The sequence below is a fragment of the Neomonachus schauinslandi genome, chromosome 1 (assembly GCF_002201575.2).
Source record: "Neomonachus schauinslandi chromosome 1, ASM220157v2, whole genome shotgun sequence".
Taxonomy (NCBI): Eukaryota; Metazoa; Chordata; class Mammalia; order Carnivora; family Phocidae; genus Neomonachus; species Neomonachus schauinslandi.
In genome coordinates, this window is record NC_058403.1 from 23,991,591 (window position 1) to 24,135,769 (window position 144,179).

Consider the following 144,179-nt stretch of genomic DNA (forward strand, 5'->3'; position numbering starts at 1 on the left):
TCAAATTTGTTGGTCACTCAAATAAACTAGAAACTTAAAGATACAAGTGCCTGAACTCTTATCTAGACGTTCTCAAGCAAAATGTAAAGAAATAGACCTTGGGAATCTTTACTTTTAACAGCATTCCTATAGGGTTCTTAAGCATGCATGCACATAAAAAGACTAGAAAAATCTAACCTAATATATTTATTATAGTTATTATATTCCTGATGGCCTAAATTACCTATCAGCGTGGCTCACGATTTTATCCCTAAAGAGTGACACACTAATACTAGAATTAGGGCTTCTTATTTGCTGTCATAACAGAAAATAATTACTCTTTACATCCAAACATATAAGTGTATTTGTCTTTTAATATTTTCCTTATTTATTACAGTGAAGACCAGATTTTCCTGAAAATTTTCTTTGCCATTATATTAGCATTTCTCAAAGTGTGTACTAGAGCTAGTTTTATGAGGTGTTGCAAATAAGTTTAGAAAACTTGAAATACGACATTTTCAATTGAAAATGTGCCATATCCATTAACAAATCTACTGCAGATTTCTACAGAAAGAAATCTACTTTGCTGTAACACAGTGTTTCCTATACTTTTTTTTCCCTCTCATTGAGCAGCACCTCCTTTTTTTTAAATACTCTTGTCAGAATCATATACTTGGAGAATTCTTTTATTAGTTTATTTTGTTAGAGATACTCCGTCCTGACCTATCATTAGCAGCTATAAATATTATTAAGACAAACTTAGTCAACTTAGTATTCATGGAGGTATCTGCTGAAAAATAAGAAGAAATTAATAGGGAAAAAGCACATTTATAAAAAAAATAAAAATATGAATATTAATCTTCTAAGATAGATCCAATTCATTTATATCTCAACAGGAATCTATGAATTTGAGAGGAAACTAAATATTTTCTGCATCATTGGATAAGGAAATTTTCTTCATCAAGAAAATAATGTAGAACTGAAATCATAGTATATCTCATCTGTTTAAAACAAAACTCAATCAGTAAAATTCTCTCAGGGATCATTCTCTATAAAGAGTGTTGCTGCTTGGATACTTCCAATTTCAGATAAAAATAAGAGAGAAATTATATTTAAATTTGGAAATATGCAAGCCAGGAACAATCTATGGATACTGCTATAAAACTTAAACAAATAAGTAAGGCTTAAAATATTCAGAGGCAATATTTAAATCTCCAGAACAACTACATTAATAAGAAATAGATTTAAACACTTATTTTAGGACATGAAAAACAGAAAGTCTCAGTCATTATTTTGTAGTGTAGTTATTTCACTGAATTTTCTCACATTTGGAGAATAATGGCAAAAGTTATTTTTTTATATTTATTCAAATAACTATTTCGAATCATGTGCTTTGTCACACCTAATTCACTAGAGTTAAATCACTATTTAGTGATGTAATTAATGTAAAATTACATGGAAAGTTAACATGAAGTAAACATAAAGAATCATGTAGAAATATAAACTCTAATAACATATATTTTAGAACTCCCAGTCATTTATAAAATGAATACAGAAGTAGTATTGAAATAGATATTATATATTCTTAGAACATTTGGACTGTAATTCCCCTTCTTTGCAAAGTTATTGAAAACCTGAGTCTTCATAACTGGTTTGCATTACTCATTTAAAGAATGATAAAGGATAAAGAAGTTTCTAAATGAAATTTCTTCCCCATTTCCTAGTTATCACAGGCATCTATTGATTCTTTGAGATTTAGAATTAAAACATTTACAGAGCCATATCTGACTTATTGTTTTCATTTTCTGTGGTAAATAGCATATAGTTTGCTCCATAAATATGATTTAAATAGTTTCTGACAATATGGCAGACTAACATGGGCCGCTGGCTTTTCCTCCTTAACCTAAGCCTGGAAAATCAAAATTACAAAGACCTGAAAGATAATTAAAAACCTTCTTATGACTTTCTTATGGCTAATTAATAGAAATGGCACTGAGGTAGTGGTAGGGTGGGTTGAAGGACTCTGGCGCAGGGAAAGGTTGAGATCCAGGGAGCAAGTATAGATGGTAAAAATATTTGCCTGTCGTAAGCCTAGTTTAAGGGAGAAATAAAAACAGAGGTCTAGGGACCTGGGCCATGCCAGGGGAAAGGGTGTGTAAGAGGTTCAGTAATGCCTAATAGAACTTAAGCCTTCCTTGTATTTCTTCCTTCAAATCTTAAAGATTAGAGTATTGCATTTAAAGGAGAGAACTTTTGGAAAGGGAAAGGGTCTTAGGCAGAGTTACCAGTAGAGACCCTAAAGGACAACACTTTCTAATGCCTGGGAACAAAGAAAGAATATGAAGCCCAGACTAACATCAGAAGCTCTGTACTCAGAATTGCTTGCTCTACCATATCTATACCCCACATTCAGTAGGGAGGGAAGAACAACAAGCTATAGTCTAGATTTTAGCTTCTGCCCTTGGATGCATATTACCAGTTGATAACTCCATGATAATACAACTTTTTTGAGAAATACTACTAGACATATATACTGGCTACCTACAATAAATTAAAAAGAAGTAATGAACCAAACAGAAAAAAAGTAAGAAGTAATCATGATTTAAAATGTTTAGATACAGGTAATGTGGAGCACAAAATACTAAACTTGAAAATTATGAATTATATTACAAATATAATAGATAAAATAACAACAGAATAATTAAGCCAAAAGTCATCTGATCATATTTGTATTAATTTTAAAATTACTTAATAAAATAAAGAAAATTAAAATTAATTATTACATAATTTTAAAATCATCAAGCTAGTTCACAATCAAAAACCAAGATTATGTTTGTTTATGGAGTGTAAAGAACGACTGACAAACCATAAAGGGGATTTTCAGGTGATAGAAAAGCTCTACATCTTGATTATGGTTGTGCATACATGGTGCATAGATTTTCTTCAACTCATTTAATTCTAAACTTAAGATTTGTACAATTACTGTATGTACATTTTACCTCATAAAATACAAATATTAAAAAAAATCTCAAACAATTTCATATCAGAATTGATAAAGAGGTCATTAGAGATTCAAAGGTAAAAATAAAAAAATGACCCAAATTGCTTCTAAGAGACAAGGCAATAGATATAGGAGTAGGAGCTCATAAGGAACGACAGACAGTAAGAAAGTCTAACATATGTCTCCTTGGACTTAGAGAAGGAAGAATGAGAGAATGGGAAGGAGGTAACACACTAAGAAAAAATGTTTCAGAGCAGATGAAAAACTTCAATTTAAATACACAAGAATATAAATCCCAAGCAAGGTAATTAAAGGTACCTTAAAGTGACTGTACAAGAGTATAGAAAGGTGTTAAAGAGAAAAAAAAAAAGTTTATGTTTAAAGATAAGTTATAGTAACTTCTCAAAATCAAAAATAAATTCCAGGGGCGCCTGGGTGGCTCAGTTGGTTCAGTGACTGCCTTCGGCTCAGGTCATGATCTCAGGGTTCTGGGATCGAGCCCTACATCGGGCTCCCTGCATCGGGCTCCCTGCTAGGTGGGAAGCCTGTTTCTCCCTTTTCCACTCGCCCTGCTTGTGTTCCCTCTCTCACTGTCTCTCTCTGTGTCAAATAAATAAATAAAATCTTAAAAAATAAATAAATAAATAAATATAAATTCCAGAAAACAATGGAATTTTATTTTCTGTGAAAAAAGCACATAGATTCCTAGCTAGAATTCTGTATTCAATACAAATATATTTTAATAATATTAGAAAAATAGGCATTTTTACCAAAGTAAGAGTTTGCTGTCAGCAAAATCTCACTAAATACAAATAAATTCATTAGTGAATTAAATAATAAAATAAAATAAACAAGGAAAGTTATTTCAGATGGAAGGTCAGATTGAAGAAGAAATAGAGGAAACAAGTTGTCCAGGGAACAAATAATCACTTTGTAAATTTACAATAATAATCATTTTAACATTTAAGAAAATTAAACTAAAATTAAAATATATTATATTGTATATGCATTGACAAGAGAGGAATGAAATTAAAGTCTTTTGCCTTGTATTTGCCAATCAGAAAGTGAGTAGGGATACTAGCATGCCCATAGTCACTGATCCACAAATATCAAAATAAGAAAGTTCTGAAAACACATATTTTTTTTTTTTAAGATTTTATTTATTTATTTGACAGAGACAGAGATAGCGAGAGCAGGAACACAAGCCCCGGGAGTAGGAGAGGGAGAGCAGGCTTCCCGCCGAGGAGGGAACCCGATGTGGGACTCGATCCCAGGACCCTGGGATCATGACCTGAGCCGAAGGCAGACGCTTAACGACTGAGCCACCCAGGCGCCCGAAAACACATATTTTTTTTAAAAATTAGTATTAATTCATTAAGTGTGAAATCTTGAGCTGAACTGAAAAAAAAATGTAATAGTAACTTTCATTTATCTAATTGCTATTTCTAGTTGAATTACTATTGGTTTCACAACATATTAATAGATTTTTTTTTAATTTTAGAAATATTACCTCATTCAAGAGAGATGAGAGTCTATCTGAGTTAAGGTGATGTTCACTAGCATTGCTTTTGTTTTGTTTATTAAGCTGGGTGCCTCATCCAAGTCTGGGCTTGGGCATAGGGTTGGGATCTTCATAGGCAAACAAAGAATGCTGGAGGAAAGAAAAAACAGTAAAGCTTTTGGTAATCAAAATCTTAAAACTTGAGGATGATCAACTATATGCCTAGATCCCTCCACAGGATATTTGAGTTCTGGGGATGCTCAAGAGGCCAGAGACCTAGATTGAGTTTGTCTTTTTAAAAGGCAAAGCAAAATTCCCTGCATTGTCAGTGTGCTCAAGGAACAAAGCAAGGAGCTAGTCTTTGCCTACAGATATATCCTGGAGATCTGTTCTACGCTGGGGTAGGAGACTGGAAATACAAACTGGGGAAATGTTTAAGAATAACAATGAATATTCTGTAATCTTTCAGGAGTGAGGCCATAAAAACCTGATAAAGACTCAATCAAAAGCCCAAGAGCCCATGCTCAACAGACAAGAATGAAGCAGAGATATACCAAATATCCTCCAGTTTCCATCCAGCAGTGCCCATGTTTGGGTTGAAAAGATACCCTTGCTCTATCTGCATAACAGAGGAGTGAGAAAATCTTCCCTGGTAAAAGAAAACAGCATCCGGATTCTCTACAGTAACTTTAAATATACAGCTTAGCATACCATAAAAATTATTAGACATTCAAATAGACCAAAATATGACAGATACTTTAGAGAAAATTAACAATAACAGCAAATGTGAAAATGGTCAAGAATTTTGACTTAGCAGAGAAAAAATGGATAAAACTATGCCTAATACAATGAAAAAGAAATATGAAATTGTGACTAAAATAAATATAAAGGAGAATTTTGCATGAAATGTGACATCTTTAGAATAATCATAGCCATATGCTAGAATAGAAAAATTCAATGTCTGAAATTAGCTAAAGGTACAGAATTAATAGCTTCAACACAAAAAATAATTAGCAGACTAAATAATAAATACATAAATAAATAAATAATAAATAAATAAATAAATAAATAAAAATTAGCAGACTAAATAATAAATACATAAATAAATAAATAATAAATAAATAATAAATAATAAATAATAAATAAGATGAAAAACAAGAGGAAAATATAATAGAAAAGAAAAGTAGAAATGCAAAAGGGAATTCAAAGAGGTAATTAAGGAAAACGTGTGAAAAACAACTAATTCACGGTGAGTGAACCTACTGCAGGAAAAATCCAAAGAAAACCACACTTTGGTATATCATAGTAAAATTCCTGAAAATCATAAAAACAACTAAAAGATACATAGTTCTCAAATAAGTAACAATAACACTATCATTCACTTCTTAAGAGAAACATTGGGAAGGAAGATACACTGGAAAAATATTCTTAAGCATTGAGAGTGAAAAATTAGCACATTTAAAGTTGCTGAAAATTTTAAAGATAAAAGATACTATAAATGTTATGCTGATAAATGTAATAAGCCCTTCATTAGACTGTTCAAAAATAAAAAGGAGGCACTGGAAAATACTCCTATGTGGTTTTTAACAAGATATTTGATTCTTATTCCACTATTATTTTTGTTATTTTCAATACAGCTGTCAGATCAAAATGGAGACCTAAAAAATTTTAATCAGAGCACAAAAACTGGAAAATACACAAATTAATAACCTAAGTACTTAGGATCATTAACATTCATTACTACAAGAGAGGGAAAAAAATTTAAAAGACCAGTTTCAACTCGAAGGGAAATATTTTTAACTTACAATGCATAAGGAACTAACAACAAAAGTAAGTCATACTTTTGTTCATGTTCAAAAAAATGAAAAAAAGTAAAGAAAATCACAGAAGAAAATAGACTAAAAATTTGAACAGATATCTGACAAAACAGGTTGTGGCAAGTGGTCCATAAATGTGTGAAAAGTTGTCCAAATGTTTTAGTGATCAGGGCACTGAAAATTAAAACCTATCCATTAAATTATCAGAAAAAAATTTAAAAATAAAATAAAAAATGGACAACTTTAGGTTTTGCTGGATTTTGACCTCCTGTAATATTTATCCGTTGTTGGTGGGAATATAAATTAGCACTACCTGGCATATTTTAGCCATCTCTTATTTCATGACCCAGCAATTCAATTCTAACACAAGATATATAACTTAGGTAAATACTATACTGGAAGGGTTTCAAATATCCTCATATATATGAATTGTTTAGAAAGGCATAAAACTAAGAATAGGTTATTTGTCATGAAATGGAAATCACAAAAATAAAAGAGATAGATGCTCGTCCAACAAATCTGAACAAGTGCCTGGATGAAAGGAATGAGAAAGCTTTGCATATATCTTGGGTTAAAAGCCTTTCAAGCAGAAGGAATAGCTAAAGTAAAAGTAAAAAATGTGACTTCACTTGGCATATTGAGGACCCATAAAGTAGACAGAAGAGTGGGAGGGGTGAGGAGGTAAAAGGGCAGATCAAAGAGGTAATGAAGAAGAGAAAGTGCATATAAATCTATGTGGCTATTCTCAGAAGGGAATCCCTGTATGGTTTTGAGCCATAGTGTGGCATTATCTGATTTAAGTTTTAGCAGGATCATTTTAAAATAAAATTATAGTAGACAAAGATGTAAATGTTTCTACAAAGGAAATATTTCTAGGGTGCCTGCGTGGCTCAGTGGGTTAAGCATCTGCCTTCAGCTCAGGTCATGATCCCAGGGTCCTGGGATCAAGTCCCACGTCCGGCTCCCTGCTCAGTGGGGAGCCTGCTTCTCCCTCTCCCACTCCCCCTGCTTGTGTTCCCTCTCTCGCTGTCTCTCTCTCTCTGTCAAATAAATAAATAAAATCATAAAAAAAAATATTTCTACAGCTAATTCAATAATCTTGTTAGGAGATAATAGGGACTTAGAACAGGGTAGAAGACTGCAACAGAGATATTGAAAAGATGGTCAAATTATGAACGTAGTTGATGAACAAATATGCAATATGAAGACTTCAAATGGTTCAAGATATTTAGGCTTATTATCATTTTATTTTCTGAACAAATAAACTTGAAATGTGAAGGACTTAGCACTTGTATATTTCCTGCACACATATCAATCAGCTGTGTATTTTTTAAAGATCTTATGTATTATAGACAGAGAGAGAGAGTGCATGCCTATGGGGGGAGGGGTGGGGGTGGGGGGAGAGGGCAGGGAGAGAGGGAGAGAGAGTCTTGAGCAGACTCCACACTGAGTGCAGAGCCCACACAGGGCTCCATCTCACAACCCTGAGATCATGACCTGAGCCGAAACCAAGAGTTGGATGCTTAACTCACTGCACCCCCCAGGTGCCCCATCAATATGCTGTGTATTTTTTTGATCAAGAGAATCTCATCCAAGCAATAAAGTGGGGATCCAGCTCCTTCCATTATATGACTCTGCCTCTTTACACATGGTCTGAGATTTTCTCCACACCAGCCACCAGAGCACAAAGGGTCACAGAAGATTCTAAGTGGTATTTATTTTCAGCCAAGGACTTCCTGTGGTACATGTCACTTTTGCACACATTCTAATGGCTAGAATTAGTGACATGATCTCATCTACTACAGTAGAAATTGGGACAAATTATTGAGAAAGAATGAGTTTTGTTAATCACCCTAGGTTACTGACTGAATAAAAATGGGATTTGCTGAGAAAAATGCAGATGGAGCTGGGTTTTGTGGGAAGAAATCGGGACTTCCACTTTGGACATGTGAAACTGTAGAAACATTTTGTCTAAGTGGAAATTATTGATAAGGCACTTGGATGTGTGTATCTGCAAGTATGGGAGCAACCTGAGCAGCTCATTAAATTGGGGAGTAGCTTGCACATAAATTATACTTTAAAACATTTTTTTTAAGATTTATTTATTTGAGAGAGAGAGAGCACGTGTGCACGCACATGAGCGTGGGGAGGGGCAGAGGGGGAGAGAGAGAATCCATAAGCAGACTCCCTGCTGAGTGCAGAGCATAGAGGGTCTCAATCCACCCACATTTGGCTGTCCTACTGTGGACATGGATTGGGCTTTTTCAGGTTTACATTATGAAAATAGTGCTTTGTGGAACATACTTGTGGTTGAGGCTTTATAATGATAAAATATGGGATTTAAGCAGTAAGAAGATAATTTAGATGTCGAAGGGTCTAAACTTTTAAGTAGGGAATTAGGATGTTGAAAGAATGAAGGTATAGGACAATAAAAGGATGATAGGATTGATAAAGTTTAAGTGTCATCCTTACCTCTGTATCGTTCCAATTTTAGTAGTTGTGCCACCAAAGTGAGCACCGGATTGATAAAGTTTAAAACTTCATTGCTATACATAAAAGATGATGAGTAAATGATAAATTATATTTTCTTCATGATGAAATCATTTAACATTATAATATTTTACTTCCACATTGATCAATAGATTAAATGTAATCCTTATAATAGTAATAGAAGGATTTTCCTGATGTCTTCAAACAACTTACCCTAGAGATTTTATGGGTGTATAAAGTTCATGGATAGTGCTTATCACAAAATCATAGTAAAAATAATATAGTCCTAACAGTGAAATTAACAAACGAACCAGTAATGAAAGCTTGTACTAGATGCATGTACATATAAGAAATTGTACCATGATAAAAGTGATACCACATACCAGGCGAAAAGATGAATTTTTACTAAGTCATTTGGAAAAAAAGTTATCATTTAGGAGAAAAATTATCATTTACAGAAAACTAGAGCTAAACATTTACACTATATTATATAGAAAAAAAAACTCCAATGACTAATCATCAAAATGTGAAGAAAAAAACTGCCAGTGTAATCAAAGAAAATTCAGAGAATTTAATTCTTACTCTGGGATAGAATTCATGTATTAAACAAATCCCTGAAGAATATATTATAAACAAAATTATGAATTTGACTACATACAAATTAAAATTTTCTGTTTAACAAACAACTCTATTGAATAACAGAAAGATAACAGTATGAGAAGGTATTTGCACCATCTAAATCTTAAAATGGATTAATCTCTGGAATATAAAAGATGTCCTCAATATACTCAAGGTAAATATTAGAGAATTAGGTATAGTTAATGAACAGGAAATTCATCAGTGGGGAAATCTGTAGAGGAGATAAATCCATTGCTATTTTAGGAAACAGTTGTCTAGTATATTGCTTGCAAGTCTATAGAACAATATAGCCATTCTAGAAGTCACCCTCAGAAGAATATAATGAACTAAGGCAAATATTCACTCTAGAATCCAGCAATCCATCCTGTACATAAATGAACAGAAATGCTTGCCCTGGTCCATAAGGAACATTTGTGGAGATTTTCCTTTTATGTAGATATGTGCAACTGATGATTGGAAACAATGTGCATCCCAGAGTAGGAGGAAGTATAGGTGAAATGTGATTAATGCACACAGGCCGCGTTTCAGCAATTATAAGCAATTAATTTATAAGAAGTGCAACATGGTTGGAGTAAATAATGGTATATACATTACATAATGCTGGGTAAATTACATAATGCTATATAACAATGCTGAGTAAAAAAAAAAACAGAAAAAAATGAAAAAAATGTTTTCCAACATCATAAACTAAAATTAAAAATCCTACATATTTTATAATGATACACATATATTCTAAAATGTTTATCAAACACATTGAAGTATATACTTTGGAGAAGACAGAAATGGTTATGTGGACAACAGTAAATAAATAATAAAAATAGAGCATACTTTCATGGACAAGGGTAGTATAACTTTAAGAAAAGTCATTCCCAACTATACATGTCTGACATCTAAATAGAGACACGTATGATATATACATAATTTTTACTACTTTTTGCTTCATTTTCCAGACAAAACCATATTTTCCTGTCTTTGCCTGATTTGTAGAATATTATATTTAAAGAGCTTTACAAGGATTTATGTATATTTGAACTAAAATTGTAGATTCTTTTAAGAGCAGGATATTAATAAGAATTAGCATAATTTGCATGTCTCCCGGTTGTATAGGTAAGTTATTTTCCTTGCATCACAACTACATTAGAGTTCTTGTTCTGCTTCTCTGTAACTTTGAAACAAATTAATGTTAATAAGATTTTAATACTATTTCAAAAATTTTCAAATATTTTCTCCTTTTAGCTTTTATCCTATTATAGCAAATGTATTTTAAAAATAAAGCACTTTACATTTGATGTTTCCTGTAACAATGAGAAAGTCAGAGTCTGAGGCAGGAAGTAAGTGTGATTTCATATTTAATTCAAATTCCTTTTAATCCTTAGTTTTGTAACAGCCCCCTGAAAAACACTGGATTTAATATGAGTTCAACAAATCAGTATCTTCATGAACACTAGTTTATATGGTACTCCTAGTAGTTTTAAACTGCTCCTACCAATAGAAATATGGTTTTAATAAAGCACAAACTATGTTTCCTTCTATAGAATAAATAAAATCTAACTATATATATATAGTTAGATTTCCTTGTAAATTTAATATTTAGAAATATTCCAGTATGTGTTTTTCACTTAGTTTCACCCTAAATAATGCAAGTTAACTAGCACTTTTCTTTTCCACTTTCAGATTGCTTCTTCTCTTGTCTTGAACTTGAATTTAGAAATGGCAGAATCTCAATAGAGGTAGAGGGTAATTTCCCACAAGACCTAGCTAATTTATAGCTTTAAAGACACCAATGACCCCTGCAATTTGGCAGTTGCTTCATTAATTCCTCTACACCTGCTCCATTTATCTTGCAAAAAAAAAGACAGATAAAAGGCACAATCCTCTTTCACTGCAGATACTGCAAAGTAAAGTCCTTCACGTCTTTCTGAAGTAAATTGTAACCAGCATTATGGAGAACAAAAAGACAGCAGTGTCAGATGAATGTTCCCAGTTTGTCACTGGGATGAAGAGGGAAAGTTTGAATGGCCACATATTTTTGGAAGAAGTTTTTTCTACTCTTTGAAATGCTGTGGCTATTCAAAGACAACTTCAGTTTTCACCAAGGTCTGTCATCTAATTCATACAATTTTAGAATTTAAAAAATAAAAATAGTCTGAGATTTTTTAAAATAATATGCTCTTATACTTAATGATAAATTATGTAGGCACCCTGATTATCTATCATCTATCTATCTATCTATCTATCATCTATCATTTATCATCCTTCATCTATATCATCTATCTATCTAATGAAAAAAGATCAAACACCATTTTAGGCTACCTCTATTTTATACATTTATAAGAACAAGCAATTTATTTCCATGAAATACAAACTGTAACATGGGTACTTTCAGCAGCATGAAAAATGTACTTTCACAACAAGGAATTGCATTGATTAAAAATAAAACATTTTAGGGGTGCCTGCGTGTCTCAGTCAGTTGGCCTTCCGACTCTTGATTTCAGCCCGGGTCATGATCTCAGGGTCCTGGGATCCAGCCCCAAGCCAGGCTCTGTGCTCAGCACAGTCTGCTGTTCTGGCTCCCTCAGCTCCTACCCGCCCTCCCCGCCCCCTGACCCCGCATGCTCTCTCCCTCTCTCTCTCTAATAAATAAATAAAATCTTAAAAAAGTAAAACATAAATAAAAATAAAACATTTTAGTGTCATATTTAGGAAATCATTTATTTAACTGGTTGACTATCCAAGCACTTTTGTCCTTCTGTTGTTTTTTTTTTTTTTTTCAGTTATTTTTATCTTTATAGATTGTTCCATAAAAACAAATGAAGTTTGTATTTTTGTTCCTCTTTTAAGGTAAATGGTTTGATTTGGTCTCTAGAGGTGACTACATTTTAAAAATTAATTATGATAACTAGTAAAATATATTAAGATAAACTTTTAAGAATTTGTATTATTGACGTATATTAAAGGCAGATATAAACTTGAAATAGATATAAATAGGTCTCCTCCTCAATATTCCGATTTTTTATTACAGATTTTTGAGGGTTGGTGATCACTGCAAAGACTGTGGGTGTTTAATTCTTTGGTAAGATCTCCATACCAATACTGCCAGGAGATGGTTTAACTTACACAGGAACTATTTTTACTCTTGTATTACATGGATATATCAAATCTGGAGCTCACAAATTCACACATTGCTATCAACAAAGGCGGAATAGGAATATATTAATAAATCATATCACCTCTCTAGTCACCAAAATGGGAACAACTGAAAAATCATGCTACATGGTGGGGTGTTTTTATAGTCTATACTATTTAATTATAAGAATTATAACATAAAACATAATGTTTCAGATGCTACAAAATATTTATGGCATATGTGGCTTTAAAAATAACTTATAAACAAGAATTAGTAAACAATGTGAAAATATTTAAACACAATATAAATGCATGTCTTCATACTGCATTACTCTCTCTTTACTTTTTATTAATTCAAAATTACTTCCTAATTTAAATTAAAATACACTTTTAATGTAGTGCATATCAACAGAAATGAAACCTGATAAATCTACTTCTTTCATATGCAAAATATGAGACCCTGATATAACTATTGGCAAGATGGTGTGCCATTTTATGAGTTAAAGAAATCATTTTATTATTTAGGAAATTGTGATTTATATAAATGAAAAACAGTTGAGGAAATAATTGTCTTTTTTGATATGGGACTGGACGGCTTCTTTAGAAATAATTACAACCATGTGAATTTTTATAAAATAATTGACATTTAATGTAGTTATTTCAAAACGTCATTTACTATTTAAGTTCGATTCCATTAAAATGTTCATAAAATTCTTTTTGACCCGGGCGCCTGGGTGGCTCAGTTAGTTAAGCATCTGCCTTTGGCTCAGGTCATGATCTCAGGATCCTGGGAGGCTCAAATTATGACTCAGGGTCTGGACCGAGCCCAGAATTGGGCTCCCTGATCAATAGGGAGTCTGCTTCTCCCTCTCGGTCTGCCCCTCCTCCTTGCTTTGCGCTCTCTCTCTCTCTCTCAAATAAATAAGTAAATTCTTTTTTTTTTTAAAGATTTTATTTATTTATTTGACAGAGAAAGACACAGCGAGAGAGGGAACACAAGCAGGGGGAGTGGGAGAGGGAGAAGCAGACTCCCCGCCGAGCAGGGAGCCCGATGCGGGACTCGATCCAGGGACTCCAGGATCATGACCTGAGCCGAAGGCAGTCGCTTAACCAACTGAGCCACCCAGGCGCCCATAAATAAGTAAATTCTTAAAAAAAAAAAAAAATTCTTTTTTGGCCACAAGAAAGTATATAGTTAGGCTACTAAATTTCATTTTTCTATTTGGAACTCACTTTAAATATAACAATTTTACAAAGAGAAATAAGATTTAAACCAAATAAATAACTCATCCAGGAACATTGACCTATTAGTGGACCAGAACCATGATTAAAAAGTATAATCTAGAATGAGAACTAGAATCTTTGTGTATAAATTACCTATTACTGTGTAACAAATTATCCCCATACTTAATGACTTGACATCTGGAAGGCAAAACCCTCAATTATTACTTTTGAGAATTGTCTTGACAATTCTTGACACTTAACAGTTCCATATGGAATTAGAATGTTTTCTGTTTTTTAAGATAATCTAATTTTTTCTCCCCCCACATTGTTTGACCTCTTTATGCATTTGTATGTGTGTATCTGTAAGTGCTTATTTTTCTTGTGTGTTTTTAAATTTTTATGGAACAGTTCACTGTCTTCTAGGATCTACTTCCAGGGATGTTTGTCCATAATACGGTATAAACATTTCTATGAGTTGACTTTTTATTGTTCACAGCTCTTAGTTTCACATTAGCAGCTAAGCTCTGGGTTCTGAATCACACAAAAATTTCATTTCCAGGTTTATACAAACAAGAGGCCAACATCCAGTCTTGGATTTTGTGATTACTAGTTTTACCTAAAGTTATGGGCCACTTCATTTCCAAATTTGAACATTGGTGAGTAATTATCTCTGCCAAGTTGGAAACAAGTCCACAGATCCTTTGTTAGGGTTATTAAATTGGAGCATAATAATTTTCTACTCTGTGAGCTGTAATATTTTATGCTCAACTCCTCATGGGTTTTCTGTTTATAGGCCACAAAGATGTTTGCTTCTTGTACTCATCTATATCTATCATCTTTCTATCAATCAATCAATTGATTAAACTTCTAAGTTTTTATGGTTTTTCCTCACACACACACAGAAGATAGAGATCTTCTTCTCTTAAGAAGTTTCATAGAAGGATATATAACAAAGAAGTCACTTGAGGGAAGTAAACATTCATTCATCATTCTGACAAAATATTTGTGGGCTCACATGGACGAGGTGTGGGGATTCAAATACTAGAAAACTCTTGCCTACCTTGCTATTTTCAACAGCATGGATGGACCTTGAGGATATTATGCTAAGTGTAATAAGTAGAGAAAGGTAAATACTGTATAATATCACTTATGTGTAGAATCTAAAAAGCTGAACTCATAGAAACAAGAGACTAGAATGCTGGTTACCAGGAGCTGGGGGTGGGTGGGGGGAAATGAGAAGATGTTGGTCAGAGGGTATAAACTTCCAGTTATAAGATGAGGCAGTTTGGGGGAATCTAATGTATAACATCATACTTACAGTTAATAATACTGTATTATAGACTGGAAAGTATCTAAGAGACTAAATCTTAAATACTCTCACCACAGAAAAGAAATGGTAATTATGTGAGATGACATAACTATTAGTTAAAACTACAGTGGTAATCATTATGCAATATATATCAAATCAACATATTATATACCTTAAACTTACACAATATTACAAATCAATTATTTATCAGTAAAGCCGGAAAAAAAGAGAAAATTTATTTCCTTAAGGTTTTTTTCAAGTTTATTTTTCCAGAACTAAATAGTGGTTTTCCAATGCATTTTTGGGTAATAAAACTTGTTGAATAGAATAAAAATTACTATATCTCAAACGTGGCTAAACTAGGACATTTTAAACAACTGATTAAATATTGCCTTTTTTGTTTGTTTTCTTTTTTTCGTATAATGGAGATCAGCTAATGGACATACTAATCAAGAGTTTGAAAAAAGCCATTTCCGATAGTTTGGATAAGGCATCATCAGAATTTTTTGTTCCTTAGAAAATACAACAATTTTTCAAGGAGCTAACATAGTTGTTACCTTAAAAATTCTCTCAAATGTATTTGTTACATTCTGAGTCATACTGAATTATTAACATCATCTAAACATTTTTCAATGATAGCTTATACAATTAAGTTATAGGGCTATATGTTACTCATTATAAATAGCTTAATGATAAAAATGATGTAAGAAAAAGGTTGAGTATATTATACATTAAAGTGCTTCATGGAAGACTGCCAACATATTCACATTCCATTCCTATAGAGTGTAGTGCAATAATTTAATGATATCTATAAATGTTACAAAATAATTTTCATGAGAAAATATATCTAATATGATGCTATCTAAATTAGCACTGATAGAAGATTCTAATTTAAGAAATGCTTAACAAGTTCATGAACTTAAATGAATTCATTTTTGAATCTAAAAATATAGAGTGTAATGTGAAAATGGTATGATGTTATCCAAGAGATTATTCCTCAGGAGTAGGAAATATTTTCCTATCACTTTTATTCATAATTTTAAACTTATATAGCATTATAAAATGCTTACTAAAATATAAACTCAAATGCCAACATGGGAAATATTTTCAATTCTTAGAATGATAAAGGAGCCCATTTATTTAATAAAAATTTAAAAATAATAAAATTTAGGTTAGAAAAAAATGGCAACAATCCAAATAAAAACTAGAAAAAAACAGTAACCATTTTTTTCACACAAAAAAAGAGAGACCAGAATAATCAAACATATAAATAAATGCCCAGCCTCACTAGTAATTTAAGAATTGCTGCTTCCAAATTACAATGAAATAGTAGTATTAAGAATTTTAAGACTACCTGATGATGAGTGATATTGAGCATCTTTCATGTGTGTGTTGGCCGTCTAGATGTCTTCTTTGGAGAAATGTCTTTTCATTTCTTCTGCCCATTTTAAATTAGATTATTTGGGGGTTTTGGGGGGGCTTGATTTGTATAAGCTCTTTATATATTTTGGATACTAACCCTTTATCAGATATATCATTTGCAGATATCTTCTCCCATTCAATAGGTTGCCGTTTAGTTTTGTTGATTGTTTCTTTTGCTGTGCAGAAGCTTTTTATTTTGATGTAGTCTCAATAGTTTATTTTTACTTTTGTTTCCCTTACCTTAGGAGATATATCTAGAAAGATGTTGCTCAACATCAGTCATCATTGTGGAAATGCAAATCAAAACTACAATGAGATATCACTTCACACTTGTCAGAATGACTAAAATAAAACACACAAGAATCAACAAGGATTGGCAAGGATGTGCAGAAAAAGGAACTCTCTTGCACTATTGGTGGGAATGCAAACTGGTGCAGCCACTGTGAAAAATAGTTTGGAAGTTTCTCAAAAAATTAAAAATAGAGGCGCCTGGGTGGCTCAGTTGGTTAAGCGACTGCCTCCGGCTCAGGTCATGATCCCAGGGTCCTGGGATCGAGTCCGCATCGGGCTCCCTGCTCTGCAGGGAGCCTGCTTCTCCCTCTCCCACTTCCCCTGCTTGTGTTCCCTCTCTCTCTGTCAAATAAATAAATAAAATCTTTAAAAAAAAAATTGCTTTAAAAAAAAATTAAAAATAGAAATACCATGTGATCCAGTAATTCCACTACTGGATATTTACCCAAAGAATACAAAAACACTAATTCAAAAACATATGTGCACCCTTATGTTTGTTGCTGCATTATTTACAGTAGCCAAACTATGGAAGCAGCCCAAGGGTCCACTGATAGATGAATGGGTAAAGAAAATGTGGTGTGTGTGTGTCTGTGTCTGTGTATATATTATATATAATATATATATACATACACAATGGAATATTAGTCATAAAAAGAATGAAATCTTGCCATTTCCAACAACATGAATGGATCTAGAGAGTATAATGCTAAGCGAAATAAGTCAGTTGGAGAAAAACAAATACCACATGATTTCACTCATATATAGAATTTAAGACACAAAACAAATGAACAAATGGAAAAAAGAGAGAGAGAGAGAGAGAGAGAAGCCAAGAAACAGATTCTTAACAATAGAGAAGAAATTGATGGTTACCACAGGGGAGGTGGGTAGAGATATGGGTTAAATAGGTATTGGGGATTAGTGAGTGCACTTGTAGTAATAAGCACTGGGTGATGTATGGAATTGTTGAATCGCTATATTGTACACCTAAAACTAATAAAACACTGTATGTTAACTATACTGGAATTAAAATAAAAACATTTAAAAGATAAGCCTACCTTACCTAGAGAATACCTTTACTTTTCCTGCAGTTTCTGAACATTGATGAATAAAATAGAATTATGTTTTCTAAAATACTAACTTTATTACTATTGAAGTAAAGCTGGATATTGTAAGTTGGCATAAAAATCAAATAGACTTGCTAGCTCCTTTCTCCTCCATGGAATCCTTGGGACAAGCCCTTCAAGAGAGATGAGTCTACACTGCGGGTAAATTTACTCAAGTCACTGCCTCCTACTGACCTAGAAAAGGAATATATTAAAATGCATAGGAGCGTTGGCTTAATTAGATCTACCTAAAATACAAGAGCTAAGAACATGAATGTGCTTGGGATAAATTGTTCCTCAAGAAATCTGAGGGAAATAACAGTGTCACTGCCATATTTGTCAAAAAAATGTTAATAATTTATGATGTAAGAGAGAAGAAAGATGCTCATACACTTCTGATAAGTCTTCTACATATTTGAAGGTAATTTTAATAGTTTCAAGCTCAAACATGAACACACTGAATAACACCGAATATCCTAGCAACATATTATACATAGTATATATCTTTGCGATGTCTATCCTTTCTATATATGATTTTTATATGCAATAAGCTGGAGCTTGATTTTTAAAGAAAACAAATATTTAGAATAAACTTTAGCTTAACATGGAAGAAAAAATTTATCTTAAGTGTAAAATTTTACTTTCTGTTGGTTTGGGATTGATGAACACTTCTCAGTGGAAATCTTAAAAGTCCTTCATGAAATTATTTGCCTATTTCAATTTTTTTCTCAGTTATATGAAGCTAAATAGTCCTATACCAAACATCCCCCAAACACATTCTGACTATTCACTCTATTAAGTTTTCATTCAAATAAGTTCAAGGACTTCACATTTGTAATTGCTTTTGAAAATCAAAATAAGGAAATGAAGCCAACAGAATGAAATCCAATGAAAATTAGTTTAGGTGTTTCAAAATCAATCCAAAATCAAGTACCTCGAAGCAAACTGTGAATTTTGAAATTTTGACATTAAGTCATTCTACATTCTTCATAGGTGTTCACCTGAGCTGATCAGAGGATAAACTTTAAAGATAGCTATACATTCAGATAAATTTTACAGGTAATAAAGAATGATGAAAAGTGATTCTCACATGTTCAAATTTTGAAAAAGACATGCATATAAAATTATATTCAAAATAAATCTTATTAACCAGAATATCAAAATTCTTTTATTCTATACCTCTCTTTTGCCTATTTATTAGAAATGCAAAAACATATATGGCTACTTAAGAAGCAATAACGTATTTAATCTTAATAAAAAGTTTAATTAATCTTCAGAAATTCCTCTTTTCTTGGGACCAAAAAAGTGCAAAACTGTGGGCAGAAGATGCGAAAGAAATAGGGTTTGAGAATTAAAAGTGGAAAACACCAAGTATTCCATTACTCAGTTATCTGTCTAGGAAAAAGAAAGATTTGTTACTAAAAAATTACCAATACATAGTTGTTCTCTTTAAGGTAGATAATGATGATATGTGTGTGTGTGTATATATATATAAATAACATCTTCTTTATCCATTCATTAATTGATGGACACTTGGGCTGTTTCCATATTCTGACTATTGTACATAATGCTGCTATAAACATAGGGATGCATGTATCCCTTTGAATTAGTGTTTTTGTATTCCTTGGGCAAATACCCAGTAGTTGATTTCTGGATCATAGGGCAGTTCCATTTTTAACTTTTTGAGGAACATCCGTACTCTCTTCCACAGTGGCTCCACCACTTCTCATTCTTACCAACAGAGCACGAGGGCTCCTTTTTCTCCACATACTTGCCAACACTTGTTGTTTCTTGTATTTTTTATTTTAGCCGTTCTGACAGGTGTGAGTTGATATCTCATTGTAGTTTTAATTCACATTTCCAGGATGATAAGCAATGATGAGTGCCTTTTCATGTGTCTTTTGGCCATCTGGATGCCTTCTTTGGAGAAATATCTGTTCATGTCTTTGCCCATTTTTAAATTGGATTATTTGTTTTCTTCAATGTTGAGTTTTATAAGTTCTTTATATATTTTAGATACTAACCCTTTATCAAATATCTCATTTGCAAATATCTTCTCCTAACTACAGGTTCTTTTTTAGTTTTATTGATTGTTTCCTTTGCTATGCAGAAGTATTTTATTTTGATGTAGTCCCAATAGTTTACTTCTGCTTTTGCTTCCCTTGCATCAGGGGACTGATCTAGAAAAAAGTTGCTGTGGCTGATATCAGAGAAGTTACTGCCTGTGATCTCTTCTATGGTTTTATAGTCTCACATTTAGGTGTTTAATCCATTTTGAATTTATTTTCCTGTATAGTAAAGAAAGTGATCCATTTTCATTCTTTTGTATGTTGCTGTCTGGTTTTCCCAGCACTATTAGTTAAACAAACTGTCTTTTTCCCATTGGGTATTCTTTCCTGCTTTGCCAAAGATTAATTGAACATATAGTTGTAGGTTCTTTTCTGTGTTTTCTATTCTGTCTTGTTGATCTATGTGTCTGTTTGTGCCAGTGTCCCACTGTCTTGATCACTACAGCTTTGTAATATAAGTTAAAGTCCAGAATTGCGATGCTTCCAGCTTTGCTTTGTTTTTTCAAGGTTGCTTTGGCTATTTTGTGGTTCCATACAAATTTTAGGATTGTTTGTTCTAATTCTGTTGGTATACTGATAGGGATTACATTAAATGTGTAGATTGCTTTGGTTCATATAGACACTTTAACAATATTTGTTCCTCCGATCCAGGAACATGGAATGTCTTTCCATTTTTTTTGTGTTATCATCAATTTCTTTCATCAGTGGTTTATAGTTTTCAGAGTACAGATCTTTTGCCCCCTTGGTTAGGTTTATTCCTGGGTATCTTATTATTTTTGGTGCAATTATAAATGGGATTGTTTTCTTAATTTCTCTTTCTGCTTGCTGTTTCATTATTGTTGTATAGAAATGCAACAGATTCATGTACACTGATGTTGTATCCTGTGACTTTACTGAATTCATTTACCAGTTCTAGCAGTCTTTTGGTGGAGCATTTAGGGTTTTTTATATATAGTATCATGTCATCTACAAATAGTGAAAGTTTTACTTCTTCCTTGCTGATTTGGATACATTTTATTTCTTTTTGCTGTCTGATTGCTGTGGCTAAGACCTCCAGTACTATGTTAAATAAAAGTGCTGAGAGTGGATATCCTTGTCTTGTTCCTGACCTTATTTTTTCCTAGTAAGGATGATGTTAGCTGTGGGTTTTTCAGTGTATGGCCTTTATTATGTTGAGGTATGTTTACTCTAAACCTACTTTGTTGAGGGTTTTTATTATGAATGGATATTGTACTTTCTCAAATGTTTTCTCTGTGCTTATTGAAATGATCATATGGTTCATATCCTGCCTTTTATTGATGCAATTATCACACTGATTGGTTTGTGAATATTGAACCACCCTTGTAAACTAGGAATAAATCCCACTTGATTATGGTGAACGATTTTTTTAATGTATTGTTGGATTCGGTTTGCTAGTATTTTATTGAGGATTTGCATCTATGTTCATCAGAGATATTGGCTTGTAGTTCTCTTTTTGAGAGAAGAAGACATTTTAATCAAAGCAAAATGATTGGCTGAAAACTGCTTCTTCTGCTCTTATTGTAATCTAGTTAGGGAGATTGTGCCCAGAGGTATTCTGTTTGTTTATTTGGTTTTAAATATATAAATCCACAGTACAGACATATTTGAAAACGTGTTTTTTCTTTTTGAAATTTTTGATGTTCACTAGAAAAGAGAGCACATAGAAAATTATTTTCCAAAGGCAATCTAAGCAATATACTTTATGTCAAAATTCTTATGTATGTTTTTATACTTAAACATAGAATGGGGAGAAACAAATGTTTTTTAAAACTGTGGGGAATCAATGGATAACTTTGTGTATCTTTCCCTTTCCATTAAACCCCAATCACTGCAAAACCAAAATAGAAATGCTCCACTGGTTTTGATTCACAGGCATGTATAGCTTGATGACTAAAATAGCAGTCATGGAATTAAGGGAATAACTACACTAGCTTTTGAAAGATAATAATTGTACATTTAGTTTAATTGGAGATACTAATTTTTAATTGAATTTAGCAAGCATACATTTTTAAAATGAATTATTTGATGTGAATGCAAAATGAATTGTTCAATATGAACACAGAAATAAACATTATCCTTAATTATTAATATTTGTTATTTTTGCAATCAGTTTTTATAGGAGTATTCAATAATAGTATTATTCTATAAAAGCTTTTTTTAAATCCTCTTGTCATTGATAGTAGTGGTTGGTTGGTGTTGTCCATTAAGTGCCTACCGACCCTTCAGACCAATCAGCAAAATTTGTAAAGAGAAAATGCACTGAACCATTGCAAAATGCATTCTCTGATCCCCTTCCTATAATCTCCCAGTATTTCCTTGATTTCCTTCCTTGACTTGCTGCTCTGATAAGTAAAGTCTGAAAAGTATAATCATAGTTTATAAGCTCACCTCTTAGAAGAAAGTTAATTTATATTGAGGTATTGCATCTGCAGTTCAGATAAAGTGCAATGATAATGTAACTACATGTTCCACAAAACAAAGGGTAATAAGAAGGCACCAAATGAAGAGATGCTGGTTAGAGCCCTTTATTTTACTCTTTCAGCTTATTTGGTATACCAAAAGCTAAAGGAAAGTATGCTAATAAGAAAGAAAAGGTTTGTCTTAAATGCTTTACATATATTTCTCATTTAATGTTTACTCAGCAAATAGCACAAGTAGGATAATGATCTTCCATTTACAAATGAGGAAACTGACAGGTGAATGATTATCTACTCTCAGAACTGGTAAGTGAAGAGCCCAGGTTCAAATTCAATAAGGCTCTGTTCTTAACTACCATACCAAGGAGTATACATAAAATCATATAATTGGAGTTCAAGAAGAGAAGATAGTGAATCTGACAAGAAATGAATAACAGAAGAGATAAAGGCTAAGAATATTCAAACACTGATGACATAATAAATAACTGATTTTAGGAGTTTGTTTTTTTTTTTTAAACCAAACTGAATAAATACAAAGAAAAACTACCCCAAGGCACATAATACTAAACCTAATGAAAACAAATTTTATAAGGAAGCCAGAAAATAAAATCATATTATTTTCAAAAGACATGATGACACTGATGATTGATTACTCAAATATAGAACTAAAGGCAGAAGACAGTGGTACAATGTCATCAAACTGATGAATGAAAATAAGTGCCCACACAGAAGCCATATGAGCAAAAAACCAATCTTTCAGAGATGAAGCAAAATTAAAAATATTTTCCAACCCAAAATGGAATTAGTCAGTAGCAAGCCTGCAGTGAAAAAAACAGATGAAAGGAAAATGATATCAGATGGAAGCAGGGAAATATAGAGCGCAATGAATATAAAGATATAGCGTGGATATGCAGAAGATATAAAGTTGTAGATTATATAAAATAAGATTTTGTAGAGGTTAAAATATGAGTAGAAATAAAAACTACGTAAAATAACATGCAGGCTTAGGACAAATGGAGTTAAAGTGTTCTAAGATCATGTGCTTTTCAATAAATGTTAGATGTCTTAATTGATACTAGACTTTAGCAACTAAATGGGGCATGTCATAATTTCTAGATGATCACTAAATGAGCTATAAATAATGTGCTAACATGCTATAGAAGGAAAAACGAATAATAAAAACAAGTAATCCCAAAGAAAGCAAATGAGAAAAAAATAACAGAGCAAGTAGAATAGAACACAAAAATTAAATCGTATATTAAAAGTATATATCATAATAATATCACATTACACAGAATAATCCAATTAAGATATACACCATAAATATAAGGACCCAGTGATTTTGAAAGTCATGGAATGGGAAGAGATGTGCCATGAAACACTGTCTTGGGCTGAATAATGCCCCTCCTCAAAATGTCTATGCTCTAATCTCTGGAACATGTAAATGTTCCCTTACATTGCAAAAGAGGACTTTGCAGATGTGATTAAGTTAAAGATTTTGAGATGAGAAGATTATCCTGAATTTTTCAGGTGGGATTTATGGTTATATAATGAAAGGGGTCTTTATATAAAGGAGTCAGAAGGATCAGAGAGACAGTAAGAGATGAGATGACAGAAGCAAGAGGTGATAGTGACATCAAGAAGGGACCATAAGCCAAGGGATCCAGGGAGCCGTAAGAATCTTAAAATGGCAAGAAAGCAGAAGTCCCCTTAGACTCTCTCCATCAAACCCTGATTTTAACCCAGTGAAACCGATTTTGATCATCCAAACTCCAGAACTATGAGAGGAATAAATTTGTGTTGTTTAAAGGCACTGAGTATATGGATTTGTTATAGCAGCCATAGAAAAGTAATACATTAACCAAGGGAGGTGGGAGTTCAGTAATAACAGAAGGACAGATAGACTTTAGGTTAGAAGAATTACCAGATATACAGATGGACATTTCTTTAAAATGAATGAGTGAATCCACCAGGGAGATACACGAGTTCAAGTCTGCATCCATCTAAAAGCAGCCAAATATGTGAAGTAAAATGGACAAAAAGAAGAAGAAATACACAAACTGGGAATTGGAGATAGATGATTTTTAAAACCCTTCTCTCACTGATAGACAAAGAAACAAAATGCAGTAAGTATTTTATATATGAAATATGAACATGATTGACAGAATGGACGTAATTGATACATATTAAACATTGCTCATGACATGGGATATTGCCCCAAATATTTCATATAGTGGGCCAAAAAACAAGCTAAAAAGTTTTTAAGAATTGAGGAAATATGAAATTTATGAATGTGTAAATGAAAATGAAAATTCTTAGAATAACAAAACTTAAAATTAATATAAAAAGAAATGTAAAATCCAAATAGATTTGCACTATTAAGTAAATAAAACTTTAAATAAAAGACTTACAAAGTAATGTCTTTCAAACACTGAATGGAACAATTATAGTAATATTAAAAAATATTAGAGGAAATAAAGGCAGGAAAACTTATTGATTCTTTTCATGAACCCAGAAAAATAGGATACAAAAGAATATTACATGTAACAATATGTAAAAAAATTAGAGCCTAGTATCTCTTATGAACATAGGTCCAAAATGATGATCAAAAGGTTAGCAGAACAAACTCAATGTCATTAATTATTTACGTTAATGTTGGGTTTATTTCAAGAATGTAAGGTTCATTTAGCAATTGAAATTCAATCAGTAAGATTCACTATATGATGTGAATAATGGATAAAAATAATATAAAAGTAAAATTTAAAAGTAAACTAAAGATAATATTCTGATAATATCAGATATAAAACATAGTTTGTAAAATTCAACATCCACTTAAAAAAATACCTCATTACACAGGGAATAGAAGGAAATTAGAAATGTCCTTAATCTAGTATGGAGGAACCACACAAAATCCCAAAAAAGCATCATGTTTAATTAGGAATTATTGACAGTATTACTCTTAATGTTGGAAGAAAAAAAAAAATGCTTGCCACTTTTACTCAGTATTGCATTCTAGATTTTACCAAGTAGAATAAGGCAAGAAAAAAATACATATGAGGATCAGAAAGGTTGTGCCAAAACCACTGAGATTTAAGACAACACAGTTGTGAATGTCTAATTACAAAAAAAGATTAGAAATAGTTGAATTTAATAAGGTTATTAAATGAAAATAAAGATAAAGAGATCAATCCTATTTTTATACATCAGTAAAAAAATTAAATTAAAATATAAAAATGATGTTATTTAAAATAGCATAAAAATCAATAGTATAAATCTAACAAAATTGTGCAATGTTTCTACTAAGAAAGATCTTTTAAAAACTCAAAAAAATTAAAGTAGTTCTAAATAATAGACAATATAAAATGCTTATGAGTTGGGGATAATCAATTTCATTTCATAAAAATATTTTTCCAAATAGATTTATAGATTTCATTTAATCCCATTCAAAACCAGAACTGCTATTGGGTAGAAAAATCCTAGCTGAAACAAGTATGGATATAAAAATGAAAAGAGACATAATATCCAAGAAAATTTTGAAGTAGAAGAAAAAAGACGATTTACAATCGTAGATAAGAATAGTATATAGTTGTATTGATCACAAATGAATGATATTGGTTCAAGTATAGACTAATAAACCAATGGAATGGAATAAAGTTCAGTGATAGAACCACACATGCATGGACACTTGATTTGTAACAAAATTGGCATTGCAATAGGTAGAGAAAGAGGTAACTGAATATCTCAATTAGGAAAGAAAAAAAAATAGTCACTGAGTCCAGATTAAATAAATATTAAAGTATAAAAATTAAATAATAAATTTCTAGAAGAAAACTTAGAATATCCTAAACCAAGAGAAATGAAAGAAAAGTTAAACGAGACACAAATATCAGTTACCATAAAGGAAAGTAATAAGTAAAATAACATTAAAGAATGCATGCTCATCAGACATTTTTTAAGGGAATGAAAGGCTATCAATAAGGTGGTAGAAGATACCTGCAATGTATACAATTATCTAGTATATATAGTATATAGTATATATACTGGGATCGAGCTGGCCCCGGGCTCCCTGCTCAACAGGGAGTCTGTTTCTCCCTCTCCCTCTGCCCCCCCTCCACTTGTGCTTTCTCTCTCTCTCTCTCTCTCGCTCTCGCTCTTTCTCAAATGAATAAATAAAATCTTAAAAAAAAAAGAAAAAGAAAAACTGTTTGTTAATATCCACTAAAGGTACACCATATCCTGTCAACTAGCCATTTTATGCCTGGGTATAGACTTAACAGTCGTGCACAGAAATGATTTGGGCAGCTTTATCCATAATGGAATAATAGACAAAAATTGAAAACATGTGAATGTTCATTAATAGCAGAATGGATAAATATTCTATTCATAGAATACTATACAACAATGAGAATGAACAATAAAACTTCTAAAATATACAGCTTGGACAAATCTTACAAATTGGTAAGTAAAATAAGCCAAACAAATAAGAGTATATAATGTGTGATTCCATTTATAGAAAACTGTAAAGCAAGTGATGTGAATTGATGGTGTTATGTCAGGACAGCAGTGAAATTGACAGGGGATATCCTAGGAGGGAGAGGAGAGTGCCCCTGGGGTATTTGCAATGTTCTATTTCTTGACTCTGATGTGGTATGGCAGTGTTCACTTAATTCTCTGCACTGTAAATTCAAAATTTATGTACATTGTAGTATGCATATTTTACACGTTTAAAATATCACCAAAAAAAAAAAAATCTGCCACTGAGGTGGGTTCGTAAATTTTTTAAAAAAATATTTTATTTATTTATTTGACAGAGAGATACACAATGAGAGAGGGAACACAAGCAGGGGAAGTGGGAGAGGGAGAAGCAGGCTTCCCGCCCAGCAGGGAACCCGATGCGGGGCTCGATCCCAGGACCCTGGGATCATGACCTGAGCCAAAGGCAGACACTTAACGACTGAGCCACCCAGGAGCCCCGGTAGGTTCATAAATTTAAATACAGTCTGTCATTTGCTCCATATATTTCTCATCATTGACAAGGACAAATAATTTTTTGTTGTATATTTTTACATTATCATTATCTTGGGGCACTATTCATCTTCAATAGTACATAAGGATTTAAGTAAATTTCATTTGATACTAATAACTGTATTAGATTCTAACTGATTCATGTTTGCCCTGTATACTGGTATGCATTTTTTTAAATGTTTACTTTCAATCTTCCTGCATCCTAAAGTATTATGTGTACCTCTTATAAACAGATTATAATTAGACTTTGATCTAAACCCAATCTGGCAACCTCTGTTCTTCACTGGATAATTAAGCCCATTTACATTTTTATGATTAGTGGTATATTTGAAAGTATTTAAACAATCTTATTTTGGACTTTTCTTATATGTCTTTGTAGCAGATGATGTTGAAACCTTGGCCAGATCTTTTTAGCATTATGTCTGCCCTTAATCTGGCCACAGCCTGCTTCTACAGCTCCGGTTTGGAAGGGTTTGCTCAGGATACAGATCCATATTTTGCTTGCTGGGGCAGAGCTTTGGAGAAACTGGGAATTCACATTCCTCTAGGATAGCCTTATACCAAAGCCTGAAGGTGCAGGAATATAAAAGCCCTTTCTTTAGGTTTGGAAGAAAAAATTAAATACATCACTGACCCAGGACTATGGATCTGCTTTTATGGAACCAGGCCTAAGATAGTCATTTCTGTTCCTTTCTTATTTCCTACCTCTAAGCTTTGATTTTGATTGACTAAAGGTGATTTTTGTTTGTTTTTGTTTTGTTTGCCTTGTTTTGTTTTGTTTTCTTTTTCCTGGTTTGGAAATTACATACTCTCTCATTTATTCATGGTTACCTAAAATATTAAATTTGAATGCCTAGGGGCGCCTGGGTGACTCAGTCGTTTAGCGTCTGCCTTTGGCTCGGGTCATGATCCCGGGGTCCTTGGATCGAGCCCCGCATCCGGCTCCCTGCTCCGCGGGAAGCCTGCTTCTCCCTCTCCCACTCCCCCTGCTTGTGTTCCCTCTCTCACTGTGTCTCTGTCAAATAAATAAACAAAATCTTTAAAAAATAAAAAAAATTTAGAAATTAAAAAAAAAAAAATCTTGGCCTAACCTGTTGAAATAATGTTCTTTCTTACTAAAGAGCATCCTTTAAAAATCGCTTTGAGTGACATTTTGCGGGTATTGGCCCTGTAACCTCCAATCACTCAACCCACGATAGGTTTCAAGATACCAAGTTTCACGGCGCCTGGGTGGCTCAGTTGGTTAAGCGACTGCCTTCGGCTCAGGTCGTGATCCTGGAGTCCCTGCATCGAGTCCCTGCATCGAGTCCCGCATCGGGCTCCCTGCTCGGCGGGCAGTCTGCTTCTCCCTCTGACCCTCCCCCCTCTCATGTGCTCTCTCTCATTCTCTCTCTCTCAAATAAATAAATAAAATCTTAAAAAAAAAAAAGATATCAAGTTTCAGGTGTCTGAGTTTCATTGCACAGGTTTGTGTGAAACCCAGGCCATCTTTCCAGGACACCAAGCCTTAATATTTAATATACTCGATTATGGAACTCAGCAAACCATATAAGAGCCAATGAGGTACCAATATCTGTTGACCATTTTACTAACTTACTTTTTTTTTTTGGAGAATGGGATCACATTTTATTTATTTTTACTTTATTTTTATTTCATTATTATTTAATTAACATATAAAGTATTACTAACTTACTTTTTTGTTTTGTTTTGAAGACGTTTTTCCATAATGTCTGCAGTTGTGTGAAAGAGATCATAGGAGCATTTTTGTGATGGACCAGGTGTATATAGGTGCAGAATTCGGTGGCCAAGCTGTGCGGCCAAGGTTAAAAAGCAGATATGTGCCAGCCAAAGAAGAGACCAGCGCAAATACAATGTCCCTAAGCAGGTAACATGCAAATCAGGCTCAAGTGGGACAGTGTTTAAGTACCGACCGTGAGAGACGAGAAAGAGTGCACAGGATCCAGGCCCTTGCAATGCATCAGTCCCATGGCCAGTGGACCCACTCCCCAGCCCACGCAGATGGTGTAGCCATGTACTCCCCACTCCACGAGGCAGCGGAAGGACCCGAGCTCCCCTCCTGTGGGATCAGAAATACAGAAAGCTTGGGGTGTGCCGGAGGACTATAAGCAGAACAGAGGAGTTTCCCTGAGTCTCAAACAGGGAAATATCTTTTTTTTTTTTTTTTTTGAAGATTTTATTTATTTTTTTGACAGAGAGAGACATAGCAAGAGCAGGAACACAAGCAGGGGGAGCGGGAGAGGGAGAAGCAGGCTTCCCGTGGAGTAGGGAGCCGGATGTGGGACTCGATCCCAGGACTCTGGGATCATGACCTGAGCCGAAGACAGACACTTAAGACTGAGCCACCCAGGCGCCCCAAACAGGGAAATATATTCCCGCACAAAATGATAATCCTAGCATAGGCTGTCAGGGCTCCCTTTGTCCTGCTCAGGAACTGGTCCGAGGCCCATTCTTCTGCAGCCAGGCAGCAGAAAGATTGCACGGAGGGGAATGCCTTTTCAACCATACTGATTGTCTTTGTCCGTAATAGCAGTATGACTCTAAAGAAGCCTCACTTGAAATATTCATTATTTTGGCAAATTTACCAAAGCCCGCATTCTTGCCGTCAATCCTAACTTTTTCATAGTATCAAAAATATTATTATCTTTATAAAGAAAGATATCAAGTTAATAAATTTCAAGAGAAAACTCTGTAAAATAAAAATTCCTTTAAAAATAAGAAGCAATTCTCACTAGCACAGAAATATTTGCGTGCATATGACTAACCGATTCTCTCCCCAAAGAAGTAGTGCCTTGTTTACATATGGATACAAACGAATTGAATTCGACTGTTTCTGTTTTTAATGTCAAGAGGTAAAAGTTACACAAATGCATGTATCTCCTTAATAGCCAGCTTGGGCCAGCTAATGAGGCAAAGTTGCTTCAGTACATAGGTCAAATTCCCCTTTAAAGCTTCCTCTTATTTGCTTCAATGTTTCTCTTCTTCCATGATTTTCTGGTTGAATGAGTCCCCCTCTCCATGGAACCTTTATTTTTTATATGTGTTAACTACTTCTAACAGATAAGAATCCAGGCCAGTTGCCTGAGAGATGTTTTATTTTAAAACCTATATATATTTAATACGACATAATTGTATTGATTTAAAAGTTTAACTCTCAGAAGATATTCTTATTTAAAATTATTTTCTAATTCTAAAGATCCTTATAAAAGAATCACATTCCTGACCAAAAAACAGCAGTCTTAATCCGCGCATTTCTTGTTGTGTGTAGATGCTGAAGGAAAGGTAACTAGAACCAGCTCAATGCTTGCTATGTACTGCAGAGCAATATTATTTCACAATAACTTATTTAATCATTACTGTGACATAAAGGTTTATTATTTTCATTTTAGAAATTAAAGGCCATTCCCAAAAGGACAAACTGTCAGATGATCAAATCGATATATGAGCTTTAATATAACTCATGCATGTGGGACACTAAGCAGGATGTAGATTTCATAAGTTTAAAAGAACATTTTTAAACATCTAGGATAGCAACATTGCTATTCAGAGCTATGAAGAATGGAATTAGCTTTCCTACTTAGTAATAAACTATGAATTACTGAAAACTCTCACACTAGTTATAGAAGATATTTTTACGTGGAACTCAATGACATTGTCTCTGGACACCAGAAAGAAATATGATTTCTCTTACCACATCACTATGTTTTATAAGACATATGACATTATGGAATAAAAGGAATGTCCTTTGGGTCATAATATATATAGTTTCAAGTTAATATTTACCTGACCAAACAAGAGGATTGGATAACAAGGGTAAAACTTCTGTGTCATTTAAAAAAAAAAATAATAATTCCAGGCTTTAATTACAATTTATACTGCACTTTGGGAAACTTTGAGTTAAAGCACTGCAATTTTTCTTCTTTAACAAGAGAGGTGACCTCAGCCTTCACTAAGTGCTTAGTGGAAGCATTTAGCACAGCAAAATTGCAAGAGTATCCCAAGAGAAAATTAATTGCCATTGATACCAATGCCCTTTATAGAAAAGGAACTTCAAAACACATTTTACCTTGGTAAAAGAATGGAGATAGAACTGATTAACTCCAAGCTAATCAAAAGAGTTGGCCAAAACACTAAGTGGGATACTCAAAGCTTTTTTTAAACAAAAGTGATCAAGAATCTGTATCATGCTAATGACTTTTATCATAAGGTTCTGAAATCTCTGTACACTTAGTCAAAGGTGTTATTTCAAGATATAGATTGTCCTTAGCCTGTATTGTGTTTGTACTTGCCTTTCACAATGGTACTGGTGTAGAGTTCTAAAGATTTTATTCAAAAGATTTCAACTTCAGAATGTACAGAGTGTACAAAATGCTTTAAGTTAAAAAATCAGAGTAGAAAAATAACAAAGATACATACGAACATCTGCAAGTTTGCATTCATTTATCTATTTAATCATATATTGATGTGTGTGATTGGACAAATGATCACATACAAGAATAAATATTAATCAATATCAACATCAAGAAATAAGTTGAAAATATTTAGTGCTATAAAACGTTTTGAACACCCAATGGAAAGCATATTATCTTCCATCTAGACCTCTGAAATTCCAGTGGAATTTTTTTTCTGAATATACTACTTGGCTAATGGTTATCTCATAGTAAGTCTTACAAAAGTAAACTTGATCCATATGTCTTTTCAATAAAGTACCTCATAGTACATGCATAGATATATGCATCCAAATCGAAGTTCCCATTTTCCAAATGAGGATATTAAAATATTTATAAAAGTACTTTGTTTAAAATAAGAAAAAAATAGGGGTACCTTGGTGGCTCAGTGGGTTAAGCCTCTCTGATTCTTGATTTTGGCTCAGTTCATGATCTCAGGGTCATGAGATCGAGCACCCTGTTAGGCTCCATGATGGGTGCGGGACATGCTTAGGATTCTCTCCCTCTCCCTCTGCTCCCCCCCTCCAAAAAAAAGAAGAAGAAAAAAAATAATATGAGCATTTGGTGATGTTCTTCTCCATGCACATGCTTTGAGCTGTAGTTATCCTCCACGCATCCCAGGGGAGTATCTGACATTCTTAGCCCCTAGTTTCAAAATTGTGAGAAACTTCATTGTATTGACCCAGGTTAGAGAAGATGAGAAGATGTGTTCCACTTTTCAGCTTTACTTTGTATTATTTCTTTTCTTCTGTTTTTTTTTTTTTTTTTTAAGATTTTTATTTATTTATTTGACAGAGAGAGAGTGAGCACAAGCAGGGGGAGTGGCAGGCAGAGGAAGAGGCAGGCTCCCTGCCGAGCGGGGAGCCCAACACGGGGCTCCATCCCAAGACCCCAGGATCATGACCTGAGCCAAAGGCAGACGCTTAACAACTGAGCCACCCAGGCACCCCTCTTCTGTTTGTTCAGTATTAAATTGCTCTTCTTTCCCTAGTTTCTCAAAGTGGAAGCTTAGATTTTCTATTTCAGATCTCTTTTCTAATATACGCATCACATACTGTAAATTTCCCTCTCAGCCCTGTTTCACTGCATCCCACAAATTTTCGTGAGCTGTGTTTTGATTTTCAATAAGTTTAAAATATTATTTAATTTCTCTTGAAATATTTTCTTCTAACAATTTGTTATTTAAAAAGTGTGTTCTTTAATCTTCAAATATTTGGGGATTTTCCAGCTGTCTTTCTGTAATTGATTTCTAGTTTAATTCCATTTGGTCTGAGAACATACTTTGCATGCTTTTAAATTTCTTGAGATGTGTTTTATAGCTGAGAATGTGGTCTAGGTGTATGTTTAATGTGAGGTTGAGAAGAATGTGTATTCCACTGTTGGATGAAGTAGTCTATCAGTGTCAATTAGATGAATTTGACGGATGATGCTGTTCAGATCAGCTGTTTCCTCACTGATTTTCTACCTGTTTATCAATTATTGAGAGAGGTATTGAAGTCTCAGACAATAATAATTTGTCAATTTCCCCTTGCAGTTTTATCAGTTTTTGTCTCATGAATTTTGACACTCTGTTGTTAGATATATATACTTTTAGGATTATTATGTATTATTCTTGGAGAATTGGCTACTTTATTATAATGAAATTCTCTCTTTATCACTGATAATTTTTCTTATTTTAAAGTCTGCTTTATCTGAAATAAATAGAGCTTTCTTTAGAATAGTCTTAACATGGTTCTTATTTCTCCATCTTTTTATTTTTAATCTACTTGGGTCTTTAAAGTGGTTTCTCTGTAGATAACATATAATCAGGTCTTGATTTTTTGTCCACTTCTGTCAGTCTATGTGTTTTAATTGGTATATTTAGACCATTTATATTTTAAGTGATCATTGATATAGTTGGATTAAAATCTATCTTATTGCAACAAATTTTTTGTAAGTTGATTTTCTCTTTTATTTCCCCCTCTTTTAGGTCTTCTTTGATTTTAATTGAGTGTGTTATATGATTCCATTTTTTCTCCTCTCTCAGAATATCAACTTTACTTAAAAATACTTCTAGTGGGGGGCCCTGGTTGGCTCAGTTGGTTGGGCATCTGCCTTTGGCTCAGGTCATGATCTCAAGATCCTGGAATCAGGTCCCATGTCAGGCTCCCTTCTCAGTGGGGAGCCCGCTTCTCCCTCTCCCTCTGCCACTCCCCACCCCCTACACATGCTCTTTCTCTCAAATAAATAAAATTTAAAAAAAAATACTTTTAGTCATTGTTCTAGAGTGTGCAGCATACTTGCAAATAATACTAACCAGGTCATGTGTAGGCAGGTGTCTTACAACAGAGTATTCTCAATTCTTCCCTCTCATCCACTATGCCATTATATCATTCATTTTACTTACACATGTTTTATCAACACCCATTATGTTGTTACTACTATTCCTTGAAATGAACAGTTATCTTATAGATCAAAAAATAATAAGAAAACCGCAAAGGTCATTTTACTTTCTTTTATTCCTTTTCCAGTGGTTTCGTTTCTCTATATAAATACCAATTTCTTAACTCTACCATTTGTAATCTGCCCGAAGATCTTCAGTTTACATTACTTCAGGGAAGTCTGCAGTTTTTGTTTGTCCGAAAGTGTATTTATTTCTCTTTTACTTTGGAAAGAAAAGTTTGTTCTTCTATTGTTAAGGTGCTTCTACCATCCATCTCCCCCACCCCCCAACTCTGTCCCTGGATTTTTAAAAACATTTTCCATCTTTGGTTTCCTACAGTTTGCGTATGACATGTCTAAGTCTAATTCTTTGGTATTGATCTTGCTTGGTGTTCTCTGAGCTACTTAGATCTGTGATTTGATGTCTTTCATTAATTTTGGAAAATTCTCAGCCATTATTACTTCAAATATTACTTCTCTTCTTTTTTTTCCTTCTAGTAACCTATACGCATATAGGAATTTTGAATTGCCCCTGAGATATTAAATATTCTGTTTCTGGTTTTTGTACTTTTTGTTGTTGCATTTCAACAGTTTGGGCAGTTTTATTGACCTATTTTCAAGTTCCTTTATTCCTTTCTTGGCTATGCTGCCTCCTGATAAACCCATGAAAGGTATTCTGTAATTTTGTTTCAGAATTTTTAGTTTCTAACATTTCCTTTCAATTCTTTCTTAAGATTTCAACCTCTCTGCTTACATTATCCATCTATTCTCACTTGCTGTCTACTTTTCATTACAGACTTTAACATATCAACCATAGGTATTTTAAATTCCATGTCTGACAATTCCAAAATCTATGTCATACTTGAGTCTGATTCTGATGCTTACTCTGTCCCTCTAGACTATGTTTTTGGTTTTTTTTTTTTTTTGGTTTGTTTGTATGTTTCCTAGAATTTTCTTGTTGAAAGCTGGGCATGATGTCATGGGCAATTGGAATTGAGGTAACTAGGACTTTAGAGGGAGATATGTCAACCTGTCTAAAGTTGGGTTGTGTTTGAAATTTGCTATAACTCTAGGTAGTAGGCATTTTAGTATCCTTTGTGGCCTTGTTTTTTGTCCTCCTACTATTTTGGTACTCAAAGAAGAGTCTGTGTCTTGCATCTCTTTCATCTGTAATCCACTATTATTATTCTGGAAAACTAGTGCCAGTGTTATTTTGATAGGGATTGCATTTGGGGGTAACAAGTAAGTGCCTTTAGGCAACTTCTGGAGTTTCTGGCTTAAGTTTAAGACCATCAGACTAACTCCTTCCCTGTGCACTCTACTATACTGCTGTTCGTCTTGACCAGGGTCTTGCTATTGTCAATATCTTGACCCCATATATTCATATTCTGGGTGAGGAGATATGAAGATGATTTCTCTTTACATTTTATTGAGTTTTATCATGGCTGTAGTCTTTTGTTTATTTGTTTGTTTTTAGATTGCCTCTATGGGGTCTCTGTTAATGTTCATGAGGATATTTGGTGAGATTAAAAACCAATTCCACCATGGGCGCCTGGGTGGCTCAGTTGGTTAAGCGACTGCCTTCGGCTCAGGTCATGATCCTGGAGTCCCGGGATCAAGTCCCGCATCGGGCTCCCTGCTCGGCAGGGAGCCTGCTTCTCCCTCTGACCCTCCCCTCTCTCATGTGCTCTCTGTCTCTCTCATTCTCTCTGTCTCAAATAAATAAATAAAATCTTTAAAAAAAAAAAAAAAACAATTCCACCGTAATCATCTAGTCATACACAAATCTAACTATTGCTTTGTTTTACTATTTTATTTTTGTGAAATGAAAATTTAATATATTAATTTGGTTGGGAATTGCTAACTCCTGTGAATTTATTAGGAACTAACCCTTTTATCTTCAAATAATTTTTGACTTACAGAAAAAATTGAAAAAAAAATAGTATAGAGTTTACTTATACCCTTCATTTCACCTCCTCTAAAGTTAACATAACAACAGTGCAATTATCAGATTTTTAAAAAATGATCATTCATAGTAGCGATATTAACTATATTAACTAAATGTAAGACCTTAGATTTAAATTTCTGTCTTTTCTCCCAATGTCCTTCTTTTTGTGTTTCTTCAATGGTTTGTTTTTTTTTTTTTCTTTTTTGCAATTCATAAATATCATTACACTATACTTTGAAACTATAAAATATTCTCAAGTTTGTCCCTCAGCTTTGGTCCATTTATTTTAACATCTACTAGAGGAGCTTATCTGCAACAATTATTATTACAGCAACCATTGCTTTTTTTTTATTATTTTTTATTTTTTTAAAGATTTTATTTATTCAACAGAGAGAGTGAGAGAGTACAAGCAGGGAAGAGTAGGAGAGGGAGAGAGAGAAGCAGGCTCCCTGCTGAGCACAGAGCCTGACGCAGGGCTCGATCCCAAGACCCTGAGATCATGACCTGAGCCGAAGGCAGACACTTAACCATCTGAGCCACTCAGGCGCTCCGCAACCATTGCTTTTTAATAATGACTAGAGTTTTTAGTTCTAATTAAGTTAATGTTTCTGTCTTTTGTTGTAAAGTTCATTTGGGGTTGTTTAAGTAAAAATACCAGGTCTGCTTCAGCCCTTTATCATTTTAGAAGTTTTTAATTTCCTTTAGTTTTTGCATGTTTTTGCTGCTTTTGACCTCCTTAAAAATCCCTTTCTTGAACACTTAAATATACTGCTAGTAATATTAAATAATTTATTAAGTAATAAGTAATGTAAGAAATTTTATATCATAAAAATATATGAAGTGAACAAAAAAAAAAATTGATGAGGACAATAGCAAGAGGAAACCCAATAAATTAATGGAACAGTTTTGTGGAACAGTCTTGAAAAAAATTAAATAGCAAATTTTGGGGTCAAAATCAAAGTGAACAGTCTCAGAAAGAAGCCATACATTTCATCTAGTCCCCTCAGAACTAGTTACCAACAATAAAATACTTCTTGAACAGCTTGCTGTTTTCATTTTGCCATGACTACAGAATAAATTCTACTAGATTCTTTGAGAACTCAAAATATCAGATCATTTAATCCTTTTGGGCAAATTATTTTTTTCTACTTTGCAAGCTTTCTCACATACATACAAGAAAATCTCACATAAAACTGGTGTTCTATTGACTGTACTTGCACAGACTCTCCACATTTTTTTTTGAGACTACAAACATTCAAAATGTTTACTCGTAAATCCTAAAATACACTTACTAATCTGGGAAAAATCACAGTGTTTACCATAAGACTATCCCTAATCCTACTATATTACTACATAGCCTCAGGTATACACAGAAATATCCATACATGAGAAACAGTTTTGAGTAAATCTTTTTAGGAAGTTGAAATTAGATTTTTTAAATGCCTAATCTTTTTGCTAAAAAAAATGCTTTAGATGTTATTCCTTTTTAAATTGCATCATCTATTCTTCTGGTTAGTTAAAATGATCAGTATCTTATGGTCTCTAAAGTTTCTCTCAGGTTCAGTATGGTGATATCTTGTGATGGCAGTGATCAGGAGTCATTTTATTCTCAGCAATGTAGCATTGCCGTCAGGGATATGCTGAATATTCATGAATGCTTGTTCTAAACTAAATGTCCTAAAGTTACAACAATTTTTTTTTAAAGATTTTATTTATTTATTTGACAGAGAGAGACACAGCGAGAGAGGGAACACAAGCAGGGGGAGTGGGAGAGGGAGAAGCAGGCTCCCTGCAGAGCAGGGAGCCCGATGTGGGACTCGATCCCAGGACCCTGGGATCATGACCTGAGCTGAAGGCAGTCGCTTAACCAACTGAACCACCCAGGCGCCCAAGTTACAACAATTTTTAAAACATCCTTATTTTGGGGGTACTTGGGTGGCTCAGTCGTTAAACGTCTGCCTTCGGCTTAAGTCATGATCCCAGGACCCCGCATCCAACTCCCTGCTCAGTGGGAGGCCTGCTTCTCCCTCTCCCACTCCCCCTGCTTGTGTTCCCTCTCTCACTGTCTCTCTCTCTGTCAAATAAATAAATAAAATCTTTAAAAAATAATAATAATAAATAAAACATTCTTATTTTGAAATAATTGTAGATTTGGAAAAAGTTGCAAAAATGGTACAGAGATCCCTTCACCCAATTTCCAATTGCAACCTCTTAAATAACTATAGAACATCAAATCCAGGAAACTGATGTTGGTATAATCCACGTAATTTATTCAGATGTTTTATTATTTGTATGTGTGCATTGCATTTGTGTGTGCTTCTATGCAATTTTATTACATGAATAAATATGTATAACTATCACAACCACAATACAGAACTGTTGAATTGCCATAAAGATCTTTCTTCCGTTATCTTTTTATTAATTACATTCACTCTTTCCCCCTGCTTTGTCTCTAAACTCTGGCAACTACTAATCTGTACTCTGCCCATATAATTTTACCACTTCAGGAGTATTATGTAGGCTAGGGCCACAGGCGCAGCCCTTGGGCAGCCATGACCCTGAGGCACCATTTCCAAGGTCATCAGCCCTGCCAGTGATAAGCCCTCCATAAAAGCCAGCCAGAGCCACCTGTCCCAAAGCCCAGAAGATAAACCAGTGAGAAAGTGAGGAGTCACAGTTTAAGATGGACATTTAAAGGACCAGCCATCAGATTGAGGAGACTCACCTTATGAAAGTTACCAGTATGGGAAGGCATTGGGTGTAGACTTGGCTCTCAGGGCAACTGTTCTCCATCCTCTTCAGGAACACCCGCAGAAACCTCCCTCCATTGAGGCCAGAGCTGCCACCTTATGGGGAGTGACTGCAGCAGAGGGCCAGCAATGGTCACCTCGCTCTTCCAGCCTCATCTCCTGAGTCATACTCACCCCTTCTCTAGATTGGTCTGCAGAGGGAAAGTTCCTTCCCCTAACCTTTCCCAAGAAAGGAAACAAAAACCACATTCACAGTCAAGGAGGGTAAGGTGGTGGCAGAAAATGTTACATAAATAAAATAATGAAGTATATAACATTTGGAATTGCTTTTTTTTTTTTTAGCATAATTCTTTAGAGCTCCATCCAAGTTGTGTGCCCCTATAGTTCCCTTTTTTTGCCAAGTAGTAGCACAGAATATGGATGTACCAGCTTACTTAACCACTTATTTGGTAAAGAATATCTGGGAAGAATAGTTTGGGGCTCTTCTGTATAACTCCATGTGAACATGTATACAGTTTTAGTGTGAACATACATTTTCATTTCTCTGAGTTAAATTCCAGGAGTGCAATTGCTGGGTTGTATGGTAGAGTCACGCTTAGGTTTTTAAGAAACTATCAATTGTACTCAATTCTAAAATAACACTACATTTTCCATGTGTTTGTTTATTTAAATATGATAATATACTGATGTTTCCCTTAATTATTTATTTATAGATCAACTTAGAGAGGACTGTAATTTTTACTCTGTCTTCTAAGCCATGAACATGGTGTATCACATCACTACAATTATTTAGATTTTCTTTTATTTCTTTCATTAGCATTTTATAGTTTTTAGTAAGCTGTTATATATAAATATAACAATTTATACTGAAGAATTTAACTGATTGCTAATCTGATTGCTTTTGAGCAATTGTAACTGCTTTTGTGTTTTAATTTAGGTTTCCATATGCCTATTACTAGTGTATAGAAATGCAACTGATTTATATATACTGATATTACCTTGGTTTTTGAATAGGTTTTTAGAGTTTTGCGCACATTTCTTGGAATTTTCTACGTATACAATCATAACAAACTGCAAGAAAGGCGGTTTAATTTTTTTCTTTCTAATCTGTGTCCCTTTTATTTCCTTTTTTCCCAATTGCTCTAAGACTTCCTGGATAATGTAAAGTAAGAGAGGTTACAATGGATATCCTTTCCTTATTCTTTTTTTTTTTTAAAGATTTTATTTATTTATTTGAGAGAGAGAGAATGAGAGACAGAGAGCATGAGAGGGAGGAGGGTCAGAGGGAGAAGCAGACTCCCTGCCGAGCAGGAGCCCGATGCGGAACTCGATCCTGGGACTCCAGGATCATGACCTGAGCTGAAGGCAGTCGCTTAACCAACTGAGCCACCCAGGCGCCCTCCTTTCCTTATTCTTGATCTAAGAAGAAAACATTTACTTATTAATCATTCAATATGTTAGCTCTATTTCTTTTTAGATGCCCTTTATCAAATTGAGGAAGTTTCTATTTCTAATTTACTCAGAGAAGATTTTGTCACTAGTGGTTGTTGACTTTTGGCACATACTCTTTCCTTACCAACTGATATATTTGTGTGATTTTTCTACTTTAGCTTATTAATATGATAAATTACATTGATTAATTTTAGAATACTGAACGAGCCTTTCATGTCTAGAATAAAACCCATTTGGTCACAGTGTATAATTAGTTTCACATATTGCTGAACTTAATTTGTTATACATTTTCTTTTTTTAAAGATGTATTTATTTGAGAGAGAGAGAGAGAGAGAAAGGGTAGGGGGAGGGACAGAGGGAGAGAATCTCAAGTGCGGAGCTGGATGAGGGGCTCAATCTCAGGACCCATGAGATCATGACCTGAGCCAAAATCATAGGTCAGCCGCTTAACTGACTGAGCCACCCAGGCACCCCTTGTTATACATTTTCTTGAGGATTTTCACACCTATGTCCCTGAGAGATACTGGTTTGAGGTTTTCTTTTGTTGAACTGACCTTGGTTAATTTTGGAATCAGGATGATATGGAATTTATAAAATGAGTTTGGAAATATTTTCTCTTCTGTTTTCTAGAAGAGACTGTGTAGATTTGGTGTTAATTTTTTGTAAATTTAATAGGATTCTCTAGTGCAATCATCTGTCCTTGGAGATTTATTTTTGGGAGAATTTTCTAACTAAACAAATTCAATTTTTAAAATAGATACAGGTAATCTAATATCAGTTCAGTTTTGGTAGTTTGCACCTTTTAAGAAATAGATTTTTATTATCTCAGTGGCAGAATTTATGTGTCACCAGTTGAATAGGTTTCTATTTCATTTGAACCTGTTCCTCTTTTATTATTTTCAAATATAATTCCATGGTAAACATACTTTTGAATCTATGCTGTGTCCTCAATAGTTTAAATTCCTCCTTTATAGAAACTCCACATGTGCAACCTGCTATCCACCTATGAAAAAAAAAAAAAAAACTTATTTAGCCATCATGTTATCAGAAAACTATTTCAGACTGATGGGTCATAACAGAAACCCACTTTCAAAATGATTTTAAGAAAAACCCCCAGGCATGTTTGTTCTGTAAAAAAGGCCTAGGAATTACAAAAATGAAAGAGGAGCCATAAATGGAAGTTGATTTATTTTATGAAGCCAAAATTCCTCTGTGGTGTTTATCCCAATTTCTACACAATAACTTGAAAATCAGAAAACCTTTGCCATCAAGCAGAACAACAAAATGGCTAAAACAAAATAGAAAAGCCTTTCCTTTCTTTGAATGCAATGTTGTTTCCCTCTTCAAAGTGCAGTTGGTTTTTAATACTGTTGTTTTAACTTGATGTTAAATATGCGTTATACGTCTTTCAGTGTCAGTTAGAAAATCTTATTGATTTTAAAATCAATAAAATAAATTAATTTTATTTATTTTATTTTTAAATTGGTGTTTACAGAGAGGAAAAAGAAAAGTCTATCCAAATATTTTCAATATTATATCTAGTACCAAGTTGTTATAATGGAAAAAAAAAAAGGCAACACTTACATGAAATTAAAACAAACTGAAAAAAAATTATAATGCTGGAATGATAAGTAATCTACACAAAGGTGACATTTCTAACTACAGAGTTTTTTGCTAAGGGAATAAAAATCTAAGCAGTAGGGTGATACAAATGTGTGCCCATATAAAAAGTTGCTTGATGAAATTCTTTAATAAAATCAAATTCAGCAAAAGGGCAAATTTATTTGATGGCAAACTATGTTTGACTAAAAAAAATGAAATATTCAATCTGTTTTGTCATTATCTTTCCACTTCAAAAATAAGCATATGTGAGAAAATTTTTAAAAAAGTAATTTATATATTTATCTTTTTTTTCCCTTTCTCACTGAGTATACCTGATAATTGGGACTAAATCCTTGTATGAGTTTGCTATTGTCATGAAAATGTTGTGACTATAAAACAAACAAAAGAAACTAACCCTCCCAAAAGTCACTATTTAAAGCAGTAATCATTCATTCTCACAAATTTCCAGATCAACTGAGGGTCAGTTGATCTAAACTGTGTTTAGATTGGTGGCTCTGCTGAGCTTTGTGCTCCCACACATGCCTGGGGGCTCAGCGGAGATTAGTCAGGATTCAGCTGATCTAGATTGCACTCAAATGGATCCCATGATTCGGTTCCTTGAGTTTTTCTTCCTCTCCTGAGAAAATCAAACTAGACTAGACATGTTTTTCTCATGACAATTTCAGATATTCTGGGATAAGTGCACTAGCACAAACATTTTTTCAATCCTGAGCTTGCTGCTTGAATAATCATCCCCAAAGCAAGCAGCATAGCTGAACTTTGAGTCTAGGAATAGGAAAATATGGCCAATGGAAGTTACATGGCAAAGGATGTGAATGTGAGTGTGATCCCATTACTAAGTAAGAGTAGAATGTTGAAAAAAATACTCATTCTACTGTATGTCCCCAAACTTAAAACATACCTGGACAGTAGATATGTTTATCTGTTATTCTAAGTAGACCTACCAAGACATTGTTGTACAAATTTGTGGAATTCCCATTAATACACATGAAGAAGACCCCACAAGAATCCGATAAATGTGGGGATGATTATACAAAGAGGGGACTGAATCTCATTGACAAGCTTGGTTCTCTGTTTATAAAATGGCATTGATGATTCACTTTTTGTGATCATCTAAACAAAAAATAAGCAAAATTAAAGGAGAGGGAGGGAAAAAAAAAAAAAAAAAAAAGAGAGAGACTCCTAATTATCAGCCTGAATACTACCATTTCTTAAGAAAAGAATGCTGTGATGCTTAATTTTATGTGTCAACTTGACTGGGTCAAGGGGGGGCCCAAACATTTGATCAAACATTATTCTGAGTGTGTATGTGAGTGTGTTTTTGGATGAGATTAACATTTGAATCAGTAGATTTAGTAAAGCAGATTGCCCTCCCTAATGTGGGTGGCCCTCATGTAATCAAGTGAAGACCTGAATAGAACGAAAAGACTGGGTAATAGGAAACTTCTCTTGCCTAACTGTCTTTAAGCTGGAACATGGGTCTCCTGACTTCAGCCTTGAACTTGGGCTGAAACTATACCATCCTTTTTCCTGGGTCTCCAGTTTGCCAGTGCAGATCTTAGGACTTTGCAGCCTCCATAATCATATAATGCAATTTCTTACTATATATTTAAATATATATTTTGTTTCTCTGAAGAACCCCAAATAATGCAAATACATTGGCCATTGTGGAAGTTAGCAATTAACAAGCTGTTAAGAGAGATAGCTGCTAAGAGAAGGGCCTCTGTAGTTACTAGATCACAAAAGTAAGAGGTGAGAAAATGTGAAGAGGTGAAGCCAGAGTAATTAAGAACCTAAGAAGTGGGGAAGTTTTTTATGTAGGGATTTTCAAAAAACTCACATATGTGTACAATAAAAAGTCAAATATTTAGCCATATCATGCAGAGAGGGTCTCATCAGGCAAGCAGTGACAGCCAAGAGGGGATAATTTCATCACTAGTTAGGTGAGAATTTTACTCTGTTTTCCTAATCTTACCCATGAATCTCAAATATGCCAAAGGTTAAAAGCATCTTGAAGAGGAAATTGTGGTGAAATGATAGCTAATATCACATCCCTTTCCCTGTGTGTTTCCAAAAATTGGAGGCCTCCCTGAAGGGGAAGAGATGAGAATTGAATTGGGTGAGAAATTTTAAACTGATTAAGTCTGATGGAACTTAAAAAAAAAAATTCAATTTATTTAAAACAAACAAATAAACAATGACAACAACAAAAACCAGTTTACTCATTTCTGCCACCTCCCCCCAACCCCCCACCTCAGGAAACAACCAATCTGCTCTCTGTTTCAATGAGCTTGATTTTTTTTTTCTTGTAACTTTTTTTTCTAAGATTTTATTTATTTGAGAGAGAAAGGGTGAGCAGAAGATAGAGAGCATGAGCAGAAGAAGGAGCAGAGGGAGAGGGAGAAACAGACTCCCACTGAGCAAGGAGCCCAGTGAGGGGCTTGATCCCAAAACCCTGGGATCATGACCTGAACTGAAGGCAGCCGCTGAACCAACTGAGCCACCCAGGGACCCCTTTCTTGTAACTTTTTAAAACTAAAATTTCCCAGAAAGTTATAAAACCCGTCCAAGGAACAGGAGAAGGGATTTCAAAAAGCATGATCAAAAGCATGATTGAAGAATATTAGAACACCATAGTTGTACTCTTTTGTGAGGTAAGGGTCTACTTTGCCAAGACTGGGTTGGCCTCCTAAAGAGCCCCATGAAAAATCGCTACATCTAAATTGTAAGGTAATCAATTCACTAGAGAACTGAAGGTAACAAATCAAGTCACTCATCTATCAAACCATGTTATCCACAAGCCAAGGCTTAGGCCTTGGTGCCTGACCATGCCAGAAGGGGGACCAGTGTTCCCTCAACTATAAATATTCGGCTGGCAAAATAGGACTGAAGTCAAGCATATTTGCCATTATGCTAATAGAACCAGCCCCAGATAATGACAGGGAAAAGACCGGTGGCTCATCAATCATGCAGCTTAAACTCTACACTCTAAAAGTGAGAACCTCTTTTCTAGACACTGAAGTTTTTCTCTGATACCCAAGTATGCAATGGGAGACAGAAACTGGTACTTCTACATTTGTATCTCTCTCCTTGTACACTCATATGTGTATCTTTTCACTGGAAAATCCAATCTATGTTTCTCCCTTAGCTAATGCCAAGACATATTTTAAGAAGAAAGTATTCCACCATTGCATTTGGTCCAATATCACTCCTGCATTCAAATCTCTGACTAATGCTCTTTTATTTGTTTTCATTTCAATATGGGCTTTCCTCTATCAGAACATCTGTAACATTAATTTGTGAGTATGTTTGGATGTTTTATTTATGTACTGTATTTTCTGACTCTCCCATAATTAGATATTTGATTTCAGCAAGTGTATTCAAACATTAATATTCTCAATGGCTTGTAAGGTTCCTGAAACAGAATAGAAACTCAATATATTTGGGTAGAATGAAGTGGTTTAAGTTTTGCAGCATCACTTTATGTCAGCCAGTGCTGAGTGACGTACATATTTATTAATATTACCTTGTACAACAAACCTAGTATACTTGTAGAATATGTTTTCTAATTCTCTGCCTAACATTTATCCTTGCCTCCTTTATGCTGCCAGACCCCCGGTTTGTTTGGCTATCCACCACCCTTAAGTCCTTACTGATCTTGGCTTAACTATTATAGCTTCAGTGCAATTATCAGAGAATGGATTAAACGTGATGTGTGTGGTGCAATTCTGTGTAGATAGTAATCAAGGAGAAGCTTTCTATAAAGCTTCTGGGAAGAGTTTCTTTGACCTTATAAAGCAATGAGGTAAAAGACCAACTCCTAGATTTGCTACACCATCTTGAGTGAATGAAGATGACTAGACTAAGAACCAGTTAGAATTTTAAATTGGTACAACAACAACAACAACAACAAAATGAAAGCAAACCAAGTCCCTGGTGAAGCAAATGAGTCACAGAATTAAACTCTGGGACCACACTTATCTCAGGTCTGATAATGCATGATAATAATTTTCCTTTTCTTTTTGCCAAAGAAGGCAAAACTAATTACTGCATTATTTTTACCAATATTTTATATGTGGAGATGTTGAAATCCAGAGTTTAAGTAAACCATCTATTTAGACAAGTAGAAAAAAAAAAAAAGAATTCAAATCCAAGTCTCTCTTTCCAACACTACTCTTTTTCCATGGCACCATAGAGTTTATGGGAAGTCTCAGCAAACTAGTGAGTGACTTCACTAATTCTAGCGTGATGTTATCTACTTTTCTAAGCTTGTCTACGCAAGCCATAAACAAAAATAGCATTTCTCTAATATTCGTAGAAATCTCACTGAGTTATTCCACCAAATTGATACCAATATTAAAACTAAACCCTATTCTTAATGTTAATAACTTTTAACTATCTCCTTTCTTAACTTAATACGTGATACAGTTTTTATCCTTGGCTAGCGTGGACATAGATGGCTTATTTAAATGACAACATTTGAAAGGAATAATTTTGATACTGACCTTCTGTCATGGGAATAATGAGGTTAATCATTTACTCTGTAGTGTAGTAAGATTCCCAATGTCGATTTAATGATAATAGAGTTCGAAACAACACACTGAAGGGAAACATGGGGAGGATCATTCAGACTCTGTAAAAGGTTCTGGTCCCTCCAATATATAGTTATTAAAAGAACTTTACTCCCTATGGATAATAAAAATGATGTCCTACAGGGCAGAATAGATGAATTCTAAGAGAGCAGATGCATGGAAGAAAAAAAAAAACAAACCTGAAACATTACTTCACATTATAGAAATATACAAATGTTAAGAAAAATTTAAAACTAGAAAGCTCATCAGAATTAGAAAACAGCAAAATGCATCAAGAAGATATATGCAATAAGATATTCCAGCCATATCTCTTTTTTGAGCAATCATAAATCAAATACTAAAAGGAAGACTAGACTGTTTAGTGGAATTACATGGCAGAGTGGTTATAAATTTGAGATATATGTCAAATAAGAAAGAAAAGAAAGACAATTTTACACATAGTTAACTGTATGAAAAGGTCTGCTTCTGAGGAATGATATTAACTGCGTGGCAGTGCTTCTCACAGTGTAAATGGATGTTCCAGAAAGCAAAGGGTTTTTTAGACTGTGGCTGGTTCTCAAGTTCCAAGCAAGAGGCAGGGACTGCATTTGCGGTATTCCCCAGAGCGGTTCTGACTTCTCTCACTTCAGTCTTGGCTACCCTGACGCCACAGCTTTGCACAGTCCTGTGCTTTATGAAAAGCTCCAAGAGGGTCACTGAGTACAAGGAAAGAAGAGAATTCACTTCAAGGTTATGCTCAAACTATTTAACTTTGAATAAGAAGTCTGCTGGTGGGAAGCAAAGTTACACTAAGCAAGACAGATGGGCTCTTTGAGGTAAAGGCTAGAGCTTTATATAAGCACTGGAATTTCATTAAATTGGCAGATCCAGGCAAGTAATAGGAACAGTTTTATTTAGCCTAAATAATATTCAGTAAACAGTTTTATTTAGCCTAAATAATATTCAGTAAAAGTCAGAATAAGACCTCGAGAACAGTATTTGCCAAATTGTCAGTAATCAATATTCTATCACTGAATATGGGTAAATCCCTCATATGTATGGGTCATTTGTGGGAGCTTATTTATCAGTCCTTCTAGATAACGAACAGAAGTACAATGCAAAACAAAGAGTAATTGCTGCCCCACTAATACACCACTGACACCAATGGAGGTGCCAGTCAAGTTAAGAAAGTAGAATAAAACTCAATAATTAAGTTAAATTGGTGGCATTTGAGATGGAGATAGGAGTCACCTCTTCCAAACTGCCATCAAATACCTCAGGTTAGTATAAAAACAGACTTTCATATAGACTAGAGCCAATTTCCTGATGATTACACAGAAAGATTTGATGTCATTCGTTCCGCATGATTTTATTATTGAAATAATTCAATTTTTAAAGAATCTAACCTTGCATTAAAGCCCAAATGAAAACAACGTTTTGCAACTCACGTAAGAGACGATGCAATGTGCAATTTTACATTTTTAGAACACAAATAAACCTGTCCTTGAAGAGAATTTTACATATTTAGAAAAAGACAACTAGCAAACCAAATTCAGTGGTATTTCACTTTTAGAGGGATGAGTAACTGCCTGCACCAATAGTGCAGACTCTGGAACCCTTGCAAGAAATAGATCGGAGGCAGTTATAATGAGACCTGTCAATGGATTCAAATAAGGCAGGATCACGTCCTGAATGTTGGTATAGTCTGCCCTTATCCATGGGGGATACCTTCCAAGACTCCCCAGTAGATGCCTGAAACTGCAGATAGAAGCAAACCCTGTACATTTTTTCCTATACCTAAATACCTATGGTAAAGTTTAATTTATAAATTAGGCACACTTAGAGATTAACAGCAATAACTAGTCATAAAATGCAACGATTATAGCGATACACTGTAGTCAAAGTTTATGTGAATGTGGTCTCTCCTTCAAAATATCTTATTGTACTGTACTATACTATATATAGCCTTCTTATGATGTGAGTTGATGAAATACCGACACAACAAGGTGAAGTGAAGTGAATGACGTAGGTACTGTGACGTAGTGTTGGGCTACTATTGATCTTCTGGCAAGATGTCAGAAAAAGGGTTATCTGCTTCCGGGTCATTGTTGACCTGGGGTGACTGAAACTGTAGAAAGTGACACTGTGGATAAGGAGGGACTACTATAGCAAAATCAGCAGGTTGAAAGAACAAGAGTGATAAAGGGAGCTTGTCTTCTACCCTGAAATCATTAGAATTGAGGCTAAAATGAGTCTGATACTTGGATTTAATAGTTAACATTAAATAGTTAATGGTTAACATTAAAAGGACTGAGTAAAGTTAAATAAACAAGTAAAGGTTAGCACTGCAAAAGGTTAAGTGACTTCCCAGTTATTTTGTTACAAACTTTTTTTGTCCCTGGTGCATTTCAGGAGATTAGTACCATACATAGGTGTTCAAACACACGTGCATGGGTGTGTTGTGCAGGTTTGTAAGTCAATGCCGTTAATAAACTTTCAATGGCTAAAGTTTGAGGGTTTAAACTGTTTCAAGTGAAAAAAAATCTAAATTTCCTAATATGGAGGCATTTTCAATTTCATTTAATGCAGTATGCTTTTTATTTTTTTTTTTTTTTTGCAGGGGCGAGAGGGAGAATAAAACCCATTTTATTATGTCTATCTTAAAGTAGTATTCGACTTTCAACTAGAGGGCATGCAAGTTTCTGTGCTTATAGATATTTAAAAGATTTAAATATAAGACTATAATTAGGATTATTTAATTTGCATGGATAGTGTTTATTTTATCCTAAGCAAAGATGATATTGAAATTGCTGGTATAATTTGATGACAGTAGTAAGAAACTCAATGGTAATTAAAGACTCATTAGATTATCTTTGGAGCATTAATCTGTCCCATTTTACCTTCAATAAAACATATTGACCCAGTGATAGATTTATAGGAGCATTATTTTAAGGTTAGAACTACTTTTGTGGAGAAAATGGTTGTAAAAAGAAGAGAAACATCCTTCATTTGTCTCTATTATTCTCAATCTGAATGCTCCATGAATCACAAAACTTCGCATCACCCCCCCCCATGAAGAGAGTTGAATATTCACCTTTTAAAAAATATACATTTCATGTTCTTAAGAAGTGAAACACATCTCCATTAACATTTCCAAATAACCTTATTAATATTTCTCATGTGTAACTTATAAGAATGGAAGGGGGAAATGAGGAAAAAAAAGGTCATTGTAGCCTCCTTTTATTCTCACTGCTAGATTGACAACGTGTCCCAGCTGTGTCAGTCTCTATGGGAAAGTTTTTGTTATGATAAACTTTAATGAACCTTTAATGTTTCCTTAATTTTCTATCAAAGATCACACAGTTGGTAATGCAACTGCGAATCTGTAATACTGCATCTTAAATTCAAGAAGTAGAACTGTGTACAATTGGCTAACTGATTTAATAAAACATTTGACACCATCCTTGCAACATCAGCCAAGTTTAATGGAAGTCTGTGCATTTTCATATTGAACAGAATGAGAACATATGTCACAATGCTCCTAGAATTGCTATAAAAATGCCTGAGTATTAAGTTTTCTCCCTAATAATTAAAGAAATAGGACATAAAAAACCTGTCCCTATATATCTTATGAAGTTTGCAGGGTTTTTACCACTGCTTTCACTCAGAAAATCAGGGTTTTTTTTTTTTCTTTAAGAACAAAACTCTAATGATTTAACAAAACTTGTTTTCCCATAAATTTTCCAAACCAGCCAAACTATATTATTTACTTGCTGATATTTCTCATTCAAAGTCAAAATGTTGGGCTCCCATACAATGGTTTCTAGCTATGTGGCATTGCAAAACATAATTCACATGTGTGGGTCTCCAAGTCCTCATTTGTAAAGTGCCTGTTCCTGTGAGATATATGTAAAGCACATTTTACACCTCAAAAGTGTTTTCCAAAAGAAAGTTTCCTCACAGTTGGGGGGGTGCAACTTGGGGGAGCAAAATGAATGGCATCCTTGTTTTGAGAAGATGAAGGTTGTAGTCTGGCTTCCATTGATTGGGCTCTGATAGAGAGGATGCCAAGTTTATATTCATAAAACGGACAGACTCTCCCTACAAAAAAACTATGTAATAGTCAATCAATGACAAAGATTTCAATACTGAAATCACACCTTCATCTCTCTCTCTCTCTTTATTTATATCCTAAATGCTATCTTTTAGTTTTTTGGCCAAAATAAGGGATTAATGTCAGTAAAATCTGGTTTCCTTTTCAAAAAACAAGAATATGTAATGAGATTTAACACAAAAGTAAGTCTTAAAATACTGTAGCTGTTGCTGTTAAGCATTCCTTTGGAAGAGTTAAGGAAATCAATTAACATCAAAGTGGTAGTTTAGGCTTGCCAAAAGAAGGGAGTTCAAGTCATTATTTGGAATTAAAAACATAAGGTAAGATCTTGGTCTAACCCATAGTGTTATTACATGTATAATGGGATATAGGTATTGAATAAATGAAAAGTTACCTTATTGCTAGAAGTAAACTTGCTCCTGAATAGAAAAATAATGAGTCAATACCACAAACCTGGCACTCATATGTTTCTTCCAACCTATAAAAATAAATGTTTGTTTATACTATAATATTAAAAATGCAACCTTGGTGTTTATTTTATAGAGTATTATATTATTAACATAATGCTCATGTTTCACTTTCAGAAAGGGCACATTGTGTCAGGTGTAATAGAGTGTTATTAAAAGAAGCAAAGGATAATATGTCACATTAGCAAGTATGGGTTTGTTTAAGAATTGTGTATAATGTTCATGTACCAGAGAGGTGAGTTACGTTTAGACTAAATAGCATTATAAAGCTTATTATTATGAGTGATGGTAAATATTCACAATTAATTCCACGGCAGGAATTTTGTTGTTGTTGTTGTTGTTGTTGTTGTTGTTGGAGGGTGGCGATTCCTTTACATATTGATTTTACAAAAACACAAAATGCATCTATCCTGAATGACAATCAGTAAATGGTTAGAAAAATTCTCCCTCAAAGTGTAGAGAAGCCTATAGGATATTGTAATTGGTGTTGAGATTCTATAAATAGTTTTCTTTAGATGTTGCTGTGTTTCTAATTATACTGGAAGTTATCTTATTACATGCTACAGAGATTCTGAATAATTAAATGTAATCAAATGTAATATCTGACTTTAATCATCGGTGTCAGGAGCTAATATGTTTTCCACATGGTGCATGAACTGTATAGCCATTGGAGGATGTATCAACTAAAGTGAAAATTTTAATTTTACTCTTGAAATTAAAACATATTTTGTCATGTAGGATTTAAGGCTTTAACAAATGCGGTAGAAATCGTTTCTGTATTTAAAAGAACATGCTTATACCCATCAATGTATGAGTATATAATGTCTTATGAATCACACTACCATAAACAATATTATATTAGTCTCTAGTCATTGATCTGCTGAGTCTTTCCATAAACCTAAGCAATTGGAGTATGAAAGTACCTGGTTATATACAAGAGATAAACTACCATACAATTTATATGTACACAGGGAAATACAAATCGAAACCATGATGAGATATCACCTCAGAATGGCTAAAATTAACAACACAAGAAACAACAGGTGTTGGCCAGGATACAGAAAAAGGGCAATTTTGACTGTTGGTGGGAATGCAAACTGGTGCAGCCACTCTGGAAAACAGTATGGAAGTCCCTCAAAAAGTTAAAAATAGAACTACCTGACAATCCAGCAATTGCACTACTAAGTACTTATCCAAAGGATACAAAAATACAGACTCAAAAGGGTACATGAATACAAAAGGATACAAAAATACAGATTCAAAAGGGTACATGAACCCAGATGTTTATAGCAGTATTATCAACAATAGCCAAACTATGGAAAGCGCCCAGATGTCCATCGACTGATGAATGGGTAAACAAGAGGTGGTATATATATACATACACAATGGACTATTACTCAGTCATCAAGTTGAATGAAATCTTGCCATTTGCAATGATGTGGATGGAGCTAGAGTGTATTATGCTAAGTAAAATAAGTCAGTCAGAGAAAGACAAACACCATATCACTTCACTCATACGTGGAATTTAAGAAACAAAACAGATGAACATACGGGAGGTGGGAAAAACAGAGAGGGAAGCAAACCATAAGAGACTCTTGAGGATAAAGAACAGAGGGGTGATGGAGGGAGGTAGGGTGAGGGATGGGCTAGATGGGCTAAGGGTATTAAAGAGGGCACTTGTTATGATGAGCACAGGGTGTTATATGTAAGTGATGAATCACTGAATTCTACTCCTGAAACTAATATTGCACTGTATGTTAATAACTAGAATTTAAATAAAACGTTTTAAAAAATTATGTGTACTAATGTTTCATGTAGATTTAAAAAAAAAACTGCAGTTTTTATATCATACTGTTTTATAAATCTACAAAATGGAGGAAATACAAACCAGTTGTTCTATCAGTACCCAATGAAAAGGAGGCTCACACATATTTTATTTTGACAGGTTTCTCAAAATTTAATGCAGGTATAAGATAGTATGCATTTCTGGATATATAAGGTTCTAATTCTTTGTATTGTTGCATTTCTATTACAAGCATAGTTTTGAGGTATATGACTATTTATGGCTTAAGAAATACTCTTTCATGGTGAAAGAATATACAATATATGTTACAATATTTTGTCAATAAGTAGACATAATATAATTATTAATTACTTATCTAGAGACTAGTTGAGATGGGAAATATTCATTTAAAAGCATTGTACAGAATTGCATAGATTAAAACACTAATTTAGTTAGAACCTTCTGCACTGCCTAATGTATATTCTCTCTTTCGACTTCCAAAAATTGCATGTTTGCAGTTTCCCAGGCATTGCTTGCCACTACTCTAACTCTTGCATGTGGCTGTAGCTGTAGAGACAGCCATTCTAGATGCTGGAAAAAGCACACTGGGAAAACACTAGTAATTTCTTCCACACCATTAGGTTACATCCGGATTATGTCATAACTCTATTATTATCTCAAGTTCTTCACTGGATCTTATGCCTATACCCTCTAAGCAGCAACCCCTGGTGGAACTGAGTCTAGTTTTGAATCCTCTTGAATACACTTCTACCTTAATGAATGACCGATCTTCTACTTGCCTGGTAGACCTGAAGTCCTATCTAGGATCCCAGTCTACCCCTCTGAGGTCTTCTTTCCTGAAGGCTAAACATTGACCAAATATTTTTTGCAACTTCTTGGCAGTCTGCCCACAGAAGATGGTTTGGAACCAAATAGAATGAACCTTCTTCCTGCCTTGGAATATAATTTGTTGCAGAAAAATCTGCCTCAGTGCAGAACCTATCACTGAAGTCCAGTGGGATAATATTGGTTGAGTTGTATCATATACAAATTTGTCCTGCAGTTTCTTATGGTTTCCACAATTCCCAACCAACGCATTCCCGATTTTTTCTCCTTTTCTTATTTATTTAAAACAGAGGCTGGAATAAGCCCAGTGGAGCTTTAACAAATACATTCCTGAAATGTCTCAACTTTTTTTTTTTATTTATTTATTTCTACTCTTACCTGCACGACAAGATTCATAGTCATTTATCAATCATACTTAACTGTAGATGATCCCTTGTTCTTTGTCCATGTTAAAGGCACTGGAAATAAAATATTTGTTAAATTATTTAATATGTGCATGAGTAATAACTAGAGACAGGCAGCATCTGCTGTTGATTGAAAGCTGATTATGGGTTAATTGTAGTGATAATTTAGTACATTATATTAAATGCAGGCTCTTTAAACTGAATAAGAAACATCAAGATAGACTTTTAAAAATGACTTCCTGTGTCCTGTAGAATTTTCCTTTATCTCTTAATTTCTGTCTTGTCTTTCAGGACACAAATTGAGCAAATTAAATCAACATAATAATCACCTAATCAAGTGCCTAATTCAACTAGAAGCATATGCACACTTCTGTAACTGTCACTTAAGTGTGAATGTATATCTTAGCAGCACCTCCTTCCACCCTTTTTAATTGATTCATAAATTTGATGTCTTTAATTATGTTGGAGATTGTAGTTTATGACCTCTCCACTATAATGGGGGCTGTCTGAGCATCAATTTACATCTTAAGTTATGTCTTCAGATGTAAATGTGTGCCTATTGGAAGAGAAACCTTTCTCTCTATCCATCTTTACAATATGGATAGGCTTAGAATTTTCCAAATCTTTAAGGTCTGTTTCCTTTTGATTAACAATTCTATCTTTAAATCATTCCTCTCTTCTCACATTTTACCATAAGCAGTCAAGAGATACCAGGCCACTATAACACTCTGCTTAGAAATTTCCTCAGACTAGTATCCAATTTTGTCACTGTCAAGGTCTACCTTCCACAAAACACTAGCATATGAGCAAAATTCTGCCACATTCTTTGCCACTTTCTAACAAGGATTTCTTTTCCCCCCTGGTTTATAGTAATGTTTCTCATTTCCACCTGAGACCTCATCAGAATGGCCTTTACCATACATATTTATACCAACATTCTATTCAGGATTACTTAGCTACTTCCTAAAAAGTTTGAGACCGTCTCAACAGCACTCCTCTTCTTTCTGGGATCTCACCAGAATTGCCTCTAAATGATCCATTCACAGCAATGCAGGCTTTTTCTGGCATGTGTCTAAAAACTCTTCTAGTCTCTACCCATTACCCAGGTTATGATACATGAATTTGAAGGGAAACAAACATATTTAGTCCATAGCAAGATTGAAAATTATTTAGATCAGAAACTTTGAGCCACATGAAGAAATGAAGAATGATGGAAAAACAATTAACCAAGATAAATTAAAATCTTTTCTTTTTCTTATTCTTAATTCATCCAAAAATACCTATTTGCATAAAATAATAATAACAATTCAATAAATAAATACAATAGTAATTTCTTGGGTAATGATAGCACATGGAAAAGTGAAGTGAATTGTATTTATGCCATAGTCGATGAAAGGAAAGAATTGGGAATATTCTGTTATTAGATATCTTCACTGCACATGAAATGGTATGGTATCATTTAAAGGTGATTTCAATTTTTTTAAGTCAAATTGAAAATTCAAAGATAATCTCTAAAAAATATAAGAAGGATTTTCTTATGCTGAGAGGACATAAAATGGAATATTATAAAGTTCTCAGTTAACACCAGAGAAAACAGAAATGGGAGGGGTGCAGAAACAAAATTATGAAGACAATAAACAAAATCAGTGGTATCCAGGGGTTGGAAGGATAAGGGATGCACAGATGGAATACAGAGGATTTTAAGGGCAGTGAAAATACCCTGTATAATACCATAAGGATAGATGGATATAGGCCATTATACATTTGTCCAAACTCAGAATATATGACACCAAAAATTAATTGTAATGTAAACTATGGATTTCTGGAGATTACAATGTGCCGGTGTTGGTTCACCAATTGTAATAAATGTATCACTCTAGTGAGGGATGTTGATAGAAAATGAATGTGTGGCAGCAGAGGGTATATGGGAAATCCCTGTACTCAATTTTGCTGTGAACCCTAAACTGTTCAACATAATAAAGTCCTAATAATAAAAAAAGAACAAATAGAAGGTAGTTACATCAAGGTAGATATTAATACAAATATATCAATCATTTAAAATATGAATTGTCTAAATACACCAATTAAAAGAAATTTTCAGAGTATAAACAAATAAAAGCCTACAAAATGTGGCCTACAAAAGTTCCACAATAAATAAAAAGACTTAGGTGCTTAAAAATAAAAAGAATGGAGAAATATGTCCTGTGCTAACATTAATTTTAACAAGCTGTTATCTCTCTCTCTATATCTACTAATTTTATGGAGTTACAGGTTAACAATTCTGATATCACTAAACATGCATACTAGAATTGTGCAATTAAGTAAATAAATGGTAGAAGGAAGGAGGTGGGTTTTCCACTATTGGGGTGCTACTTTGCAGATAACCAAAGAAAGGAGGCTAGAATGACCAATATAGTAATGGGTTAGTGTTGGAGACATCAATATGAACTCATGTTAACCTTAATATAGATGTACATGATAACATACAGACATTTATAGATATTTTAGTATATACACATGTATTTCCTTTGGCAACTGAGAAGGTCTATAAGAAATGATATCCAGTAACAACAAGTACACCCACAGCTCAATCTTGGTTTCTAGTACCATTCTCCAGTAAAAGAAAGAAGGTTTATTGGGCAATGGCTGATTCTAGTACAGAAAATATACAATCTAAGCCTGAAGTATCTTTTAGGACCAGGAAATGCTGAAAAACAAAACAAAAGAAAACAACAAAAAAAAATGAAGTAAGTATGTCCAAAGAGCACAAGAACCAACTGAAGAGCTCCCCCTGACCAAAGTTAAAACAGTTGCACAACAAAATACGTAAAGCAGTATTTTGATTTATAACGCAAACTATAAACTAAAAATTCATAAATCCATACTGATATAAATACATGGTTAAATAAATAAATAAACATGGGAGAATACAAAACTCTCATGAAGAATTCCAAATAATTGCTGTAGATACTCAAGGAGGTGGAGCATATCTCCCCACTACTGAACCTAGCATACTTACGTTGGCCAGGTGACCAAGAATAACATCAACAGTGATGTCATATTGATAATATGCACCCTTGTTCCGATGTGAAATGGTTCTCTATGTTTGTCTTTCTTACCAAAATTCATAACCCAAGTTTAATCATGAGTAAAGAGCAGGCAAATCCCATTTGAGGGACGTTCTACAGAATCCCTGACTAGTACTCCTCAACACTGTCAAGGTCATCAAAACAGGAGAAGTCTGTGGTGCCTGGGTGGCTCAGTCATTACACGGCTGCCTTCGGCTCAGGTCATGATTCTGGAGTCCTGGGATGGAGCCCCGCGTTGGACTCCCTGCTCAGCGGGGAGTCTATTTTTCCCTCTCCCTCTGCCCCTCCTCCCCGCTTGTGTTCTTTCTCTAGCTCCCTCACTCCCTCTCTCAGATAAATAAAGTCTTTAAGAACAAAAACAAAACAAAACGAAACAAAACAAAAAAACAAGAGAAGTTTAAGAAACTGTCACAGCAAAGAGGAGCCTAAGGAGATAAAACACTAAATGCAATGTGTGTACTGGAAGGGATCCTGAAACAGACAAAGGACATGTGGTAAAAAGTAGGAAATCCTGATAAAGTATGGACTTCGGTCAATAAAAATGTATCAATAATGTTGTCCATTAGTCATAACAAATGTACCATGTTAATTTAAGATAATAATGGGGGACTGGGGAGGCCTGGGTGCAGGGTATATGAGAGCCTTCTGAACTATCTATAATTTTTCTGTAAATCTAAAACTGTTATAAAATTGTTTATTTTTAACAATGCAAAAAAATTTTTAAAGCAGTGTACAATATCAAAAAGAAAAACTTATTTGGTATTGGATGGAAGGTGTTCTGAGCATTAACTATCACCTCCTGGTTACCAGAGTTAAGTTTATGGCTGGTAAAGTGAGTGTTTTCAATCTTCCACAACCTTTATGTACATATTTCTTTGTTTTGTAAATATTCAAAGAGGGCACATTTTCTAGAGAAGAGCATTGACTCTTTCTGTTGTGGGATATGTGAGTACCAGTGCTTTCCTCTAATATTTACAAATGACCCCCCCAAATTCTTGACTCACAACAGCAAAGGATCTTAAAAACTGTAGAACATAAAAGAGAGAGGACAGAAGCATTATAGTATTAGCTGTTCATAACTATTTCTTGTACTATTAAAAGATTCAAAATTTGAAAAAAAAAAAGAGAATCTCTCAGTAACTTTATGTTAGCGTCTCTAAAACATGTTTTCCTATCTGTGTTTAGTAAATATTTGTGTATAATCAATTTTGTGCCAGGGTCTCTTTCCTGGGGAACGTGACAGATGAGGATTTGTTCTCATTCACTTTCGGTTCAGGGAGAGACAGATGATTATGGTAAATAAGATATGGTTCCCTGAGATGATAAATGCAATAATATTCAAAAGAAAAACAGGTAACAAGATAGAGTTATGGATAGTGAGCATCGGATATACTCATGGCTTGGAAGTGCATCTTGAAGGAATTAACAGGGAGAGAAAACTACAGGTACACACACACAGTGGCTGGAAGAAAAAAACAACTCCATGTGAGTACAGGGTAGAGAAATTCTGTCATTTTGGTAACAGCTGTGAAACCAATGAACTGGCTTTACCAAAGTCTAATTTAAGTGTTTCACTGAAGTTGAAAAATACAAAACAAAGAAAGAAAAGAAGTTTCCAGCCAGTGTGAAATAGGAAAGAGCAAACAATAATTACTGACAAGTATTACAGTTCATGTTTCCTGAAGAAGTTATACCATAGGGCTTAGATTTTCATTTACAGTTTTGTGGAAATGGCCATTGCACAGTAAACCATGACAAATAGTAAAAGTGACAACAAAGAGAAAAAAAAAAGACAAAGTTCAGTTAACGGATGTTCTGACCACCTGAAGCTGAGAAAGTAGAAATGGTGATACACATCTGAGGAAGGACTCAGCCCTGAGAACTATGAATTGAAGATACTTCTCAGGGAAGTGGCAGGTTCATTGGTGGAATTCCAGCCGTTCGTGTCATGTTTCTCCGTGATCAGAAGAGTGGCCCAAAGGAAACTTCCATGGCTAATTGCCATGAACTATGTTTAATTTAATAAAGTCACAGCTGCAGTGCTCTTCAACGGGGAAATCTCCTGAGTCTGTATTGCTTGAGGAGGTTGATATCCATAAAACCACATCATTTCCTTGCCTGAACATTAATTTAAAGACAGAGTATTTAGAAAAATAAAAGGTTTCACGGATTCAGGTACTGAATGCAGTGAATTTGACTTGGGATTAACATTTAATAGCTATGTTAGTTACGTTATTTCCAGGACTCGCACTAAATATATTTTAAATTCGAAAAGAATAAAATATTAGCATTATTGAGTTTGATAACGTTTATAATATTCCAAATATACATACAGAAACATATGTTCTAAAACTCACATGCTTGTCTCCCCTGTAAATGTAAGCATGATTACTATTCCCCCAGCTACTAAAACTGTGGAGGGAACAGAGTAAGCATGAAATAATGGCTTTAATTAAATGAGCAAATGCAAGAACTGTGGAGAGATTCAACTAAACACACATAAAGAAGCTTTGCATTTATTCATGCTTATCTGGTAATATTTATTGACAGGTTATCATAAGATCACTGAAAAATAATGCTATTTAAAGAGAGATAACAAGATTCATATACTTAGATGCAGTAAAAATTAAATTGTGAAAAATCACAATATAATTAAAGTGTGTTGGGAAAATTTACTGACTAGGGAATGGATGGCTGTGAAATATGAGTGGAAGGCTCAATTCGTCCTGACTATGTGATTTTGATTTTTTTTTTTCCTCAGTAAGATTGCATTCTTTTACTGCTTACTTTTATAAAATTTGTCAAGAAAATTTGAATAGCAGATAATTTAGGAAACTAAGACTTCTTTGTAAAAAAGAAAGTTGGCAGAGGTGTTTTATCCATTACAAGCATCATATTATCATCACATCTAGTCAAAAGCATTTCTTTCCAAAATTGCATAGGATTCAAAACCAGTTGTCTCCTATAATCATTGATTTCAATAGAAAGAAGAGAAAAAATAAAGCATTCCAGCACAGAACAATTGAAAAAGAAAAGCTTGGAAGTAGACAAGTAGGTTCAAACACACAGAAAAAGTACTAGTTAAAACTGACTACAGTTAAGTATCTGAAGAGTAACTGTGGAAAGAATTGTATATGCAGCAAAGCAGTATAAACACTAAAGTAGGAGGTAGAGAGGTTTATGGTTCATTCAATAGTCTATTGAAATTTAGGGAGCAGGGGACAGCATGGCTAATTCTGTGCTTTTTTTCCTATTAATCTGAAATGCGGAGGAATAAGACGCAGGAACGATTATAGAGGTATGTTGCAGTCGTTTAAGTGAGTTTATAATCTTTTGACTATAAATCTACTGATTTCATCAGCAAGCACTTCCCACAGTTAATTTCTACAAAATACAAATCTCAATTGTAATAAAATCATTAGTGAAAAATGTTTTTAGTTAAGTATGGCATATCTCGATATTTTATCCTTATCAAATGGATTTTGTGCACCATGGAAGTATGGCATACTGTTCACAGTGCAGCCAAAAGTATGAGCATAACTCTTAAGGGGATCTCAAAATATGAAATATGATTTCCCGAGGTTACACACCGCATTACATCAGATCAGCAACAGGTTAAATCAGAAGGAAGAAATAAATTGGATCTATCAGCATCAAGAATGACTTCAGTAATTGTATATTCGTACACTGAAGAAAAAGGTATCTGTGTACAATTTGAGGAAAACAAGAGTCAGAAGATGTTTTTATTGACCATCCATATGCCCTTTTTTTAATGTGATAAAACTCTAACAGAACAGAGTAGAACCTTTGCAAAGCTGTTCATGGTGTGAGGCTAATGCATCAAATTATCCTAAATAAAAGCAATAACACATACAAATTGTTGGACTATCTTTGCTTTTCTTTTTAAGATTTATTTATTTGAGAGAGAGCATGAGCAGGAGGGGCAGAGGGAGAGAGAATGTGAAGCAGACTCAGCGCTGAGCATGGAGCCCAGCATGGGGCTCGATCTCATTACCCTGAGATCAAACCTGAGCCGAAACCAAGAGTGGGCTGCTTCACCGACTGCCACCCAGGCACCCCTCTTGGCATTTATTATATGTTCACCAGGCAACATTTGACCAAACTGTAGGTTTTTCTGTAAAGAAAGACTTTACCTCTTATTAAGACCGAATCCTATTATAGTTATGATTTACTCATGATTTTATAAATGCATTTCCTGAAGTTAGTTAACTACTATGAAGTAGATAACATGAAAGAGTGACCCCCCTTAAAGTGTGGATTTATCTCCCTAGGAGGCCAGGACATGTGTCCAAATGCACAGCCAGTAAAGGCAAGCACAGTTGGACAGTGTCAACAAACATCTAAAGTTCTGTGATTCAAGGAATAACCTTACAGAATAAAGTGTCCAGTAAACCTACAATAGTAACCTTATTTTAAATTTGAAAAAACGTGTTTATGAACATGTTCCTTATCAACTGGATTTTGTGCACTATGTGCCTTATTACATACTGTTCACAGTGTAGCCAATGTATAGAAGGAATAGAAATGTGCTCAGAATCACCATACATCTTCTTACTTCTGACTTTTGTAGTGTGTGTGTGTGTGTGTGTGTGTGTGTGTGTGCAGGAGAGTTTATACATTCTAACTATGATTACAGTTTTCCTTGGACTTATTCATACTTCTTTAGCACATGCTTATAAAAATTGGTACAGAACAAATATTCATAATATAACCTTCTTTTCCTTCTCTATTGTCTTCAGTATTTCTTTAGGACCCAAAGCCCAAGCCAATATAGCCTATGTATTTTAGTCTGACCTTAGCTCTCTATAATAGCACAACATGAGCCATACATGAAAATATTCTGTGTTTTTAAGTAGGTAAAAACTTTAGTAGGTATTTTCTTTTGCTATAATTCTTCTCAGAATATTTGATACCATTTTCCATCATACAACATCTTAGCAAAGATATTTTCTTTACTATTATTAAAAACGTATGACTTGAAATGATTAATATTTATAAAACATATTAATACACATAACATATAAATTAATGAATTGCATCCTCTCAAAAATCATTGATTATGTAAGTTTAAATTTCAAATGTTAATCTTTTAGAATGTCTGTGTGATAATCATGTGAATAGGCCATATCAATTCTGTTAGAATACATATAAGAAAATATCTTATCAAATAGATTTTGAACAAATAGGTGAAATCTGAAATTTTAGTTCTGAAGTTAGAAAATTATTGATATGTGATAACCTGGTGGTAGAAATGACCAGTATGTTTTAGTTTTTATTAATTAAGACAATCATATCTGGCCTCTGGCTAAGAACTCAGTTATTTTCGAACCATATTTATAAAAGCTTTTTTTTTCCTCATAGTTTTCAGATAATTTTTCCTCTTCTCAAATGAATTCTAAGATGTTTCAATAAACTGATATCCTGTCTCTTTCTGCTTTTACAAAGAATAGTTTGAAAATTATTGATGGTTATAAATGCATTCCGCATATAACTTCCTTTTTTTTCAAAAGTCCAAAATTTATGAGATAAAAGATTAAGTGCTGTTACAGTTCATCATGAACCTTTAAATTCATAGTAGGCATACAACCAAGTTGTGATAAATCTTCAAAAGAATCTATATATAAATGAATTATATGTAAGATTATGTTTCAGATGCAGGTATCTCTCAGAGAGTAATGATATTGTCAAATTACACGAAATCAAATCACGAAAATGACTACCAAAGAAAATGGGACATACTTTTGTCTTAACTTTTTTTTAAATGAATAAATCCCATTTGGTATGATTTCTCCCATTAAGTGTAGAAATCATAAGTACATAATCTTTATAAATGTCTTCAATTCACTTTCTAATATTAGGCATATCCATTTAGAAGTCCTTGAGTTTTGCTGTCATAAATATTCAATAGGGGTTTTTTTACATTTAAAATTTTTGCAGTTAATTTTCAATACATTTTTCCAGCAACAGCTATCAAGCATTGATATATTCAAATAACACAATAGTAACAGGAATCATATATAATTTGCAATTTTAATACAAAAAATGCTCTTTAAAAGGATTTATCAAAATTTGGATTTTTTTCCAAATTTAATCAACAGTGCCACCAGGTGGTTACAGTAATGCAAGAAAAGGACAATTGTTAAAATCATTTAATATTTTGAAAATACAAGTTTGCTGGGGCTTATATTTCACAGCAAAGTAACACACCGACTGATGTGCGTAGTTAGATTTAATGGAAATTAATCTGAAACTTTTCTTTAGATATTTTTTCTATATAGTAAGTTGTTATAATTACCCAAACTTGGTGAACCATTTTATACCAATTTGTGGCCCGTAATATCTTCTTCAGTAGTAAGTACAAATTTTTTTAATTCTGCCATTTGAATAATACATAAATGCCAATAGTTCAAAGAGGCCAAATGAAAAATGTACAGAATGTTTTAGAATAACATAATATAAATTTGTTCCTCTCAGTGAGATTTTTCTGAAAGTGTACCTTAATAAACACTCATGATCTTTTAATTTAGATGGTGGTCTGGTTTCCTCAAAATCAATAGCTACTTTATTCTATATCTTATCAATGTTCATAATTGTTTATGAGTCTCACTTAATGCAGATCATTTAAATGCATTCGTTTACCTTCATTAAATGCATGTATTATTTTTCCTCATAGTTCCCTCCCTGTGTTATTCTAGCCATTGGCCGTTGGTAGCATTCCTGATGACTCTTCAACCATCCCACTCCCTGGAGGAGTAATTTAGCTAATTCCTGAATTTGGGGTAAAGGAGAAACTGGGCTTGCATATTTCTGCTCCTTACTTTTCTGGTTGGAGTCTGTCCTAGCTACACAAAGTCTATATCCTGAATTTCTTTCAGCTATGGGGAAGCTTGGCTGTATGAGTCTATGGTTTCCAACACTGCTGATGACTAGAGAATCACAATGGCTTACTTTTAGAGAAATTAGGAAACATACAAGACCATAAATACAAGCTATGTTCTGTCATATCAATATTTTCAGTAACAAAGACGATTATTTTGGTGCATATCTCCTCACACTTTCTTTTATTTCTGAGTTGAACACCACTTGAGTGGGAAAGAAAGTGCTTTTTATTGTCTTCCTTCAAAAATTAACAAACTAGGGGTGCCTGGGTGGCTCAGTCATTAAGCGTCTGTCTTCGGCTCAGGTCATGGTCCCAGGGTCCTGGGATCGAGCCCTGTATCGGGCTCCCTGCTCAGCGGGAAGCCTGCTTCTCCCTCTCCCACTCCCCCTGCTTGTGTTCTCTCTCTCTCGCTGTGTCTCTCTCTGTCAAATAAATAAATAAAATCTTTAAAACAAAAATCAACAAACTATAGAAATTTTAACGACTGATCAAGCACAAATAACTTACTAAACCAGGAAAAAAGAAAGACATCTTGAAATTTGAGGAAACAGACATTGTTTTCTTTTAACCCAAATAAAAAAATTCGACATGCAACCAACACAGAAACACATTTTTATGTAAGCTTCTCTATATTTTAGGTACCCAACGACAAAGTAATCAATCAGTATAACAGAATTACTGACAAGTTTCACCTTTGAGGAAACTTCTAAAGAATGAGATAATTTAAGTCTAGTTTTTCACATTCTGGAAATATTCAAATTCTCAGTGTCTTTCATATTGAAAAGGATGTGTTAATCAGATGCAAATCCACTTAAAAAATAAAAATTTAGAAACCTCAAATTTGAATATTTTAAAGATTTTTTTTTTTATTCATTCAAGACACAGGGATACAGAGAGAGAGAGAGAGAGCATGAGCAGGGGGAGAAGCAGAAGGAGGCGGAGAAGCAGACTCCCCGCTGAACAGGGAGCCTGATGCGGGGCTCGATCCCAGGACCCTGGGATCATGACTTGAGCTGAAGTCAGACGCTTAACCATCTGAGCCACCCAGGCGCCCCCAAATTTGAGTATTTTAAAACAACATGCTTGAGGAAAAGTTTTGCTAAAACTGCCACTTTCACTAGCTACCAAATGAAACATTAGATCTTTCAACATATCTGATTCCAAGCCATCACCTCCAGATATATGCAAAATAATTCATATTTTCTTCCATTGCAAAATTGTCACTGCATTTCTATTCTTTACAATTAGTGCACAGGCTCCTAATAGGAATTTAAGGATCTCCACAATGTGACCTTAATCTATTTCTCCTTATTATTAGAATCTCTTATTGCTGAAGCCACAGGGAAGAAAACATAGAAAGAGAAACAATTCATGAATTTAATGAAGGTAGATAAATTAATAGGTTCAAATGTTACTTTAAGTATGGCTTACAAATAATTATTAATATTGATAGTAATACATAATAAAATAACCTCTACAACAGCCACACTGATTCCCACAACCTGGTATCAGGTTCCTGTGCATATTCCCCCACCCCTTGAGTGTGGACATGTCCTAGTGACTCACTTCTAATGAACAGAACATGGCAAAAATGATGGGAAGTCATTTCTAAGATTAGGTTGAAGAGAGGCTCTGGCTTTGCTGGAGTCTCTCTGAAGTAAGCTATCTGTCATGTTGTTAGTTGTTCCATGGAGAATCTCAAGTGACCAGAAACTTGTATTTCTGGCCGAAAGCCAGCAAGGAACTATGACCTGCCAATGGCCATGTTAGTGAGGTTGGCAACAGATCCTCCTGCAGTTTAGATAAATGTAGCCCCTGCCAACAGATAGACTATAAGCTGGTGAGTGACCTGACCAGAGGTTCTCAGTGAGCTATCTCCAGATGCCTGACCCCAGAAGCTGAGATAATAAGTTATTTGTTGTTTCAAGCCTATACATTTAAAATAACTTACAACTTCAGAAGTAGATAATAAATATACCCATATACTGATGACTGACAAGGAGAGACCACTGTGTCTGCACCCTTGCCAGATGAATTGGCAAAGGTTCTAACTTCCTCCCAAGCTGGCCTGGCAGGTCCTGTCCAGTTCAAGTCAAAATTGCAGGAATGATAAGGATTATGTAATTTTATTTGACCAGGGAGGGAGGATAAAGAGAAGATCAGTAAGTAAATGTCTTATAATTTGTTGCCATCCCCCAGCCAATACCCACCCCCCCCAAAAAAAATTCCAGGATGTGATAGCTTCACTTGGATTATCAGTAGAAGTTCCCAAGATGGAGTGATCGGCTGTGTTTTTGAGATCCAAGGCTAGCTGGGCCACACACCTTCTGGTATTTGCCTTCTGGTATTTGCTCTCTTGCCTTTGCTGCCTCTTTTCTCTTTCTTCACTCCAGCTTCAATGGCACTACCCTCCCCAGGAAAACTCTAACCTATAGGTTTTTGCCTCAGCCTTTTTCAGGAAACCTTCCGGCAGCAAATATATTCCTTACATATGCTTCTAAAAATAGAAGTTCATATGAAAGTCCACCCAAACCTAATTTTAATTATTTTTAACTTGCTATAAAATTATGTTTAACTCACATATATTATATACCTAACTTATTTTAGCCAAAGAGAGATAGAAGAAGTGTGAAAATTCTGATTTTTTCCCCAAATCTTTGGGAGCATAGATCTGAAAATTTAGTTACATGTAATGTTGGTGTGAAGTTATCATGAATTTGTCATACTTAGTTTTAGAAAAAAAATAATAATTTGAGGGCTATGGTTAGGTGTTGAAAAAAAAATCATAAACCAGATGGATACCTATGATGTAGTTTTGGGAGTAGTGTTGTTGGGGGCCGAAGCCCACTGCCAAGAAAGAATTCTTGAGATGTCTTTGGTGCAAAAAGGTGATTTTATTAAAGCATGGGGGCAGGACCCATGGGGAGAAAGTGGAGAAAGAGTCGCTGCCCTGGAGTTGTGAGGAATGGCTGATTATATACTTGAGAGTTGGGGAAGGTAAGGACAAAGGGAGGTGTCCAAAAGGACTTTCATATGCTAAAGAAGATTCAGGATACTGGAGGTCTTGCTATTGTCAAGCTAAGGTTGTTTCCCCTCTAGCAAGGCATTAACATTAAGACAGTTGGGAGTTTCCAGGAGGAATGTTATACTCTGCCTGCCTCAAGTATTTGTCAATGGGCTGCAGGTCATAAGGAAATTTAATTAAATTTACATTTCCTTCAACCTTTGTTTCCCACATCACTATGGAGGGGAGGGTGATGTTGAGGCTCCAGGAAATTGAGTCTATGGGTTTCTGAAATTTAGGCTATTGATAAGAATGCTTTTTCCTTGTAAATCACTAAGACATCTGTAAACTTATGGAGACACAGGTTCTGCAGGACTGTGATCTCTATCAGTTTAAACACTTGTTTTTCCCTTTCCTTCCTTAGTTTAGGGCAGGCAGGAGTGCCCGAAGGCAGGGATGGGGTGGGGGTATTGGAGGGGCCGCTCCGGGTGCCAACTTGTTCTTTGTCCTCAACTTGCCTTCAGCTCCCTCATCACCCATATATACTTAATGCACTAGAATATCTACTAAGATTTTGACAATGAGGTATTCAAGACATATGCCAGTTTCTGGGTTTGATTTAAGGTTGAAAATGAGTAAAGTTGGCAGCATCTCTAATGTATGACATGTTTATATAAGAAGAATACACATGATTGCTTTTCTTTCATTCTGTACTCTGTATTGTCTGCATCTACTATAGGATCAGAGATGCTAAATAGTGTGAGAAATTATATAAAGAAAAATTTCAATAACAAAAACAACCATACCTCAAGTTTCAGAATACAAAAGAATGCTAGGTAAAAGATATTTAATTTGTCCTCAACTGCCACTGAATTACAGTGAATCATGAAAATTTATTGGCTGTATACAAATTAGGGAAGAGTCAAAGGAGAAAGGAAGGATGACCTGAAAAATTGAAGCTTTGCCAGATGCGGCTTAACAGATGTGAAATGTCTATGGTCTTGATCTTAAGAAGACTTGAAGATTCAGCATGTAATAAATTCTACCTAATTAGAACAATTGGTAAGAAAATTCAGAAAAGCAAATTCAAGTAAATTAATATTTTGAGTATGTGAATGATTCATATGAGGCTGTGTTAAAGAGATAATGATTAGTAAACATAATCATGGTTCTAATAACACAAGGCAGTTCTCTATACATATATTTACACAAATAATGGACTCCTATGTCATATTCTCAAGGTGATCTTGAAAGTTTCTAAGCAAATTTTGTCCACAAATAAAAAATAATCTTAAAGCAGTGTTTATTTAGGAATATTCCAAACTGCAATTTATTTTTCAGCCTGGTAATTTTCTTGCCATAGTTTTTTTTAAAGGTTAAAGTATATTTTGAACATTAGTAGTCATTCTTAAAACATTGGCTTTGAAAAACTCATCAATATGGTTATATGGCCGATATTAAATATTGGGGGCAAAATTCCAAATCTACTGCTTTATTGCTGTAGAACATCTATTTTCTTTCTAACTTATTTCTTAAATAAAATTTCATATTTCTCTTTCTGGAATAACTATCCTGGCCCTGTTGATTGAAATTGTATAATTCATTGATTTGATTGCCTATTATAAATATTCTCTTTTGACTTAAACGATAATCATTGAATTAATTTTTAAAACTGTGCTAACCAATGTCAAACTGGATTTGTATTACATCAATATTCTATTACCAAAAAAGTTTAATTTATAGCGACTTTTTCATGTAATGTGGGTCATTGGCAAAAATAAGAGCCCTGCTGGCTTCATAAAGTTAGAGGGTTCCAAATCATTAACATACAAAATTAATAATAAACCACTTAACATAGACCCTTGAGGGAGACCAGATGTTCCTGCCTAATTAGAGAAGACCTGACCCTAGACGACAGTACATTTCAATCACCTTTTTAAATAAGCATAAAGCCAAACTACAGATCTTTACCACAGCTCACAGTGACGTGCCTAGGATTAAGGAAGCCTCAGTGAAATGTCAAATTACGCAAAAGTTAAAGGAGAAAAAAAAAAATCACACTAACATAAATAAAGAAACCAATCTCCCCTTTTTGTCCTTATGGGAAGAGAGAGACAAGTTTTTCTATTTTAAGTATTATTGAGTGATAAAAAATTTTTTAAAAATCTTCCATATCAAAATTTGAGAAATAGAATGAGGTAAAATAATATCTAACCTTAAATGTGCTTATTAGAGTTTTAATATCTTAAAGTCTTAATAACTAAATCTAAATTTTAGAAAATCCAAAAAAATCATAACATTGAAAATATTAAAATAAATATTATTAAGCCAAATGCTAATGTTTTAAAAGATGAATAAAAATATACAAACCTCTTTCAAACTTGGCCACAAAAATTATAGAACACATCCATATACAAGATTATGTCAAAGCAAAAGACACAAAGATAAGGAAGAGATAACAGTAAACTTGAAAATCTAGAACAGACTTTGTCATATAATGGCCCATGCATCAAATCTGACCTTCCATTTGTTTTTCTTAACATATTGTATTAAAACACAGCCATTTTTATATGTTATTTCGTGCTGCTTTGGGGCTACAAGGGCAGAGTTGAGTAATTGTTATGAAGACCATGGAATCTACAAAATCAAAAATATTCCTATCTGTCCCCTTACAGAAAAAGTTTGCCAACTGCAGACAAAATGAAATTGACAACTTTTGAGGGAAAAAAATAAGAGAAAAGTTACACAGAAATATATTAACAGCTATTGAAGAAACTGAAGCAAAAGAAAGAAACTAGCTAAAAATGAGCAGGATTCCAGACAGTTTTAACATTGAATTTACCATATATTATTATAGATATAGAGAATATATAGATATAAATGAATATAGATATAATAAGGGTATAGATGCATATCTTTAAAAAATGGACAAGAACTGTTTGAGAAAAGTTAACTGTAAGGCAGTCTTACTTGTGAACATAGATGCAAAAACAACTAATTAAACTACTACAAACCAAACCTAGTAGTGTATGAAAGATTTTACTGATAGATAGAGCTTATCACAGAAAAACCCAAATCGTTATTTAATATTAGAATTAGTTAACTTAATTCACCATCTTAAAAGAGTCTAGGAAAAATAATCCTATCAATCTAATAGATCTGGGGTTAACAAGTAGGCATTATGTTGTAAAACAGACATAGAAACGTGATAGAAAATACAAAGCAAAGACTATATATTAGATATAAGTTTCAATGAAGAGAGAAAAATTATAGTCAAAAATTGCTAATATTCAATATATTATAGCAGTTACATAATTACACATGTACATTACTGTAACTATATCTATGATGTTTTAAATATTTTTATTTTTCAATATCATTCCAAAGTCAAAGTTAGATGACTTTGAGGTTTTCTTATAAATCCTATAAATATCAAATACACAGTAACACATATTAAGAATAGGATATTATAACTGATACTTTTCTCTACAATTAAAAAATAAAAAATAAAAATATATTTAAATGTTATAAATACTTAATTTGAAGCATTCAAATATCCAATTTATTAAAATTTAATGATGAAAATGTGCCAAATTTAGTATCTAGCTTTATAGGGGAAGGTTTCCAAGTTTAACAGAAAAAAATACAAACAAGTCATAAACATTATCTTTTCTTCTTTAAGATTTATTTATTTATTTTTAGAAGGTGGGTAGGGGCAGAGGGAGAGAGAGTGAGAGTCTTAAGTAGACTCCACACTGGGCACAAAACCAAAGGTGGGGCTCCATCTCATGACTCTGAGATCACAACCTGAGCCGAATGGGAGAGTCAGACTCTTAACCAACTGCACCATGCAGGTGTCCCATAAACATTATCTTGAAAAAAAATATATATCCAAGATGATTGGAGACTTAATGAATGCTCAATTGATTAGGTTTTATTAATTCATTCATTTCTTTCTTTTTTTTCTTTTTTTTTTTAAGTAGACTCCACATCCAGCATGAGCCCAATGTAAGGCCTGAACTCATGACCCTGAGATCAAGACTGCAGCTGAGATCAAGTTGGACACTCAATCAACTGAGCCACCCAGGCACCCTTTAATTTCTTTCTAATAGACTTGATTACATATGAATGCTACTGAGGTTTTTAGGACAGTTAATAGATAATATTCTCCAGACTAGTAACTGGCTTAATAATTCATGGAAATAATCTTTAGAATGAAATTCTATTGTCTGTACGAAAACTTTGATTAGGACAGAAGTGGTTTTACAAAGCTATTGAGAAATAATGGATCTTTCAATAAATTCTGAAACAACTGATTACTGACACTGGGGAAATAAATAAACATAATATTGTATCATTAACTTATTTTATATTAAAATACAAAGTATATCCAAATTAGATTCAGAAAGTTCAGAGCATAAAAGAGAGAAAAAGTTAACTATACATTTTTTTTATAATACCTGCAAAGCTAAAGACACCATAAAGAATATTAAAGATAAGTTCCAGACTGGAAGGTGATATTTGCAAAGCATATGTCAAACAACATTAATAAAGAACTCCTGTAAAATATTATGAAATAATATGACAAACATTTCAATGAAAAAAAAATGGACAGTTATATAACTGGCAAACACAAATGGTAAGAAGTATTACCAAAAGATTTTGTAGTTTTTAGTAGATAACTCTCAGTACATAAGACCTTATACCAAGTCTATTATTACAAATCTAGATACATGTAAGATCTTTTCTACAACTTTATACTTAAAAGAAGTGTTGTAGAGTGAAAATACCTTCAAATGTATTGTATATTGCCTACTTTCTTTCCAAAGTGACTATTTTATATTTGTTCATTTTCTCATATCATTAAAATCATTCCATGTTATCAGATTATTTAGTTTTAGTTAAAGGCTGTGAAATGGCATTACATTGTTGTAACATTCCCCTGATAACATTATGTTCACATCCTAGAACTTGTTACACTTTTTCTTTTAATTTTAGCTACTCTGTTGGGGTACAGTAATTCTTGATTAGTAATGATTTTCAGGAGCTTTTAATGTGCTTACTCTTGGTCTTTGCATACCATCTTCCTAATATATAGAAATACAATACATTTTTGCACATTTACATTGTATGTTAATCTTCTACCTCTTTTTGGAGAGATGGTGTTCAGTATTTTAACATTTACCATGATGCTAGTTGTGGGCTTCTTGTAAATATTCTTTGTCTGTCTGAGGGAGTTTTCTTCTATTACTAGTTTGCTGAAAACTTCTATCATAAAAAAAGCATCATTAAATTTTATCACAATCTTTTTCTCCATTTGTTGGAAAAATCTTATTTTTTCTATTTTATTCTGTTATTGCCATGAATAAAATCAATGTTTGAGTATCTGGATTTTTAATATCGTATTTGAATAATCCTTATTCATCATTTATTTAAATATTTCTGTCTAGATCTCTTGTGCTCTCCTTCTGAATGTTGGACCTTTTGATTATGTCTCATATTTCTTCATGCTTTAATATGGGGATTTATTTTTGAAAAAAGTTTTGGAAGTGGTCTTCTAGTTACACATGTTTACAATGATAAACAATTATAGGAACTGTTTCAATACAATCTTGGGGAAAATATAGGTGACAAGATATTGGAGCATGGTTTAAAATTTTAGGTAGAAAATAATTGACAATGATTGGATCATTAATATACTGGTAATAGTAAATAGAAAACAATATTGTTTGAAAATAAGAGAAACAAGAGTATTAGATCATAGATCATCTTTCAATTAAGAATAGATTTGTTTGTTTGGGGCGCCTGGGTGGCTCAGTTGGTTAAGCAGCTGCCTTCGGCTCAGGTCATGATCCTGGAGTCCCGGGATCGAGTCCCGCATCGGGCTCCCTGCTCGGCGGGGAGTCTGCTTCTCCCTCTGACCCTCCCCCCTCTCATGAGCTCTCTCTCTCTCTCATTCTTTCTCAAATAAATAAATAAAATCTTTAAAAAAAAAAGAATAGATTTGTTTGAATTTATTTCTGTCTATGGTATAAGAATGTGGTCAGTATCATTCTTTTGCCTATTGCTGTCCAGTTTTCCCAACACCATTTGTTGAAGAGATTGTCTTTTTCCTATTGGATATTCTTTCTTGTTTTGTCAAAGATTAATTGACCATATTGTTGTGGGCCCATTTCTGGGTTTTCTATTCTGTTCCATTAACCTATGTGTCTGTTTTTGCACCAGTACCATACTGTTAGAATTACTACAGCTTTGTAATAGAACTTGAAATCTGGAATTGTGATGCCTCCATTCTGCTTTTCTTTTTCACGGTTGCTTTGGCTATTTGGGATCTTTTGTGGTTTCATACAAGTTTTAGTATTGTTTGTTCTAGTTCTGTGAAAAAATGCTGTTGGTATTTTGATAGGGATTGCATTAAATGTATAGATTCCCTGGGTACTATAGACATTTTAACAATATTTGTTCTTCCAGCCCAGAAACATGGAATGTTTTTCTGTTTCTTTGTGTCATCTCCAATTTCTTTCATAAGTGTGTTATAGTTTTCAGAGTTCAGATCTTTTACCTCTTTGGTTATGTTTATTCCTAGGTATCTTATGGTTTTTGGCGCAATTGCAAGTGGTATTGATTGCATAATTTCTCTTTCTGCTGCTTCAGTATTGGTGTATAGAAATGCAATAGATTTCTGTATGTTGATTTTGTATCCTGTGACTTTACTGAATTCATTTATCAGTTCTAGCAGTTTTTTGGTAGAGTCTTTGGGTTTTCTATACAGAGTATCATGTCATCTGCAAATAGGGGAAGATTTACTTCTTCCTTTTGGATTTGGATGCCTTTTATTTTATTTTTGTTGTTGTTGTCTGATTGCTGTGGCTAGGACTTCCAGTACTATGTTAAATAACAGTGGTGAGAGGGGACATCCTTGTATTGTTCCTAACTATAGAGGAAAACCTCAGTTTTTCCCCATCGAGGATGATATTAGTTTTGGGTTTTTCATATATGGCTTTTATGATGTTGAGGTGTGTTCCCTCTGTCCCTACTTTGTTGAGGATTTTTATAATGAATGGATGCTGTACTTTGTCAAATGTTTTCTCTGAATCTATTGAAATGATCATATGGTTCTTATCCTTTCTCTTATTAATGTGATGTATCACATTGATTGATTTGCAAATATTGAACCACCCTTGCCTATTATCCAGCAATTGCACTAGCAGGTATTTACCCCAAGAATACAAAAATACTAATTCAAAAAGATACATGCACCCTTATGTTTATAGCAGCATTATCTATAATAGCCAAATCATGGAAATAGCCCAAGTGTCCACAGACCTGAATGGATAAAGAAGGGGTGGGATATATATATAATGGAATATTACTCAGCCACAAAAAAGAATGAAATTTTGCCATTTACAATGACATGTATAGAGCTAAAGAGTATTATGCTAGGTGAAATAAGTCAGAGAAAGACAAACACCATACGATTTCACTCATATGTGGAATTTAAGAAACAAAACAAATGAGCAAAGGGAATAAAAAGAGAAAGCGAGGCAAACCAAGAAACAGACTTCAACTATAGAGAACTGATGGTTACCAGAAAGGAGATGGGGGGTGGGGTGAAATAGGTGATTGGGATTAAGTAGTACACTTGCTGTGATGCACACCAGATACTGTATGTAAATGGTGAATCACTAGATTCTATACCTGAAACTAATATTACACTGTATGTTAACTAACTGGAATTTAACTAAAAACTTGAAAAAAGGAGAATGGGTTTTTTCAAATTATTTACTTCTTAGTTTTATAATAAGTACACATGTATTCTCACTGAGCTCTGATTACCTGATTCACTCTAAAATTAATTTCATACAAGAAATATGTAGTCTGTATTTCTTATGGTTATGTTTTGGGGGCTGTCAAACTATCTCCAGCCTAGCCTACTGAACTAAGCTAGAACTTCAGTTTTATACAACTAAACTAACTGTGTATTGTTTTGAAAACTGATTTATAAAAGGGAACATTAACCTGTTGGCATTTACTGTTTTTGTCAGTACATTTTCCTGTTGGTCCTTTCATGCCACTTTTTACAGAATTGTTTGAATGATTTAATATAATTATGTGATTTTGTCCTTGGACAGATGACTAGGAGACTATATCTTTATAGTATTAAAATTTTTAACAACTATTCGTTGAATTATATTGTTATCATCAGACTTAATTTTTGCAAATTATCCACCAGTATGAAGCATAATTGTAATATCCTCCACAGCATGTCAAACTGCAACAAAAGTGTAGAAATGAAAAGTATATCTTAAAAGAAAGACAGAAATCAGACAGAAACAACCAATGTAAAGGCATTACCGTCTATTTTAGTGTCAAGAGCTTTGAGGCAACAAATGATTTTATAGATTAGACCCTCAACATGACATAAACCTAAATGACACAATGATTCTGAAGAAAAAGTGAGAATCAGGGGTAGTGCAAAATTGCAGGTAGATCATTTAAAAAGTTGAGTAGAATTCTCTTTTCTTTTGGTTCTTTATCTAAAGATGAAAAATTTTACCCTCATTATGATAAGTCTAGTTGAATAAAATTATTCTCTGTTGAAATTTGCTTTTGGTAGGAACACCAAAGGGATGATGGAGGTAGACATACTGCACTTTATTGAATAGGAAACAGACTTGCCTTAGAAAAAATAACTACAGCTGTAAGTATAAAACAAAATTACATTTCTTTGAGTGTAAATCAGCTCCCTAAACTTGAATGAATAATGGTCCTCCAAATGATCCCAAAAAGGGAAAAGTGATCATAGTTACCTCCTGGTACAAATCTAAACATTTAGTATCTGTCATCTCTTTAATCCAATATTAATAATCAGTATTAAAATTATCTCTAAAGATAATAGTAATTTATTGCAACATGACAAGTCACCTTATTACCTGTAGGTTTAAACAGCAAACAATTTAACAATGACTAAAGGTTAGGAATTCAGAAACAGCTTAGTTGGATTCTCTATCTCAAGGTATATCATAGGGTTGTGGCCAAGAAGTCAACCAGGTCTGCAGTCATTTGAAAGCTCAGCTAGGGCTACAGGATTTGCTTCCATGATGGCTCACTCACTCCTGCCAAAAGTAAAAAATCTGTCTCTCCCCATGCAGGCCTCTCCAAAAGGCTGTTGGAGTCTTTACAACATGACAGTTGGCTTCCTCTAGAGTGAGTTTTTCCAGAAAGAGAGAAAAGACAGAAAGAAGCCTTTATGACCTACACTTGGATGTCACACACCGTTACTTATGACATATTCACTCTATAGAAGTGAGTCACTAAGTCCAGTCCATAATCAAGGGCAGGGGAATTAGGTTGCACTTTTTGAGAAAGAAGTGCTGAGGATCAGTGGACATATTTTAAGACTATCATGGAAAAGAACACGATGGAATTTCACATTTTCATACAATAAATGGGTTAAGTGCTTAAGTGTAGGCACTGGGAACCAGAGGTGATAGGCTTGAGTGATTATAATGGTTGTTGAAATGCATTCTAAGAGGGGCGCCTGGGTGGCTCAGTTGGTTAAGCGACTGCCTTCGGCTCAGGTCATGATCCTGGAGTCCCGGGATCGAGTTCCGCATCAGGCTCCCTGCTCAGCGGGGAGTCTGCTTCTCCCTCTGACCCTCCTCCCTCTCCTGCTCTCTGTCTCTCATTCTCTCTCTCTCAAATAAATAAATAAAATCTTTAAAAAAAAAAACAAACAAACAAAAAAAAGAAATGCATTCTAAGAGAATGTGATAGTCTAAGCTAACTGCTGGGCTTCTTGTTTTGCTGCCTAATAGTATTAAGGAAGAACCAAAGTTGGACTGTTGTGAAAAATGAAAGAGATTGTGCAGGCTGTAGAAAAATAAAAAGATTTCACAAGACAGGAACCAAAAGAACTTTGTGATTGAAGCGGAGATGTCCAAATGTGAGGTTTGCTGACTGATTAATAGCAGAAATCCTTTACACCAGTTCCCTTTAAATCATCTCTTATAATATCTAGGGACACCTGGGTGGCTCAGTTGGTTAAGCATTTGACTCTTGATTTTGGCTCAGGTCATGATCTCAGGGTCCTGGGATGGAGCCCCATGTCAGAGTCTGCGCTCAGTGAGGAATCTGCTTGAGATTCTCTCCCTCTCCATTTGTCCCTCCCCCTGCTCTCTCTCTCAAAAATAAATAAATAAATAAATAAATCATCTCTTAGCTGTATTTCACTAAAAAAAATTTTTGGATTGAATCTTTTTTGCATGTGTTGACTGTATATAGACTCTTGGTAAGTTCATCTGGAGGTTTCTGCCCCCACAATTAGCCCTTCATGTCTAGGTTATATTAAACACATTGATGGAGCTTATAAAAACTAATGTTCTCACAAATAATTAAGAAAACTAAACAATCAGGCAAAATCCATGAAAGGTACTTAAAATACAATTTTTCATTTGTCTTTATGTAGATACGTGCTACTTACAATTCGTAAGAATGTGAGCAAAACAAGAAGCTTAATAAGCTTTAATAAGAAGCTTGTTAAGAACTAAACAAAATGTTACCAAACTTTTCTACATGATAATGCTGAGTTTGTATGCCAATATTGTGGACTGTTGTAATCTCATGTTAAGAATGATCATTTAAATGTTAAGTGTATTAGGATAAAAACTAGGCTATCCTAACAAGGAATCTAAAAACAGTGTGGCTGGATAAGATAATAATTCATTACACTATCACATCACAGTCTGGGCAGTCCAAACTGGTGGAGAAGCTTTGCTTCATAAGGCCATTTGGGAACTTGAATTCATCTTGTTACTTTGCTGTTTTAATCATACCTGAATGGAGAGGAAAAGGAATCATTGAGCCTGCTGTGTTCCAAAATGCAGCCCTTAACCCAGTCCCTGGCATCATGCTGGGAGTCCAGTTCCAACTTCTCTATCCAGAGTCTCTATGGGTTTGTATCATGTCCTTTGGGAATTAAATATCATAAGCACCAAGACAGTTAGTAGATCTAAGGCAGTTATCTCCTTGGAGTAAACAAGTTTAATTCTTATTTTCTCACGTGGGTTTCTTTTATGTTTCTGGCTCCTGCAGACTTGTTTTCAGCTTTTTAAAATCAACAGTGTGCTTACCATTTCTTAAATGACTCCATTCCTTTTGCTTTTAGGATTTTCACTGTGGTTGGGAGTATAATTTTTGGCTTTGTCCAACATCTTGAGTGTAAAAAAGAGGTGTATTTATGCCATGATTCTAATTAGTATCATTTTGTCCCTTTTTTTTTGCACACAAAATATAACACAGATTTTCCCCACTATCTGAAAGTATAGCATTCTTATGAAAACTGTTGTAAGCCAAAATAACATGAAGCAAAGAAGCAGTTATGGTTAACTTATATGGAAAAAATTTTGAGAATTCCTGGATCCACCCCCACCCCCCACTAAGAGAATCTCTTAAGGTTTTTCTGATACCTTAGGACACATCTTGCTAATGGATGCACAAGATAAACTGAGATAAAAAGCACAGATGCTCAAAGACTCAGTTGAAAGATTTGGCAGCTTGATGCTGAAATGCTGAGTATAGTTCTTGGGTAAGGAGCTTGGCGGGTCCTCTCTCACTGCTCAGGGTATGTGCTGCTTCAAACAACTAGCTGCAAAACAAATGCTGAATGCTATTTTTGCCTTTTGCCATTTTTCTTAAAAGTGAAAATCCTCTTTGGATTTCTTTCAGCTACTGAAAACAAGGATAGGCATACCTCAGAGCTGTTGGGGTTCAGTTCCAGACCACTGCAATAAAACAGCTATGGCAATAAAGCGAGTCAAATGCAGTTTTTGGTTTCCTAGTGCATATAAAAGTTGTGTTTATGCTATACTGTAGTCTAGTACATGTGCAATAGCATTATGTCTAAGAAAACAATGTGCATACCTTAATTAAAGAACACTTTATTGCTAAAACATGCTAACCATTATCTGAGCTTTCAGTGAATCTTAATCTTCTTGTTGGTAGAGCTGGTCTTGCCTTGATGTTCAGGACTGCTGACTGATCAGGGTGGTGGTACCTAAAGTTTGAGGTGGCTGTGGCAATTTCTTAAAATAGGATAACAATTAAGTTTGCTACATTATTAACTCATCCATTCCTGAATGGTTTCTCTATAGCATGTCACGTTGTTTGATAGCATTTTCACCACAGTAGAACTTTTTTTTTTTTTAATTTGGAGTCAATCTTCTCAAACCCTGCAGCTGCTTTATCAACTAAGTTTATATAATATTCTAAATCTTTTGTTGTCATTTCAACAATCTTCACAGCACCTTCACTGGGAGTAGATTCCATCTCAAGAGAACACTTTCTTTGCTCATCCATAAAAAGCAACTCTATCTGTTCTAGTTTTCTCATGAGATTGCAGCAGTTCATTCACTTAGCATCTGCTTGAGAACCTCAAGCAGACTCCAAGCTGAGTGTGGAGCTTGATGTGGGGCTTGATTCAATGAGCCAGGGATCACCTACCTGAGCCAAAACCGAGAGTCAGACACACAAACAACTGTGCCACCCAGGCACCCTGATGTTTCTTAAATAATAAGACTTGAAGATCAAAATCACTTCTTGATCCATGGGCTACAGAATGGATGTTATGTTAGCAGCCATGAAAACAACATTAAACTTCTTATATATTTCCATCAGAGCTCTTGAGTGGCCAGGTCCATTATTAAAGAACAGTAATATTTTGAAAGGAATCTTTCCTTCTGAGAAGTAAGTCTCAGCAGTGTGGTTAAAATAGTCTGTAAAACATGCTGTAAACAGATGTGTTGTCAACCAGTTTTTGTTGTTCCATTTGTAGAGCACAGGCAGAGTAGATTTAAAATAATTCTAAAGGGTCCTAGGATTTTTTTGGAATGGTAAGTGAGCATTGTTTTCAACTTAAAGTCACCAACTGCATTAGCCTCTAACAACAGAGTTAGCTTATCTTTTGAAGCTTTGAAACCAGGCATTGACTTCTCTCTAGCTATGAAAGTCCTAGATGGAATCTTTTCCAACAAGAAGGCTGTTTTATCTACATTGAAAATCTGTTGTGTAGCCACCTTCATTAATTATCTTAGCTAGATGTTCTGCATCTAGCATCTAGCTTCTACATCAGCATTTCCTGCTTCATCTTGCGCTTTTATATTATGGAGATGGCTTCTTTGCTTAAACTGCATGAACCAGGGACACCTGGGTCACTCATTCAGTTAAGCATCCAACTCTTGATTTTGGCTCAGGTTGTGATCTCAGGGTTGTGAGATCAAGTCTCACACTGGGCTCCGTGCTCAGTAGGGAGTCTGCTTGAGATTCTCTTCCTCCCTCTCTGTTCCTTCCCCCAATCTCTCTCTCACTCTCTCTCAAATAAATAAATCCCCCCCCCAAAAAAAAGGAAAGAAAAAAACTCACGAACCAACCTCTGCTAGCTTCCAACTTTCATTCTGCAGCCTCCTTCCCTCTCAGTCTTCATGGACCTGAAGAGAGTTAAGGCCTTGCTCTGGATTAGGCTTCATATTAAGGGAATTTTATGCTGGATTGATCTTCTATGCAAGCCAGTAAAACTTTGTATATCAGCAATAAGGCTGTTTGTCTTATCATTCATGTATTCACTGGAGTAGCATTCTGATTTTCTTCAAAAACTTTTTTTTTTTTTTTTTTTTTTTTTTTGCATTCATTCCTTGGCTGTTTGGTGCAAGAGACCTAGCTTTTGGCCTATCTCCACTTTTGACATGCCTTCCTCAGCAAGCTTAATCATTTCTAGCCTGAGAGATGTGCAACTCTTTCTTTCACTTGAATCATTATAGGCCATTGTAGGGTTGTTAATTGACCTAATTTCAATATTGTGTGTCTCAGGGAATAGAGAAGTTGGAAGAGAGAGAGAGACAGGAGAACAGCCCATCAATGGGGCAGTCAGAACACATATCATTTATTGATTAAGCTCCCTGTCTCTTATGGGTGAAATTCCTGATGCCCAGAAATAATTAGAATAGTAACTTCAAAAATCACTTATCACAGATCACCATAACAGATATAATGATGAAAAAGCTTGAAATATTATAAGAATTACCAAAATGTGACAGAGGCTAAAGTGAATAATTGCTGTTGGAAAAAACGGTACTGATAGACTTGCTCAATGCCATGTTACCTCATACCTTCAATTATAAAAAATGCAATATCTGTGATACACAATAGAGGAAAGCACAATAAAGTGTGGTACTAATGTAGGTCTTTTGTAAAAGTAAAGTGTGTAATGTAAACTTTTGAAAACCAGGGGATACCTATATAAATGGTATAATCAGTATTAAATTGTGGTCTCTATCACATTGTTAAATATAAAGTTGATTAATTAGGAATTAGGAGGCAAAATATTATTTTAAAAATTATGGTACATTCATTGGGTAAGTTATAATGCAGGCATGAAACATCAGGGTTTTTTTTTTTGAAACATCAGATTTTCAAAGAATATTAATGACTTAGAAAATGTTCATAATATAATATTAAGGATAAGAAAAGTCAAAATAGGGGCGCTTGGGAGGCTCAGTTGGTTAGGCGTCTGCCTTCGGCTCAGGTCGTGGTCCCGGGGTCCTGGGATCGAGCCCTACATTGGGCTCCCTGCTCGGCGGGAAACCTGCTTCTCCCTCTCCCGCTCCCCCTGCTTGCGTTCCCTCTCTCACTGTCTCTCCTCTGTCAAATAAATAAATAAAATCTTAAAAAAAAAAGTCAAAATATAGTATAACCATATGAAAGTTGGTATACATATGTATTATATATAGGCTGTATGTAAATTTAAAAACATTAATCTTTTTTCCTTTGGGAAATGAGATATGAGAGGTTTCTTTTTTCCCATTTTTATTGTATAATGCATGTGTATGGCCATTATAATGAAACAACTAATTGGAAAAAATATGCTGGCTATTTTTAGTTGTGCACATGTAGAAAATGCTTCAATTCACATGTAACAATATAATAATCCAGGATCCATAGTTTTCTCTAAGAACTGGGATTTTTTTTCCACCTGGTTGTACAAAGAAAGTAGTACATAGATAATGCTAATAATTTAAACAAGTAATCAAACAAGCAAAACCCCAAATAAATGCATAAGTTTTACAAAGAGCCAGATTCTTTATAAAACCTAGCAAAATTAACCATTTCCTAACAAACCAACCTTCTGTCTTCTCTTATATATGGCGTTGTTCATGTCTATTTAATTCATAGTTTTGATAGTCACCCTCAACATTCTGGTTAATCTTATGTAATAGCTTCTTTCCTAGTGTTTAATGAATGAATTAATTTGCTTATTGATTTATTTTAGTATCCAGAACTAAGCATTAGCAGAACGGAGACAGACGTAATGGATACCGGCCTTGAGGAAGCAGAAGCACACAGATGAACTCCGTGTGATGAGAATCTACAGAGCGCAGAGACAAAGACATGCACTGCATTAAAGCTGTGAGAAGTGAGAAACCAGTAACAACCTTTGGAAAAAAACAAAACAAAACACAGCCCTTTATAGCACTTCTGTGATAACTTTGGTCTTGATTTACATTAAACCTTGAATGCTGTGTCTTTTAAAGGAGTTGATTACAATTTGGTCTCTTGACATCTATTCCTAACTGAAATTCCTAAAGAAGCATTCTTTCTATGCAGGTTATAAAGCTTAACGTCCCGACTTGGGTTTTATTTATAGTTAGCTTCAGAAATTTATCCTGGAAAGCATTAAGTAGTAGAAGAACTTAGACAGTAACTCATTAAGTCTGTATTTTCCAGTAGTTTCTTCTAAGGCCAAAAAAAAGATAAAGTATATTCAGGATGATGTTTACTAATTAAATTCTTAAAATATACATTTTTCTCTCTTCTACTCCTTTCATTGTAACAGTTATATTTCTTGTGGTGGCTAATGTTATGAATAGAATTTATGCTTTATTTCCTTAAGTTATAGTTTTTTATTCATTAATTTAATTTGACATTTTAAGAAATTACTCTCTATCTCTTGAATAGGTAAATTTTCTGCATACTAGCAATAAAAAACAATCTAGAATTATGTACATAATGTACCAGCATTTTGTCTTTACACACAAATGTTAAGTATTAAACACAACTTATTTTTAAGAACCTCAAATCGAAAGTACTATTGAATTCCTATGATAAAAGGAAAAACTGGCTTTAATTCTATAACATAGCATAGAAAGGCTCCCTGAAAAAGAGTTGAATTTTTTTCCAGCCTCACTTCCTTTCATTGCTCTTACTAATTTTCTTTTTTATCCTCTAACCTTATCAAACGAGTTACAATTCTCTGAAAAAGAAAAAGAAAAAAGTAATGTTCTTTCACATAATGAAGACATTTACCTCTTTAGAAGTTCCACATGGTAGTTTATGTAACCACTGATGTTCAACGGTTCGTCATTTTAAAGACCGTACATTAATTAAATCCTGCACTTTGAACCTACTTAATGATTCAGGTGCTAATAAAAGAGCACACTTAGAAATTAAGCAAGTGTATCAGGGGAATTAAGTGAATTTGTATGTCTCTGTTAGCATGAATTAGTGAAATTATTTATTTCCATTTTTTGGAAACTGCAGAGAACACAAATCACGACCTCTCTTTTAATGCAGATTCTGGTTCAGGTCATTAATATTTTAGAACATATGGTAAAAGAGAACACTTTGTATTTCATTAAAAAAAATCTCTACTTAGCTACTTGCAAAATTTTAGTTTTAAGGTATTATATACTATTTCATAAACGTTTACATATAAAATATGTGGAATAACAATTCAACCCTAAAGAGATCAGTGTGTATCCATTGCTTTCCTAACTGGCATTCATCAAAAAATAAAATAGTGATTCTTTAGAAAAACATACTTTAGTTTATAACTTGACCAAATGTAATCTTAAGAATTTATCAATGAAATTAAATAAAAATGCAAAGAATTGTTCATGAAAGCTTGACTTTTTTCATCTCTTGAATGTATTTTAAATAATATAAGGCATTTCTCTTTCATATGTAAATAAAAATACCATGAACTGTCTAAAGAAAGAATTGCAGAGTACAATTAAGTAAAAAGTATAGTCTATTCACATACAGTGAATACCTTGATAAAATGTTTCTTTCTTCATAATCTGTTTTATGTGGTTTTTATTTCCTTCAAGTATGAATGTCCTATAGTTTTTTCTATCTTCTTAAACAATATTTCACATTCAACTTGTCATTTAACTGAGCTTAAGGGCCTTGATTCTCTTCTCTTGTATTAATACCTAAGAGGAAACAAATTTATTTACTATTGTTCCCTGGAGAAGGCAAAAAGAGACTTGGTTTTATTTATAATATCCAAACATCCCCTAACTCATGGCAGCTCTTTATTTTTCCTTTTTCATTTTTTTTTCTAATCCAACTCCCAAGACCACTGACACTAGCAAAATAAATTTTGTTACACATACCAAGACTTTCAGAAGTTACCTACTAGAATATTGCGAATTAAAGGTTGAAAGTGCAGTAGCCATAATTAGAGATCTCTGAGGAGAGCTCTAGTTTCTAATGTTAATCCAAAATTTGCGCTAAATCACAACATAGAATAGTCTCAGATGTGAGCAATTATCTTGCATTTAAATAAATCTCTGACCTGTAGAATTTAGCTGACCCAGAATATGAAGATTGCATTTACACTCAAGCTAATAAAAATTTTTTAATAAAGCATTACACATGTCTGTCTTAAGAGCTGACAAAAATTTCTGGAAATAATGTGAGTTTATTAATAATTAAAAACACTAAAAGATTTGAATGTTGAGCATTATCTTAAAAAATAGAAAAATATTAGCATTACTTATGTAATACTGTATAAGAAAGGCCCTAATTTTTCATTATATCAGGCATTTGGAAGATACATAAAAGGTGAAAGTCATCATAAAGGCTTATGTATATCGAGATATGTATTTGACATTGGTAATTTTCTGCAGCAAATATATATTGTTTTTTTTTTTAATTAACCTTTTTTTAAACCAAATTGTAGAAAAGAGGAAAGTGGCAGCATAAAATATGTTTAAGAATAAAATAAAGTTTGGGGCACCTGGGGACTCAGTCGGTAAGTGTTTGCCTTCAGCTCAGGTCATGATCCCAGGGTCCTGGGATAGAGCCCCACGTTGGGCTCCCTGCTCAGCGGGAAGCCTGCTTCTCCTTCTCTGACTTCCCCTGGCTTGTGTTCCCTCTCTTGCTGTGTCTCTCTCTGTCAAATAAATAAATAAAATTTTTAAAAAATGAATCAAATAAAGTTTATAATATTTATTTGAAATATTTGGTACATTTTAGAAGTTAATCCCAGTTTCCTTTTTTTTTTCCAATTTCTTTTTTTATGTTATGGAGATATAGGACTATAAAAAAAGTAAGATTTATTGAATGTTAAATTCATTTTTATACATTAATTATAAACACAAATAATATTGAGTTATTATTAAGGTTTTTGAAAAATAATTTTATGAAACAGTTTTATAAAAATAGAAATATTAGATTACAGATGAAATGGGGCTTTTCCAGAATTACAATATTTTTTTTTTTTAAAGATTTTTATTTATTTATTTGACAGAGAGAGACACAGCGAGAGAGGGAATACAAGCAGGGGAATGGGAGAGGCAGAAGCAGGCTTCCCACGGAGCAGGGAGCCCGATGTGGGGCTCGATCCCAGGACCCTGGGATCATGACCTGAGCCGAAGGCAGACGCTTAACGACTGAGCCACCCAGGCGCCCCCAGAATTACAATATTAAGAATAATGAAAAATTTGTTAAAGTTAAAATTTCTTTCTTTCTTTAAGCTGATTCTTATGTCATATGATGTGACCATATTGGTAGATAACATTTCTCTCTTCCTTGGCACAACAAGAACTTCACGCCCCAGAATAGAAATCAGCCACTTCTCCAAGTAGCCTTGGTTTCTTTTATGTAAAAAATAATACTTAGAAGCTAAGTTCTGGCCATTGTGTGTACTTGCTCTTTGCTCATTCAGTACAAAGAGAAAAGTTACAATAACACACACACACACATTTGTCATCAAAGATTTGGAGAATGAAAATGAGATGATGGATGGAATTTAAGTTGTAAATTTTCATCAGCATTTTCCAGTGTGACTGCTATTTAAAAATTTATGAAGTAAAGACACATTTTGCATCCACATTTAAATATCAATAAACCTAAAAAATGCTGTAAATCATTTTTTGACTTACACTGTACTTCATAAACAACTCACAATCACCTTTCAGGATTTATATCAGTCAAGTTCAAAAGTGAAATACAATCTATTATCCAAATGGGACCCATGTATAACCTAAAGGGTTTAAAAAAAATTCTGATTAATAGTTAACCTTGAATTCACAGTTCAATATTTATTGCTTATGCTTGCACCAGTTCCTAGATATTAGGCACCAAATGAGTAATATATGATGAACTGAAAACTTCTAAAGAAATTTGTAATCATAGCAGAGTTTCAAGCACATATATACACCACACACTGGACAAAGGATTTGCATATATCATCTTATTTAATACTCTAATGAATTCCAGCTGCTAAGTATTTTTCCATTTTACAGGTGAAGAAACAGAAATATTCAGTAGATCAGAACCTATTGAGAATTTAATTCAAAAGACTTGGAGGAGTTGCCAGGTCATATAAAATTTTAGTTAGCTCTATAAACACTTTTTATTTATATCAAAGTTTGAGATCAACTGACTTTGAAAGTCATGTTGTTTGAAGATGGCATCTGGTGCAAACCTACACAGTTAAATATCATAATATATTGCAAGGAATAAACAGGATTATTAAGAAATTAAACTTTTATAGCAATGGAAAAATTTTAATTGATTTCTCTTCAAATACAAAATCAAGCATTTATAAAATTTGAAAGTAAAACAGTTGAGTCTTCTTCATACTATATATTACAGAGAAACAAAAGTAGGCTCTGGCACCAGGAAACCAGAGTTCAAAGTCTAATTGAGCTCTCTGATCCTTGTGGATATTTTTCATTTATTTACCCAAGACTTGTTGAGTTTGTACAATGCTCCAGGCATAGCTCTGCACACAGGAAGTAAACAATGTATAAGATGGGCAATGACCTAAATTTAAGGAACTTACATTTTAATAGACAAGTGATAATGCATAAATAAATGCAAGAGAAGACATTTTTTGAGAGAGGTAAGTGTTATGAAGGACATAAATAAGGAGACAGAATAAAGAATAAGTAAATAGTGGTCACTCAGTTTCAAAGGTAGCAGATGAGATGGAAAAGGGTGGACAGATCAGGGCTAGGTATTTGATTTGATATAGTTGATGTAGAAAAAGAAAATCTAGGATCATTCTTTGTCATGTGGGTTTGGAGGAATATAACACCATTTTATTTACTGAAATAGAAAAAACTGGGAGGAGTTCTGATTTGGATATTTGTAACTTGAAGATGCCCATTAAACATTCAGATGAGTTACCAAGAAGGCAGTTGGCAGTAAATTTAGATTTCAGACTCACTGAAAGTATGAAAGTGTAAATCTTCAGCCAACATAGAAATATAAATTGTAAACTCAATTCATGGACTTCCTGTTACCATGATACAGAGAATTCACATTTTGATGCATTCTTGTTAGATAAATAGGAAGAGAGAAAACAACAAATAAATACATGTTGATTAGCCCTGTAGGGATGGAAAGCTCTCCATTTTTCCTTTCTAGTTTCTTTGGCTGGTTTACTAATTAAGTTGACATAAGACAGATTAACTGGAGAAAAACATTTTTTTACATACAGGAGCCCCATAAACATATGAATCTCCCTGGCAGTCAGGAGAGGGGGGTTTATATATCATCTTGAGCTAAGGAAAAGGGGGTAGAGCTCTGGAGCCTTAAAGAGGAGGAAGGCAATTCACAGGAAATAGAGAAGAACAAATGTTTGTTAAACAAATGCCATGTCTTGCAGAAGAGTCTTTGGTATATAAAAAGTTATCTCTGGTAGTAATAATTCTCTTTCTGTTATAGGCCCTCTTTCTCAATTCTTTAAAGCCAGTAAGAGGAGGTATAAAGCTCTTTCCAAGTCCACTGAGCCCTGATTGTCCTCGCTCAAAACAATCCACCTGCCAAAGTGACACATTCTGGGGTGGCATGTTCTGCTCCTCCTCAGCCCTGAAACAACATAAATTTCTCTGTGTTCCAGACATAGAATAGAAGTACACATTGGTGGGGATGTGGGAAGATAAAGACTTTCTGTGTTGGACTATGCTTCCTAAAGCAAGAAGTGGGAAAAGGAGACTAAAAATGGATGCAAAGAGATAAAGGGCCTTTGCCTATATTATCAACTGAAGCCAGACATTCTAATCTTAAAAGGTGGTTGAAGAAAAAGAGAGCTGTTAAATTCCATGAAGATGAAGAAATGGAGACTTCACTCTACAATGTTTTAAGTAAGAATTTAGCCATATCATCTAGCTTGGATATGAAAAAAAAAAAATCTAACATACACACAAAGACACAAACAAGAAATGAATGAATGAATGAATGAATGAATAAAATAAAAAAAGGAAAGCCAATACAACGTACAATTGAGGTGTGAATTCATTTCAAATGAAATTTATTTTGAGGTGTGATAAGGTTATTGAATTAATGATATGGTAAATCATAACTGTGTTTGAAAGATAAGTAAAGCTACCTAAAAGTTGGTCTGGGAAGGACAATGTGTGTTAATGGGAAGGAAAAGAAGAAAAATGGAAAGAGTGGGTCAAGGACAATAGTTGAGAGAAATATTGCTGATAGTTTTCCAGAATTAATAAAAAACATAACTTCTCATATTGGAAAAACACTCTTCATAAAATTAAATGAACAAATATAAGCATGGGAAACTGCAGTGCAACAAATTCTGCCAAAGAAAAATTGCACTGGATAAGTTAGACTGGCAAAGGAGACTTTATTCAAGACTGTTCTGATAGAGATTCAGACAATTACAATATGTGAGAGAGATTAAACTCAACTCTGTTGAAACAAAAGGCAGGAGAGTTTTTAAGCATGGAGGTGAGGTAGTAGTGAATTTAGAGGTGAAGTCGGTTAATGTGGTTAGGCTATCTGTGTTTGCTAATTACAGTTTATTGAAGTTAGGCTCCTAGCCCCTCAGAGGGACTGGAAGATGGGGCATTATCTTTTGGATGACTAAGTTTGAAAAGGCTGGTTCCCATATCCTAGAGAAAGACATTCCTTGGTTGTCAAACTAGCAAGAGGCTACTAGGAGATGACTAAGTTCTGGAGATCTAATGCACAGCATAATGGTTATAGTCAACAAACTATATCTAAACTTCAAAGTTGCTAAGACACTAGATCTGAAATGTTCTCACCACAAGAAAGTAGTGATAATTACGTGACATGATAGAGGTATTAGCTAATGCTACAGTAGTAATTATATTGCAATCAACTCAACACATTTTGTGTCTTAAACTTTTACAATGTTATATGTCAATTTTATCTCAATAAAATATTTTAAAGAAGAACAAACTGGCAAGAGGCTAGGGGAGTATTTACATCTCAAAGAGGGAGAGAAAGAATTTATTGTTCCAAGTTTTCTTAAATAAGTAAGAAAAAAAAGAGGCTAGGAATCTAAAGTCTGGAAGAAACTTCTTGAAAGTTTTGTCAAACAGAGGGGAAGGTTAAAGCCATGTTGGTAAATTCAAAGGGAATAATCTTAACAACAATAGACTGAAAAATAGTTCAGACCAATTATAGTCAAGAATTTGCCACTAAGGGTACCACTAAGTATCATTGGCAAAAGAACTACCTTGAAATCAACTACAGGAAAAGGGTACATCTTAAAGGAAGAAATGGGAAGTAGGGAGCAGCAATGAGCAAAGACCTTGGTAGCCACATGGATAAATCCTTTCCTTTTTTAAGATTTTATTTATTTATTTGACAGAGAGAGAGAGCATAAGCAGGGGGAGTGGCAGGCAGAAGGAGAGGGAGAAGCAGGCTCCCCGCGGAGCAGGGAGCTCGACATGGGGCTTGATCCCAGGACCCTGGAATCATGACCTGAGCCGAAGGCAGATGCTTAACCGACTGAGCCACCCAGGTATCCCCACCCACATGGAAAAACCTAACTAAGAATATCCTTAGAAAGCAAAAGAAATAATTCCTAGTTTGCAAGCAGTTTGAAAATGATCTTTAATTAATATATTTAAAAACTAATATCAAATATGTGAGGGGGTAACACCACAGTTTAAGTATTATGTTCTTTTATTTTTCTCATGGAGGAGTAGCTTTATAAATATAAAATGCATATTACATAGATTAGAAATAAATGTTTACCATCCAAATTAGCAAAGAAAGAAAAATACAGTAACAAAATCTTGATCATTTCAATAGAAAGTGTCAAAGAGTAAAATAACAGCAAAGAAAAAGAACAGGAAATAGAAAAATTACGCGTTTTAAAACACCTTTTGTATAGTGTTTATTGTAAGGCACATCTGATGAATCAGAACAATACATACACTAATTTAAGTATAGTGATTTTCCTCCAAAGAAAGGGGTATAATATAACCGTGTGTTTCTGATATGAATCATATCTGATACAAAAACGCACAAAAATCTGAGGGTAGGTACATGAGCCTCCTTTAGAATATGCTATTTTTAAATCTTTTTAAGTATCTCATTTTTATAGTCATTAAAAGATCAAATGGGAGATAACTAAGGTATTGTAAAAGAGGAGTAGGCAATTTTTTGGAGAAACGTTTCTGTAAAAAATGTTGGAGAGTTGGGGAGTCAGCTGTAAAACTTTGTAGACTCAGGAGAGATTCTGGACCTGCTCAAAAGAACTTTCTGCAATGATGGAAATATATTATAAGCTACAAAAGAACTTTCTGCAATGATGGAAATATATTATAAGCTACAACACACTTCAGAACTGAACCGTTTAATATAGCAGGCCCTAGCTGCACGTGGCTTCTAAATATCCATAATGTGGTTAGTGTGACTGAGGAATGGAATTTTTTATTGTATTTATGTTAAATAGCTGCATGTGGCTAGTGTCTGCCTTGTTGGACAGTGCAGTTCTGGAGCAGGTCTATATAATGAAGACAATGATTTAAGGTGACAATGAGGTGTAAGAGAAAGAATAGCTACCAGAAAGTGTGAAGTCCTTGAGAAGGCAATGTGTAAGATCCTCAGGTGGCAAGGTAAAAGACTGGATTTGAGAAGACCTATATATTCGTTTGTAACAACAATGAAGATGGATTAATTATGCAAATCAACAACATCTTATTAAGCACCTACAGGCCAGGCCGGGGTCTCAGTGATAAGTTACCTACACATGTGAAGTTTACATCTATGGAGAAGAAAGGTAAACAGATAAATAATACGAATTCATAAGAAATAGTGTCTATGAAGAGGTCAATCTTAGGATGGCCAGTAATATCTTCTCTGAGGTAGAGATGAGAAGAAAAGCTTGAGTGACACCAAGGAAATAGCTGAGCTAATGTATGAGTGAAGACCATTGAGCGTGGGGAGGGGACATTGAGAGCCGTGAAACTTGCAAGCCCTGGGGACAGAACACAAACGGATAGATCTGAGACAAGTGGAAGGATTATGTGAGCTCCATCATTCAAGCAATGAGCAAGGTGATGAGGCTGGGCAGGTGGCCTAGAGCGAGACCTTCGAGGGCATTTGTGGGCTTGCATGCCACGAAGCAATGAGAAGCTATTTATGACTTTTCAATAAAAAAGTGACATGGTTATTTTTCAGTACTTATTTTTGACAATTTTTTTATGGAGAAAATACTGTATGTTCTGATTTAAGATGTGTTTCAGAAATAATTTTGTAACTTGCTGATGGGCAGATTTTAGAAGGGCAAGAGTAAAAGAAGGCAGAACAGTTCATTCACTCAGAAAATATTTATTGAGCAGTGGCTATGAGCCAGGCACTATTTTAGACATTGGGAATGCATCAGACAGACTGGATAATATTCGAACACCTATTTTCTATTTTTTATTTTATCTCCAAATTGAAAGCTATAAATGCATGGGTTAAACTTAATTTCAAAGAGCAAATAACAGCACCAATTACATGTGAGATTAATGTGAAGGTAGAAGAAGGAGAAGGAAAAGGAAAAGGAGAAAAAAGGAGGAGGAAAAAGAAGGGGAAGTCTAAAACAAAAAGAATAATTCCAAAAACCAGCTGAGAATATCTGATGCTTCCTTTGGGTTTTGTGCTGTTGTTATTACTTATACATATGCATTCAGCATTGGAACAATCAGACATATCTAGTATGTTCTGGTGTTTTGTCTTAAGTTCACTAACAAATGCCATGATGCAATTTTTCCTAGTCTTTCTCCCATCTCACTTCCTCTATTTATTCTTATTGTATCATCTTTTCATATCCTGAATACAGCTCTTGGCAACTTTTTGACACCACTCCAACCAGGGGGGTGTTTAATTTTTATTGACCCACTCCCTGGAAAGCATCTATGAATAGCTACAGGAGCCATGATAGTTGCCTTAAAATTTCTGAATCATCTTGCCCTTCTTTAAAAGGGAAAATATTCCTCATAATACTAAAGAAATCATAAAAATACTAACTAGCAGAAATATGCATTTCTATGAAGTTTAATACAGAATTAAATGTGAATTTAAAAAATTAATCCCTTACATTTAAATCTCATTTACTTATGCCAGTGTTATTAAAGCAGTCTTTTCAGTACACATTTTGCACCTGCAGGTTTTGTTTTCTTATACTTGAGAAGGATTTTCCTAAAGTCCCATATGAAGAATGAGCATTTCTGTGGGCACCGGTGTGGCTCAGTCAGTTAAGCATCAGATTCTTGGTTTTGGCTCACCATCTCAGGGTTGTGAGATGGAGCCCTGTGTCCCCTGGCTGCACACTCAGTGGGGAGTCTGCTTAAGATCCTCCTCCCCACACTTGCATGCGTGCTCTCTCTCTCTCTAAAATAAATAAATAAACTTTAAAAAAAGATTAAAAAAAAAAAGAAGAAGGAACATTTCTGGTCTTGGAGTACTGTCTCTACATGGTTGAAATAGACACCACAGAGCTCAAGAATGTTCCTCTGCTGTCAATCTCTATCTTTAGCCTAAGAGTTGTGTGCGTTTTCTGTGCCCCTTACATAAAATTTTAAGAGATTTCAGTATAATAACGGGGGAAGAGAATGCAGAATGTGGCATACATATAATTAAAATAAGTTGATAAAAGTGATCCTTTTTCACATAAATTTTAAAATGTCAACAGTTACAATTTATATTTTCATAATATCTGCTTCTTCAGTTTCCTTTTCTAATTCCAGAAGCGACAACATCCTTTGTAAGGTCAAAACCCATTTGAAAAAAACCCAAAACATTATTTTTCCAGGTTATTTTCTCATATGTTTGATTTATTCTGATTTAAATACATAACTAAGTCAGTTATTCTACACTATAAGACAGGGGAAATGTACACATGATCTTAATCAGAACTGGGCTTAATTATAACCGGTTTCTAAAGGCATATTAAGGAATTGTTGATTACTATGGAATATACTCTTTAATAATTAAGCTTGGTCTGCTTTAAAATATCAGTGCATTGGATCCAGGTTGATAGCCATAAATGAATTAATTGTTCCTTTTTAGAAGTGAGTCACTGGTCTATTTGAATTAGGATATTTCTCAAGTGCACTCTAGTGACCTTAAATGCTCACTGAAAAATCTGAGCAATTTAATCATTTGTGAGAGAAAGTCCATTACAATGCCAGGATGGAAGTCACAAAGAACTTTATGTGAAGATAATGCGTGTCTTAAATTGAACATGAACATCCTGAAAGTAAATACAGTCAACGGAGCCATTATGTAATGTTCTCAGTTCAAATGATAATCAGTTCTCCATTTACATTCTCTAACAGCTAGCATAAAATATGCACAGTATTTACCAGTGGTTTTAATTGGTCCCAAGAAGTCTCTTGGTATTCTGCCTCCATCTGGATCACATGCTTTTAAGAAGCTACCTTCCTTAGTTTATTATAACATCATCAGTTAATATATGTATAGATAGGAGAAACATCATACTTATAATTTTATGGTATTTTAAAACAATAAGTAAACTAATCATTTTATTCTCTCCAAAGAACTGAAGCAGAGCTTAGTTAACATCATTTTTTTAGGCACCTTGTACACTTTCCATAAAACGTAAGTTTAGTTTTATGTAAATAATTTGGACTAGTTGCCTAAGTGAAGAGGTACGTTTGAGACAAACCCCAAATAATAAGTTTACTTGGGATAGCAGAAGAATTGCAATCCAGGACAAGCTACTGGTGAGTCCATTGAGGGTTTGAGGTAGGTTGTATTTATGGGCAGAGAATGTGAAGAAAAAAGGGTTTAGATAGAGTCAGTTAAAATAAAAAACAAATGGAGACCAACCTTGAAAATCTCCTGAGTAGACACAATCAATCTAGTCACGCAAACAAAACTCACTTCAGTGCACTTTGTGGGACCAATCTACCTTGGGTCGTCTTGACCGTTTTTGCCTTTGACAAAACTTCCCAAGGTTGATATGAAACAACCCCTGATCAATCTCCCATCATTCAAGAAAACTCTAGGGGTGCCTGGGTGGCTCACTCAGTTCAGCATTGGACTCTTGGTTTTGGCTCAGGTCATGATCTCCCAGTTGTGAGATCGAGCCCTGTATGGGGCTCTGTGCTCAGTGCAGAGTCTGCTTCAGATTCTCTCTCCCTCTTCCTCCCGCACTCTCTCTCTAAAACAAACAAATAAATAAACAAATAACTTTAAAAAGAAAAGTCCAGCATTATCAGTTTTCTGTAAATAGGGCATTTATGGAAAATCAGTCCCTTAGACCTTAAATTTTGCCTTCCTGCGGGCAAATGCATGAGATTCTCCATTTTATATCCTCTGGTTCTATTTTAGATTGAAATTCTTCCACAAACTTTATTCTATCAGTCACCGAGAAGATAATCTGTTTTTCCTAACTAGATATTTTCTATCCAACATTTGATAAAGGTGAGGGTTTTTGTCTATTTAGTTCACAGCCTTATGTAAGTGCCCATAAAGTACCTAGAGATACTAGACTCTTGCTAAATATTTATTCATTTAATTAGAAAGGTCCAATCTAGCCTAAATATTAAAATAATATCAGAATAACAATTTGTCATATCAAAAATTAAGAATTTGTCCTCATGCACATATACAAACATACAAGTTGTAGAAACTGATATTTTATCTAGAAATTGATGTGTCTAGAAACTGGGCATTTTTATTTAACAACGGTAGATTTACTTCTAATTTTCAACTAGTTTTCTGATTAGATATAAAAACATAATAGAAAGCTAAACTATATGTCTTTTTCAGCTATCTTCAATATATTTCCAAAAATGAACAAAAACAAAGTTACAGCAATTTTTTTTCAGGCTTACTTAAAAACTATCTCAACTGATAATTGTTGACATTGCTTTAAAAATATGTAAATGGGTCAAACTCAGTTTTTGGTTTTGCTCAAAATGTTGTTTCCCATTCTCAATTTACTCATGATTACCTCTTTTATAGGACTATTCTTTATCTTTTCCATTCTGTTGAAGTAGTCATTTTTATACTTTGTGGAAACATTTACCTCCTAATTTGTAAGGAAGATCAAGGCCAAAGAAATCTTAGGGCTATCAGTTTTATTCTTCTCTAAAATGTTTATGGATCAATGTGTTCTTTCTTCTTTTTATAGCTCAGATAAAAATACATCCTTGATATTTGACTAAATAAAGATAATATACAACCATACCTCATTTTATTGTGCTTCACAGATATTGTGTTTTTTTACAAATTGAAGATGCGTGGCAACTCTGTATTGTGCAAGTCTATTGGCACCATTTTCCAAACAACATTTGCTCTCTGAGTCTGTACCACATTTTGGTAATTCTCATGATATTTCAAACTTTTTCATTATTATTCTATTTGAATTGCTGCAACTCATGATAAAATTTAATGGGTAAAGAGTTGCTTTTTATAGATGAGCAAAGAAAGCGGTTTCTTGAGAGGTAATCTACTCCTGGTGAAGATGCTATGAAGATTGTTGAAATGACAACAAAGGATTTAGAATTATTACATGAACTGATCTGATAAAGCAGTGGCAGTGTTTGAGAGGATTGACTCTAGTTTTGAAAGAAGTTCTGCGGGTAAACTTATATCAAACAACATTGCATGCTACAGAGAAATAGTTTGCGAAAGGAAGAGTCAATGGATATAGCAAACTTCATTGTCTTATTTTAAGAAGTTGCCACAGTCACCCCAAACTTTAGCACCACTCTGAGCTGTCAACAGTCATCAACATAGAGGCAAGACCCCCCACCAGCAAAAAGATTAAGACTTGCTGAAAGCTCAGAAGATGGTTAGCAGTTTTTAGCAATAAAGTATTTTTTAAATCAAGGTATGTGCATTTCTTCAGACATAAAGCTATTGCATACTTAATAGACTACAGTACCATATAAATATAACTTTATATATACTGGGAAACAAAGAAATTCATTTGACTCCCTTTATCTTGATACTTGCTTGATTGTGATTGTCTGGAACCAAACCTGCAATATCTTTAAGTATGCCTGTAATGATATCTAGATCATAGGGATTCAGTGAAGAAATAAACACACAGACTTCCAACAAGTTTTACTTTTAGATTCATAAGCTGTTCACAGTTTTCACAATCAAGACTAAGTGAGCATTTATGGCCCCATTTGCCCAAGTGAGACATAGCTTACATCTCTTGTTTTGGAGTCCTGTCTAGTGATCACACCTTATCATTCTCAAAACTGTTCCAATTAGAATGGCAAGTCAACAAATGGAAGCTTTACACTAACCGAAATTGCTTTTTGCGCACAGTGTATGCACGTATTGTTTTATCTTTTCCTAAATGAATAACTAGTTGTCTCTGCACAAAGTCTATAATTTTCTCACTTACTTTGCAATATCGCCTGTGTCATGTATCTACTTTTTATGCTTAAGTCTCTGGGCTGTTTTCTGTTGTAATAGACCTACTGTTTATTTTGTACTAATGTTATACTTTATAAACTACAACAGCCTTACTCGAGATCTGCAATAAAATAAATTCTCTCACCCAATTTTTTGAACAGAAAATATTCTTGGCCATTACAAGACTTTTGTTTTCCCCTGTAGGCTTTAGAATTAACTTGGCAAGTTTCACCAGGTTGAGTGTTAAGTGAAATTTTATATTAAAACTTGATTTGGGGATAATTTAAGTATTTCTCCTCCCCATGAACATATTGATTTCAATTGCTATAGTCTTTATAATATATATATATATATAAACAATTATAATTCTCTTCTGAGTAGTCTTACATACTTTAGTTAGATGTATTGGATATATTGTAGTTTTGGTTGCTATTACAAATGGTCTCTTTAAAATTTTTATTTTCTAATTGCTTCTGGTATATGAAAATGTAATTGACTTTTAGGTATTGATTTAATATGGAGAAAAATTAATAAACTCATTGATTTTAACATTTTATGTGTAGTTTACATTGAATTATTTAAGTAGAGAATTTAATTATCCATGAATAATGACAATTTTGCTTCCTCCTTTCTAACCCTCACACCTTTATTTCTTTTGAATAAGGCCAACAGTATATCACTGAATGTAAGCATTTTGTTCCTATTTTAAAGGGAATTCTTCTAGTGTTTCAACATTACGAATTAGATTGTCTAGAATTTGGTGTATATATTTTATCCATTCCAGAAGTCATCCTTTATTCTTACTTTGATAAATTTTGGCTTTTAGTGCTAGAAAGTATACTAGATTAAAAATCAAAGTATGTTTATTATTGTTCATAGTGAATTGTTGCTATAAGTTCTTTTTAATATGTTGAAAATTGGAGTTTATGTGGCTTTGCTTATGGAAATGTTTTGAAGCCTGCATTGTGGGTGTCTTTCACTAAAGTGGTTTTGTCTTTATACCACCAGATGCTTCAGGAGAGTTACTTTATTGGGGACATAGTAACATAAATGTCTAAACTTGAGTTACACCATCAGTAAAGGCAATGTGAATTTGAACTTCAATCCTAATTTATGGTATTCCTAAATTAATGAATTGTTATAGGCCTGCTATTGATTGAATGTTGGTCTCCCCTAAAATTTATGTTAACACTTGATCTCCAAGGGGTGGTATTTGGAAGTAATGTCTTTGGGAGGTGATTAGGTCATAAACATGGAGCTCTCATGAATGGAATTAGTGCCCCTATGAAAGAGACCCCAAAGACCTCCCTTGCCTTTGTAGTCATATAAGGATACAGCAAAGCAGGAAGAGGTCTCTCAACAAACACCATATCTGCCAGTACCTTGATCTTAGACTTCCCAGACTCAAGAACAGTAAAAAATCAATATTGATTTTTTTTTAAAGATTTTATTTATTTGACAGAGAGACACAGCGAGAGGGGGAACACAAGCAGGGGGAGTGGGAGAGGGAGAAGCAGGCTTCCCGCTGAGCAGGAAGCCCGACTCGAGGCTTGATCCCAGGACCCTGGAATCATGAACTGAGCTGAAGGCAGACGCTTAACAACCCAGGTGCCCCAGGAATCAATGTTGATTAAACACACCCCGTCTATAGTCTTTTTGTTATAGTAGCCCAAATTGTCTAAGACGGACATAGTAATAGTAGTAGTATATAATTTTAAAACAAGTTTGCAAGAGACACATTTCTCTATACTCTATACTTGCTAGAACATGGAATCATTCTAGCCACTCTTTTCTGTGTAAAATAGAATTCTGCTTTTATCCAGAAGTCTTATTTATATCCATGTGTCACATAGAGTCCACGGTCTCACCTCCTATCATACAGCTGCTAAAACACAGACTCTTTTTTTCTAGTAAATCCATGGTGGGTAAAGCTTCATTATCTGCTCACCATTCTGGTTTTCAGGTTTCTCTTCCTTGTAAGTCCCTGAGTAATATCTCCTTTACTTGTGAAAACTGGGTTTATATATGAATAGATAGACATAGTCAATTCTCATTATTTGTAATAGTTCCATGTTCTGTAAAGTCCCCCACAAACCCTGAATTAGTAAATATTGAACTATTGCTTCTAGGGGAAATACAGAGTAGGGCTACCATGATCTTTGGTCACAATATTTTTATGAACCAGACAAAAAGTAACCTTGTTTTATGTGTGTTTCTTTTCTTTCCTTTTTAAAAATTTATTTATTTATTTGAGAGAGAAAGAGCACACAGAGGGAGACGGAGAAGCACACTCCCTGCTGAGCAGAGAGCCCGACATGTGGCTCGATCCCAAGACCCCGACCCATGACCTGAGCCGAAGGCAGATGCTTAACCAACTGAGCCACCCAGGCGCCCCTTGTGTTTCTTATGTTGCTGATTCATTAACATTGAACTCTTGGCCAACAGCACAACTCATGCCTGAACTAAACTGCTTTAACACAGGCATTTTCTCTGTAAGGCACGTCACAGCCTTGTTGCGTTTAGGCACAGTGGACAACATTACCACACCATGCTGGGGCCATTTTAAACAGGGAAATCACCAACAAAAAACACAAAGTGTGAAAAATGTGGTACTAAACAGACTGCAGAAAAAGACACTTGTTTACACTGTGAAAGCTGAAGTAAGAAGACTCATACGTGGAATATAAGAAACAGCACAGAGGATCGTAGGGGAAGGGAGGGAGAACTGAATGGGAAGTCATCAGAGAGGGAGACAAACCACCAGAGACTGTTAACTATAGGAAACAAACTGAGGGGTACTGGAGGGGAGGGGGGTGAGGGGAAGGGGTAACTGGGTGATGGGCATTAAGGAGGGCGTGTAATGTGATGAGCACTGAGTGTTATATGCAACTGATAAGTTATTGAACACTACATCCGAAACTAATGATGTGCTTACTATATGTTGGCTAATTGAATTTAAATAAAAATTAAAAAAAAAAAAAGAAGAAGAAGCCAGTGTGTCACCCTGTGAGACCTCAACTGGGCACATGCAAGTTGGGAAAATCAAATTTTCACAAATAACCAGAAAAACCACCAGGGTGTATTGATTGGGAATTACAAATACATTTTAGCAAGTAGGCAAATCCACAATTTGTGGCTATGGAATCTACAAATAATGAGGTTTGATATAGACAGATATATAATATAATGTAGATATGACATACTGTCATTTCAAATTAGCTATAACACCCTTGTGTCAGAAATAAAAATTTTAACATGCATTTTGTATTTTTAATAAAAATACCCGATTCTAGTAAAGATATTATAAATTCTCACACATTGCTGTGAAAGTAAATTGATATAATATTCCAGGAAGTGACTTGGCAAGATATATTAAGATCTTTTAAATTATTTAAACAAATTAATTTAGTCATTACCCTCTGGAGAAACCAATCCTACCACACTGGAGGAAATGTGAACACAGATTAATATACCAGTATATTCATTGTAGCATTAAGTTTTTGCATAAAATTTTGAATGAAACAAAATGCTCAACCATAGGTGAAAATTACTGAATAGGTATCATAAATTGTTTGAAAGTAATTTAACTTTATGACTAAGGGAAGCTATTTTTTTTTTAAGATTTTATTTATTTATTTGACAGAGAAAGATACAGCGAGAGAGGGAACACAAGCAGGGGGAGTGGGAGAGGGAGAAGCAGGCTTCACGCAGAGCAGGGAGCCCGATGTGGGGCTCGATCCCAGGACCCTGGGATCATGACCTGAGCCGAAGGCAGATGCTTAACGACTGAGCCACCCAGGCGCCCCAAGGGAAGCTATTTTTGATTCAAAATAAGATAAAGTAACATGAATATAATATTATATACAACATTGTCTTATCTATGTAACTACTTGATAAAACTGAATCCAAAATCTTTATAAAAATTGTTTACTGTTATGTATTTTTCTATACTATTTCTTATTTATATTTACCAAAAATATATTTTTCTTTCTTAATTAGATAACATTAGTAGATAAAAGGTTATATAGAACTGCTTTCAGACAAATGATGTTTAGATATTTGTTTAGAGTTCATACTGATAATTAAGTACTTCTGGTGGTCATAGATATCAAGGTATGAGCTCATAGATATCCAAGGGGATAAGTGTGAAACCATCTGTGGGATGGAAACACTAAATAAAACATAGAAAAGATAGCACATGAAAATATTTCCTATCCCACTTTACCTTATTCATGCTATAATTAAAAAATCTCCCCCAAAGTACCTTCACAGAACCAAAATGTGGTGAAATTGTATGAGAAATTTTTTTAATGGATTTTTATTGTCCAAATCAAAGGTCTCTATGTATAAAACCCTGAAAAAAATTTTTAACTTTGCATAGTACATTTTACAAGGGGTAATTATGATATATTGCGTGTGTGCAAGAAAATATCCATTTTAGAAAAGAGGCCCAGGGGCTCCTGGGTGGCTCAGTTGGTTAAGGGACTGCCTTCTGCTCAGGTCATGATCCTGGAGTCCCAGGATCAAGTCCCGCATCGGGCTCCCTGCTCAGCAGGGAGTCTGCTTCTCCATCTGACCCTCCTCCCTCTCATGCTCTCTGTCTCTCATTCTCTCTCTCTCAAATAAATAAATAAAATCTTAAAAAAAAAATATTAAAAAAAAAAAAGAAAAGAGGCCCAAACATTATTAATGAGATATTTGGACAAAAAGTACAGAATCACCTTTGGGTTGATAAAACTTAATTGACATATGATAGTTGTCTTTAATTTTTGACAGTTTTTGCATTTAATAAGCAATATTCACAAACCTGTTGGGAAAAAAATCTATTTTATTTTATTTTATTTTTTTTTTTAAAGATTTTATTTATTTATTTGAGAGAGAGAGAACGAGAGACAGAGAGCAGGAGAGGGAGGAGGGTCAGAGGGAGGAGAAGCAGACTCCCCGCCGAGCAGGGAGCCCAATGCGGGACTCGATCCCGGGACTCCAGGATCATGACCTGAGCTGAAGGCAGACGCTTAACCATCTGAGCCACCCAGGCGCCGAAAATCTATTATTTTAAATGATATGACAAGACTCTACAGGAAGGAATAGAATTTTTTATTTATATATTTTTATACTTTTATAATTTTTATATTATATAGGTAAAAGAAATATTTACTTGACATGTTATTTTATGCTTTAGTAAGTTACTGTTCATTCACTGTCTTACAGTAGATGGCCATTAAATATTTTATTTCTGTGAATATCCTGCCAGGTACAAAACTTATTTCCCTCTATTGGAAACTGATTCCGTGAGGAAATTTCTCTGCCTGCAGTTGTGAAACTAATTAGTGCTAAATTTCACTCCTATAGCAATGTTTGCTATCACAGAGAAGAAAAAGAGTTTTGCCAAAAATTATGCAGAAAAACATTATTAAGAAATTTCTTCTCAAAAAAAGCTGAAGAAGGAAATAACTGTACATAAGAATTAAAATGTAATTTTTAAAGAAAATGTTAGTTTTTATTTGAGTATTTCTAATTATTTTACATATTTCCATATATGCCTAATAATTTTAAGTCCTACGAATGTGTTAGCATACATTTAAATATTACTGTTTAAAAATAATAACATTTTCTGAAATAGGTTTGTGACATAAAATAATCTTGAAAACCAAAAATTTATTTGAAGGAGATAAAACTGGAAGTTTATTCTTTGAACTTTCTCTAGATTACTTTTACATTATGTTTAAATTTTTTTCATTTTTAGTCTCATTTTTTAAAAATATGTAAAAAAAATCACTTCTGTAGAATAAAGAACCATGAATCTGAAAAGCAAGCAGTCATTTACATATAAAAGAAGTTAAAATTTAGTAAACAAAGATGAATATTTTGTAAACTCATGTAATTAAGATTGTTAGCTTTGGTAAAAGAAATAATAATTGCCATAATTCGTATATGCAATTTAATATTTAGAGTGGATGATCCATTTTAATCACCCATATTCTCCATATAGAAATAATACTGGTCTTCTCTAGGATATATTTAACAACAAAATTATCATATACAACATTCTTAATTAAAAAAATGTATTATCTGTGTCTTATAAGAAATACAATAACCCTAAATCTGCATCTCCATATATTGAGCTTATGATTTTATTTTGTTAAATTAGGCTATTTCCTCCTTGACTGCTATTTTCTGAAATTAAGTGACCTTGCCCCAGAGACACTGCAAACTTATTCTAAGGATTTTCAAAGGACATTGGCCATTTTACCAATCTATCTGTACTTGGGACAATGCCAATTATAGCTTGGCTGGAAAATATCATTATTGTTGAATAAATGCTGTTAATAGAAAGTATTCAAGGGGCGCCTGGGTGGCTCAGTCGTTAAGAGTCTGCCTTCGGCTCAGGTCATGATCCCGGGGTCCTGGGATCGAGCCCCACATCGGGCTCCCTGCTCAGTGGGAAGCCTGCTTCTCCCTCTCCCACTCCCCCTGCTTGTGTTCCCTCTCTCGCTGCATCTCTCTCTGTCAAATAAATAAATAAAATCTTTAAAAAGAAAAAAAAAGAAAGTATTCAGACTATATTTCATAAATAACACATTTTGACTTGAGCTTTTCAAACCTTTGTCACTATGTCTTGTGGTTCCAGTTTATTTATCTTTTGGTACAACATGTATTCCAAATACAATAAAAATATTACAGTTGACATAGTCTTATCAATGGGATGTTTTGTTTGACTGGCCATATCATTTATGCTGGGGCACAGATTTTCTATCATCAACTATCTGAAAGCTCCAAATATGGTTTTAAAACTTCTGCTGGGGTTATAAAAAGGGTAAGATCAGTTAACTTTTTATTTCACTGCTGATCATATTAACAATACCAGATGAATCTTGCTGTCCAAAACATTGAGCAACCAGATAGCTTTGTCCAAGACAAATGTTATATGTAATTTGAAGGTCAGGGAAAGTGATACGATTGTTGCCAAGAAGCACTTAATATCACTTTACCCTTAATCATGTTAGAGTGAAAACTTAAGAAGTGTAAAGGAGTTGATTACAGAGATAAGGAAGAAGCTGTGTTTGAGGGAGAGGCACATCACTGTTATATTCACGTGACACTTAAATTGTGTTGAGATGGAGCCACTTGAGGAAAAAATGAAAAATCTATTGCATTCTCAATGGATAGGTTTTACTATTGCAAAGAAAATAGAGCATGTTTATTTCTGAAGTTTTCTGCAACAATAACAAGTAATATTGTCAATAAACACTAGAAGACCATGAATATCTAATGAGAGCTTGCTTTCTACTTCAAGAAAGACACATAATCATTTTTAATACTCCTGTTCTCTAATTTTGTCTTTCTTACTTGAGGTTACACACCAGTGTTGATTAATGGGCACGATCCTTGGCATAATCATTTACAATACTCAATGGTTTTTATAGATTTAAAATATACTGACTTAAAGTAGCTCATTAGTTCACTTTTTTATGCAATATGCTTATTAATATTTGATGTCTCTTTGCTGATTCAAAAAATAATGTTAAAATATTCTCAGTGGTTGGAAAGAGTAGTTATTTCTTAATAAGGAAGCAAAAGAAGTGAGCTTTTGTGATCTCTGTGATTCAGGGAGGGTGAGAGTGGAAAATACGCCATCACCAAAAGGAAGCAAGCCCTATTGAGGCTCCATTAATTAAGAGTGTTGCGTACTTGGCCGGTCCTATTTTGGGTCCTGACATTTTAGCAGCAAGCATCATTGGGCATTTCTGTTCTGTTTAAAATACGTGCAGTGATTATTTTTGCTTTGCAATCAAAAGGCAGCTTTCTCTAACTGAAATGACAGAAACCAAAGCATGAATTATATGTATAAACTTGAAGTGATAGCAGGATTCCCTACAATGCAATGTTGATTATCTCTATCAATCCTTTGCCTTAAAAAAAAATGCGTGTCTTACTTCTGATCTGTTACCCCCTGCTTTTTCCCTTGTGCCGCTTCTAATTGATCTGTCTCTATACTTCATATCTCTCCTACCTCATGGCTGCAGGTAGGCTATTCTAGCTGCAGTTAGAAGGAGCTTTGTCTTTCTGCGTCTCTAAGTTGCTCAACCTTCTGCTTATAAATGATCCTTTCAGAACTCTAACATCTCTGGGCGCCTGGGTGGCTCAGTCGTTAAGCGTCTGCCTTCGGCTCAGGTCATGATCCCAGGGTCCTGGGATCGAGTCCCACATTGGGCTCCCTGCTTGGTGGGAAGCCTGCTTCTCCCTCTCCCATTCTCCCTGCTTGTGTTCCCTCTCTCGCTGTTAAAAAATAAACAAAAATCTTAAAAAAAAAAAAAAAAGAACTCGAACATCTCGCTCACATTTCCCTCTACACACATCCAGATAATCATGGAGTTTGAGTGGTTCGACTTGTCAGTATACCACTGTGGGTCCTACTGAATTTCTGATGTAGCTAATATAAAAGTCTTCCTTGATTATGCAATGTGAGAACAATGTGATACTGAGTGCTATCTGAAATATTTTTTTCCCCATTACTTAAAAGCCTTTTTGTATGGTAAGTTCCCATGTCATACTATCACATTATATTTCTAACACATTGGCTTCCATTGTTAAGCCTGACCACTTAACCACTTGCAGCTTCTTCAGAGCTTTGCTGCCTGAACCTGAACCTTCTTGCACTTTTACATTCGAAATATATTAAATGGAAATGTTAATGCTTTTGCAACTCATGGGGCTTTTGTGAGCAAAATCCTCTGCCAAGTGCAAAGCCCTATATTTGCCTTTCTTATACTCTATGCCATTAAATATAATTGAAATGTGTGCTGCTCACCCAGATAAAAATAAACCACTTTCAAGTATTTTAAAGGGAAAACAGGCAAAAGAGTCTTGAAAACAATAGACAAGATATAACTAGTCTTTATGTTTTTACTATAATGATTTCTGCAATGATGGTATGCCCGTTCTTTAACTTGGAACTTTAAGAAGACAAATGCAGGCTTAGTTGATAGTAACCAAAAAAACATCAGTATACATTTTGCACGACAGTTAGCGTGAGCATATCCTTCCTATTCATCTCATGGAACTTCTGGACTTCTGGACTTCTCCAAATATGGAGCAAAGAGTCATTGTTCTAGACTACTCCCCGATCTCTATAACTAGTATTTTAAGTTCAAGTACATCTATTCTGTGTAGATGTAGTACTTCTCTAATAACAGCCTGCTCTGGAATGTTGGTTCATTGTTGGAGAGCATTTAGGACTATTTTTAGGAACTTCTTAGGCTACGATTCCCATTTAATTAAGGTACAGCCACTGGCACATGGCCACTAAAACCTATCTGCACTTTTTGGACTCATGGATACAAACAGACTTCCCAGATTATTTAATAGAGACCTATGTCCATGCCTGATTACCTAGCAGGGTTATCTGCCCCCTCCTTTACCCTATTTCCAATTTGATATGGATACACTTGGGGCTTAAGATGGCACTGACACAAAATAGCGGGATCTGGATTCCTAAACTGTGGATCAAGAATTCCCATTTGGGGACACCTGGGTGGCTCAGTTGTTTAAGTGTCTGCCTTCGGCTCAGGTCATGATCCCAGAGTCCTGGGATCGAGTCCTGCATCGAGCTCCCTGCTCAGTAGGGAGTCTGCTTCTCCCTCTGCCTCTGCCTGCCATTCTGTCTCTCATGAACAAATAAATAAAATCTTAAAAAAAAAAAAAGAATTCCTATTTGAACTGTATATGAATAAGCCGTTGAGGGTTTTTTTTTTTTATGATTTACCTTTTTAGCTATAACATTTATGCACTTAATATGAAAATTTGTTCCAAGATTGTAGCCATGTTACAATAAATTCTTAAAATACGGGACATTGTTTAGCATTAAGACAGAGAGGAAACACTGCATCCTTTAGCTTTCAGGGAAGTGGTTGAGGAAAGAGTGATAGGGTTGCTTTTTAAGTTGTATTTATTTTAGGAAGGTGTTAGGCAGGAGAGATGAGTTCAAAAAATAATTGTCTGGTTTACTGAAATAAATGAGAAGGGCATGAAAAGTATCCCAAGATTTTTAGCAAGAAAGTCTTGCGGGGAAAGAAAAAAAGAATGTTTTAAAATACCAAACAGTGAGATAATGCTGAAGGAGAACTTGAGAGAAAAGACTATTAAGACATAGCTCTTCGGCAAAAATCAGATTAACAGGGTGCCTAGCCCAAAGCTAGTATCACAGGTAGTCTTAAGTTAGCAGCCATTAAAATGAGAGACCATGAGATGTGGTTTAAGAAAGAAGGCAGACTTGACAATGATATCTAAGAAAAATTATAGGTATATTACTGGCATGCAGAACTTGGAAGCAATATCAGAATCTTACTACTAATAAAAGAAGTACGTGTTCAGAAAGTACACAAACTTAAACTCTAAATGCATTTGGCCTTAGGCTCCCAAATAGCCAGCATCGGTGCAGCCACAGACGGAAATGGACAGAAAAATAAGATCTATGAGTGGAAAGAAGCCACTAAGCTTTTATTAAAACGTTGCAATGTGAAAGCCGTCCGAGAAGACTGTTCTGCAGGGAGTGAGTAGCCTAAAGAATTTACAAGTTAGATCGGAGAAGATCAGACATAGTCATTTTTATTTCTAGAATACCTCAGTGTTCAAATTCTTGGCAGGTGTGAGGCACTTGGGTTGCATTAGTCACGGGGCAGGATTCAGTAGCTGCAAGACTGGGGCTGCAGTTTCAGGAGACCTTAGTTGCTCAATTTGAATTTAAGAGGAGTGAATTAGCAGCAGTTCTTCGGTTCTGCACCTTTTATAAGGAAGGATACCTGATGACCAAAAAACTACATGGTGGTGGACTGCAATTTGTTCTCCCTAAATTCAGTACCATCAAGAAGCAAAGTCATTATCATTCCCGGCCTCTCTCAGTAACGGATGGACAGGGGACATGCCCAGAGGTAATGGTGAGGCTGCGAGGTCTGAGACAGAGAATCTTCCCACCAACAAACCTGGTTCTTTCCCGGCTGGCTTGATGTGGATAAGCACAGATTAAAAGGCGGTAGAAAAAAAGTGAGAAGAGCTCAGGGTGCCTGAATTACTTCTTGGCGAAGCACTTGGGGAAGTTCCTACCTATCGGGAACACCCATTTAGATTTCGTGAGAAAAAGAACTAAACCTCTATTGAGTTAAACCATTGAGATTTTGTAGATTCTCTGTTTCAGCAGGTAAGTGTCCAATGTTGCTTAACATCTGTGCCCTGTTCTCATCCAATATTTTGACTGTCCTGTGTTGGATGCATTTTCTGTTATGCTTCTTTGTTCCCTGGAATGCTATATAACTTTGGAAAGTGTTATATTACACTGTCTTGGGCAGAAAAGAAACTTTATAAATGGAGTGCTTACCACAAAACACTTGCTTCCATCATCAATAAGAATCATGGGTACTATGGTCTTTCTTATGTGAGCATCCCCCTTCCTGTAACATTTTTATAAGCTCATGCAACCAAGCATATATTATTATTTGGGACCCCCACTGACTGCCAAGTAGTGCTTTCCTTTTGATATACATTGATAAGAAATATTCCTATTGTAGGTTCAGTTCAGAATGCCCCTCATCCTTTCCTCCTCCAGGCTATTCGCTGACAAGTTTGGCCCATGTGGAACTGAAGGGCAATGAAAAAAACATATTTGTGCTCAATCATTTTTTCTAAATTCCTCATCTATCACTCCCCTCATCCACTATTTGATCCATGGTGACATTCTATCCCTTCTTCCAGCATGCCAACTTTAGTTCAACCTCAGAATTTGGGCACTATTTCTTCTGCCTGGAGTACTTTGACCCATCACTGATTTTTGTTGTTGTTGTTGTTGTTGTTGTTGTTTTATGGCTACTGATTTTGACCAGATGGGGCTTAATTCAGCGTTAACCCAAAGATCCCCCCCCACCACCACTTTTTCTAAAGGACCCTCCAGTTATTTTAAATTCCTTTAAACTACTTGATTAGTTTTCTTATCACTTATCATTCTCTCAAATTATTTATTTTATTATTTATTATAGACTTCATTGATACAATAAATAAAATGTGTTTTATTTATTGACTGAGCTTCATAAAATCAACATCATATCTGCATGTTCACTACTAATTTAACACATCCTCATAATGTCATAGTATTAAACCACAAATGCTGATTGATAAGAAACCTGGAATGGATTAATGGATAAAGAACTACAAATAAAGAGGTACAAAAAACTATAGCTTGTGTCCAATACTGAAATTGGGCTTTTCATTGACTCTCTGCGTTGTAGACTGATTTGTCCACTTACTTGCAGATGCAGCTGCTGGAAAACCATAGGGCCAGTGCATCAAGCCAAGATTTATATTCTTACTTTCTGATGTCCAGTCTTTCCTACAAATCTGAATGCCCAACATAGAAAGAGAGAGAGGGAGCCAGACCTATGTGATTCTGCTGAGCATCAGCAGTGACCTTTACCCAAATATCTGCTTGGACAATCACTAGCATGCCTGGGGGGGGAGGAATGTGTGAGTAAGGGATTGGAGATGCATTGTAAAAGTTTCTCCCAGAGTCTCTCCCAGAGATTGTATTAATTGGGACTGTTTGGAAAACCTAATGCAGACATGAAAAAACAAGACAGAGTATGTGGCCTAAGATAACTGACAAGTACAGGGATAGAATTAACTTCAGACTCAACATCACAAGAGGTATCATATTAATAACAAAAGGACTCAGTTTCTCTGTCTCTTAACTCTGCATTTTTTTTTTCCTGTTGGCTGCTCTTGTAGGTTCCTTATGGCATTTCCACTAGCTGCTTTCTTTAGCCCCAGTTCTATTGTCACACCTGGAAGAAGAGGACCACCACACCCTCAAAGTCCTAACCAAATCTCACTGCATCTCTTTAGCTCTGATTGGGTCGCTTGGGCATCCTTGAACCAATCCCCGAAGAAAAAGGAAATAACAATATGGTAACTAGCCACTTATGAGCACACATCCATTTAATCAGTTTGGTCTTTTTTTTTTTAAGCTTTTCTTTATTTATTTGGGAGAGAGAGGGTATTAGCAGGGGAAGGGGGAGAGGCAAAGAGAGGAGGAGAGGGAGGGGCAGAGGGAAGAGGAGAGGAAGGAGGAGAGGGAAGGGCAGAGGAAGATGGAAAGGGAGGGGCAGAGGAGGAGGGAGAAGCAGATTCCCCGCTGAGCAGGGAGCCCAAAGCGGGGCTCAATCCCAGGACCCTGAGATCATGATGTTTAACTGACTAAGCCACCCAGGCATCCCTCATCAGCTACAGTCTTTAGAGGAGTAGTGGTTCCCCAAAGTAAATTGTAATACTATTATAAAATGGACTAGATAAGTTGCCATAACTTAAATCTCTATTTTTCACCAGTAAAGGAATGAAGCATAAGTTTTTAACGAAAATATGAAGAGCAAGTTAATTTATTTTCACCCATGACGATGAAGTAGATTGTGCTATATTTTTACAAGCTGACTAGTCTGGTGAGGATCAGACCCTCTTAAAACTTTCAGGTCTCAGGACAAAAGCACAGAGGCTCATGGAGTTATAATTTTGATTTATAATCAAAATTAATAAGTCAATCTAACAAACTGTTGAATAATAACATTTTTATCTTACCACTCTAAAAATATTTGTTTATATTGAAAAAAAAACAGAAAAATATATTTAAATAAATGAGTTTACTATTACTAAAAGTAATAAAAACAACTTTTATTGCAAATAGCAAACCGTTCTGTTGATGGGCCTTAATGTTTGAATGTACAATAAAATAAAGTCATGCATATGCTACGTTATATTTAATCTATTAAATTTGTTTTTATTGCTTTCCATTGGACAAAAGCTGTAATTAGTTTGCATTCATAAAATTTTTGTGTAAATCCTATTCTATTAAAAGTAGTGAATTAAAGAATTACAAAATAAAATGGGATTTTATTCAAGTTATACAAAATTTGAATACATTTTATCAATGTAAAAACTATAATAAATGTAAAGAATAAAAAGAATAAAAAAATAAGAAAATAAAACCATTTTTTTGTAAAACTTTCATAAATAAAAGTTAAAGGTTAAATAATTATAATGAAGACATATCAAAATACTTAATCAAATTTAAGTAAAGCCTAATGATTTCATATTATATATTTTCTAAAAACATAACTACTGTAATATTTTAATATTTAATGTCTATTTAGTTGCTAATGTAAAGAATTAGTAGTATGCTTTATGTGTTATTTCTAGAACTCTATATATAATTTTGAATAATATGCATTTTACCATACTGAAAAAGTTCCTCACTTGTGTGTGTAACTCTTATGAGTATTGCTCTAATTCCTAAGTTTCTCCAGCTGAGTCCAACTTTGGTACTTAGAGTATCTTTTAAAATCTAATATATGCAAAACTGTTACAAATTCATAAAATACTAACATTTTAATGCTATGTCAGAAGTTGTTCACACAGTTTACAGTTTACTTTCATGTGCAATATTTAGAAAAGTGACCCCTCACATGTTCCCTTTAACAGAAGCATGATCGGTACTCTGAGTCTCAGCCCTCAATTTGTCCAGGTAATTACTCTTAACTCTCATTCGCTACTGCTTACATTAAGCCCTGCATTTCGTGTTTTACTCAGATCAGTATTTATAACAGATGCTTTTTAAAATGCCAATGCAGTTTTCAGCTGCAATCACTGAGTCAGGGTTTAAATCCAACATCTGGCACTATATGTCAGCACCTGAGGTAAATAACACTCTTAGTGATGTACTTGTCTGGCCCAATAAACATGTTCATTTGAAACTGTCATTGGTAGATGCCATGATTTATTATAGCTTGTGCTTCTTCAAAATATTCTACCAGCCACGGTTCAATAGAGTATTTAGACTAAGAGCAGTGTTATTTTTTCCAGCATAGTATTCTCTCTTATCCAGGTACTGGAATAGGAAGACTAAAGAACAGGACTTGAGTAATGAAATAGAGAATGCTGTAAGAACGGTAATCATTTAGTGGCCCAGAGAAATAAAACAACAGTCAAGTAAGACAGCCAATGGCTCTTCCTTTGCACCTGAACTTTCGGTTTCCTTGTTTTAATGCAGGCCGAATCACTAGAGTTTACATAACTACCAGGATTATTAAGCGAGCAATATTAATTCATGTGAAATATATATCTTTGAGTTTTTATGAAAAATGATTACCCGAAACAACTGAATAAGAAAATGACTACTTTCAGCCATAGGATTCACAGAACAGAATACAAATAGACCAATATATTAGGAGAAATAAAATATTTCCCTTCATCATATCTGAACAGAAATAAGTTTAAAAAGTCTAATCATTAACAGGATATAGGCATCATTTTTGCTTTTAAAAGTGTACTATATTTAAGGTACTTATAAATGATATGCAATATTTTATTTGTGTTAAGGAAGGAATAGAGATACAAAAATATTTTTTACTAGGTCAATATGTTAAATGATGAAAATGTACTTTTAATATTAAGTGTAGATTGTTACAACTCCCATAGTTTTATTGGTGATTTTTCTCAATACCACAATTTCTTTGCTACTATAAAAACAAAACACTTGTTTATTCACCTTATTACTTCTTGATTTATAGATACCTTTTAAAAAATCTACTTGAGACATTAAATGTTCTTCTTGGTTAAATATTTTCTAGTACAGTGTACCCTATAAAGCAATCTTTCTATAGTATTGTGATGACTAGGATTCTCAAGTTTTCCAGTGGAGGAAATTTGTCAAATATGTTTTATGCAAAAATATATTTTAGGTCACAACAAGTGATGGACATAAAATTCATATATGAGCATTGAATTGACAGAATTTGGTCTAGCAAGTTCATAAAATTGCTAATATGTACCATAACTTTGTGAAATGCTCAATGAAAAACAAAATGTGTGTGTTTTTTTTTTTTTATTTCTACATAGCATAATACACATACCAAATGAGTAGAAGGTTGGTATGATGGCATAAAAGAATTAGGTAATATGTATACATATAGGTTCATGCTATATTAATTATCAGTGGACAGTCAAATATTCCTGTTTTATATACAGTATGAGGAACTACAAAGCATGTCATAAGCTTACACAGCAATTGTTTCCATCTGATATATTAACTTAATCAGGATTAATTATGACTGGTTTACTTCATTTTACACATAGTTTTCAACTAATGTGAGTGGTATGTGTGCATATAGGTGTGTTGGGAGTATGAGTAGAGTATAAGTGTAAGCAAATATATACCTGTATCTATTTTTGAGATACTTGCAAACAACTGGAAGACGGATTTTATCAGTGCTGCTTTAATTGTAAAATAATATTTTTTTATTTTATTTTATTTTATTTTATTTTATTTTACTTATGTTTATTATTATTAAATATTTATAATATTTTTACTACTCCCTGGTCTCAATTCCTCACATTTAAATCATTTTTATAGTCTTGATAAGCATCACAGGAAAGGCATTACATTAATCAATGATTATCCATTAAAAGTCACTAAAATATATAGTCGGCTATATTTTGTTAGGAAGGATTCCCTAAAATTTTGAATACAGAGAGATGCTACAAGATTATCTGAAGTGCCAAAGAGTCTTTTAAATGTATTGAGTGTCTTCAATGCCAGAAGTCAGTAAAGGAAAATAAGGAGTTGTTTAAAGGCTTTAGTTACTCCATGATCCTATATAAATCCATCCCTATGCAAAACCATGCATTCCTCAGGGAGCAATGCATTCAAAATGAACCTTTTGAACGTTTGGGTTTCAAAACAACCTGTTACAAACTGTGCAGATTTAAACACCAAAATGTTAAACTTCAATTGCTGAGACTAATGCTTCCTGTATAATCAAATTTATGAACAACAGATCATGATGAATTACTTTAAAAATCAATAAAAGTATTTTTAGGATATCTAGTTAAAGGCAAGTGGTCAACAAATACAGAAAGCATAAATCATTTCTGGATAGCTATTTAAAACATATGCCTTCTATGAGTTACAAGGACTAAAACTTTTTAAAATATATCATAAAATTATAGAAATAATATTTAAAAAGCTATAATACTGTTTTTCTTTTAACTTATATTTTATAGTAGAACTGCTAAGGAACCATTTGAAGTTAGCAATATAATGACATGTAGTAGCTTTGGAGACCTCCAGAATATACTTACTTGTAAAGAATCTTCTGCAAGAGACCTTTGAACATATTGGATGTTTAGTGATGCTAAATCTGTATTACTTGTTAAAGGAGGGGAAATACAGATGATAAAACTGTATTACCAACAAGATTAAAAATTATAAACTATTCATTAGACTACCATTCATTAGATTCTACAGAGTATTTTACCAAAAGAGTTATGATCATTTTATATAGTTTATGATCATTTTTATCAATCTAATCTTATTCTGTTGTTTCTCTTAGAGTTAGACTATTCTAAGATAGGATTACATGGTCTGTAGTCTTATAAAATAAAACCCACTGAATCATTTTCCCGGTACTCTAAGGAGAGTGATTTTTCCTTACATGGTTTCATGTCAGTCTTTCCTTAAAGTCACTGTTTTTGAGGAGTCCTACAGAGCTGGCGGAGAGTTGATATAACCATTGCATGGTCTTTTGTAAGATCTCTCAATGAAGGCAAAGACTGAGACACCAGGCACATCTAAGGAAGCAGAGTCAGAAAGCAGATCAAACATACATAATATTTGAGAAAGTAGAGATCTGCATAGTTTGGAATCAACAACTAAAAACGCTGGTCATTGGATGGACGACATGGCTCTTTTTTTAAATTTTTTTTTATTTTATTATGTTATGTTAATCACCATACATTACATCATTAGTTTTTGATGTAGTGTTCCATGATTCATTGTTTGCGTATAACACCCAGTGCTCCATTCAATACATGCCCTCTTTAATACCCATCACCATCCACCCACCACCCCTCCCCTCCAGAACCCTCAGTTTGTTTCTCAGAGTCCATAGTCTCTCATGGTTTGTCTCCCCCTCCAATTTCCCCCCCCTTCATTTTTCCCTTCCTACTTTTTTTTTTAAACATATAATGTATTATTTGTTTCAGAAATACAGGTCTGTGATTCAACAGTCTTTCACAATTCACAGCACTCACCATAGCACATACCCTCCCCAATGTCTCTCACCCAGCCACCCCATCCCTCCCACCCCCAGCACTCCAGCAACCCTCAGTTTGTTTCCTGAGATTAAGAATTCCTCATATCAGTGAGATCATATGATACATGTCTTTCTCTGACTTATTTCACTTAGCGTAATACCCTCTAGTTCCATCCATGTCATTGCAAATGGCAAGATTTTGGTTTTTTTGATGGCTGCATAATATTCCATTGTATGTAAAGACCACATCTTCTTTATCCATTACTGTAGATGGACATCTTGGCTCTTTCCATAGTTTGGCTATTGTGGACATTGCTGCTATAAACATTGGGGTGCACATACCCCTTTGGATCACTACATTTATATCTTTGGGGCAAATACCCAGTAGTGCAATTGCTGGGTCATACGGTAGCTCTATTTTCAACTTTTTGAGGAACCTCCATACTGTTTTCCAGACTGGCTGCACCAGCTTGCATCCCCACCAACAGTGTAGGAGGGTTCCCCTTTCTCCACATCCTCACCAACGTCTATCATTTCCTGACTTGTTAATTTTAGCCATTCTCACTGGTGTGAGGTGGTATCTCATTGAGGTTTTGATTTGGATGGAAGACATGGTTCTTTACGCTTGTATAAAGTCATGGCTCAGGGCTATTTGTGGAAGCCTATTTTCATTTGAATATCATCCCCATATTAGTGGCCTCACTTCCTGAGGTAGATGAGAGTAACCTACTGAGTCCCCTCCACCTTGCATTTAGATTTCAGGCATGTAATCTAAGTGCTTCATTCAGAGGCACCCACTAAAAACTCCAACTCAGCAGAGAAAAAGTTGAAGAACCCATTGCTGCTTGCAGTTTAATCTTAGGGGGGGGGAGAGGTAGATCCTCAAGACTGGTAGTGGCAGAGCCCTAGACACAGAGCACCATATTTCATGTCCATAGTGAATCCACAATGAGAAAGAAAGTACATGCAGACAGTCCTCCAAGGCCTGTGGCTTGCGCCTTCTAAAAATTCTATAAACTACTTAATATCTCTTAATTGATTTTTGAATAAAACTAGGTAAATGCAATTGTATTTCTTAAAAAATATAGACTGAGAAAATATGAGGCCATTTAATATAAATACATACTTTAGGAAAATATTTTTATCTTTCCTTCCAAAAAGAACGGATAAAAATATGTTGGGGTGAGAATAGGTTGATAAGATCAGAATGAAACTAACAATGATATCAACTCATTTCTGAGCATTTGAATCTAGCTTTGGATTCCTTATACCTACCCTAATTATAACAGAAAATACCTCGGAATTGGAGGTCTGAGTGAAATTAGGTGGAGTTGCAGATGCCCCACCTTCAATGATAAAAGTGATCCAACATCTCAAAAGAAGCAGAGTGGACCATTCCACAGTTTAGTGTTAAAACTCTGAATACTTCACTGTTGATTCTTTAATGCAGTTTGGTTTGCTTATTTCAAATTCCCACAGTTTATTTGTTGCCTCATAGTGGGAAGTTGGAGAAAAAAAACAAGCCCAGGTATATGTGTTGGGGACCAAGAAAAAGAAAATAGTTCTCCAAATACTTATTCTTGATGATTTTCAAGTTTTTGCTATTTGATTTCTCTTAATCTATAATGAAATTTAAACTGTAATGAAAAGATACTTTTTTTTACTGCTGTAGTTTCTTAATTCTACAGTGCACATTTTTTCACATTTAACATTTCTGAAATCAGTATACTGTAGATCAATGAGTGTATAATATCTGTTATTATGTCAATGGGTCTTCTTCCTATCTTAAAAAGCAAGAAAATAGGGGCGCCTGGATGGCTCAGTCAATTAAGTGTCTGCCTTCAGCTCAGGTCATGGTCCCTCATTGGGCTCCCTGCTCAGCAGGAAGTCTGCTTCTCCATCTGTCTCTCCCCCCTGGCTTGTGCTCTCTCTCTCTTGCTTACTCTCTCTCAAATATAATAAATAAAATCTAAAAAAAAAAAAATCCTTTAAAAAAAAACAAGAAAATACCAATTTGGCTAATAATCCATTCTATTAAGGTTGATGAGTGAATGATAGAATACTTATATGGTATTCATAATCATGTTAAAAGATGGCAGCATTGATTGTCAATACTGACATACACATAAATAAAAATCCCCAACTGTGATTTGCAGGGTTTTCCACACCACTGCAGATTAAATATGGTTTCTCCACTTACTGTAATACACTTACAGTGCAGGAAGTTATTCACTATTTTAGTTTTGCAAGGTTCTTTGCCTGAGATCTTTATTCAAAAAGAGCAAGACCTTTCCTATATTTGCTATGTTATCTTTTATACCCGTTCTTTTCAATTTTTCTTTCCTTTGCCACGTTAATAAAGACCTTTTAAAAGCCTGAATTCACTTAAAATTAATTACAAAAACACTTCAATTTACTTTTTAGTAAATTGTTTGGATGCCAGGGTCTAAACACAATTTACCAGGAAGGAGTTGGTTTGGGGCTGGGGTGTTTGGCTAGATTTGGAATATAAATAGTATTCCTATTTATTTTATTGTTTTTTTAATTGCTACTAAACATCACACATTTAAAATTAAAGAGAAATACAACCTCTTTAGTTAATAATATAATGTTAGGCCCAAAATGTTAATGTGCTATGCTTCATTTATGTATTACATCTGTGTTTTCTTCCCCATAAGTGAATTCATTAATTTAATCTTATTAATTCAATTCATATTTATGCTCTGCATTTGCTCTTTATATTCAATTATTTTCACATTGTTCTTAATAAAATGTAATGATATGGAATATTGAATTCAGTCTTACTATGTTAAGTTTAGTTAACATCAACAAAAACATTTAGTTTTCAGTCCCACAGGGTACTGTAGATGAGTGGCATGAAAATTGTTTATCAGTATTATCAAAAGAGGAACCCCTTTGCCTATATCTGCCGGAGGCAGATCACCTTCTCAGGAATATACATTGTATTAGTTTTCTAGGATTGCTATAAAAAAGTGCCACAAACTAAGTGGCTTAAATATTTATTGTCTCACAGATCAAGGTGTCAGTAGGAACATGATCTTTTTTTTTTTAATTTGTCAGAGAGAGAGAGAGAGAGCGAACACAAGCAGGGAGAGGGTCAGAGGGAGAAGCGGGCTCACCACTGAGCAGGGAGCCCGATGCAGGACTCCATCCCAGGACCCCGGGATCATGACCTGGGCTGAAGGCAGACACCCAACCGACTGAGCCACCCAGGCATCCTGGAACATGCTCCTTCTAAAGGTAGGAGAGAGATCTCTCCTAGCTTCTAGTGGTTTGCAGACAATTTTTGGCATTTCTTAGCTTGTAAAAACATGACCCTAATTGCTACTTTTGTGTTCATGTGGTGTTCTCCTTGTGTGCATTTTGTTTATGACACCAGTTGTATTGGACGAAGGCCCACACTAACAACCTATTCTTAACTAATTGCATGAGCATGATCCTATTTTCAAATAACGTCACATTCAGAGGTACTCGGAGTTTGGACTTCAACTTATGAATTTTGAGAGGACACATTTCAATCCATAACACATCTCCAGAAAGTAGGCGATGGCACTTCATTTATTATATAGATTCAAAGTCACTTTCTCTCCTAGCATCCTTGGAATTGTTTTTGTCTATAAAATGTAGAAGTTTTAACCAACTAATGACAAAGACTTGATTTTTAAATAAAATCATCAAGAAAACAAAAACTTTGTAATAAAAATCATTCCTACTGATATAAATTTTTAATATTATTTTAAGCCTATTTCCTGTACCCTAGAAGTAGCATTGGGGAGCAGTGAGAAAACCATGACTTTAGGAACAGCAAAGATAATTGATGAGAAATGATTTTAAAAATTATTTATACATGTCAAAGTACAGTTATTAGTTTTTTCAGAAAATAATCTTATTGTTGAAAATTCTTGTCACTCTTGGGGTGTCTGGATGGCTCTGTTGGTTGAGTGTCTGACTCTTGATCTCAGCTCAGGTCTTGATCTGAAGATCATGAGTTCAAGCCCTGCATTGGGCTCCATGTTGGACATAGAGCTTAATTAAAAAAAAAAAATCTTGTCACTCTTAAGATGTTTTAGGTGTTTCTGATTACTTTTCATTGTCAGTCAAGACTCCTTTCTACATCTGCTGAAAGCTAAAACTTAATTATGTCTCTACTTAAAAGAAAAGCAAATAAACTCCAATTAAAAGATAACATTCTGAAAAAATATGATTCCTTTTGTATATCTTTTTCATAATGAAACTTCATCAAACAAGGATAATATTATTTTTTAAGATCAAATAACATAGCATAATTTTAGTACTCATTTTAAAATGTTTTTTTTACCATGAATTACTATGTTAGCTTTTATAAAATGCAGAAACTATAGTCTAGGTCTCTCATAGAGGATATGTTTTCTTCTCAAGAGATTTTGCCCTGAAAACACTTCTGTGGGGGCACCTAAATGACTACTGCTCGTGTTATATAGATTGAAAAGGTCATGCTCAAGCATCTTTTTCATTACACAGCCCATTAATCAGGAAATCACTGCCTAGTTTTGCTTGAAGGCTTTTGACGTTAGAACCGTTTTTGTGGTTAGAAATTTCTGTGTGTGTGTGTGTTTCTATCTTACAGTCTCTTCAATTCTTGATGGCTCCAAGAAAATTACCCGTGTCTTTGTTGGGTGTAATTGTTGACAGAATTGTGTTGCTGAAATATTATGTTTAATAAACTCTGGAGTTTGATCCCTGCTTGTGTATATGAATTCATATTTATCTCTGCCATATCCATGTGTCTTCTGAAGATAATAACCATCAAAGGTAAAACCATTGATCAACTAGCACATCACCTGATCAGAAATTTATCTGGTTCTGAATATAGTACCCAATATACTGGGGGAAATGATTAATACTTTACTCCAATGGATCAAATTATTTGCTTTACCCTGAAGAAAATTTTATTTTTACCTTAAGCCATTCTTCCACTTTTTCAATAATTTGCTCACTTTCTTTTCCTCTTCTATGAGTCAGGATAAGATCTTGGATGATAAGCCAATCTCCTTTGTAATGTAATGGGGACATATGATATGGAAAAGAAGACATTATTATTTTCTTTTATACATATAAGACTGTTGTGAAGAGTATAAAGAGGACACAAATCCTACTTTCAAGACATTTTAAGTAGAAAGCATCTTTGAGTGTTAATTCTTTGTCTTAATTCTTTCATCTAATTCTCATCAGCCTAATGCTTTATCATTAGCTTAGCTTATGTGTCTATAATGCTACAAATAAATTCAATTCATAAAATGATTTCACCCCTCGAGAAGCTTCATTGTATTTATCATTTTAATTGTATTATTCCTTAGGTTGAAAAAAGACTATAAATTATAAAATCATTGCATGCATCCCCATTATATTAGAAAGTCTATATAAAACCTAATAAAATACATGTAATTCCATTTTACTTCATACTGGTTTACATAACATTATGATCTCGAGAATAGAAGGTTAGTAAATGGATGTTACTCAGATAGGTTGAACCTTATTCTAATAACTCTTTTTTTTTTAAGAATTTTTTATTTATTTATTCATTTGAGACAGAGAGATTCAGAGAGAGAGAGAGAGAGAGCAGGAGCAGTGGGGAGAGGCAGAAGAAGAGGGAGAAGCAGACTCCCTGCTGAGCAGGGAGCCCAACATGGGGTTCGATCCCAGGACCTGGAGATCATGACCTGAGCCGAAGGCAGACACTTAACCATATGAGCCACCCAGGTGCCCCTCTAGTCACTCTCTTAATAACCTATGTTATTTTTAAAAACTATATTTTTCATGCTTTGGAATATGATATTTAAGGGACTTTCTTTTGGCATCACTTACTAAATCTATATCTGTTATCTGTCATGTTTCTGTCTTATACCATGGAAGTTTCTGAAAACACAAGTTCTTTTATGGTTCAAGATTATTGTGTGCAAATATCAAATATGGTATGGTCACAAAGTAAAACACTGACTCAAACTTAGCATAAGTATGATAGATATGTACATACACATTTACATATATATTCAATTAGAATATAAGATTAAGACTTGATGGAAGAGGTCAAGGAATAAACTTCCTTATCAGCAAAATACATCTACATTTGTCCAGCATTTTGCTAGACCTCAGCACCATGGAGAGTGGTCCCACAGCCCTGGGGCTCATATTCCTGAGCTGGGTGCTGTCCAAATTTCTAAAGCGATGTGGTGAGGCTGTTATTGGAAGGACCAAATTTAGCTAGAGATGAAAACAAGCTGCTACTGCCAATGAAAAGTGCTACTGGGGGGGTCACTGACAGAAAGAGCAGGCAAAGAAGGAGCAAGTCCTTGTCACTCTTCCTGATTTCCAATCTCCCTCTATTGTTCTCTATTAGTGTAATGTAATAAGAAGCCAGCTGACAAATAAGAAATGTAGTTTGCAGATTCCCATCCCCACCATCACAAAGTAGGACATAGATCATTGGGTTTAGAGTTGAAAGAAAATAGTTTAACAACCGGCAGCCTAATAATAACCCAAGAGCTTTATTGATGCAGCAGCCACCTTCTGTCTTTGTCCATGCACTTGTTCTTGTCACGCTTGTCAATATCCCTCTGGCTGTAATGTAAGAACAGTGTGCTTTGAGTCCTGGCCACAGGTCTCAGTGCCCATTCACCCCATCTCCTCTCTGGCAGTGTCTTTGGTTAAGACTCTAACTCCTGATCCAGCTCCGACTCCGGAGCTTGAGGCAATTTTTGTAAGAGACTAATTTTTGCCAAATTAATCTTTAAAATTGATGGCATTTCATTTGTAACAACATGGGTAGAGCCAGAGAGTATAATGCTAAGTGAAAAAAGTCAGTCAGAGAAAGACAAATACCATATGATCTCACCCGTATGGGGAATTTAAGAAACAAAACAAATGAGCAAAAGAGAAAAAAAATGAGAGACACATCAAGAAACAGACTCTTAACTATAGAGAATAAACTGATGGTTACCAGAGGTAAGAAAGGTGGGGGGATGGCTGAAATAAGTGATGGGGATTAAATAATACACTTATCATGATGAAAAAATAAAATAAAATAAAATTTTAAAAAAGCAAAAAAGAGAGGGGGGACTTGAATATTATGATCCAGTTATTTTGCTAAAAATATACTTAGATTCCATACTCACAGATAGTTTAGAGAGTTAAATGTAAAATGCAAAACAGCAACAAACTAGAAAAAAATTATAAACTAGTGTGTATTTTGTTTTGCATAAGATACAGCCTTTTAAAACATTGAGGTAAAGAAAAAAAAATCACAAAAGAAAATTTTCATATGTTGCATTATGTATAAAGCAAAACTTCCCAACAACAAAACACCATTAACACAAATATAAGGCAGATTATCAGCTGTGGAAAATGTTCTTAATATATAAGGAGTAATAATAAATAGATACCTAACCATTAGAAAACTGGGCAAAAATTTGGCAAAGCAATAGAGGAAAAAGAAAGATGGGTGACCGATAAAGATAAAAATGTTTTCCTCATTACTAATCAAAACAATTCAAATTAATATAATAGGGAGATAGCATTTTTTACTTAATTTTGCAAAGATTTAAAAAAATGATAATGGCATCATTGGTAAGGGTGAGATGAAGCAAGCCCTTTTATGCTTCTAGTCAGAATAGAAATTGTTTCAGGCTTCTGGAGGGTAATATTAGCAATCTATATCAAAAGTTTTAAATAGGGTGCCTGGGTGGCTCAGTTGGTTAAGCGACTGCCTTCGGCTCAGGTCATGATCCTGGAGTCCCTGGATCGAGTCCCGCATCGGGCTCCCTGCTCGGCAGGGAGTCTGCTTCTCCCTCTGACCCTCCTCCCTCTCATGCTCTCTGTATCTCATTCTCTCTGTCTCAAATAAATAAATAAAATCTTTAAAAAAAAAAAAAAAAAAAGTTTTAAATATATTTTCCCATTTCTACCTAGTAATTCTATTTTTAGCAAATCATTTGAAAGAAATAATCAAATATATATATTTAGGATATACATATATATTGCTATATGAGTTGTTTACTACAGTATCATTTTAAAAATTTATTATGAAATATTAAAAGATATGAAAAACATGAAGATTAGAGCAGTGAATACCCATGTGCCCAGCATCTGTTTATATGATAAAGAAATAAATCATTATCAATAAAGTTGAAAATAAATACATAATAAATAAAATTGATGGCATTTTGTTAAAATTCAACTAAGTGTATTTTTATATAGCTGGACAAATAAAATATAAATAAAAACATTTTGCAGAAATGAGGAGGAGATCTGATATTAAATCATTTTATGAAGTAACAATCCTGCTTAAAATTGGCCAAGAAATAGGCAAATTAATAAGTGAAGGAAATTACTGAGACCTAAAAGGTCAGAACCACTTCAGTGTCACAATGAGGATGGAGCAGATTTGTGTGAGGTGTTTTTTTTTTTTTTAATAACATTGCCCATTTTATAAAAATTGGACTTATGAAGGATCAAAATGAGAAAGTTTTGGGTTAAATTCTGTATCCAGTGGTTATCAATTATTAATTGTTTGTCTTTGAGGAAATTCATTTAACTACTCAAAGTCTAAGTTTTCTCACATAAAAAATGAGAATTGTAACAGTAATGGAGTTGTTTGGAGGATAGATGCTTTTTTACGTTATGAGACATGGCATATGTTATAACATGAATCAGTCCTCACAGACTGTGAAGATTGTTTTAAAAAATCCCAAACTGACTATATATACAAAGGAAATTTGTTAGGTTAAGTAAATAAAAAGTAAATACATTGCCTAGACTGGGGCGCCTGGATGGCTCAGTTGGTTAAGCTCTGACTGCTGATTTCAGCTCAGGTCATGATCTCAGGGTTACGAAATTGAGTCCCATTTCAGCCTCAGCAGGCAGTCTGCTTGAGATTCTCTCTCTCTCTCCCTCTAACTCTGCCCAGGCTCATGCGAGTGCATGGTGCTCTCTCTCTCTCTCTCAAAAAAAAAAAATTAGTTAAATTTAGTTAGAAATTAGAAATTAGAGCCTTTTCTCTCTGGTTCTCTCAGCCCCCCATTCTTCAACTTTTATCCCTTGTTTTAGCACAACTTTTGTAACTGTCCTGGGCTCACATATGTACCCACTATCAAACAGAACAAAAAGATGTCTTCCCCAAACAAAAAAATAAAAGTCTTGGGGTAGTCACTGATTTAGTCATCCTAACTGACAAGCACAGACGTGGACCAATACATACAAGTAAGACATTACGATAGCAGAGGGAGTATGGGTTATAAGTTACATTGTATCAAGATTTATATGCAATCTTTCTGGCTACCTCTTGGTCTTTTGGCCACTTTATTTCTTAGGCAGGTTTCCTTCAAGTTAGTGATACAGCTACCAGTGGCCCACACTCCATATTATTATACCACAACTTTTAAAGGAGAGAGAGCTGAGGTAGACCTGGTGGCTCAGTTTTTAAGTGTCCGACTCTTGGTTTCTACTCAGGTCATGATCTCGGGGTCCTGGGATTGGGCCCTGAGTCAGCCTCTGCTCTTGGCCGAGTCTGCTGGAAATTATCTCCTTTTCCCTCTGTTTCTCCCCTGCTCATGCTCTCTTTCTTGCAAATAAATAAATGAAATATTAAAAAAATAATAATAAAATAAAGGAGAGAGAGCAGATTTTTCACAACTATTATTGAAGGTTCAGGACTTCATTCTTGTTTAACAAACTTATTTCATCTGAAATCATTACATGGCAATAGAGACAACAGAATTTCTGATTGGCTTGGGCCAATCACGGACCAGTTATGGATTTGAGGGTGGAATCAAATGAATAAAGCTTAGACTATACAATTATGTAATTGCTGCAATATACTAAATATCAGCAAGTGTAGAATACAATTCTTATCCCCATGGTGAAACAAACATGTATCCAATATTATAGTTAATTCCTTCTGTTTTGTTCACAATTTTACATTCATGTTGTACAGATGTAATCACTTACTTGGAATAGTTACCAAAAATATTTTGGTTATTTAAGTGAGTATCTGTAGGCATATCTACCAATGTTTTATTTATTTTAATACATATTAGCTTCTTCTTATTTCAAGTTGAATAATTATATTATTGTTAAATTATACATTATAGAGTATATATGCAGGTATGTATGTGTGAATATATATGGAATTTTGAAGTTCAAAGATGAACAAAATTATCCAGAAACAGAAGGTATATCCAACTCTGCAGACTACTTTGAGAAATGTTTAAATTCTAAACCATTGATATTGGGAATAGCAATAACTGAAAATGTTTTCTGAGAAGGGTATCCAATGCCTGTCTTTTTTATACTAAAAGACTGCTTTATGATTTCAGTGTATCACCCTTTCCTGGATTTGTATTATATGTTATAAATGATGAAGTAATATCCAAGTTCCCCTTTAGTCTGCGTGGAGAAGTGTAATGGCCACACGAATTTATTTATAAACTATAAAGTATATGTAGTTATTATTTGATTAGAAAATCCACTTGTAAAAATACCTGCATGAAGGCATACATTCTAAAGATTCTTAAGCTACATGCTGTCTACCCTTTAATGGTAAATTTTGATGTATCCAGAGAGAAGAATAAAATAGAATGAGGGCTAATCAGGAGATTGTGATGTGCCAAACTCCACATAAAAATGTAGCAATTAAGATTCTAAAGGTAATGTAAAGGCAAAAGAGGGAATTGCTTTCTTAAGGCAGTTTCCCCTAAAGCAACATGGATCAATTTGCTTTTTGCAAAATATTTGCATGTGATATTGTATAGACAGTTATTAAAATGGGAATATGTTTTCCTGTAAGATCTCTTTTCATCCTTACAAAGGCTAATGTATGTGCAGCTGATAATATGTTGCTTAGATGTTGCCAAATGTTTTAGCTTGCCTTTATCACTTACCTCTTTGTGTTTTTCTCATTAGATTTAACTTACTATTGAAGAAACAAGGGAAATGTGGCATATGGCAAGCAGTAGAATTAGATAATATTCTGTTTCTCTGCTTCCAAGAGCAGTGATATGCACTATATTTGCTTAGATTGAAGTCCCAACCTCCCTTAATGTTACAGCATATGAACTATTTGGTGTCAATTCATTTCTGTCTCTACTCCCAAATCACATGAATTGCTTCTCTATCTTATTTTTATTTATTTTTATTTTTTTTAGGTACTGGCAGTTTTACAGTAAACACTTTTACTATCGAGAGCCTGTCACAGACAAGTACAAAACATTAGAAAATATAGCCACGCACAGAAACCACAGAGACTGTTTTTGTAACTTATATAAAAAAGACAAATGAAAATTTCAAGAAGATACAAAAATATGTTTATACATTGAGCCTACTTTGGGATAAAAAGCTGATATTAAGAAAGTGAAAATCATAGGCCACAGCAAATATTTGTAGTATATGTGCATACTCTTATTCTTATCATTCACCAATGTTAGTTTTGCGAAATTCCCATATGGATTCCTTCTCACTCGATTAAGTGATTTCAAAAGCATATATGAGTATATACTTCCTTTCTTAAAACTCTCTTCTAGAAATATAACATTGAACCTTAGTTATTTATAACATGATATAGAATTGATGCAATTAATTCTTCCCTGGGAGGTCCAAATATGTGAAATTATGACACAGAAAGCATTTATCCATAATATAATTGGACTTATATAATCAAGAAGTTGGCCACATTGATACGTGTAATGAACCACAAGTAGAAGAAAAATGATAATGTTAATGAATAGAACTGGAGATGTCCCCTTTAGCACACACATTTACTCATTCTCTGAAAACAGATAATTTTGTACTGGTTACCTCTTATGCACTAGGTAGTAATGTATTTGTATCCTAGAGGAACTAAATGTCTAGTGAAAAAGAAAGACATGTATGAAGACAACTTATGGTACAAGCAAAACAGGCAACAAAAAAAAATGCATGAACAAAAAGCTGAGGTCACAGAAGATAACAACTATCATAGTGACAGATAATAGGGCTTCAAAGAAAAGATAACACTCAATATTCATATTTATTTAGCTGCTTTTATTTAGTGTAGGATTAAATGGATTTTTTATATAATATTGGTTGCTTGCTCTATTAATTTTGCAAAGCAGATAACTACCTTTTAAGCTATAAGAGTGCTAAAGCAACCATTAAATTATCACTGAGTTATCACTTGTATGCTATTTCACAATTGTCTAAGTGGAAAAGTCTCCATCTTCTCTGAGTCTTCGAAAAACAAATGGGAAGAATGTGAAGAAGTGGGAATAGGTCTGTGGATCCACTTACTACGATTTACTAAGATAGAGATAGGGGCATGGTGCTCTTCTCTTAGATATATACATTGTGAAATTTTCACTACAAGGAGGCTGATTAACGTATCCATCACCATCCAACATCATCATTTTTTCTTTCTCTTCTTTTTCTCCCTCCCTTCTTCCTCTCCCCCCTTGCCTTCCTTCCTTTTTCTTTTTCATTCATTCATTCTTTCTTTCTTTCTTTCTTTCTTTCTCTCTTCCCTCCCTCCCTCCCTCCCTTCCTTCCTTCCTTCCTTCCTTCCTTCCTTCCTTCCTTCCTTCCATATAGTCCTGCAGTCCTAGTATTTGTGCTAAATGAGGAAGAGTAGTTTGGAGTTGATTGTGGTCTTCAGCTGGTTGAAACCTATTTCAACTTCATAAAGACTGTTTTGTTGTTGTTGTTGTTGTTTTACCATTAATAAGATGATTAGCTTTGAGATGGATATTGAAGATGGTGTCCTGAATTTTACTGAGAAGAGTTTACAGTAACTAAATTTTAATATCTACTTAATAACTATCACTGACTTATGTGAGAAAAAAATGTATGTTCTAGACAAGTTCACAAGTAAATGGTATAAAGGATTTTACAAAAAATACAAAAATGAGTGCATCTTTCACTCTACTAATTAATGTATAGACAGCATGATATAATGAGTCTTCTTTAGTCTACACAGACCACACTATACAGGCATACCTTGGAGATATTGTGGAGTCAGCCCCAGACCATCACAATTAAGTGGATATCATAATAAAGCAGGTCAAATAATTTTTTTTGGTTTCCCAGTGCATATAAAAGTCACGTTTACACTATATTGTAGTCTATAGAGTGTGCAGCAACATTATATCTAAAAAATGTATATAACCTAATTTAAAAATACTGTATTGTGAAAAATGCTAACCATCATCTGAGCTTTCAGGGAGTCATAATCTTTTTGCTGGTGGAGGGTCTTGCCTCAGTGTTGAAGGCTGATGACTGATCAGGGTGGCAGTTGCTGAAGGCTGGGTGGCTGTGGCTACTTCTTAAAATAAGATAACAGTGAAGTTTCCCACATCCACTGACTCCTTCTTTCACTTGAACCCTTAGAGGCTATTGTAAGGTTACTGACCTAATTTCAATATTGTTGTGTATAAGGAAATAGAGAGGCCTGAGGAGAGGGAGAGAGATGGAGGAACAGCCCATTTATTGAGCAGTCAGAACACATGCAACATTTATTAAGTTCAGCATCTCATATGGGTGTGGTTCATGGTGTCTCAAAACAATTACAAGATCAAATATCACTGATCACCATAACAAATATAATAATAACAAAGAAGTTTGAAATATTACGGTAATTACCAAAACATGACACTGAGACATGAAGTGAGCAAATGCTACTGGACAAATGGTGCCGAAAGATTTGCTTGATGCAGGATTGCCACAAACTTTCAGTTGACAAAGCCCACAATATCCATGAGGCACAATAAAGGAAAGTGAAATAAAGTGAGGTATTCCTGTACCTGTGAGTTTTGGACACATCTTGTCATTTACAATATCCCATGGATGATGAGTAAGACAACTAGGAGAATTAAAATAATGTTACAAAAGAAATAAAAATATTCACAAAAAAAGAAAAAACAAAGGATATGCAATGAAAAGGCAAAGACCTAGAATAACCAACACAATAATATTGAGGGAAAAAAACAAAATTGGATGACCGACAATACTCAACTTCAGGACTTGTTGTAAAACTATAGTAACCAAAACAGTATGGTATTGATAAAAGAGTAGACAAATAGTTCAATGGAACAGAATAGAGAACCCAAACATAAACCAACACAAATGAAAACAACTGATCTTTGGTAAAAGAACAAATGCAATTTAATAAAGAAAAATAGTGTTTTCAACAAATATTTCAGGAAGAAGTGGGCAGACACATGCAAAAAAATATATGAATCTAAACACAAACCTTACAATTTTCACAAAAAATTTACTTAAAATTGATCATAGACCTAAAGGTAAAATGAAATCCTTTAAAACTCCTGGAATATAACAAGAGAAAATCTAGATGACCTTGGGTTTGGAGATGCCAAAATATACAAAGAACTCTTAAAATTCAACAACAACAAATACCAACAACCCAATCAAAAATGTGGAAAAGATTTTAACAGACTCCTCATCGAAGAAGACACAGATGAAAAATAAGCACATGAGAAGATGCTACCCATCATATGTCATTGAGGAGTTGTAAAAATAAAACACCAGTGAGGTACCACTACACATTTATAGGATGGTTAAAGCTCAGAACACTTCCAACCCTGAATGCTGACAAGGATGTGGAGAAAAAGGAATATCCATTCATTGATGGTGGGATGCAAGTGATACAGCCACTTTGGAAGACCATTTGCCAATTTCTTAAAAAGCTAAACATACTCTTATTGTATAATCCAGCAATTACTCTCCTTGGTATTTACATAAACAAGTTGAACATGACCACCAAAAACCATCACACAAATGTTTGTAGAAGCTTTATTCATAATTGTCAAAAGATGTTCTTCAGTGGGTAAAGGAATAAATTGTGGTACATCCAGAAAATGGGATATTATTTGCAATGTAAAGAAATGAGCTTTAAAGGCATTTAAGGGACATGGATGAAATTTCAGGCATTTTTCTAGATGAAATAAGTTGATCAAAAAGAAAAGACTACAATACTGTTCGATTCTAGCTATACAACATTCTAGCAAAGGTAAAACTATGAAGACATTAAAAGCATTAGTTGTTGCCAGGCATTTGATGGGTAGGAGTAAGAAATGAACAGATGGAACACAAGGTAGTTTTAAGGCATTGAAACTATTCTATACAACACTGTGATAGTGTATATATGCCCTTATACATCTGCCAAAACCCATGGAATGATCAACACAAAGAGTGAACCCAAAAATAAACTATAGACTTAATAATAATATATTAGCACTGGTTCATCAGTTGTAGCAAATATTAAAAACTAAAGCATGTGAAGAGGGAGTGGGGAAAGAAAGGTCTACGGTAACTATAGTTTCTACTCAATTTTTGTATGAACCTAAAACTTCCCTAAAAGAGGTATATTGCTTTTTAAAAGTATACGTAATATTTTAAATAGAATCAGTAGTATATATCCCATACATAACATAGAATTCATTGAAGGGTAACAGTGCATCCCACATGGAAGCATTTCACTTCAGTGTGAGAACAAATAGTCTAATGAGTCAAAATATTAAATAGTGGGACTGACAGCTTTTGAATATGGTGATTTTTTTGTCATTGGAATTGTTAAAGAAGAGGCTAGATTATCACTCTTTGGCTATGGTGCTAAAGAGATACATGTGTGCACTGATGGGTGGGAAAAAATAAACTCTCAACATATCCAACCATGATTTTACATAATTTCATAAGAAATATAAACATCAAATTGCCAGTATAGAAAATTAGTGACCCCATTACTCACTTTTTTTTTAAATTTATGATACAGGAGTGCTAAATTATGACTCCCTCTTTGAAAATAAGTAAACAAAGGAATGCGATGTGTAAATATTGCATCTTAGTTCCAACAAACCAATTAAAATAATCTTCAGGATAATGAAGAAAACTTGAATTTGGCTGGGTATTTTATATTTATAATGACATAATATTTTGGGGTTATTAGTGACATGGTGGTAATGTACAATCAAAACATCCCCATTAGTAATGGGTGAATTGTTACAACTTCTACGGTTAACTTTAAAAATATAACAAAATAAAAAATATATAGGAGGCTACCTGAAAAAAAATTGATAAAAGTACGGAATACATAGTGATTATTATATTATTCATAATGTTGTATTTATATTTACTTTGTGTATGTTTGAAATTTCCTATAAATTGTGTAATAAAAATGATTCCTGAAAAAAATAGGAATAACAAGTCCTCAGATACTTGGGTCAGTACTCTGAGGGGCAGATTCTAAAATAGCGAAGCAAGAAGATAAGAATTCAGAGGATAATAGTTTAAAGAAAATGTTGCTGTTCTAAGAGAGATAAGTGAAAATGTTGAGTGCATGAAACATTAACAGGAAAACAAAAACGGTGTATAAGGGATAAGGGAGGTAAGTCGCATGACACAGCTGTTAATATGTACAAAGTCCTGACAATTAAAGCACTGAATATGGAATTAAATTTTAAATGGGGCTATAAAAATTTTGGGAGTGGAGAATTTTAAAAGACTCCTATCAGTCCCAAGAAAGAGTGTCTCTGACTTTACTAATAAAACATGTGAAAGTCAAGGTTTCAGTATTGGTACATCAGCTCAATTATACACAAGACCTAGGTCAGTTCACTCTGATACCATTGGTCCCTTCTTGGTAGTTGGTTGGCTAAAGCGATAACCAGCAACAAATTCTCCCACATCAATAACAGAGAGGACTTTTCACCCATGGCTTTCTCTTCCTTATCTCTGAGAGGAACACCGTTCAGAGGTATGTCCCCAAGATAATCTTCAGGTCCCATGGAACCAGGTTATATACATATTTCTCACAGCAAGGAAAAGTGAGAAGTTGAGTATCTGGAATTTTCAGACTTTATAGAAGAAAACTTCTAAAAATCAGAGAGTGGGAGAAGAGCCATAACCAATATTATTTACATTAGAAGCTAAAATTTCCATTTGCTGCTTAAAGGCTATTAGGTAATGTAAAAAAAAAAAAAGATTTATGAGAGAATACTAAATAAGTATTTATTTGGATGTATAGAAATATACTGAAAACGTTGTAAAAATTTTGGGGAGATATTTCCCCTAGGGAAGTTTGAAAACTTACATTGCTTTTTCTGATTATATGATCTATATTTATTTGGAGTATTTTTTTTGTGTGTGTATATGTGGGAGTATATGTATATGTGTGTCTATGTGTGTGTGTGTATGTGTGTAAGACCTTATGGCCCTTCCAAAGATGAACTGACCTGTATCATTATGTCATTTTAAGGTATTACTGTGAGTTGATATCTGCTATCAAATGTATTATTTCTAATCTAATTCATTTTTAATATCGAAGAATTTTGGAGCAGGGGGATGCACTGTGCTATCGCAAATACCGTACATTTCACCTTTTTTCTTATCTGAGTAACCAAATTTGCTTCAGTAATCACTTCTCAGGAGCGTACAACCCACAGGACCCTGCCCTCTGAATTGGGCAGCGAAAGGTCACTGTCAGCAGTACAAGGGATTTGGCTGGCTCTCATGGATGTGTATGTTCATAGAATGGTCATTTAATACAAAAGCCAAATTCTTCACTAATTTTGTTCTATGAACTGGATTTCCCTGGGGTCACTTCAAATAAACATTGAAAAAAAAGAAAAACAGAAAAAGAAGGATAAAAAAATAAAATAGGCATATGAAGAACAGCCAGAAGACAAACTTTCAGTGGGTTATTACAAAAGCTGTTAAATCTCATGAAAATTTGGATCTTTGTCCCTGTGGATCCAATTCATGCAGCTCTCAGTATTTTCAAAACATCAATATTTTGAAATACTAATGCAGCATTTTTACTAATGTAGCATTACTAATGCTACTAAGAAGACTAATGCCACATTTTTCTAAAGTTCCCCAAAGTCAGATAATAGGGAAATAATCAAAGAAGGCAGGATTTATAGGCTCCCTCTTTTTCTTAAGTGTTTATTTAGATATCTTGTTGATATTTATGGAGATTTTATATTTAAATATTTTAAGATTCTTAAACCATTGAATAATTTTAGCACCATCTCATTATGGAATATTGAAAATACTGAGATATGTTCTTTGCCTCTGAGAAAATATGAATATTTTTTGTGGTAAAAATATGGACATTTACATTTTTGAGTATCCTCAAGTATCCAGTAAAATCCTCTAAATATAATTGCTTGGAAGGTTTGAAGTTTATGGTAGAGTAGCTAAATTTACTTTATTTCATACACAAGAGCTCAAAGAACCAGCACTCTTAGATTTACCTTAATTTAAGGTTGACTCTATTTTTCATTATTTAGCTCTGTGAAAGCTATCTTAAATATCCAGCGGTTGCCTATTGACCTACTAGCTCAACTTCAAGCCCTAATCTGTTTCACTTGGGTGTAGATGCTATATACTAACTTGTCATTCTGATTGTTAAGTATGAAGAGTGCTCTGATTTGATACTGATGGCATGCAGAGTTGAACAGATGAGATCATCTGACCACAAGCCCAGCAGTTAAGCCTCAAAACTCGTCCCCAGTTTATGCATTTGCTGTGAATTAGTTTTTAACTTAAAATCCCAGAAATGCCCATGGGACATATGGTTCATTCCGCACAGAAATTCAACAGTTAAAATACAGCTGTCTATATCCGTGGTTCATTGGATGGCTTATTGTCCTACTTACTGGTTTCCTTCATTATTCTTGCCAAAGATTACATTCTATAAGCTCAGCTGAAAAAACACTTATATTTAATGCAGATAACTTCATTTTTCATCTCACACCCTCCAGTTTGAACTTTCTCATTTTGCTTTTGTCTTTCCAGTTTATACCCATTTGCTTCATATCTACATTTTATCTTTCTATTGTCCCTAAATACTTATTTAAGAGTATTTTGAGCAACTGTTCAACTACTAGATATATGGGATAGATACATTGGAACATTCTAGTAGAGAAGAAAAATCTAGAAGAACTTACGAACTTATGAGCTTACTTTACAAATGATAACTGTTTTATACAGTTTATCTGCCTTTTTGATACTACTTCTTCCAAAGATTTGTCTTTATAAATGTTACTTTAGACATATTTGGACACCTATGCCCAGCAAGGATAAAAAGACCTCCACTGAGATAGGCACAGTAGCTTCTGCTTGTTAGAACAAAGGGATTCGAGAGATACCAATTTCCATAGCTCTCCTCCCTTCCCTATTCCCTCACACTCCCCGAGTCCGGACTATGGTTCACACTGAAAACCCTCATGGGTATTGCACCATATTTATTTTTCTTATTTTTTTATTGTAGATATGTAATAAAAATATAAGTATACTGCATTGCCCATAGAATAAATTAGAAATAATTCCTGAGGTTTAAGATTTTGGGGGAGTTGACCCAGTCTATTTTTGACTAGTCCACTGCTTGCCTCCTGTTCTCCAATTAAATTGAGCTATTATGTTCTCCATGAAATTGGGTTATCTTCAGATTTCATGCCTCTGAAAACATACTTTTATCAAAATGAAATAGCTCCCAACCCCACATTCTTTCACATTCCCAAGCATCTTTTTAGATGAAATGAATGATCCTTTTCCATTTAGGTTTCTTCAAATCTCTAAGTTTAAATGTAACCACTTTTGGTGAATTTCTACAGCTTTTTATCCATTTCTTTTCTTAAGAAATCTTATGTGTTACAGATATTTACCCCTATTTTACATTCTTTACTTGGCCCCAAACTTCCAGGAACCAGGGTGTCAGAAGACTAAGGTATGAATAATTTCCTACTATTCTCATTAGATGAAGAAAGTAATTTATTAATAAAATGTGATAACACCATGGGAAGAGAGGAACAGGGATTTTAATTTTATCTTCTTCTTGTGTCTACACTGGAGAGTAGGATGTACAGTTCTGTCAGTAACAAATAAAAGAATCATAGGCAATTGTAACCAGCTAATAAAATCCATGTGAAGAAAACCATGATGGTGATGTGATTATGGTAATCTTGATAGCTAGACTCTTTACTAAACACTGATTTTCCCATTCAGTGAGAAGCTTTTCTAGGATTTATCTGTTACTCTTTGCAACATATCTAGGAGTTTTCTAAGAGTGAGTTAAGTAAAGTTCATAAAAATGAACCAAAATTTCATCCCTTTGTTGTCCAGCTCTTAAGCCTTGGTTCATAATAGTTTGCTCACTTTTCAAGAATGAAAGTAAATGATAATTACAGTGTACATCCAATATTCAACATATTTAAAATAAGGTAATGTGTGGCTGGATGGCTGAATATGCAAGTCCATTTAACTCAGGTTTTTCAAGGGAAAAGAAATGAAAATAAATTCTTCAGATGAAAATTTTGTAATACTGAGATTTTCTGGGAATATTCAAGGTCAAATGTGTTCTCTGATTTAAAGCTCAACATATCTTTTTTAAAAGATTTTTTTATTGCAGTATAGTTGACACATGTTACATTAGTTTCAGTGATTTGAAAAGTCGATATGTTATGCTATACTCACTACAAGCGTAGCTACCATCTGTCATCATACCATGCTATCTATGATTGTCATTTATTTCGTTGTATTTCTGTAATTGTTAAAGTGACACCCATCTGCATCAATAGAACTGAGTCCTAGAGACACTGAGTTTACATTTATTTATTTCTGATTAAAACCCAATGTTGACCCTGAAAGAAAAAAAAAAAAAAAAGCTCCAAATATCTATAATAAATTTAACTCATGGTGGGAATGAATTACTTTTCCCTACTTCAAATATCCCCAGCAGGCACCTGGGTGGCTCAGTTGGTTAAGCATCTGCCTTTGGCTCAGGTCATGATCCCAGGGTCCTGGGATGGAGCCCCACATCAGGTTCCCTGCTCAGCGGGGGAGTCTGCTTCTCCCTCTCCCTCTGCTGCTCCCCCTGCTTATGCTCTCTCTTTCTCTCTCAAATAAATGAATAAAATCTTAAAAAAAAAAATCCCCAGCAAAGCTCAGAAATGCAGTCTCTTAATATTGCATTAGGAAAAAAATGTTCGAATAAACTATTGTAATATAGCAAATTTCATAAACAAAAAGATTTTTTTCTATTATATTCCAAATTTCATGTATATTTTATAATTTTCATCTTACTTGATAAGTTGGCAGCATTAGATATGATTTCCTTCTTCCTTTGCCTGTCTTTGCTTCCATCGCATTCTACGCATGATTTTTCATTTATCTTTATGTGACTTTCATTTTTTACTTATTTTTCAGTTTCTTCTCATCGAACCAACTCTTCAGGGGATGGGGATTTTGAATGTTCTGCTTTAGGCTCCCCTCTCACTGAACATTCCCCTTCTAAGTTATCTATTAAGTACATCTCTTTTCAAAATTATTTTTTGATTTCCTCCAGATACATATCTGTGTATTTAATATATGTATTTGGATACTCTTAGACCTCAACTAGGCAAACAGCATTTTTCACATCACACTACTTTCTCTTCAATGGTTTCCTACCTCATAAAAGGGCACCATCCTCTCCTGAATTACTCAAGCCAGATAGTTAGGACTTAGCTTTAACTCCCTGCCCCACTCAATAAGTTAGGACAATTTTAGACTTACGTATCACAAATCCTCCATAGCTCCCCTTCTCCAAAATGCCAAGCCCTGTATTGAAGTCTCCATCATCACTGCTCACCTGTCTCACAAGATCCACTCTTGCTCAAAAACCCATGTACTTGCTCTTTAATGCAGTGTGAATGAACTTTAAACTCAAATATAATTAGGAAACATCCTTGTTTAGAACTCTTAGAGGTTGTCTTCTTTACTTTGTATGAAGTGCAATCTTAACATGTTGTCTGGAAACTCCATGTCTTCCTCTCTTTCCAATTTTATACCTCATTGCTTCTTCCTTGTTTCCTATGCTCCAGGTGTGGCTTTCTTTCAGTTCCTCAAATATCCTGTTTTTCTCCTGATGCATACATTCACCAGTTATTTTCCTTCTGGAACATACTTCCTTTCCACATTCATCTGCCCAACAACCCCCACAGCTCCTGCTCCATACACATACACTATCTCCCTTAAACCTATTAAATGTGAGGTCAGAGCTTTCATGCTTATTTGGAAAGACTTTCTTGATTCCCCAGTCTAGCTAAGTATCTTGGTTATACCCTTCCCTAATATCTTGCTTCATTCTGTAATGCTTAATCATATGTGCAATATCTCCATTCTTGGCTAAATTGTAATTTCCATGAGAACATGGATTATATTTAATTTCTTCATGGCCCCTTCTCCACTTTGTGTAAAGCTAGTAGACCTCAGTGTTCACTGGATGGGGAAACTAACCTATGGGGAAACTAACCTACCCACTGTATGTTGTAGTTAACAGGAATATAATGATTTGGATAAGTTAAGTTTTTGAACTTGAAGTACATAGAAAGGTTTCTGAAACATGCCTGAAAACAATACAAAAGAAGGAAGAAAGGATCTGTCTGTGCTTCTATCATTTTGCCCTTCCTTAGGAAAGCCCAAACAAATAAATAGTAGTGAGTTATTTAGATAGGTACTAATACTTATTTTGGGTGGTATTTTACCAGGTTTGGACTAGTCCCTTTGTGGGAATGTAATTGTTGTTAAGCAGGGTAGAGTAAAAACGTTAAAGAGGGATTAACATCTCTCAAGTATAAATTGAAAGTCAAATCATAATAGTAATTTATCAGTGAAGACAAATATAAGGCTTGAGAACAGTGTCCTTGTCTTTACTTCATAACCTTTTAAAATATAGGATTTCTTCTCAGGTATGAATAGTCATGAAAAAAATTTAGACCATTTGCCCTTCTAATGATGACAGTACAAATACAGCTTATGTCTGTAAGGGCAAGCTGTTAAAATTTACAACGATATTAAGCTCCAGAATTTCTAATAAAGCAACACAATAAGAAATCAAGACCCTTGGTATTATTTTCTTTTATGTACCCAAAGTAGAGTTTGGAGAATAGAATGAAAGGTAACTGCATGGACAGTAACATAATTTTCATGCTCTGAATTAATTTGAGAAAGATAATAGAATTCAAGTACAGTTAATAATGGCAATCAGCAAATCTATACATCTCAAATTGCCAAAAGCATTTATTTTATTAAAATATAAATAACAGGGGCGCCTGGGTGGCTCAGTTGGTTAGGCGACTGCCTTCAGCTCAGGTCATGATCCTGGAGTCCCAGGATCGAGTCCCGCATCGGGCTCCCTGCTCGGCAGGGAGTCTGCTTCTCCCTCTGCCCCTCCCCCCTCTCATGCTCTCTGTCTCCCATTTCTCTCTCTCAGATAAATAAATAAAAAATCTTTAAATACATATATATATATATATAAATTACAGTAAATATTCTACCAAATAAGACCCTCCCATGATTCGATCTATTATTTTTAAATATGATGCAGTCAAGATTTTTCTAAAGTCAAATTAGATAATTTTCATTTTCTCTTTGGACATGAAGTCCATCAGCTTCTTTCTCCTTTCCCACTTTCTCTGTTTAGCTGGTATACAAGTTTTATATTTATTTTTATAAGAGGGTAAAGAAAAATATATTGAGTGATCTAAGAATTCCAAGCTTCATGCATTAATACAGACCTCTGAAGAAATTCTCATGTTGGAATATTGTGTTGTTAGTACATTGCTCTTCACTCAGTTAAGTAATACTTTTGTATTTTCTTGTTCTAATTCTTTCTTTCCTATACTATCATTCTACAAAAGATTTGTCCTTTCTTGCTTGCTTTGCAGGGAGCTAAGTTTCCTTTGAAGAGCTCTTCTTTCTTTTAAGAGTACCTCTTCTGTTTAGTTCTTTTGAATCAACCAACCTCTCTGGAAAAAGCCATATGATTCCAACTTTATTCTTTATCTCTGGTCAGGAAACACAATTGTTCTTATCTTTCAGCAATTTCCCAAAACCCTCACATTATTGTTGAATTAATGACTCAGCAAAACAACATGCTCTCAACAACTTATTCTTTGATTCAATCAAGAGAATAAAATTAAAGAAAGAGCTTGTATAACCCACATGTCTTCAAAGTCATAAAACCTGACATGAAAACATTGCCAGCACATAGTGATTGGCTGAATATAGGAGTAGGGTGGTTTGGGAATCAAACAGCGTTCTGGAGGTATCAAGTAAGTGTATGCTGGAAATTCCACTTTTAATAATGATACAGAAGTCAGAAAGAGTTTCTTTTGCATAAGGAGAGAACGATTTTTGTTGTAGCTTTTTTGAGTATAGTCATTGTATCTCTGGACTCAGTTTTACCAAAAATTATAGACATACACATCATTCTTCAGGCTCTGTATTAGAATTTGAGCTACTAGTAGTAACAATTATAGACTGTCTATAGGTCATTAGATGACACTCGGGATTCTCTCAGCAGTCTGGCTTATGTAACTGTTCTTTTGCATCAACTTTTGTATCCTATCATTTTAACTTGTGAATTTACCCTTAACAGATCAATTTTTGGAAATGCTTTGAAACTTTTAGTAATAATTAGAACTCATGGGGCACGTGGGTAGCTCAGTCATTAAGTGTCATGATCACAGGGTCCTGGGATTGAGCCCGCATTGAGCCCGCATCAGGCTACCTGCTCGGCAGGAAGCCTGCTTCTCCCTCTCCCACTCCCCCTTGCTTGTGTTCCCTCTCTTGCTGTGTCTCTGTCAAATAAATAAATAAAATCTTAAAAAAAAATAATTAGGGGTGCCTGGGTGGCTCAGTAGTTAAGCATCTGCCTTCGGCTCAGGTCATGATCTCAGGGTCCTGGGATTGAGTCCCACATAGGGCTCCCTGCTCCGCGGGAAACCTGCTTCTCCTTCTCGCACTCCCCCTGCTTGTGTTCCCTCTCTCGCTGTGTTTCTCTCTGTCAAATGAATAAATAGAATCTTTAAAAAAAAATTTAAAAAAATAATTAGAACTCAGGTCCTACTCCAAGTAGAAGCCATCATAGAGTTTTGCAGGAGAGTCTGACGTTAGGAACATCATGAAGTTACCTATTTAGCAGTGGGAGAATCACTCAAGAGATGATATCATTGGTATTAAGACACAAAGAGAAACATATTTAAGAAATCACATTCTGAATGAGTAATTAGCCACAAATCAGGAAAGTAAAGGGTAAATCTGAGAGGAAAGGAGAAAATGCCACACTAAGTATAAACATTATTTTAAACCACTTTTAAGAGGAAAAACATACTTCGAAACAGCAAACCTCTGAAAAAAAAGAATTGTCACATTGCTTTAAAAGACCTGAAATACATTACCACTGAAAGAAATTATAAAATTGTCTTCCCTTGAGTTCTGAGAATGAAGTAGAATAATAAAGTGTCTGAAAGTGTTCAGGAAAGGAGATAGACTAATTGCACTCTCAAGGTCTTTCCCAAACCTATAATTTTATGAATACTTCATTAACTTTAGTCATATTAAATAAAAACTGTCATAAAACAAAAATTCATTTTGTGGTCATAGAAGTTACATTTTTACCCATAGCACCTTCCCTTTCTGACAATTTCAGAACAATAGTTAATAACACAATCACATGGAAAAAGTACTATGTGGCTAAAAAAGCACATTTAAAATTGGCCTCCAAATATTTAAGTAAGGTACAAAGTTTTACATGAGTTCTACTTAAAATACAATCTCTGAATGTATTGGAATAGAATATAGGGGAAAAAACCAGGAAGTATACATGAGTATTCTTCAATTTTACTAAGTTTTTCTGGTTGCTATTCAGAAATAGATTTCTTTTAACAATACTTTAACAAACACTCTGTAATGCTTTACAATTAAGAAAAATACTTTCACATATGTTTGCATTTGTAATTTCATCTAAATGATCTTTAAGCCTGCATTCCAAATTAGGAGCCACCAGAGTAGACTGACTATTGCTTTCCCCACTTAAAAAAGAACAGTTCCATTTTCTTCTGTAGTGTTTTAATTTTGTACTTTCATAAAATTTTATTTGCAAAAAGTCCAACTGCATGTAAAAATTTATTGGACATCACTTCTTTAAAGTGATTTTTGCAATTCTCTAAACAGACTTAAAAATGCAAATATGTTGGTACACTTGAAACTACGAGAATTGTAAACTCCTTGAATAAAGGCTTTAATATTACATTTGTATAAGAGTAACATCTTTATTTTTTATAGCATGTTTTAAATGCACAAAATTAACCAAATTAAACACTATACAGAGATTATGGAAGTATGGGTTTAAATAAACAAGTTGCCCTAAACTATTTTTATTTTGTATTAAAATTATCCATGGATGACTTCATATTTTAAGTTTTCCAAATTAGTGGCTTTGTTTTCTTTTCACTATTTTAATATTTTCAAGAAATTATAGCAGTTTTATTTGGGAAAGTGTTAATCTTTGATAGTAATATTTATGAAAATATACCCATCTCATTAATTTGAAACATTCTAAATATCTAATAAGATAAGTGAGATGGTTTTAAATAATTAGAGGACTGCCAAAACTGTTCCATTTCCAGGTCAATAAATAAGAAATGATCTTGAACAGGAATCAGATGACCTCTGAAAATTTTATCTTTTTCGTAATTATACTGATGTTAATAAAGTTAGACAATCTTCATTTAATTTTATTTTATGATAATATTAAGATTGAATACTAAAAAAGATGCAATTAGGAATTCAATAAAATGCTATAATATTTTGGACATGAAATATCTTTTTAAAACCTCTTTTAAAATTCAGATCTTTTGGGCGCCTGGGTGGCTCAGTTGGTTAAGCGACTGCCTTCGGCTCAGGTCATGATCCTGGAGTCCCTGGATGGAGTCCCGCATCGGGCTCCCTGCTCGGCAGGGAGTCTGCTTCTCCCTCTGACCCTCCCCCCTGTCATGTGCTCTCTCTCATTCTCTCTCTCTCAAATAAATAAATAAAATCTTTAAAAAATAAAAATAAAATAAAATTCAGATCTTTTAGTTCTAATGAAAAGCAATAATAAAGGTTAAAATACAATGAAGAAAAAAAGTTGGGGGGTAAGAAGAAGCAAGGAATAATTTCTAAAGAAAACATATTTTTACCTATAAAATATGTATTTTAAACATATAAATACAAGATGCTTTTTTGTGGTGTGGTGGAGGGATTCATCATTTTACTGATACTGTTTTATTTTTATTTACATGTGATCCTCTTTTATGAAAAATCTCATGTCAAGAACAAAGTTAGTAAGTTCTTTTTATATTGCTTTATGTGAAAGCTTCATGATTAAAACATATCCTTGTATATTCTTAAGAGCACTAACCAGATAGCAAGGCCATTGGTTTCTACCTTTTTCTATGTATCTGATACCTTTTCTCAAATATTTTCATATATCAAACAAATAAAGGATCTACTCCTAACATTCCTCATTTGATGTTAGAGGAAAATAAAAAGGCCCATTTATAAATAACTGTGTACTCTAGGTGGGACTGGACATTGCCTCTCTTAGTATGATGACCTTCCTTTATTTCTGATAAGAGTGACATTGATGATATCCAAAAGCACGACATTGTCCAAGTTATAAATCTAAAGGATAGCTCTTATGTTCAGTTTTTCCTCTGTTTGAAACTTATATAGTGTTAGGAAGAGAATAGTCCAATCTTTGGTATACCAGGACATAATAAGGAAAAATTTTAAAGCCCACTTGTTTTATAGTAAAAGAGCAGGTTGAGGTAGCATTGCTCAAGAGTTCTCTAGAACAGCTACACACAAGTTGACATGGACCAATCACACAGCACGTTTTTGGCACATGGTGCACAGCCAAATAAGTAGTTTTCTACCCTGCTAAGAACTTTTCCCTTTCCTTGGAGGGCTGAGACACACAAGCCTAATTTGAGATGAATGAGACAGTATTAGTAGAAGCAAATTGGGAGATGCATCATATTTGAGAGATGGTTGATTAGCAAGAAAAATATAAATATTAATGTGAATGTGGGAAGGAAGCAACATGATTGTTCCAAGCTGAATGGTTTAAATTATATAACAAAGTGATTTAATCCTCCTATTTTAGTCTATAAAACATAAAGGTGACTGGTCAAATTTAGTAAAAAATATAGCCTTATTTAAAAAGCCATAATGCAATATTATCTGCATTAAGATAATTTTTAGGAACAATTTTCTATCTTAAATTTATAAATGTAAGCTATATTACAATATATAATATATGAATATGGAGTAAATATGTACCATAAATTTCTATCTTTAAAAATTTGGGGTGTTTTTTTCTTTTAAATACATTAGATATCCAAAAATAGTACAAAGATGAATCAGTTATAAAATGAAGAATATGAAAATAAATGACGTAAAAATAATTCTGTTACTTCTTTCTTTCTCTCCTAAATTAGGAACTTAGTTGTGTTTGTTTACTTGCTTGTTTGGGTTTGGTTTTTAGTTGTGACCTTTTATTAATGTATTAGGTAATATGTAAACCCTAGTTGGCATTTCTGGTGTACTTTTCCACTTGACTTAAAGTTAGTGCCACTTTGTGGTTCCTGGAAGTACTTCACACATTTCAGATTACACATATTTGGATGTTCCATTCAGTTAATCCATAGATTAATATATGGTTTCTTTGGCTGAGATTCTTTTCTTGTTTTGCAGATAATTTGAAAACTTTATTTTGAGAAAAAAGTAGAGGCCGAATGAATTAACTAATATGTTACCTTTTTTTTTCCCTTTTTTTAAACCATATTCACAAACTTGCCAACCAGATAATGTTATCCTCAGATAGACCTTAGCAGCACAGTGAGTCCATCTACTCATTGCCTGCTTCGGTCTCCTATATAAATTCAGAGCCACATTCACTTACAAAGAATTGATTTCCA